The sequence below is a fragment of the Frieseomelitta varia genome, unplaced genomic scaffold, assembly GCF_011392965.1.
Source record: "Frieseomelitta varia isolate USP_RPSP 00005682 unplaced genomic scaffold, Fvar_1.2 scaffold_175, whole genome shotgun sequence".
In the NCBI taxonomy this organism is placed as follows: domain Eukaryota; kingdom Metazoa; phylum Arthropoda; class Insecta; order Hymenoptera; family Apidae; genus Frieseomelitta; species Frieseomelitta varia.
The window spans coordinates 151,107-295,285 of record NW_025109472.1 but is presented as its reverse complement, the minus strand read 5'-3'; the positions used below and the strand labels follow the sequence as shown (position 1 = coordinate 295,285).

Genomic DNA, 144,179 nt, shown 5'->3' with positions numbered 1-144,179 from the left:
GTCATGAGAGGATGTTTATACAGAATCGAAAGTATATCGAGCAGGGCTACGGCGAGCAATTCGTTTGGGCTGGAAACTGGGACGACACATATTACAGTTCGGTAATGAAGCTCTTTGATTACCTATCTTTCGTTGGAAATTACAAATAAATTCTTGCAGTGTTTGAGTGAAAATATAAATGCTAAGCGTGGAGTAAAAGAGCACAAAATTAAAATTAAAAATATAGAAAAATACAAAACTGCAAATTTTTATATTGAGCTTTCTCTAGTGTATATTTTTATAGTTACTGTTTAAAATGTAGAAAGGGTAAAGAAAACAGAGGGATCGACACAGACGAATAGATGTTAACAAATGATTCTTGCCTTTATTTTTCAAACAGTTACGGTGTACTGAATTTTGTTATTATTTATTTACTTATTTATTTATAAAATGGCCTGAGTCCAATAAAATAGAAAATATATGAAAAACATAAATGGATATGATAATATCAATTAAATTCAGAAAAAACAGATTGCAATTCAATATTTTCCGTCTGAGACCATTGAAAACATGATCTACCATTCACGTAAAAATTTTCATTTTCTTGAATCACATCACGATATTTATCCTGAATATAATAATGCAACACGCAGCTTGTCATTTCATTCGTTTTTCAATTCCATTTAAAGTATAATAAAAAATGAAAATAAGAGATTGAATCTTACCTAACCGCGAGAATTTATTTGTAATAAAATTTAGATATAGAAAAAGAATAGAATAGAAATATTATTTTGAACTTAATTGAACAATTTATAGGCCAGTTTCGCAGCAACCGCTTCGTGCAGATACTGCAGCAACAAATTGCCTCATGATTACTACAGGTAAATGACAAACGACTAATCAAATTGAACTCGAGACATTAAACCTGTAATCTTCCTCGATGCAGTTATAGCACCGAACTGGACCTGACGTTCAAAGGTTCGAGTACTGGTCACAAAGGTTTCAAGCTCGAGTACAGCAAGGCGAACTGTGATCAGAATTTCACTGCAGAGCAAGGTCGAATCGTGCACGAAGGTTTGAACGACTGTTGGATCACAATAACAGCCTCTGAGAATCACACGATTTCTCTTTACTTTAACCAATTCTCGCTCTACGATCCGAACGAGTGCACGGAGAACTCCTTACAAGCAAGTGTCCCTCTTTTTATTTACGTTTCTCGCAAAATCTATATACCTTTAATAAATATATTATTAAAGGTATGTTATGCTTTCTTATTTCGAAATTTCATTGGCAGTATTAGCACACTCAACTATCGCGATTATATTGGTGAGATTTTAAACGATTCTCAAAATATAGGCAAAAGTCAGAAAATATTTCGTTTCGTAGAGATCATAAAAATGTTTAAATAGTACATATTTAAAATGATGATATACGAAATTTGATAATGTATATATATGTGCGTGTGTATGTATAATGTTTTTTATATACAATGGCAGACAAAAGTATTCGTATAATTAGTAAAAAAAACCTCATTATAACTAGGAAATATATAATCTTATTTTTTATACTTTATTTAAATTTATATAAATTTAAATTTTATATAAATTTAATATATCACATTGTTCTAAGTTTTTATTTAAATTAATTAGTAAATCACGGAATGTAAACTATATTGATGTTGTCTGAGATTTTCTGATACAAAAATAGCGTTCTAGTGTTAACTAAATTTCAAAATTATTATTTAATTATTATTCTGTATAGTATGCACAATAAAAATATACATATATAAAAACTTTCTGCTGATAAATGCACGAATACTTCTGCAAGCCACTGTGTAACATTGTCTGACTAAAAATTCTGTTTCTACTTGATCGTTCGCCCGCATTTAGGTGTACGATGGTGATTTCAACGGTAAATTAATGGCGTCATTGTGCTCCATGGATTTGCCTAGTCCTATTTTCAGTACCGGAAACAAGCTGAGTTTACATTCCCGGTCCCAATATCACAGTAGGTACGAGTTCTACGATATCACGTACACCACCACGGCCTCAGGTAAGAACAGAGTATATTTGACATTAGTACACAGTAGCGGCCAATAGTTTGAGCATACTTTTTTGCTGTATTAAGTATTTCATGCTTGTAATTAAATTCAACCCATTAACCTTCAAGTGGATTTTTAAGTTTAATTTAATAATTGTTGTTTGTATTTAATTTATCCCGAATTTAAACTAAAATTGAATTAAAATTATTATTTTAAAATTAAACGCAGAGATCGCGAAAGTTCGCGTAAAAATTAAAGACGAAACATTTCATTTGCAATTTTTATGAAATTCCAATTGTTGTAGTATGAAAGGAAGTTCTGAGAATTGATTTAATATTTTTTCATCTGCCACGAGTTTATGAAATTTAAAGAAAATAAATTTATAATAATAGTGGCTACGCTGTGCCACAACAGAAAAGTTTACTTCACACGCAACTACAGTACTAAAATACTCTAGAAAAGTCAATATTGATACTGGAAACATATATTGATATTACGAGATCTATTTCACATAGAGAACATGTTCTTAAACATTTGACCAGTAACGTATCACTGACCAGTGCGTTGTGTTTGAGAATTGGTCCTTGAGTACATTAGAAAATAGACAAAGATTTTTACGACGTAAAAAACATCGTGTGTAGAAAGAGCGAGTAGGAATGATTGTTTCGCAAGTTTCTTCTTAAGAATTCTGCTCAAGATTCGAATTAAAAACTGACTGTCTATAATACTATAGCAAATGCTTCACTAAGTGAACCAAAATTTGTTTACATCTCTCGAAAGTTTAGAAATTTATTCAATTTTCCTGATCTTTGATAATTTCTAAACCTCCATAAATGTAACTAAAGAGATAAAATAAAAATTTGTTTTATTTGCTAAATATTATAATAAATTACGATCAATATTTTACGTTAGATATTTTATATACTTTTGCGTATTATACGTATTGTATGCAGTTTTGCAACATCTAGTTTTTCATAAATGACTAAAAATACGAATAATGTGACGTTAATTGTTAATTGATGATACACAGATCGTGGCTGCGGAGGTCGAATATTTAATTACGCTGGATCGTTTACATCACCCCTGTACCCTAACGAATATCGCAATATCTCGACATGTTTATGGGATATTACCGTGCCAACTAGCATGAAAGTCGCCGTGCAGTTTCCGGTATTCGATATCGGCACGAAAAGCACCTGTAACTATAATTACAACGTCGTGTTCATATATGACGTCACGACGGATGGAGAGGCCGTTCTTGCCAATACTTATTGCGGAGGGGTAAATTCAACGTTCAAATATACGATTAATTTTTTAACCTTGCTTCCTATTGAGTCTATATGATACGAAATAGATATTTAACAGTTATTATTAAAATAGTTATACGCTCCCACTTAAAAGTTTGAAGCATCTGTCACATACTTTTGAACTTCTTCGTACATTTTTCTGAGAAACTCTGTTAAAGATAATTAATGAAAATTTCAGTAGTATAAAAAGATAATACTTGTGAATATTTATTTACTATTTAGTTATTTCTATCTTTAATTAAAATTTCAACACTATATGGGAAGATACAACGTGATAAAGAAGTGAAGTAATTAACAAAAGCGAAATGATGATTTTTTTTCATTTAATTTCTATTTTCTTTCATAGGACCAACCAGCACCGTTCGTAGCCACTAGCAACCGGATAATAGTGAAGTATATTTCATCGATGAACAACGTTGGAACAGGTTGGAGGGCGACATTCGAGGGTCGAGTCCAGTAAGAAAGAGGATCAAGAAAAAAGACAAAAGAAAGTCAAGAGAATGATTTATAAAAATATTTCTTCCTTTATCGTAAAGTAGTATATTTATATTGATGCGCTTTAAAGGCAATTAATTGTTCGAAAATGATATGAGTAGTTATTTGTAAATAATGTAATATTTGTACGATGTGAAGACAAATAAAATGAGATTTCGTACAACGTGTTTTGTTATAACTCGTCGAGATCGAGATGTGAAAAGAAAATCATAATCTTATTGAATAAAACTGATCTGTTCAGTTTATCAGTCCGTTACAGAACTCTTAGTACTATAGCAATGCTGTTTCAATTCTAGCCGTATATGAATTATTCTGCCATGTTTGTGAAATACATTGAAAAAAGTGGTTAGATTTAATTACAAATAACTTCCTACAGAATTGAAAATGTTTAATCATTCTCATAAACTTAAATTCTCATTAAATTTAAGATTTTTCAGACTTTAATACTTTATCGCATACACTATGCAATAGTATTTATGCACATGATTATACACTTACAATTTTGATATTATTTATAATTAAATGGAATCATTTTTGCAACGTATTTCACAAATTTCTAATACATTGCAAAAGAACAAATATCTTATTTTTAAAACGAATGATTTACTCCTGTCTTTGATAAAAGTGTTTTCCGTTGAGATTACTTCTTGTTACGAAATGGGTCTCATGTTAACTGTCTCTATTCCAATAACAAACATCATCATTTTCAAATGTTAATTATTATAAATTCAACGACCTTCTCGATATTCCATTAATGAAGCACAGATGATAAAATACGAAATTTTCATAAAAATGCATGTATAATAAACCATCCGAATCATCACGCTTCGTTGCAGTCATCTTTCGCGCAATTCTCGTTCTCTATTTCTGCAGGTTTCGCCACTGAACAACTCTTCGCCTTTCCATTTGCTGCATTTTCCTCCTCTGCTGGCTGAATTTCCAAATTCTCCTCCTCGTTCTTTGAGATCTCTCGTCTCTTTCTGTTTTTCTGTTGCTTGTTTTTCTCAGCCTTCCTGTCCTTCTTTTTGTCCTTCTTCGACACCGATTTCGTTTTAGGTTCTTCTTCCTTCTCTTCTGTCGGTGCTTCCTCCACTTTTTCCTCCGCCGTTATCTCCTTTTCTTTCTTCTGAGCCTTCTTTCTTTTGCCTTCCTTCGTAGCTCTCTCAGACTTGGTCACCTTTCCACCTTCTACCTTCTCACTCGTCCTCTTTTCATTCTCCAAGTTGCTCTGCTCTTCTACGTTCTTCCCTTTCAATTTCTTGTTCTTCAATTTCTTCGCATCTCCCTGGTGAACCTCCTGAGAGCTGCCAGAGTGCTTGTTCCTCTTCTTCGATTCGTGTTTTGACTTGACGGCCTTCGGATCAACGTTCTCCTTCTCCTTCAGTTTCTTGTTCCTCGATCTGTTTCCTCCTTTGCCCGACTCTTCGTTCTCAGCGGCACTCTCCGAGTAGCTCTCTACGTCGTTCTCTTCCGACGCACTGTTCTTCCTCTTCCTCGATTGAAGCTTCTTGTCTTCGCCGGTCTTCCTTTCCCTGAAACAACATAAAAACCGGCATCGTAGCAAAATCTCGCCGCGGAAAAATTGCAGCAGAAGCTGCACGGGTCCGTCACCCGTGACAAGATAAGGACCAAGAGCGGGAGCAAAACAGTTGCGTAACCGTCGCCATCGACGACGAGCGAATGTAGAACTTCGATCGCATCTTAATTGCACTTTTTCAACACTCACTTCGAATACGCCACGTCCCTCTTCTTTTTCTCGTAGCCACGCTTCGATTCTACTTCCTTGCCAGGTTTCTTCGCCAACGTCTCGGACGCGAGCACCGCAACGATCAACAGAAGAGTAAATAATATCCAAATCCTAAAGAACGACCAACGAATTAAAACCTTCTTGTCGTTAGAGCGGAATCTTTCTTAAGATGTGAGTTTTGGTCATAGCGTAGATTATTCAGCTGAATGTCAAGTTAAATCGGAACAGAGCATGCGTAACGTGGCTCTATCGCCGACTGGGAATTTAATTTGTTTCGAACAAGCTATCGGATTAGATCAGCGTGGAATGTTACTCTGCTAACTATAATCTAGTTCGTTTCGAACAAGAAAAAAATGAGACAGTTTCAATTACTCCGTGTCTATTATAATTATTTTTTTTTTTCGTTACAATCATCCAACTATTCAGACTGACGAAACAAAACGAAATTGTTCGAAATTATTATCTAAACTCGTTATTTAGCTGATCAGTTTCTCCGTTCGATATATTTTCTCGGCAAACTGAATAATCAATAAGATCGTAAAAGCTACGTTAACACGCGCAATTAGAACCGCGAAGATGTTCTTCTCACCGCATGTCTGCTTCTTGATTCACTCTCGAGGACCACTCTTGAAATTCCGACGATAACACGTATCGGGTCTGAAGATCGCGTTCAATCGAAATCGAAATCCAGCACAACACTGACTTCTGTACGCTCCAGCTCTCTTATATCTTACGCTCTTCGTTGATATCTTGATAAACAGGCTCGCAGCATGACGCCCGAGCGCGGTCCGTGAATGGTCTCCGCGATATCAGTACATGCATCAGCAAGAAATCGATCGCCAATACGTGGACGAATAGTTGTGCACGAAATTCGCAACGCGTGAAGTTCGAAGTTCGAGTGGAGCCGAGCTCTTCCTCGTTCCATACCACGTTTCGTACTACGTTCTTGACCTAGAACTACTCGGTGCCTGAAATAGCAGACCCATTCGGGTTCCACGCTTGAAAACCCTCTCTCCTCAACTTCTCCCTGGACTTTTTTTGTTTTTCTTTCCGTAACAACCGGTTGAACGTTTTCACCAACGCGAGACGAGATACCTATTTAGGTCGGTTGGTATCTAATCTTCGTACTTGCGATGCGTCTGACGTCAACGACCACTCAATGAACAGAACATTGTATGTACGTGCATTGTGACAAACAAAGTGGTCGTGTCGTAGGTAATTTCGAAAATTACGATGACTCGTTTCATTGACGTACACGCGTAGATTGTCTTCCATGTAGACTGAACTACTGTCAGGCTTGATCTGCACTAACAGATTCGTAATTCATTCGCGCTCTCGGTCAAATATTCTTCTGAACACAATTTAATTTAAATCCTATTCGCGTGCGATTTGAGCCGGACGGTGTCTATGGTTATATTTATATTATATTACACTAATATAAATATATATTATAATATATTATTATTTATATTATATTATATTGCATCGTGAACTTAGTATGTTTCTCGCGCGCTTGAGATATCAAGCATCTACGCATTTATTTTACGAGATATTCTGTGTTTTTTGATAAAACTGTAGGTGATGCTTGTTACACAATTACGCAAACACTCATTTCACGGGGAATCGTAAATTTTGCCAGTTTTTGTCAATCGGTTTTTTTTCTTTTTTTAAACAAACGAGTTGCCTAACAATTTACTTTCTGCAACGCGATATCTCTCCTCCATGAATACCTGCGGCAAATATCGCCGCGATACCTTGAACAGATAAAAACACAATCTCGTTCTCTCTTTTCTCGGCTGTTTATCATGTTCCGTAGGTCGTTTGCATCACCCTTATCATTCGATTATTTTTTTCCATCTGGAAAAAAATTGCGCTTTCCACGTCAACGTGTATTTGACGATCTTTATTATTCGATTTATCTTAGGAACGACGAGCGATAATTCCAAACAATTCTTGATACTGATCGATTTAATGACAAAAATGATGCAAACAATTATTACTGATATTGTTTGAAAAATAAAGGCAATGGAAGAGCCAACTTTCGCTCACACGCTTTCACTTTTCGTTTTCTTCAATCAGCGGATGTCTCAAGTGGTGTTCTCGGAACCCCAGTCGCTTAGCCTTCGAAAAACCAAAAATTCTTTCTCAAAAAAAAAAACCAGATCCTGGGCATTTCTCGCTACTCGGCTAATCCCGATACCTAGAGTATCATGAAGCAATCCTTGAAAGGAGCGGATTTTAGATATTCCTCGACACTTGGAGTGTCGTAAATTAGAATTTCGTGCAAAACCACGAACCTTCCTGGTTTCTGGACTTTGTCGACCGAGACGAATCGCATGTACCGAGGTAAGGCACGTCTTCGGCAGGCCTGTGCGTAAACGCAACGTGGTACCAGATTGTGGCCTTGAGTTCCAAGTTTGAAGCGGCACAAGCTCGAGCATCGTCCAATTCGTTTCGAACAACCCTCGAAATCACTTCGGCAACATGGTGTTAACCGTTTGTGAAGTGCAACCATTTGTTTTCTCTCTTGTGTGACCACGGTCAGAAAACGAGCAAACTTCAACAAATAACGCTCTCTCTCTGAGTTTTAGGCAAGAACTTCGACGTTCACCATAGCCAGCAGTTTGGTTGCGCAGAACGTGGTCAGGAAATATAATCATTTGTTAACATCTATTCGTCTGTGTCAATCCTTCTGTTTTCTTTACCTTTTTACATTTTAAACAAATATTGATGGATCTGACAGCAAAAATTCCACAGGATTGACATAGACATTAGGTCATGTGATACAATTAACTAAATGACTGTCAGTAATTTTTATGCAGATTTATGAGATGTTGCAGAAATGTACACAATACACAAAAATATATAAAATATCTGCAGTAGAGTATTTATTATACAGATAAAACAAATTTAATTTTTTTTTTTTTTAGTTTTTATATCTATAAAAATTTTAAAATGCATCAAAATCATACATACAGTGGAAAGTTTATATTGTTCATGTACATACGTGTCTTTAATTACTTTAATATCTGATCATATAGATGAAATTAAAGATAAACGCCAGAGAGATAAAATTTGCGGTTGTATATCCTATAAGTCCAAACGTGGAAACACAAAATTTGTGCTATGTCTCTGAATTTTTTTTTTATAATTTTACTATAATTTTCTATTATATTATAATATTAATTTCACTATAATTTTAATTTCATAATATATTATAATTTTAAATTTATAGGCATATTGTTCATTGCATATATAACTTATATAAAAATATTTGTGTTTATTATTCTATTTATTTAAATTTATTTATTGAACTTGATACATGCGGACCTGGCTACTAACATTCTAATAATATCAATAGATCATTCTAATAAGATCATAAGATCAAGGATCAAGGAAGAGAATAAAAAAATTAAAAGTATAGATGTAGACAAACATGTAATAAAATTAAAAAAAAAAAAGATTTCACAAAATATTGAATAAATACCACATTTGTTTGATGTTCGAATTTAGTTCTAAAAGTCCGTACATCTAATTTGTACCTAATAAAATTAAAATGAAATAATGAATAAAGTCAGTAAGGTTTGACAATCAAATACTGCAATATTTACTGAAATTATATGTAATCATATATTTTTCTCATTTGTTTATATAGTATAACTGTATCAATAATTCGTGCCATGGATTTCGTGGCGATTGATCGATCTGATTAAACAAAATGGCATGTTGTTTCTTTAAAAAGGATAAAAAAAAAAAAAACACTCGCAGACCACCGATATTTTCAAAATCATCGATGATTATCGAGATTATGCATGCTGCATGTCATGTTGCGCACGGCGCGTCCATTCCATTTTAAATTACAAACAATTCCGAAATTATAATTTCAGATCATGCCAATGGCACACGAGAAACACGAGAACGTGCACGTAGATCATTCGATTGAAAAATAAGAGGCAAACCGACTGTTTTCCATGTGCATGTACGTGGCTCGTGTTTATTTTGTACGCGTACTAATGCGAGGGCTCGTTTTTATTGTAAGTTTCTGCGCAATATATTATCTTTTTAACTCTTTTTGCGCGACATACATACGTAATATATAATTTTTTACTCGCTCCTTACAGATTATTAAGTATCCGTGTGTAACTTAAAGTACTTACAAATAACAAAGAGAGAAAAATATGGCTAACTCGTATCTAAACAACGCCGATATAAAAATAATTAAAATTACAATACTAGAGATACCAGTATACACCTGATAACGATTGGAATTATTAAACGTCAGATTGAAACTACCTTTAACAGACCACAAAGAATTTCCCGCTTTTGCGTAACATTTCTTTCTCCTTCGTTTCTTTCGATTGTGTAAATGGCGAATTTCGTTTCGTGAAATGTGACTAGTTGTTAACAGAGTGAGACAAAACGTAATGAAGTTAACTTATCAAAAAACATAAGTACCACTTTAACAAGAAGAAACGAGAACCCGTGGACTAATAGCAAGGCATCGATTAGTGTGTGTATATATATATATATATGTGTATGTAGTTTCTTTTGTCCTTTTTTTTTCATCTTACACACTGCACTATTTCTATTCTACGGTGTATTCGACGTCGACGGCACACCCATCAACACTGTCTAACATAAGTACAAATAATACGAAATTCTTAGAAACATTTTTTTTCCCCTTACATCTAATGATGCGTTTATTCATCAAACGAATGTTCATTCGTCCACTATTTTGACCAAATTTTGTCCTTGAATTCACATCGTTGTGTTTGTTAAACGAATGTTAATATAATAAAAGAGCACGAATTTCTTACCATTTTGGGGGATGAACATCGTTTGGTTTAAACACACCATAACAGATTAATAAAATATCACCGGCAAAGTTGTAGAGAGAAATTACTTATCATGATAATCTCGTGATTATGGGTGAACGAGTTCACGAACGAATAACTTAGAATTCGTTAAAGCACTTTGTGACAACGATGGAAGAAAAACAGAACAACTAATCCCCACGGTTAAATCGTCGTCAAGTTGCAACTACAGAGAGAATTATTTTAAAAAAATACGAGTACAAGAGCAACGGTTTTCAAATGATTAGACAAGCTTGTATACTCTTCCACAAAAATTTGGAAGGCGCTTTTCATTTTTTAGGTGAAACAAGCTTCTTCGTTTCTTATTTTTTCAAGACACAAAAATATTATAATAAATTTATATTACATATAACTAATAGAAAAAAATAGTACTTAATTGAAGAAACAAATAAATATTTATTTATTATGTATTCAAGCTTTAAAAATAATTAAGTAGAATTTAAGCATTAGATAATGTTATAAATAGAATATTCATTTACTTGAAAAAGTGGCTATTTCTGTTAAAATCTTAATATACCCTAAATTTTTCAACAGAAGTGTATATTACTTCTGAATCTTCAAAAAATTAGCAATCTCAGTCTTTTGTTCGCAAGAACTTCGATTCGAGACGAACAAAAATTTCTAGGGTGAAAAATTTTAATTTTAAATTAATTAACTAATTAAGACGATTGCTCTGACTCTGAAAACTTTTGCTCCGATGCTTTTACGAGATCTATTACACTCAAGATGGAGAATACGAGGGAAAAGTTTGATCACAGAGATGATACGCGAACAAATGATCACTTATGACCATAAGAACCAAAGCTAGAACCTTTCACCCTGGCTCAGGACTTTTCACAAAGTGTGACGCAAGAAGAGGCGAAAAACGGAGTGTTTGCGCGTTTTTAGATACATTCTCATAAAAATATTCTTTGAATCGTTACAACGTACGTTACCCTGAGTGCTATATATCATTTCTGCCTCGATACTGACCAACTACCAACTCTATTTACATAGATACAGAGATATTACGAAAAAAATAGACATATTTCGCGCATGTATGTGTATATATATATATATATATATAATCTTAGATTGCCTTTGTTTCGAGATTTCAGGGAGAAGTATTCATAGTTGACTGAAATACGAGACACAGCTCATGTGCTTTCTTTTTTTGTTGAACGTCAATTGCGTTACGCTTCCTCGTAAGTATCTGATCGAGATTTGACAATTTTCCCGTTCTTTTCAGGAAATTCGTTCAAAAGCTGAGAATCTTCTTGAACAGATTGCGGATATTTCTGATCGGGATAGTTCCACGCTTGGATATCACCCGTACCGAAAATCTGGTAGACGATATAAGTGCCACATGCGACACACGCACTCTCCAAGAATACCTGTCTCCATGCGTCGAGAGTTTGCTGTGAAACGAATTCCTTCGTTATTTTCACGCACCAGAGTTCATTATTGCGGATATCGTGCGAGGAAAAGAGGTTTGATTTCTTCGTGAGTAGGTTTGCATGATGAATAAGGAGGATTGCAGTTTATGAATAAATATATCAAAGAGTTGCAAAAATGCCCCGGATTACACATAAAGTTGTATAAAATATTCAAAGTGGAGTAATCGCGATATTTCCATGCAAAATAATTAGAATATTGACGGATATTGTGTGAGGAAAATTGGTTTGATCTCTGCGAATAGAGTAATTGCTAGTAATAAAATACAGTAGTTGCTGTATTTCCATGCAGAAGGATTGATCACTGGGAAGAAAATATGTATACTTAATTTCTACGTGAGTAGAAATCTTTTTATAAATATACGATGAACATGTAGGATTTAGAAGCGTGAATAAATTAAGAGAATATTTATGATTATAATTAGGATTACATGCAAAAATACATAAAACATTTAAAGTACTAAGGATCGATTATTGATTATGAGTTTTTATAAGTATATGCTGAATATAAAGATTTAAAGCTTATAAATAAACTGCCGATGTTCGTGCATTAAGTATATTCAAAATAAAATATTCGCCGTAATATTTAATAAAAAAAACGTTTTCGATTTATAAAACTATGAATTTATATAAACATCCGACAGTTTATTTGCGGGTGAAAAATTGCGGTTTATAAATAAGGAAAAGTTCAAGAAATATAAAATATAAATAAGGAAAAGTTCAAGAATATAAAAATTAAACACTCAATTATTCATCACATGAAAAGGATTATATCATTTAAAAACATGTTCAAGATTGAAGTATGATTATTCATCTCATAAAAAGGAAATTTATTTAATTTCCAAGGAAGTTGCAATGAAAATGAAAGAAAATATTTACTCACGCTTTTTTCTATGAGGAGACCAGCCACGGCCGGAGATAAAAAACTGGCTGTCATGTGAATTGTCTGTGCGAACGCCAATATTGGACCTGTTCCGATAGATAACACGATGAAGAGACATTTTACAATTAATAATTCGTAGCACTGATATTTTGTCACTTACCAGCAAAATTTGGCGCGATATCGACAATGCTCGCCATCGCCCCTGCGTATGCAGCAGTAATCAGTGTAACAGCTATGAACCACACTATTAAAACGAGAACAATATCGCAGCCTAAGTACCCGATTAACACTAACATTATTCCAGGAACTACTTGTGCTGTAAAACAAAAAAATTCCAATGTTAGACAAATTATAATAAAGAAACTACGGATTTTTATGCAATTCCATATGTTTGTGAAAACAATTTGAAAAGTAAAAACTTCGTTTCATCTATATCAATTCTTCGAGGTATAAATTTTTATAGCAAAGAAAATTCTACAGTCCAGTGATAAAATAGTTTTGAAATTTCAACTGGATTTCATATGATACGTACAAGAGGCGGTGAACACCTTCCTAACGTTCGTCAGTGACAAAATTTGTCGCGTGACGAGGACATCAGCTATATAACAGAAGGCAACAGAGCTGAAGTAACTACAGATGAACGGTAAACCCGATAGCACTCCATTCTAAAATAGCAACGAAAGTTATCATCAGAAAACAAACGTAATATTTTAAATACATATATACCGCTTGGATGCTGAATCCTAGAACTGTCTTCATGTACATTGGTCCAGAGATGATGAAGATATAATGCACCCATATCCTTCCGAATGTAGTAATCCCGATAGACCACACTGGCCAGGATTTGAGAATGGAACCCCATGGGACCGGCATGCTCTTTGAATAACAAAAATTTCAGTCAATTAAACGCAAGTTTGAAACTGCCGTGAAAAGCTACAAGCTTGAAAGAATATTAGCTTGTAATTAGAGAAATAAGCTTCTTCGTTAAAAACTTGTCGAGATAAAGAATTATTGAGATTGCGGGTAACTGAGATAAAAAAAAATATGAGAAAATGCAAAGATGCATAGAGACACGAATAAAATAAAATACCAATCTTTTTATGAGTACTATACTTCTTTCAAAGAATACTTTTTAAAAATCAATCGAGATAAAAATGACTATTGTAATTAAATTAAAATGGAATAATTCCAAATCTTTTACCAGCGGTATAATTTTTCATAATAGTGCAACAATTTAAATATTAAGAAGACATACCTCGTTCGCGTGAACTTGATTGCTCACACTTCCTTGGATATATCGTAACTCCTGCTGGGATATTCTGGGATGCGCGGCAGGCGTATCAAAGGCGAAGAAGTACCAGAAAAGGCACCAAATGGTACCGATACTCCCGGTCGTATAGAAGACCGCTCTCCATCCGAAATGAGCGATGATGAATCCGCACAGTGGATAGGTTATCCCGATGCCGACACTGAACCCTGAATATAGATAATCTAGATGTTAGGAGTAGCTCACCGCACGACCCGGAAGGAAGCTGAAACATGATGCTTGTCGAATGGCTTCGCCTTGGCTCGTGTACGATTCATGCGTGGGCGATGATCGCTCTTCAGCGGTGGCGTATATTTCACCCTGTAAAGCGATTCAAGTAAAGACTTAGTACGACGAGATGAGGATGAACGCACGTGACAATGCTGGCTACAGTGGGACAATGAAACTTCTATACCTGAAAATATCAAGAGCAAGGTGCAAACGAAACATTCGCGATATTACACGTACACACGTTGTACCGACACTCTTCTCACTGAATTTTTTCGACTCGTTGGAACGATCAATAGAAATATGACGAACTGATGCATCAAAGAGATTCACACATGCTCCTGATCGAAAATTTCAAGTACTTTTTTTTATCTTTTGGTAGACTTGATATTTCTATTTCTATGATAAAACATATGAAATAAAATTAGAAATTTTTCAAAATGGCTTTCACTCGCTTTAACGTCAACACAAGACTGAATGACTTGCAAATAATATACTGCTTAATCAAAGAATTTGCAAATTCTCGGGTTTCTTTTCATCGTGCATAAATAGCTGGATCGTTCATCGTGAATCTCTTTGAAGATAGTTTTCTTTATCTGAAACTCAGCCTTGACTATTAACATGGTACAGTGTTTCATAACGAATAATATAAACTTCCCTCTGCTGATACGTTCTGTGTATACCGATTAAAACGTAAATCTCGGTGTATACCGAGTAAAACGTAATAGATCGTATTACGCGCGATCAGTGAAACAAGGCATTCCACGATCGACTCATGCGATCGATAATAGCAGAGTGGTACATATTGCACACACCAAGGCTAGGCCGTTGTGACACGAATGAAAAAGAATGAAAGGGGAAAAATATATATATATACATAAATGAAACGAAATGGAATGTCGTTGCGTTATATAAAACATTATCGATCGTTTCCGGGAAAGTTTGAGTGAGAAGGATGATTACTGTATTGGTCGGTCGTTGAACAAAGGCGTATACGAGATTCTCCGTGGCGGCAGGACTTGACATATAGAAAAGAATATACAGATAACGATGAAAAAATATTAGCGTGTTATATACGAAACGTGTCGCCGTCGAGCCTGGCTGATTCTACCAGCTGGAAGTATACTCGGCCTTTCTCATGCTGTTGAGCGGTTGCTGATGAGTATACCCCTCGGTCCGGCGAATGCAACCACGTGGAGCTTAAAAAGCAATCAGACAAACAAAATGAAAGAACCCGTCGTACGTTTCTCGAAAATCTGACTGACACGCATCTAAATACTTATATCTCGTTGATCCGTGAATTTCGACTGAAAAACAACAAAAAAAACCTTTCATATTTATCTTTTATTTTTGTTCTTTTCTTTTATTTTTATTTATTTATTTATTTTTTTTTTTTTTGTCATTTCAAACAGGATAAAATATGCTTCTCATTCGAACTTCCGCTTCTTGTGTTCTGAAAGAAGCGTCAGACCATATTAGTCATTATGCATTATATCGTTGAAAGCAAAACAGAAAGAAAGAAACGACAAACAGACACGAAATTGAAACAATTAGATTTGTTTAGTACCGCGAATCCGTCTCGTGCATCTTGAAATTTTCCTACAATACAACACAAGAAGAACGATTTGTTAGCACTGGTAACACTCACCTTGGAAGGAAGACATAAAACGCGACCGCTCCACAGGAGGGATCCAGTGTCCGACAATCGCGTACATTGCAGGCCACGTGAGTCCCTGGACATACGTAATACGCACGTTTTTAACGATCATAATAACGACTAATTATTCGATCGAATTTCTCTCTTCATGCAATATTCTTATTTTTTTTTTTTTTTTTTTTTCTCGTTTATTACGTAAAGGGAGACTTACACTGGCAATACCCTGTATACTACGCAACGCGATCATAACTCCGTAGTGAATTCCCGCTGCAGAGGGCATCAGTAAACTACAGATCGCCGTGATTAGTTGTGAACCACCAAACACCGTCTTTGTACCAAAGTACTGCGTCAGCACGCCACCGACTACTTGCGACAGGATGTAACACCAGTAGAACGAGCCGGTAATGGCAGACTGTATGGTTGGACTCCAATCAAACTCTCCTTGATCCTGCACGAAGACAAAAGAATCTTACGAATTTTATCCACAGTATGCGTAAAGAACGCTTAAGATTATATACATGTTAAATTGCGGATTATATATTTATACAATTTTATATTTTTATAAGTATTTCTATATTGTTTAGTACCGCTAAAATCTTCTATTAAAAAGAAGACCAAGTGTTACTTAAAGAACCGAAGGTTATCTACATTATTTCACTTGAGTGTTATACTATCCTACATATTTAAGTATTTTACTTAAGTGTTATACTATCTTTTTGTTATCCGCAGTACAATTATCGATAATGCCGTCACTTTTTTTTTCTACGAATTATTATTATCGGAGTTTTACTATCGTGCTTTAAAGTGCAAGGGGTTAGTGTCAAAGCTTTAAAATACGGCGGTAGAAAATTAAAAGTAAATTATAAGAAGAAAAAAAAAGGAAAAATGAAATATAAAATGAAAATTCATCACCGATTAATAGCTAACGGGTTATTCCTAATTTTTTAAACTATTGCAGCAAACAATCATGTTACTTATATGAGATTACTTAACAGTATCGTGGAATTCGTCGCAATTCCAACGATAGATGATTTTAATTCGATAAACTCGTGTCATGATTGCATAAGACGGTACGAGCTTTATGAACGTCATGGTAAATCGTAACGTAATCGTGGTTTTAATCATCCTATCGATTTCAACCTGGTGGAATTAACAAGCCACGGGAATTATTAATTTCTGCTTAATAGGACTTCGTAATGTCATCTTCCGTGAGAAAGATCGGCCACGTGATATTACGTTCTTTAACTCCTAGTAATCAATGCGATCTGCGTAATGTAACATTTCAAATCCGTATTTCGCTTCCTGAAACGACTATGTAACAATAGTGTACACGATTCTCTCGCGGTCAACTCGGCTAACCATGTACCGCGTCGTCGTTACTGCGGAACAGCGTCCATCAAAGTACACACATCTTAGAAAAAAATTAAATCGTGCCATATATGATCGCTTAGAAAACACAATGTGGCAAAAATACATAAAAGAACTTTTAGTCAAATAGTATCATTGAATTGCAGATATATTGATTGTTATAATTTATGTGTATTTATCCTATTACAATTACGTACATTACGTATTATGTACAATTTACGTAAGATTACCAACATCAAATTGTTGACCCAATAACACCACTTGAGAACTAATGCCATAAAATCTTTCTCACTCGAAACTTTTCGAAGTTCTTTTCTTCGAAGAAAAGGAATTCAAGGAACGCTGTTTGTTCGTACGTGATCACGATTTTGCAATTAAGAGAATATCGACGCAAGAATTCGCGCGATATGCTGTTTCTCGTATATCCACAACAATGATATTACCTCAAGTCTGATCGGTGTGTTGTTGGTGAACGATGCATTCGGCGTTACGTAACAATACTGGGATGTCACGGTAACGTTGGTGTCCGATGTCGTAGGTGGCGGTTTCACCATCGCTACCATGGTGATGTTGATATCGTTCCTCATCATGAACGAGACGGTAAATCCCGAGAACGACAGCATGTAGAGCACCACCCGTGCCGGGACCATGTCTGCAAACGCGAACTTGCTCTGTGATCGACGTATCATCACTATGACTCGAGCTTTTCAAATGCTCTCTTTCATTTTTTCTCTAACGACTCTAACAACATGTTTCTTCACGAAATATATTTTACAGAATTGTTTTCTTTTTTCTTTTTCTTTCTTTAACGATTTGATAGTTTGAAGAGTCCTTTACCTCTCAGTTTTCGCAGGCTGCAGGATGATCGTGTCTTATATATGGTATGATCTTCGTATCTGCGTAATAGATACAATTGACATTTTTATATGGAAACCAAGGAATCAGTTGAGTTATAGAGAACGAAAGGAGAGAAACCAAAAAAAAAAAAAAAAAAACAACAACAACAGAAAAATAAGTCTTGATCGGAACTAGTTACGCGAAATGAGATCGGAGACAAAGTAAATTTAGACCGTCACCAATTAGACGTCCTAGCAAAGACATTCTTCATCCGTTTCTTCATTCTCTTTGACAGAGTTTCTGTACAGTCGGAATCGCAGCGATTTTATCCACACAAGGTGTCCAAGAGAATTGATCAAAGCGAAAGGAAGAAGAGACTCTCTTTGATGGTGTGTCTGACAGATGACCGTTCGAAACCACTTACTCTCCGATCCGCCAATTTAGACGCAGTATTTGATCGGCGTTTGCGCTGAATTCGTTCTTTTTCTCAATGCTATTGTTGGCGTGATGTAACAATATACAAGTCACGACGAGCAATCCGGCTTAATAACAGCGGGATATTCAGTTAATGATCAACAATTACAGCGTTGTACTCATCTACGAACGATGTTCAAAAGCAACTTTATCGCTGCATCGGCGAGTAAAAAAAATCGGTTCTCTTACCTCTGTGAGTCTTTCATCTTTATGCCGGTTGATCGCTCTTTCATCGAATAGGACTTCGTCGTGGAACACCTACGATCGAGAAACAGAACGTAGAGAAATTAATTCTTTGATCGATTAAACTAGTGGATTACTGAAAAACATGTGTATTCCCTGAAAATAATTCCGAGTAGTGTAAAAGTTTGAAAAATTGTTTCTTTAGATCTGGTATATAATTATTTATTTATTTCTTAATACGTGTGCCTCACGTGATTTAATTTAATTTAATTTTAATTAAGTTTAAATTTAAACAAGCAAAGCATAGTCATTTTTAGAGTTCCTCTACGACGTTAACTTCTAACGATGTTATTATTTTTTAAAAAAAATTTATATACATACTATGTATAATTTGTAACCTACATGCTACGTAAAATATGAAAATTGAGCCACAAAAGTAGCTTTGTCGGTCCTCCGAAGATAAAAGGCTTAAGTCGTCAATATCCGCGAAATTGATTAAAGATCTGTACATTAATCTATACGACTAGTATATTAATCAGATTATACGATATAATAGTCTGGATGAACGTTGGAAAGAATTACACGATCATAAATCGCCGGAACATTAATAGAAATTAACAAGGATCGTTACACTGTGGCTAAATCGCTTAGACGATTTAGCTATTAGATTCGCCATTATCATACAGCGGGCGGCCCGCCCATTAGCAAGTTAACGTACATAATCAATTCACGTGAAACCGTGCAATCGTTTAGCCGCACATTTTTGCATCAATTGGCGACACAATGATGTAGCAATTTCGTGCAACGGATCGCTCAACAGAGGTTCGCTGCATTTTTATGTAACTTCCTCAAGGTTATACGTTCGTCAAGATCCTTTGTCCGGTCCCTACGATTACACATAATTCGACCGCGACTACGCGAACACTTCTCACAGTGCAGTTACTGGCCCTAATTAACCACACGATGATTGTTTCAATGTTACGTCGAATAGCAATATACGTATACTTTTCTTCTGTCTTTCCATCAAATAAAAAATTAACGCGACGCGAAATGAAATGACTAAGGAGAATGATATACGAGTTTGAAAAGTGCAAGATAAGTTTATTTTTTATCGTTTCTCCTTCGAGTGACGTTCATTGGCTCTCTTGATCAGCTGAAGCCACGTGTTCTTATTGGAGAAATGGGATCGATGAGGAATGAAATTCAGCTCAGAATTTAATAGCGTGCATACAACGGCGCGATGAAATTCCGACACGAAACTCATATACGCGGCATCTGACGAACGCCATTTGAGATCTCGCAAATGATCGAAGCTAGAGCGAAATTACGCGTCGAACAACCTTGCTTCGAGGAGAACCTTCTTTCGAAAAAAGGTTACTCGGAGTGTTTCGCGAAACGTTTCCTCGTACGTATTTCATCCTGCTTCCTATAACGATCGTTGAACGATCATGCGTGTGTAGTTTCCTTGCGGTAATTTTAATTGAAATTGTAATTAAAGAACAAATTGATACGATTGCAGAATAACACAGTGCTTAGTTATTAATTGCTACGTAACAAATAATAACTAACTGGTAGACTGCATATTTTTTCACATTTATGGAAAACCTAAAAAGTATAAAAATACGTGAGGTAGTCGTAATATAAAATAGTAAAGACAAACAAACAAACGCGAAGATATAAAATTGCATCAAGATCTGCAATCTACTTAGTCAGCATGACTTTTTCTTCTGAATAATTCACAAGTAATTTCTTATTCGTTTATGTTTCTAGTCTAGAACATTATATGTTCAACGACTTTTTGCACGATCAGATATTCACCTATGATTCATTCCACAAATATATGGTTGATTTACATTTCGTTGTGTTCACGACATTTCTGTCGTTCGAACTCATTAGTCACAGGAAACGATACGCACGGCGATGCGAATTGTTCGCAGGAAATACGCAATGTTTCGCAATGATTGAAATCGCGGCGTTTCCATAGTGTTTTTGTTCCGATATAGAGCTCCGCAGTGACATGTATTCGATCAGTGATATGTACTCTGTTATCTTTGTTGGTTTTGCCCTCCTACACACGATTCCTATCGATATTATATAATCGAGTTGTTGACTAATTCGTAGTTACATGTTATACTTCACGCTTCACGACAGAAAAGTCCATATAACCATATAACCAGCTACCTCAGCTGTCAAATCAAACTGTACATCGCGTGGCTAATATCTCTGCTTGCCGAGTATATGCCGACTAATCGATGCGATTCCTCGAAGTTCTTGTTACACTCTTTACCGTATTGAATTCAAATTTACTTCGATATTGCAAATTTTTATTCAAAAATTTTGATGTTCGAAATATTTGTTTCTTTAAATTATCTACAATGACAACGCAACGTTAAATACGTAGCGATTTCTTTTAACTTTTAACATCACTCGCCTGTCCGATTTGAAAAATTCATGAGAATTCGATTGTTGCAGGTAGAATAATGACAGAGCGAAAAAATGTATGAATTTAATTAAGTAGAAGTTGCTATGAATGCAAAGACACAAGTTAATTAGAAAAGTTGCTACTCTTTTAGAATCTCGTATTTTACTCGTAAATTAAAATTATTCGTGTATTTTCATGTTCCGTGTCTGCACAACATCGAATGGAAATTGGACAAAATAAATCGGCGACTATTTGGATCAGCGTCCATTGTTCGTACAGTCCGATCGCAAATAATAAAAGAGCCAAGAAACGAGTTACTTACAGCAACGAGGTAGAACCAATTCAAGTTTCAGCTTCCCGGATCAATTTCCACTCTCAACTTACACTACTCAGCAGCAACAAAACATGAAACAATATCCGCGGAAAATGATGAACTCGGTGCTTTCAAGCTACTGCAAATGATTCAGAAATAAAGCGAAATCACCAATTTGCTCACTCCCGTTACCCAGACGAAACAACCCAACAGACTGACTTGAATAACAGCGTGATTATGCAATTAAAATTCGATCAACTTGACTCTATTCTCTATAGGGATTTCCAACAATAATAAAAATGAAATTTCTCGAGTGATGACGGCTCGAGAGAGAGAGAGTCGCGTCGAAGCGAAACTGACTGACAATGAGTTAAAGTCAATCGGTGCTCGATGACTGGCAGCAAGCAAAGGAATCAAAGCAATTAATGTCGAGAAGTCGAAGAAATCGTCTCGGACGAGGAGAACGGCCGACACTGAAAGCCGACCGGACCACGAGGCATTGACTATCTTCTGAACCCCACCACTGCGTGCGTTTTAAACGGTCTTCTGCCGGGTAGGAAGTCCACAGGGATCGCGAGCACACCGCTAATCACGAAGAAACGTGACAATGATAATGCGTGATACTTTTCGCTGCGATAGTTGGACTATCATCACACAGCGACACAGTGTTGAGATAGTCCTCTCAACACCGGATATCGCGTCGACGTCAAATAATGCTCGATACGATAATGAATAATGGGTGTCAATTGGAGTTCGAAGACATGCCACGCGAAGCTACTTATTACTCTTCATTATGAAATGCCACTGCGAAGAGATCGTGATGAATCACGTGTTCCTTGAAATTTTTTTACCACTCGCGCATCACTTGCTCCCTTTCGTATTTAGAGAGTCAACGAGATGCACAATGACGTATGATGGAAACTTTCGACGACTTTCTTTCGCTTGGGATATTCTTGAGATGTAAAGAGGGTAGTTGATTTATGAAGTGTCCCTGATACAATCAATACAGCAAAATAAGTTGAATAAAGGGATAAAATTTCTTCGTTTAAAACTTGAAAATTTTTTCACGTCATTTTGGATTTGTCCAATTTCAAATTGAACAAAAAAAGAACAAATATAATTTCGTAGATATCTGTCGAATAAAATGTTTTCATAAGACATTTCGTTTCTGGGAAAATTCAACTTGAAAATTTACCAAATGAATACGTGACAAGATAATTCTTAAGACACTGACGTCAAGAAATAAGAAATATATACTTCCTAAAATGGTCTGACAGCTGAAAATATATATGTATGAACTGAAGCTTAATTCTTTTGAAAATACAGTAATGAAACTTTATTTTTTATTTCTGACTTTCTCATTTGTACAGTCTCTATTTGGAATAGCCTCCTGTTTAGCTCAGAATTAATTAAATTCGAGTATGACTAATTTATAATTTGATATTCTCAAAATCGTAGCCTTAAATAAGAAAACAATATATTTTCCTTTGAACTTACAGTGTATATAAAATTACCCTGCAATCGATTACCCTCCAAGCGATTTCAAGGATGCGAAAAGTGTGTGCAATTGAGAACTGTCAGTAAATTAGTTTGTTTAGCATAAAATTCACATAAGTTCATAAGTTTGTTCATAAATTCTCTTTTCCCGAGGTTTCTAACTCAATATGTTTCCCTGTGGAATTGGAGTAATTTTGAAATTGAAATTCACCCGGTGTTATGCAAACACACAAAAATTGATGGTTAACTAAGGAATGTTTAATCAAACATGTTTCACGCGTTTCATCTTTTGTGTGGAAATTTTTAATAATAACAGATGTGATACTAAAAGTACAGAGTTGCGAACGAAACATTAGGAAATACAAACATTTTAAATATTTAGTACATATGAGTTTCTGATAAATGTGTTTCTGATAAATTATCAGTAGATACGAACTTTTTGAAATATCGATTCGATATCGATGCATGGATTAAAATATTTCGTTATTTTTTTCGATCATATGTGAACGCCACAAGTAGCGTTCATAAAATGACAAGGTCATCATGAAGGAACCGATCAATTTTTTGCAGATCGATTGATCGATTATGTGAAAGGCGTTTGTATTCTGCCCTGAGTATACAGACTGTTGCGTAACAGGTGTGACAAAGTTTTTATTTCGTATAAGCCATGTTATCTCAACAAATCGATTATAATATACCGTACGATATAAGGTCTTATTAGTTTTTCATATATGCTAGTAGTATATTTATTATTCAATGCCATACATGACATACAAGAGTGTTTATCTAAAAATTCGCTGAGACAGTCATTAATTCTAAAATCGTACTTTATATGAAACTTGATATTAGTTTGGATCAAGAGGGAAATTGTAAAAACACAGTATTTTAAAGTTAACAAAACGAATACAAGTGTTTTAAAACCAAATCTTGTTGTGAAAAACGAAAGAAATATGCGTCTACTGAATTTCGTTCTCCGTATTAAGCTTAATTATTTCTTAGTTGACCCTATTAAGCGGTACGAATAAGTCGAATTGTACAATTCGCTCGATGAAAATTCTTAAACCGGCCGGCGTCAAATTAGGCACGTGACTGGTTCTCGTGACCTTACTGGCTATCCTCGATTGTTCGATTTCCAAAAAATTATACGTCTATTTATTTATCTGAACTTAAATGCATGTATTTACTTATCTAAACTTATCGTAAATGGTAATGTACACAATACATAGCGTATAATATGATATATTCTTTGTCTTATCTTCTCTTCTAGCTAATTTCACAGACAGTTATCCTATTGTGTAACTAACCTAAGGATTTTATGCTGTAATGAAGAGGGAGAATTAAGAAATGTATCTAGACGTATACAAACTAGGATTGAGACTATAGGAATGTATATTCTGACTAATTATAAATAACAGCTCCAATGATATACATAGAAGCGACGTATGTAGTGAACAATTTCGAATATACATCAAACACCGGTAATTGTGATAATCAAAGTAACGAAAATCGATAATTCACGAATTGACGCACGAATTTGTTACGAAATTGCCACGGATTGCGTCATTCAAAATATCTCCGATCATCATTTTTACTAATTTTATATTTCAACTGATATAATCATTCGATATAGATCGAAATTCACAGAATGAAGCGACGATGTCAGCTTCAACAGACCCTAACCTCGCGGCATTGACGCTTGTCTACAACTTTGAGGTTATGTCCGTCCGCGATGATCTCGGTACAAATAAAGCACGTAGCCGTGACCGTGGCCTACGTAATCAAAAAAAGGAATAGAAGAAAAGAAGCAAAATCGATCGTGACAGTAACTCACCCTGATCTGTTTCACTTCCGGTCAAGAGTTGTTGCAATTCCACGAACCTCGTTCCGACTCACATTTTCAGTCGGAGACACGCGACTCGCCAGTTTTCACGCGCTTAATGACATTATTTTTTGAAGATAGAGAAGACCGTGGCTGCGTTCAACCTCGCTGTCATTCAAACAGAACACACGAAACACACATCAGCACACACGGCACAGATTCGCAAGCGTGCGACTTGGAACGGCGTTTCTTGGAAGCGTAATGGTCACGTGACACGACCACGCTCGCGCACCGATCGATTTAAAGCCGTCGCGTCGTCACGCGGCGCCGCGTTGTGTTTCTCCTTTCGCTATTTCGTTTCAAATCGAATCGCAAAATGTCATCGATTTTTCCTCGACTGACGCAGATGGGTGGTTGAACTGGCAAGGTCAAAAATGGGAACTCATTCCCCCGATGACGTAATATAACCTTTTCTTTTTCATGGCCAAGTTGCGACTTCATAGACCAATTATTAAACGACTGTAGAAAATGGAGAATGTTTCGTAGTTACTTAAATTAATAATGAAGCTACTTTAACAACTTAAATTAATAATGAACTTAAACGTGTCGTTTTGAAGTAAACTATTGAAATTTTCATTTTTATTATCTTGGGATTTTTATACAATTACCAGTTGCTAATGTGTTGATTTGAAAGAATATAATATTAAAATAAAATAAAACTTGAGAGTGAAATGTGATATTGAGTTTTGAATTTAAAATTATATTTAAAGGTCCGTATTAGCGATGTGATATTGTTAGAATTTACATTTGAAGCGATTGTAAGAGAATGCATGTTTCTTTACATTGTGTAATCTCTTTTATATTAATGAATTCATCTAGAAATTACAATAGAATTATGACAATGTGCTTCTTTGTTCATACGCGAACGAATGTCCTGTTGTACATATGTTAAATAGATCAAAGTCTATTCGACATGAAGGTCTCTTGAACAATTTTTTCTCTATTTTTCCAGCTGGTATTTTCTAATGTCAGATTGCGCATTTCTTTTTTACATAAACAGCAATTATTGGCATCAATTACGATTCTCTGAACGAGGCCACCCAGTGTACTGAATTTTGCACTTATGAAAGATTCAAAGTATTCAAGCATAACGCGAAACATTTTGCTGGCCGACGTTAACTTCGTATCGATTGTTCGTTCGATCATAAACTGTCACAAACCGCAAAGTTCACGATCGATCCCTCTTTGCACCTCGTGTACTTTAAATACAACGTCCGGAATTGCTTTCGGAAAATTTGATATAAATTTCCAATGTTAAAATGATAACAAACTCGTTCTAAATGTCGCCATATACACAATGAATCAACCGAATAATTCTGCCCATCCACGAAAAAAACTTGCAAAGTGCTCTTCCACTTCGAATCACAAGTATTTTTAACATTGTACATTTGGAAGTATAATTATTCACTTCATAAAAATAAGCTGTACAATTTTCTCTACTGAAAAAGAAAAGAAACATTCGAATGCAATATAAACGTGATTTCGGCGTGCAAACGAAAACCTCTAGGTTAAACTTGTACATTTCTTGTGATTATTCGCAGATTAAAACGAATTTCTTCGACAGCAACTTATATAGTGGACGACGATGAATATATAGATAGAGTGAAGAGTGCTTCGTTGGAAAACGCGAGTATCCTGACGCCTAGGGATCGTCAGAGAGACATTAATCATTTCGATAGAAGAATTGATAAAACTGTAATTGTGTAATCACCAATATCCTTCTTTATTCAATAGCGTCATCGTATTTTAATTTTCCCGACCTGTTTCACACGTGATCTTAGACCTCCAGCACGACATTCAGCGGTAGAAAGTTTTGGAATTGTCACGCAAGGCCAACAAATGTCTACGTACCGGAAAATTCTGTGATTCAAGAAGGTATTTTGTTGCATACGGAGATAATTAATTACATGATAACACAATCACTTATCTCACAGTGTAGAGTTGGTTGCGTGTACTCGTATTTTCTGTTCTTGTTTTATTCACCTAATCACGTATTCTCTGTTGGATTAATTAAGAAGCTAGTTAAACCGATTATGGTAATCGACAATCACTATCCGCAGACATTCGTTATTTATGCGACATTGCTGACTTGCTCAAAGTTGGCAACGAGTTTCCAACTTCTAGGTCGAACGTTTCTAACTTTTGACTAATCATGGAAACTGATTGTCGCAGAGAGCGAGTTTATTGGTACATTGACAAAGCAGTTGTACAAAGTTGAGAGTCAGGTGCAAAAAGTGCAATCTGACTTGAAGAGAAGCGAAGAGCAAATAAAGTTGAAGGATCAGGAGATTTCCCAATTGAAACGGAAGGTTCTTCTTGCTGTTTCCTTCATTTGTCATAGCTCCTTTCATTTGCATGACGGCATTCGATTTGCTACAGGTGAAAGAATGGGAGACCAAGTGCAAGAACCAAGAGATTCTGCGAAAAAAGGAGCAGCAACAGCGACGAGTTGAAGTCGATCATTCCGAATATCTCTACAAGAGATGTCTGATGCTCGAACAGAGAATTTACGAGATGGAGGTTAATTATACGCGCGCATAAAACATTTTGTTATCCAAAATTGTGTTATCTCTATTAAAATCATCGTGTTGCCATTTTTTCTTTAGAAATTCTTGGCCGATTATGGTCTGGTCTGGGTCGGCAATACAAACTGCTCGAAGTATCCTGAAACGATAGCCAAGTAAATCGAGTATACGTTACTATTTCAAGCGATCGGCACCCGATCGAATTAATGATCAGTTAGCCGTGCCTTTTAGCAACACCATCGAGACTTGTTACGAGCAGATTATCACGAACATCGATCAGCTGAATCTGGCCGCTGGAAAGGGCGAAGTTCACGTGCAGCACAACGAAAGAGGAAACGGAGCTTCGTTCAAAGTAAATCTCTATCTATATTATTTTCTCTTAGAATTATTTACTTTGTATAAAATAATTTACAACGATTCACGAACGTGAAACTTCTTTGAATTCTTTTTTTTTTTTCTTTTTTCAATACATTGCTGAAATTTCCGTAATTTATAAAAATATAAAGCGGTAAGATGTTCTAGATATCTACATAATTTTTTAAGAATTGCGAAACAAATTCCTACACTGTTTGATGTTATGCGTTCTGACGAAATATGGTTACGTGATCGTTTTTTTTTCCCCATCATTTTATAAAACGCTAATAGATACGTTTCATTGATATTTCCAATCAATTTTCGTCAATATTTTGCTCTGAATGTATTCTAACGTAACACAGAAGGCTGTTAATCAATCGAATCGGTTGTCTACGCGAATAACAATGACGAATATGAGTTAACAAAATGAACAAATAATTACACCACAATTCTAACTTGCAGCTGACAATGAGTCAACCGTAGTTTCTCGTTTTTCCGATAATGAATAATAATTAATTGCGCGATAATGCATATACCTAACGTTAAATCATTTTGTCAAAGCGCGATTAGTGAACTTTAATAACATAATACGTTGTTTAATAATTGTTCAAAGACCGCCTCTTGCATGTCATTGAAATTCTACAAAAATGGAATGATAGTTCAAGACGGCCCATTACGATCTTACAACGATCCAACTACGTTATCGTTTCTACGTGATATCATGGATGGCTATTTCCCTTCTGAATTACAGGAAGCTTATCCAGAGGGTGTACCCTTCAAGGTGAAATTTCAATTTTAATTTTTGTCAAAAGAAGGAAAAGGAAAGGAATTTACTTTGAGAACTGTTCTATTAGGTTGAGGATCATAGAAATCAAGTGTTCTTGAATTCCGATTTTCCTGGCCAAGGTTATCGATTGGGAAGAGAAATGGCTGATAATATACCGATGTCATCTAGACTTACTCGTAGACGTAGTAACCAGAGATCGAATCGTCGCAGTGCCTTTCCGAGGGAAAAAGACAGTCTATATAATTTTGACTCCTCTAAAGAACTCTTTTCTACCACAGCTCGGTAACAATAAATCATATCCAGAATTTTTTAACAATTGAACATGAAACTTCTCGACAGATCGAAACTGAAAACTCCTTTGGAAGCTCCTCCTGTAGAAATGTTTGTCCTCCGTTCTCAAATCATGGCATCACACAACAACATCTGCTCCGATACTCATTTACAATCGCACATTAATGCAGAACTCGGTTTGAGCGAAAAGAGAACGACTCGAAGAGAGAAAGTAACTTTTTCATAAAGAGTCTGATATCATATAAAAAATGAATGAATTGTCTATACAAGTAATGCTTACTTAAAACTTTTTCTCGTAAGCGTGAAACGTCTAAGAACAGAGAATATGAAAACTCGGGAAGAGAGGCAGGTTCAAAATCTAGAGGTGTTATGAGGTTCCCAAGCTCTGGTAGATGTTATCATACTTCCACCGAGAGAGCATCTAAATTATCGCCCAAGTAAAAATTTATCAATTGGAATACATTAGGTTAATAACTTAACAGCGTTATCCTCAATTTAGCCGGCTAGATAACGCGGATGAACGTCTCAGGCAACGATCAAGATCCGCCAGCTTACCAAATTCTCGATTCTCCATTACTTCAAGGTCAGCACCAAAGATGAACGTCGATCCTTCACAATTTTCTTCGCCGCATCATCAGGCTACAGTAAAAAAAAGTCAACAAGCTGCAAGATCTGCTGCACCGAGCAGGAAGAATGCAGTAAGGATATGATTCTTTTCGTAACCGACTAATTTGAATGATAAATCTTTAATATTCTTCCGACTGTTCCAGCCTCCTATTTTACATCAGATCAACGAATCGTCTGGGAAACCGGGTGAACTTCGATTGAAAGTCAGATCATTAAACGGCGGTACGGTTTATCTGGTACACGTGTCTGCCGACGAACCGATAGCCCGACTTTATCAATTATTAGATAGAGCAATGGCAAGAACTGTTCCTCGAGGATACAAAATTGTTCTTAGCGGGTAAAAATTTATTCACTGTCTTCGTCTCAAAATTTTATATTATATTATGATATATATATATTTACATTTTTCTATCCTCAGTTATTCACCAAGAAGATTGGAGCACTTAGGAACAACTTTAAGAGAAATTGGCATTACTAGAGACAGCGTTCTGCATTTAGTGAACGATTGAACTTCAAAATTTTTCAACTTTTTGTATTAGCGTTATTTAAAAGAAAAAAAGATTGTAAAAATATTAAGTTTGTAGGAAATACATCATAACATAAAAAAAATCTACTTTCATTTCATTTCAATACATTTTTTCTAATACTTTTAAATAGATGTTAATAATTAAATTATTATAATTATATATTAAATATTTTTCATCTCAATTTTCATCAATCTCTGTTTTAAATCATTATATTCCTTTATTGATGAAGTATCAAAAAATCTAGCAACACTGTCCATATTTTTTAATTTTCGCGGTATAAAACTTGCTTGAATCGGTACGACAGGATATGACAAAAATGGTAACGGGATCAGCTGACTTGGAATCGTTGGCCAAAAAAAATACATCGTATGCTGGGTCCATTCATAAACCTCATCTGTGTTTGTGGTTTGGTCTTATCATTTATATCTTCTGTAAAACTTCAAGTCCCATGTTCTGAAATACCGACCTCAAAAAAAATCAGCGCGTTGCGCCCTCTGTGATGTACTGCGATAACATTACAATTCTACTCAATCGTCAAAGATGAAGTAGCATTCTTATTACGTAATAATTAATTAGAATGGTGATTTTTTCTTAGAACCTGTAATTAAATCTTAAACTCAAGACATACTTATGTACTGAATCAAAATTAAAAAGAGAAAATAAAATTACATTATAGTATACTTTATTGTAACTGTAATTATATTGTTAAAAAGCATTGTCTTTAATTACACCCTATATTTATCAATCGAATCATCATTTATTCCAGTGAGTGGAATTAATTTGCGTAGATATTCATGTTATAAGTGTATAATGCATAACATGTTCTCTGTTAAAAATATTTTCATAAGATACTTCGTTTCTTCACGACATATTAATCCTATTCGCGAATGTTCGAACCCCCACCCCACCAAATTAGATGACGTAACCTGTTGCGCGAGGGTTAGTATATTGTCGAAAACCATGGCGTCCGGATGTATCAGTGCGAGTGTCGTTTATTAACTGTGTAATTTTTTCACCACCATCTTCTCACGTTTCATAGCCATGCTGTTCAACATACTTTAATTAACGTAAGTAATGTATGGTAAGATTCCATTGATATTACTTTAATGAAGGCAAATTCTTTTTCGAAAAGGAACGCTTTCGCTGATGGGTTTGAATATGTTCTGCGCATCATTGCCGTTCGTTTACTGCGCAGCTTGACTTACTGACGCCATGTTTGATCCATACAAAGTATTTGAAACTCTCGTAACATCAGATTATAATTTTGAAGAAAGTGTTATCCAGAAGAGTGTATAATGTGTATAATACATAATGTGTTCTCTGTTAATAATATTTTCATAAGATACTTTGTTTCTTCACGTACATATTAATCGCATCCTATTTGCGAATACTCGAACCCCCACCCCACCAAATTAGTTTGATGACGTAACCTGTTGCGCGAGGGTTAGTATATTGTCGAAAATCATGGCGTCCGGATGTGTCAGTGCGAGTGTCGTTTATTAACTGCGTAATTCTTTCACCACCATCTTCTCACGTTTCATAGCCATGCTGTTCAACATACTTTAATTAACGTAGGTAATGTATGGTAAGATTTCATTGATGTTGCTTTAATGAAGGCAAATTCTTTTTCGAAAAGGAACGCTTTCGCTGATGGGTTTGAATATGTTCTGCGCATCATTGCCGTTCGTCTACTGCGCAGCTTGATTTGACGCCATATTTGATTCATACAAAGTATTTGAGACTCGTAACATATAATTTTGAAGAAAGAATTATCCAGAAGAATCATCCAGAAAGAATTATCATCCAAAAGTTCTCAGGTAAAAATATAAATCAATAGCTATTAGATTAGTGTTTGTGTTGTGAATTTTTAAGATAAAATTGCATTTTTCGTCTCAGCTCAAGGTAACATTTAACCGAATAATTATTATATGTAATTTTGAACAATTAAAGAAATAATAGCATATAAACATTTAAACAGAACATATCATGCTAAAAGTTATTTATAATTTTATATCATAATTTAATTTCAATGCTATCCAATAAAAATATTGTAACCTTGTAATTGACTAACCTCAGTGTTAGTACACACACACACACTCACATATTTTATTATATGTTTTTACACATACACTTCAATTATTTGTTGTTACTTTAACTTCGTACTGCGTAATTCTTAACAATTCTAATAATTATATTAACAATAATTTATTTGGAATGTACATATTTAATATTTAAAATAATAATTTTACTGCGTAATATAATGAAATTATTCATTTCTCAAATAGAGTAAAACGTAGAAGCTCGCAATTCGAAGTAAAAAACAACAATACGAACACAATGTTTATGTTCGTTTCAATCATCGTGCTTGTTCGGACAAAATCACCCTATACCTTACTACTTTCTCAATTGAATGACAAGACGTGTCGCGGGGACACGTGTCAATCGGCTGTGGAATTTCATGACAACAAGACGTATTACGTCGCATTAGGTTCGTAACTTCTAATCTATCGGCGTCGTTTCTTCGATACTCTTTTACTTTCATTTATTCAGCGCAAGCTTTCATATGTATAAAATTTCTAAAATACATTTAGCTGTAAAAGTTTGGTTTGTGCAAACATTTTCGAATATTTATGATACACAACGTGATTATATATATGTTATGTATTATTAATACGCATCACTTTAATAACGAACGTTCAGAATACAATAATTGTTTTTCATCTACAGTATTCAGTATTGAGAAATACTTTATAATTTAATACGTTATAATTTAAAACTGAATTTACAATTGTATATATATTCAAGTTTCTTTAGAATTATGTTCTAGAATAATAGCAGTATTTTTTAAATAAACGTATCCTTCGCCCTCTTTCCTTTTACTAATCAGCTTTATTTTCAGAAAATTTTTGTGACCGCGCGCAATGTGGTTGATAGAGTCAGTGTTTGCTGCGTAGTATTTTAATATTTTTCTGAGCAAAATGGCTCTCATTACATTAAATTAAATTCCTTTAAATTATAATTCGCGAAGTTAGAATCAGTGATTCCGCCGATTGTTGCTTAAACGCGCGCGTTGATAGTTTTTTATTTTTCTTTTTCTATATTTTTTCTTGTTCAATATTCGTTTTCAGTGTATTAGAGTCAGTGCTCAAGAGGATAAGGCCTCTCCAGGAGATCAAAATCGTAAGTAGTTTTATCTTCAATTTTTCAAATTTAATAATAAAGTATAATGTTTGATTTTTATTACAGACTCTTCGTAGCATCAATTTTTTTGCATTTTTGGGGGAAAATCCAACGGTGGCTCTAAGGCCCAGAATGTAAGAATCTCCCATTACCTCAAATTTAAGATTTTGCATTACTTTTTAATATATAAATTCTAATGTTTAATGTTTTGTTACAGATCTTCTACAGTCTCCATTTCCCCTCCAAGAATCTTATGGTGCTTCAAAAAATGTAAGTACTTTGTCATATTGTATATAAATTCTATTCTCTATAGCTCTCTTTCTATTGAAGTTGAATGTGAAGTCATAAAATAAATACATTTCAAATTATTAGTCCCAATTTTTATCATTATTAAAATTGAAATTTTCACAAATACCACCGTGTCTTTAGAAACAATATGTTTTATGTTTTTTAAAAAATTTTTCGCGGCGTTTACTTCCACTATGGTTTTACTCTTCGATTTTTCAAGTTTAGTATCGCGATTGCGGATAGGTCGCAAGTAAATCTTGAAACGAACGTTTATGTGGGTATTGCTCGAGCACGCACGTACGAACGAACAAGAATCACTATGATCAATGATCGTCCGTTTCATCTCAATTTTCATCAATCTCTGTTTTGAATTGTTATATTCCTTCATTGATGAAGTATCCCCGCGTTCAATGAATAAATATTAATTAATAATGAATAATTCTCGAGTTCTTTGGCAACACTGTCCATATTTTTTGATTTTCGCGGTGCAAAACTTGTCGTACTGAATCGGTACGACAGGATGTGACACGAAAATGGTAAATATCCTAATCGTGGGCCGAAAAAATACATTGTATGCTTGGTTCATATATCTCGTCCGTGGTCCTTAGTTAATAATTGCATGATAAAGCTGCAAAACCTTAATTTACATTGATTGATAAAAAACTTCCATCAATGTTTTACCATTGCTGGATACATGATTGTGCGTCGGTACACGAACCTTTATTTTGTTTGTTTTATTAATATTTATCATCGGAGAATGGTACCACATATGTACGACTGTAAATATAGCGTGATGCACTAGCGTATAGTAATTAATCTCAGGATACTAGCTGTCTTATGTCTTGGAGGTCTGTTGATTGATGCTTAATCTATTGATTATGCTGCACATATATCTCTTTGAGATGCTGGATAAATGCTTTTACAATAATGGAATCTCAAGTCCTTTGCCTTCATCACTACAGTGGCAAATTTAAGATCTTAAGAACAATAATTCAGTCTTCTGAATTTTACTTGCTACTTTCACTCTTTAGAAACTAGGGTATGAAAGATAACATTTTGACCCTCGGTTGGTATTCTTGAATCGCATTCTTATGGACTAAGTTATATATTTTAAAACACTGTCTGACTTATTTAATCTAAAATTTAAAAGAAATCTAGATTTTTCAAACCAAAACTAGAAAATCTTGAAATAAAACAATCTAATTCAAATATGTCCAAATTATTACAGTAGCCGTCCGTGACTCAATAGTACCAATTAAGAGTTAAGAGCATAAATTAGGAGATAAATTCTTGAATTTCCATATGACGTAAATGGTGCTAGACTCGCAGAAATATTAAAAGACGAGAGAGAATTCAACGTAGTTCCACGTCAAAGCTCAGTATTAAAGCGTCTTTCACAAAGCTGCTTCTAGAAATTTAATTGCGAATTTCCCTTGCGAGCTTTTGCCGATATGAAAGGCTAAAGTTGTAGTGCGATTCACAATGAAGATTTTTAAGGAAACGCGTCATGTATTCGTGACGTCTCATTACTCGCTCTCGGTGGATCGAATCTTCAGAAATATCGATGGTTCCCCGTTCTAGAAACGTTTCGAGTTTGCCGCGCCGATAATAGAATATTCAGTGGCTGCAAACTTTTCCGTTACTTCCTTTACGTCGTGTCACAGAATTTTCACTCGTTACTCGACGGTACAAATTGTGACGAAAGTCGAAGCATTGCAAGTAAAAGTTTGGAAGACGAAACGTCGTCGCTGAGACAACAACAAATTCTACACTACTTCAAAAGGTTGTTCTTTGGAAAGATAAGCTCTTATTCTAGAGACTAACCTCTTTATCTCTATCCAATACACGTTGAAGTGTATTATTTGTTTAGTTATTTAATAATTATGTCGACAATGATTCTTCATCGTTGGAATCTTTTTTTTTTTTTTATTAAAATTGTTATTGTAGATTTTTTTTTCTGTTGTGCTTTTCCTTTCGGACTTATTATTATTATGCGGAATAATTATTGGTCTATATATTTGCAGAATGATTAATCTACTCATTCTTAGAATAATTTTTTCTTCACTGAAATTCTTACTGTAGGGCGTTAGAATTCTTGCTATTTTGAAATTATTCGTTCATTTTTATGTAGAATAATCGGCCCATTTATTTCTAAAATCGTTTACTTACAATTATGTACCAAAATCGTAGCATAGATGTTATAAAACGTGTTACATCTCAAGCGGACAGTCGACAAATGCTTTAAATCGACAAGATAACAAGTAACTTCTGATCAATGGCCACAGTGGTCCCTCGTCGTATTTCACCAGCGATAATGCGGCAATTTCCCGGAAAGTCACGATTACCAGACCAGCGATGAAAAGTTCATCGGCCACTACTTGTCTTCAGCCGAAAATTAAATCCGTGGAAGCGTCCAGCTTCTTTCCGAGTACGCGTCGACCGTGTAGATTTTAGATCAGCACTTGAACGTCCCGCTCATTTTGTACGATTGAGGCTTCTTTATGATCCTCCTTTTCTTCTTAGCGACGCGAAAAAACGGGGATAGTCTCCGCGAGGTAAATGTCGGAGAGATAACGACCCACGTAAAAACACCGGATGATACGTTACGCTCGATTTACTTGACCAACGACGAGTACGCCGCTTTCAAAGAAACACGGATATTTTTTACATTTCGTAATGGGTTTGGTTAGAGATAAGCACGGTCAAGTGGAGCCTCAGGGATGAAGAATGAAGAAAGGTGAAACACGGTCATGACTCGAAAACTATTCTGTTTCGAATCTTCGTTATCGGTGCATTTCGACTTGGCTGCCGCGAAAAACGGATCTAGCATTTGCTTCTTCGATTCGATGAAGTTACATAATTTCTCTTTCGACGAACCGAGCGAGTTACGAAGGTGATAATGAAGTACAGGTAGAATCGAAATAAAGGCAAGGATATATCGCGAAACTCAGAAAATTTGAAAAATTATTGAACTCTAAGGATCTATTTCCTGCCGAAATTCACTCCAAGGTTCACTATATGCCAGTTTTTGGTTTTATTTTATAACCGATACGAAATAGAAAAAGTAACTTTTATAATTAAGGACTACTATGTGGTCCCATTATTTATAAAATTTGTGAATAATTGATGAATCTGCTAGTTCGTGATAGTCCTAATTAAAAGAAGTGATTGTTATTTCAAAACTTTCTTCTGTCTTCTATAATTTGTAAATTATAACAATTCTAACAACGATTGCAACGAACAATCACTTCGGCGTAACAACAACTTCATTCCGTTCAAGTGAATTTCGTCTCAGCAAAAAGAATTACCTAGTACCTAATCACATATGTCCTGTATATTATTATTCTTACATCATTTTCGGATTTTCTGGGTGGATAATCTTCTCTTGTAAGTTAGATAGAAAAAAGAGAAGAAACAAAGAAAGACATGAATCGATCGAACGAATTAAAGTTTTAATTACGCGGAAATAAATAGTCGAGGAAGGGAGAGTCGAATGAGGATTAATTCTTTTAATTAGAAGTTTCTTCCAAACTATGTGGCGTTGAAGTTTTTAATCATTTTATCGATCCATCCCCTTGGACGTTGTACTCCTCTTTTATTAAAAGACGTTCAATTAAATTGATGAATAACTGGAATGAATTCAATTTTCTCACATTTAACAGGCACGAAAGGCAGAAGACGAGAGGAAAAGCGACTCTTTCGTTCTCCCTCGCCGATTTTTATCGATAATTCCATCAATCGCTGGTACCACCGGAACTGTCACCGTGACTCCTGCAGATCCATCACGAGCTACGCGTTTGTCAATCAACATGCAAATCGGAAATGCCTGCGCGCCGTCCTCCGGAGGACCTTTAAATTTAATCAACCACCGTTTTCCTCGCGTATTATCCCCGTCTCGTTTCTGTTCATTACCACAACGTTGCCAAGGATGGCCCAGAGTCCCCAGAGTCGAAACTTTTACTCGTCTGGTCTGATTAGACGTCTCGAAAGAAGCTTTCCGCGAAAATCCTCGACGAGGATTCTGTCCGTTCTCGAAGCGCCTGGCAAACGAGAAAATAGCAATCGGATTTTACATCCTTAATTCATTAACGTTGTTTAAAATTGTTTAAAGTTGATCGAATTTAGGCTACAGTATCGGTAAACTGGTTGACTTTTATGCATTTTGTGAGAAATCTAAGGATGCAAAACTTCAGAGGGAAATATATTGCGAAATAACGTTTTTAAAAACATTTCTTCTACATCTCAAGTCTTCCTGCAATAAATAATGATTTGATCAAATATTCATTTTATTTTAATATGCCATTGTACAGTTTTGATGTGCATCACGGATGATTGAAAAGTATAAAGATTGGCTTCATATGAATTTTATTCAAAGTATAGATCAAAAATGACCAATAAATAAAGTAGAACTAATCTCTGTTTCTGATAAATTGAATAGCTAATTCATTCGTAGTAAAGCTGTCTGAATTTGTCTGGTAACCAGTAAACCAGTAAAAAAATTCGCGACATTTTTCTGTCTAATTTTTTTGCTTGTAGGATTTTTAATAAAGGATAGTCCAAGAAACAATAACAATCTGTCAAATCCATACGTCTTACGACATGCGTGAATGGATGTTATCATAATTGACAAAGTTAACGACCGATAACAAGTAAATAGTTGGCAATATTTTTGCAACAAATTCAATCATTGAATTTGCATAAATATTCCATTGTTTCACAGACTATGAATAAATTATCAGCGACGCACGACAATTCGACAATTTTGTTTCTTGGAAGGCGTATCGATGAACATTCGCGCTTAGCGTTCTCTGGTAATAAATCATTGGTCGGAGATTAAACGTAAAAAAATGACGGAACTGGAAAATTGGCCTGGCGCGGCGAATCGTTCGATTTCCACGATCTTTCCTGTCACGTTGTTTCTCATTTTTCTTCCCGCCTCCATCGTGTCACCTCTCGTTCGTTCGTTGAACGTCAAAGAGCTACGTATTAAATCGCCGTCATTCGACGCTGAATTATTAAGAAACAATCGTTCAACGAGAGCGAGAATGACTGCCGCCGTTATCTTAACGAGCATCTGTCTTACGTCCAATTTTTCAGTTTTATTCCCCCCGAGTCCATTATCCGCGTATTAGGCGCAAAGGATCGATTTGTCGGGCTAAATAGCGCGTTCCTCCTTGTAATTTACTAACGAACCGCCCAAACGATGGGGCACGAGGGGCCGCAGACGAAGATCGTGACATCTGCTTTGAGGCATCAGGGGTATTAGCGAAGCTTTCAATTTGCCCCGGCGTTTCGAAACAAGGTTCGAGAAGAGGGTTTGTGAAGAGGGTGGAAAGTGGGGGAGGGAAATCTTGTTAAAAAGAAAGTTCCTGAAAATTGAGGCGATTCGTCTTCTGATCCTCGCCGATCAAAAGGAAACGCGATAGCTTTTGTCTTTCTATCGAGTGAAATACCGTGAAAATGTCTAATCATTTAATTAGGATTATTCCAAGTTTCCAATGGGTTATTTATTTTCTGTAAAATCGAGAAACGCGAGAGAATTCCAGCAGCGAAGTCGATGGATTGCTGAGGTACATACGCGTACGGGTATATTAATAATTTGTATTTTTGCCGACCGTGATTAGAATCTGTACTTTTTCAGCAAGCAGTTGAAAAATATGTTTCATTCCGTTTTTTTTTTTTTTTTTTTTATTTTTATAGGAGAGTTTTAATATTCACTATATTTTGTAGCCGATTCCATATCAAAGCTTCCTCCGCAATACATACGTATGTTATTGTTATTCTCTTAAATATCAATATTAATTAATTTTTAATATTTTTAAATATTGATACTAACATTGACTGTTGATTAAATGTAATTTATGTGATTTTTTAAAATTCTTTGAGTTTATTCAGCTCTTTTTTTTTTGATTATTTTATAATAAAATTCTTCTTGAGACACCAAATGACATAAAAGTCAGAAAGTCGACTAATCTCTGTGATGTCGCACAAAACAAATATGGATTTGTCTAATTATTGCTATTTATTAAATCATTCTTTATTGAGTATCTTGTTAACAGATGAAAGGTTAAAGCAGAGATTTTAAATTTTGAATAAATTAAAAGTTATAAATTAAATATATTCATTTTTATTATTTTAGCAAAAAATTTAGTTTATAATTTACCGTTGCGTTCACGGGAAAATGAAACATTTGCATATAATCCTAATAATGACGAAAGATTGTAAACAACTGTAAACAAAATCATCTATCCATCTATCTACTGTTTAATATTACTACAAACCTATTGCTCCAAAATTCAGTCGTAAGATTCGGCGTTTCTTCTTTCATTGTGGAGAACAATTGAGGCGAGGCTTGGTGCTCCCGATTCTCGAACGTTCGACAATTCGTTCGTATTCCTATTAACGATCGAAGGGACAAGGGACGGAATGGAGAGAAGATTCATTTTATGGCGTAACGATATCGCAAAAATTAACGAGTACGCGATTCGATTGGAAACCGGCGGGGGCTCGATAACTGACGGCGATTCTTATTTCTCTTCCGGCAGCCCGGCCTCTTTCCACGATTTCTCTCCTCTTTCATCTTTTCTCCATCCGCGAGGAACGACCAATGGCCCAGATTTTAACGGGCTGCCTTTGACGCGGCGCGGTTAAATGAATGCAATTTTCAATATGGAAGCGATGGAAGCCACTTCGCCGTGACAATTTCGAGAAAGTTGCACGCCTCAGATTCCGAACGAACGAAGCCGGAGACGCCATAAATAGGAAAGGACAATATTCAGGCCAATTCCAATACTGTAAATGTTATTTCGTCGTAACTGTCAAAATAGAACGTTCGACATTTATCTTACTAAACCGTTTTAATTTCTGCAATATCGGAATGATGATAATGACTAATTTTTCATAGAGAACATTAAAATCTACAAAATCGGCCCAATTTTAGAGATTTGAATGATTTTGTTTAAGATATATGATCAGCAGCTTGTGTTATTCATTTGTTTTATTTGTTATAAAGTTTTTCGTATTCGATGCAATATTTTATTGATTAATTATAAAATTCGTTTTCTCTACAAGTTTTATACTTTAGTTATCGATTGTTTTAGTTATTTTACAAAAATCTGACAAAAAGATCACGTATTGCGTAAATTTTAAAAATTATAGTCTTCAAACAAATTGAGGTTCAATTATAGTCGGGAAAATAGAGAGGAACGTTTTGGTCACCTAAATTCAATCTAAACTCGAGTTAATTTATTAAAGATCAACAAATGTAGTAATGCAGTATTTCATTTGAAAGTATTTTTCAATTCTCAAGAATTTGTTTAATATCATTTTTTGTCATTATCCCTTCCAACCAAAATATTATACAATCGTGAAAAATTGAGAGAAATTTAATTATTTTTTATACAATTGTCTGACGAACTACGTTCATTAATTACATAAAATCATAAACGAATTAAATCAAGATAATATCTTTAATCTTTTACTTGAAGAAAACAGAAACAAAGAATTTAATTCCTGGTTAATAATAACGATGACGAGTCATAATAACAAATGGGATTGCAAATTACGGCATTAACGATTAATACACCTAAATAAGGTTCGTGCGTAGTGGTCGCGAGTGAAATTAATATTAATGGAACATTTAGTAAATTGAAGTCAATTATACAACACGCGATTGCCAAATTCAAGTTTTATTTAACCAACGAAATAATAATTTCGTTTCACTTAACTGCGATGGACATTGATATAAAATTGATTCGAATGGACCATCTCGTTCGAACAACAAACGTTTGGACACAACAGCAAAACAAAACGAAACTTTCGACAGAAACAATGAAACGTTTTTATTCGTCGTTATTCACTCGTCGTATGAAAATGGAAATTCGTACTGGGTCAGTGGCGATCGGGGTCGACGAACACGCTATTAAATCGGAAGATGGTGGCGTTCGAGGGACATCGATAGGCTGACTTGATAGTTTCATGCAGGAAACGAGGTTTGCATAATTGACGTAACGGTAGCGGCAAACGAAATTACGTTAACTGAAGGCACATCGGGTCGATTTGAATATGTATCGAGGAATAAACGTGACTGATGAACTATCGTTGTTCACTTGTCATCCTGTCTATGATGACGTCGCCGTGTCCCTCCGTGTTCCGTTCAGATCGAATCGATCGGGCTGAACTCCCTGGATGAATTTCCCTGGCGAAGAAACGAAAATCGCAGTTCATTTGCCATGCTCGTTTATTATCCTCCTCGCCAAGTGCTCGGCTGTGAAAGAAAGGGAGGTGTCAAAGGAAAAGGTACATAAATCGCGCGTAAAACTTGCTGAATGATCGGTCGAATTTTTCACAGGGGTTTGGGACAAGCATGGGATGGTTTCAACTTTGAACACATTCGCAGCTGACGATTCTGACATGAAGTTTCGTATTGACCATTTATTAGGGGAGTTTTGCTACTTAAATGGAAGTAAATATACAAAATTTGCTTGTATAGTATACAATCACTTTGTTTAGAAGAAGAAGAAGAAAAAAAAAGAAGAATTAAACGTTGCAAGTGCAAGTTGAAATAAATCGAAGAAAAATGTGAAACTGAAGCAGCTGTTTGAATTCATGTATAATGCTTTCTTACAGAATGACTTGAAAATACGAAAATACTGTAGAATTGGAAATTGGTCGTAAATTATAAAATGACGTAAGACTACGTCGGCCACGAACGTGTTATGTTGGGCCATCGGGAACTATAGTGATTTAGAGTTCAATTATTTACTCAGTTGTAGAATTTTTAATTCAGTTGAACTTTATCACTTAATCACTGTCAAAATCGAATCAAAATCAAATACTAAATTTTACTAACTTGACACAAATTTCTATAGTCATCTATGACCCAACAGTACTATCTGAGGGTTAATCATGGTATGACTGTCAATGGATGAACTTTGCACGGAGATAGAAAAAGTGTCTCAATGATATTCAGTAAAACATGTATATAACAACATTTAATTGTCTGTCTTATTTCGGAGAGATATGTTTAAAGTTGACGATTCATTTGCGTATCACATTCATTCGACCGAAGAGCTGAGAATCAAGACGGGGAGAGAGAGAGAGAGACTGTTGCAATCGATAGAAATTTCACACCCCGCGGGGTCTCAGACCCTCGATCGCAAAGAAAGAAAACAAAAAGGAAGTCAACGTGTTTCCAAATTGCTACGCCAAGTGTAGAAACGTCTAGATCGATTAAGTAAATAAAATTTATTTATTGAATAGTGGCACACCAGTGATGACGCGACAAGTAGAGTTATGAACTGTTCGAACTGTCCGCTCTTCCGACCAGCATCTCACACGCCTCGATTCATTCCCTCCCCCATTTCGTTCGTCGCAGTAATGCGTGCCATTATCTGCGCGAACGTTTCCGCTCTTCAATTTGATCGAAATATCGCAGTCACGAGAATTTCTCAGTCGGGGTCCTGGCCGCGAGAACGAATCGTGCCCGGCCCGATTTACACGCTTTCGGCATGAGCAAATGGAAATTCCGATATCGCGGACCTTGCGGAATAAATCGACGCGTAGAGAGACACGAAGACAGGAGAAAGAAAGGGACGAACCGACGTGTCTCGATTTCGAGAGAGCGAACCTCTTAATTAATCGACGCGGATGAAGAATTCATTTATCAACAGGCTGGGATTAGCGTTCTCCCGCGATGGCAATTACGCGAGCTCCCATCAGCTCCGAGACTCGATCATCTCGATCGTTAAAAATTTCTTATCGCGTCTTGTCCTGTTCGTCATTCCACCGAAATGGACTCCTCATCTCAGCGACGTGATCAATTTTCGACGAAGCTGTCTGTCTCGATTCGCTTTCCACAGCCTCCAATTACGTTAAAATTATCTATAGAGGCCGTACTTATTCCTCGACGACACGTCGTGATGCTCGCCGTCGCCTGGAAACGTGTCTCGTTCGCGGTGGCATCAATCGAATCTTATTATCGAATTATACGACATCACGCGGTGGATAATCGGACGTGACTTGAAAAGCATCGTCATCCGCCTGTCGTCCGCGACATCAGCGCAGATTATCCCCTTTTCTGGCACGATTCGCTCCTGTTTTTCATCACGCACCCTCAATCATGCACCCATCAGTCACATCCTTATTCACCCTTCCTCTCGATATCGTTAATAACGCTTTAATAAAACCATCGAAGGACGTTCACTCCTCTTATTCATTCAACAATCATCTCGTTTCTCTTGTATGTACACGGTGTATGTCTGTGTTTGTATCTGCGTGATGTATTTTTGTATGTTTGTGTACGACGCGGTGCGCAACACTAAAAACTCGCTTTCCTCGACAACGTCGGCGTCGGTCGTTCGACTCTCGGTGAAAAAACGGTTACTGTACAACGTATCGTATCGTCTCGATATAATAAACTCGATCGTGTCAAAATATGACTAGGTCTCTTACGCGGCTACGCACTTATCTATGGCGTTACATGTATACTAACGATAAGATGCGTGTATGCGCGCGTACACCGTACCAACCTGTCCCCTGTGTACTCGCTCATACGTGTGATTTTTTTCCCATTTTTTTCTTTTCTTTTTTTTTTTTTTTGTTTCATTTTATACAATCGTCCGGCAAAATCGTGAATCACCGGTCAACTTGAAGAAAATTCGATCATGTACGTACAACCGTGTCTATTATAATACAGAACGCGTATCAACGTCGAATCAACGAACTATTCCTCGAAGTATGCTTCTTTCCTCGGTCGAGAAGATCTTCCGACTCGTTCGTACGTTTCCGTACGATCCCGTGGCAAAAGCAGTGAATCGATCCCCGTGCACGGCCGATCTTTCGAGGCTGCCTTTGTTCGTACGAATTTTGCTTCTCGTCCTTTCTTCCGTGGTATAAAACGCGGTGAAAAATTCTGGTTCGCGGCGCAGTCGAACTCAAAACGGCCAGAATCAAATCGTCGAGTCTCTATTCGTTGGCGACTGCACTCGCATGAAACGGCGTGGGAAAAAAGGTCAGGGCGCAAAATCGTAAACAAAAGTCAGGTAACGCTTTGGAAATTTTGTACTACTACGTCCCTCTCCGATTCGTTTCGCTTCTCGTGAGCGACGCTCGAGGTTGCTTCGGTGATTTCATTGGTATAATTTTGTCTATAAAGTGATAAATTTTATAGCTTGTCTCTTGATTCCTCCTAGATTACTATCTCTGGTCGTGTTGGTCGTTTAGTCGAAGAGATAACGACAGTATACCCGTCCCGAGTACTTTTTAATCCTCTCTCGTATACAGAGAGGACTCTATCTCTATCTAAATCTTGTTCTCTAAACTTTGTAACCTGTATTCCACGTGTGTTCTCTTTTCCCGTCCCTCTTAAATAGTACTTTATTGTGCATGTTCCGTGTAATATCGCTCGAATCGAAAAATCTTCGTGGGTGTCTCCGACAAATTTCGAACATCGATCTTTGCCGAACGCGAAGATCAGGTTTTAGGCCGTGAATTCGAATAGCCATTCGCGTCCCTTTTATTTGTTGGAACTTCCTCGTGGTTCGTGAGGATGCTATAACAGGTCGTTCGACTATGTTTAGGCTAGCTGTTGGCAGTGGTCACTATAAGTTTTGGTCCGAGTCTAATCACACGTGATCGTGGTCGTTGATCGATAGTAACGTCGTTCTACCTCATCCTACTGCGCACACACGAGGCTACTTTTTCAGCGTGCCAAACGATGAGTTCTCGACCTCGTTTCTCGCTGCATTGTCGATATGTTTAGCTTGAAAATTGCCCGGAGAGTCCGGACAATCGAATCGGCTGTTTAGCCACCCATTCGATCCCTCCCAGCCTCGAAAGTCCTCGCCTAGGACTAGGATAACCCGCTTGATTGACGTTGCACACGGTGTTTCATTTGCTATTCAGCTTCGTCGGGTCGTTGGAACGCGGTCGTTTGCACGGTGACGCCTTTCGATCGACGTACAATCGATCCTGTTTTATTAACATTGCACCGCGAACATTCACCACCGGCATCGAACCGGTATAGTACCGACCATTCGCAACAAACACCTCGTTCCACAATCGATTTCTCATTTGTAATCAGCGGGACGATTTCATTCGCAAGTAAACTATGTACGATGTACATCCTGTCTCGTTTTCTGCCCCATTGAAATTACCGATCATTACGAATCATTTTTCTGTCGCGTTCCATCTCGATCAACGTCTCTTCGTCTGTTCGTTTATTGGTCGCACGGTCCTCGTCACGATCATTCCTAGATGATCCATACTGCTCGATGGACCGCTTTTTTTTTTTTTCTTTTCTTTTGGCACACGTCGCAGCTTGTCCACTGTTTTGTTTCGTATTTTGCTAAGCGAATCTACATTTTGTTGTGTCGTCACGTGGATAGCTGATCGATCGATGATCCAACGTCGCCGATGGCACAAGCCGGACCGCGTTGCGGTCGACTCAGCCGCCCCGGCGACTACATATGCTATAAGCAGGTCTCCTTCTGGTCGACCACGTTCACTACCACCGAGGCCTGGGTGGGCAGCTCCTTCTGGACGGGCACACCTGTCGGCACCTCCTCGAGTATTGGTCAAAGGGTCGTGGTTCTCGACACAGCCGCCGAGGGTGGTGGTGGTGGCGGTGGCGGCGATATCACCACGTCTGGCTCACCCGCCAGGTCGCAGTCGAATCTCCAGAGAATACTCTCAGGATGGTCACCTCCTGCGTGTCAAAGACATTTTTTCCTTGTAGTTTTTTCTTTTTCTAAATAGCTTCGCGTTCTTACTGTTCTTAAATGTGCTGTGCGTTATAAAAAAATTTTTTCCAGCGTTTTCTTTCTTTTCTTAAATAGTCCGATCGTTAAAACAAATTTATTTCGAGCGTTTTCTTTCCTTCAAAGCGATATGACTCATGTTTCTTTGGTTTTCGTTCGGAGGGAAATTTTATGACTTAACATTTTGTCAAATTATTTTTATATCAAATTCAGTTATGAAGTGGACAATAATTGGACAATAATTATACCAAAAATATCGATTTCAAAAGTGACGAATGTCAATAGAATTTACAGTTTTTAATTATACAAATTGCATCGAAATAAATAATTAAAAAATACTTATGATATTTTCAAGACAGAAGATCAGAATAGACAAGAATTGTTTTTGAAAATTCATATTTCTGTCGAAATGACTAAAAAACTGGGAGCTCGCTTTGGACACATTTCATTGTACACATTTCTACGCGTACGTACGTATATTATGTAGGCGGCAAAAATTTTTCCACAAAATGTAGAAAAATTGGCAGTTACGTAAATGACCCGGGGGAAACTAACCTTGTCCCAAGACGATGCTTGAGGAGCCCCGTCTCCGCCTCGGTGGGGGTGGTTGGTGCTTGTGCGTATGACTGTGACTGTGGCTGTGTGAATGTGAGTGGCAGTGTGTGTGACGTGTGTGCGTGGGCGTGGCTTTGCACGGTGGCGGTTGCTGTTGTTGCTGTTGCTGCTGCTGAGGATGAAGATGAGGATGAGGCCTGTGCTAGGTGTTCCCGCCACGGGCCGCTGCCACTTGATCGAAGCTCAATGATTTCTTCATCTCCGTCATCGACAACGCACCACCCTCCTGCTGAGAAAATAGGAAACAACGGGTGTTAGCTATATCGGGGTGGTGATCGATTGCCATCAACCCTCCTCCTCGGGTCATCCCCCGAGTTCTCTACGTCTCATAGCCGCGAGCGGGCGAATTATTAAAAGTTGCCAGGCCTCGTTAAAACTTGTTTTAACTTTTTTCGTAACTCGCGAAGGAGCTGTCTCCGCTTCGCACGAGCCTGCGTGTCGGTATCGCTCGATGCGTCACAGGTCCTCGCCTTGTTTTCCAACGAGTTTTTCTATCTGGAATCGTCTCTGAGAGAGAGAGAGAGAGAATGAGAGAGATTCGCCGCGTGCGTACGTGCTTTCTCTCCGTTTCTCCGTTCGTCTCTGGCGCTTGAATTTCTCCACGAGATTTACGAAATCTGTCCCTGTATATCGATTTGAGCGACCAACGTCCAGCTGCGACCCCCTCGAATAGAGAATTTACTTGCGAAAATACGTATACACGGGTAAGAATCGAAATTCGATGAAATATCGGCGGACAAAGGTGACAGGGTCTCTCGCGAAGTTGCGGCCGCATATATGATAGATCCCCTTTTTTTTCTTTTTCCTTCCTTCTTTCTTTTTTCCCTCGCTTTTTGCAGACAGATACGTTCCGGAACGAGGGGACGAGTCGCGCGAAACGCGGACCATCGATTTCACGAAACCGAGGTTCGCGCTTCCGGAACGGAAGCAACAATGTTTCGAAACATTTCGGTTTTGCTGAACAGAGAAGCAAGCCTGCGAAATCGCGAGGCTTGACACGCCATTTTTCAGTTCGAATTTTCGGATACGATTCCGGTGCTTTTGTACTCGGAAATACCGCTTTTCAATCCTTTTTTTTCGAAATTCTAGAACATTCAGTTTAATCGGATACGTGCGGAGAATCGAAATGGTTCGGAATCGAATATTTTTCCGCTCGAATGTTTTAAAACTATTTTGACTTGCTTCTGAATTGCTAACGGCACTCCTGAATCGCTTTCAAGCGCTGGAACAATTTTTACGAGAGACACTAAAGTGCAAAAGTGAACTTTCTGTCACTTTATTCTGCACTGTAGGTACTTGCAAAAGTTCGAAACGAAATTTCCCGCACTTTTAATCGGTTTATGTATAAATGTGCAGCTCTTGGCCATAGAAATAGGACTACTCACAGTTTTTGACAATTTAATAGTTAATAAAATTTGATAGACAATTTGAAAGATAGTGGTGACGAGTGGTGAATTAAACGATGATGATGTTCGAGATGAAATTGTAATTTTAATTTCACTTTCGCTTTCTGCATTTATGAAACAAACAAGTATATAGTGTGGTATATTTGTGGGATAAATTTGATAAAAAAACAAAGAAAAATATCTCTGTAGTATAATACAATTATAGAATTAATAAAAAACACAACTTTTTATTTATATAGTTCTTCACGATCTTCGACAAGTTTTTAACGCCGTAATTATTAATAAACATCATCGTCAATGTATTGATTATACCCATACATAAATATTGTGCAAACAATAAATAATAAAATATACACAGCGTTAATAGTTTGCGTTTCTAGCTAACTGATCCTAATTCAATAGCCAGAGTTTACAGAATGATAATTACAGTTAATTCTCCTCATTGTTGATTTACTTTTTTTACTGCACATTTTACGTTTAATGTTGTATCAATTTCATTTTTACTTGCATTGATATAACTGATAGTTGTATCGTTAAACGAGATTCAGAGCATCAGTAGTCTCTCGGATTAAACTATCAGAATAGAACAGAGTCTGATAAAAAACGATTGAAAAAAAAAACCCCGTACTCTAAGTCTCTAATCACTCTTTGCCCAGAAAAATCGCACTATATTTATTGAGAAGCACTGATCTATATTCAAACTCGTTTGCCTGTGTATCGAATTGCTGGATGAGACGGGCGGATCGCGATAAATATTCTTCGTGGATTATACCGCATCGATAGGCATCGATGCCGCGTCGCGGATTAAAGTATCGAAAGTAGAATTCGAAATTCGAGACCGAAGAGCTCTCCTTCCATTCGCTGGGAAAACTGGAAAATCCGATTCGGTCATACTCCTCGAACGGTGGAACTCGCCGACGAGACTCCATCGATTCGCCGATCCTCTTTCTCGTTGAAATTGCGATTAAACTCCGGCTCTGAGTAACGAGTCTCGCGGGGTATCTGTCTCGAGTTCGATCGAACGTCGAGCGAGGGAAAATTTTCCAGCTTAATTTTCAAATCAAGGCAACAGAAACTTGCGCTCCCTGTGTAATTTCCGGTCGGACATTGGCGCGCCCGTAATTTCGTCCTGATTTAATTGAACTCGATATAACCACTGTTACGCAACTTTTCCGATACTCGAGCCAATTAACAGTGAAAAATTTCCGTTTGTGGAAGTGGTCTGATGGCAAGGAAACGGGAGAAACTGATTTGAAAAATTTCCGTTCGATCTGTCCCTCGTTTTTTTTCTTTTTCTTTTTCTTTTTTTTGGGGGGGTGAAAGAATATGGACGATCGACGTTCCTTCCTGGTGGTCCTGATCGTGCGCACGTTTCGGAATATCCTGAGGACTTGCCAGCCGGTTACACGGAAACGAGCTCGGAAAGTGCGACGTAGCTTCGAAAAATCACTTCCGACACGATCAGAAGAACCATTCACACGAGTTTTCGAGGACGGCTAGTCGTTCCGCCTCGGCTACGTGTCCTCTTTCGATCGTTGTTTAACGAACACTCTATTCTCTCTCTCCGCCCGATGTAACCGTACCGAACAGCGGATATTCACCCTCCCCCCATGGTTCTCTTGCAACGGCAAGCAACCTCGCGGAATCAAATTTTACGAGTTATTTAATGTTATCGCTTCGTATCGATATTCAAATAGCGCGGCGAATTTTCCATTATTAAAGCTGTACCCCGCGTGGAGAGGGTGTAATTTCGAATGAGGGAATAACGAAGCAAACGTATAGCTGGAAATTGAGAAGATGGCAATCTGGACGTTGGAGACGAATTTTAAAATTGCTCAATTTGTTGACCACGTTTATACGTTTCTCGATACAGAGCGGATACGATTCATTTTGGTTTGGTCAGTACCAGTGTTTGCCTTCTAGTTTTATTTATCGAGCCAACGAGCTAGAGAAAATTTTTCCAACTCTCGGCAACAATTAAATCAATTAACTCGACAAAATAGCACGCGTTCTTTTGTAAAAGCTTCTTTTCAAACTCAAGTCCAGATGAACGTCACGAAATGTGTGCTTTTGTCTAACGGCATAAAAAACGAATAATAAGACGCCATTGTTGAGACTTTTCTCACATCCTCTTTTGTCCGACTTCAGTCCGACTCGATGGACTTTCGAGAGTGCACGTGAGAACGATCGATTCCGAGCGAGGCATCGCACGAGCATTGGTTTAGCCGGCGCGACGACGAATTTGAAGTGACGTCGCCGTCGCGTTCGATCGTATTACAATCGTTCAACAGCGGTATGAGGCATGCAATCAAGTTTTATAGAACGCGCACGTAGTACAAGAAATGGGCGCGTTCCGTGTCGAAGCGAGTTATAAGCGAGTTGGCGAGTGTAAGCGAGTGCGTGACTGAGAGCTCCGCGCCCAGTTGCGATTAAACGCGCGCGGCGCTCGTTTCGCTAGTAGTAGTAGTAAGCAAGATACATCGGACCGTACCAAAATGCAGAACACACCAAGTATTTACGTAATCCACGTACATAGAGGCACGGGACAAATAAATAGATTTAGTCCGTGTGAAACAAACGTGTACTCGAGTCTAACAGAGAGCATCACAGAGAGAGAAAAATAGAGAGAGAGAGAGAGAGAGAGAGAGAAAGAGAGACAGAGAGACAGACAGACAGACAGACAGACAGAGAGAGAGAGAGAGAGACATATAAAAGAGACAGAAAATGAGAACGAGACACAAAAGGACAGTCAAGGGACAGATTTTCGCGCAAGCAACTTCCCACTTTTTTCTTTTTTTCTTCTGCGAATACTCCCTTCACGCGTCATCACGTGGCCTCGCGTTTTTTTCTCCCCCATCTCGCGCTTCATTCGAAGCTTGTGATGAAAGAAACGCATAGATCTGTTGGTGGGCTCCATGGAGACCGTGCCTCGATCACGACAATCGAATCTCTCGAACGGTTCGCGGCTCGAAATTGCGTTCGTATATAACAATCCGGCTGTGTGCGTGCCAAATCACTCGTTGATAACGACTCGTTGAGAGAAACGTTGTCACACGTTTATTCTCGTCGAGATTGAATTACCGTGAAATCAGGCATAGCTCCGGATTCGACCGATGGCTTCTCTTCTCGATTGCGAGGGAATCTCTTGTAAATCGACTTTACGGTAGGACACGTGAAAGTACGGTGTAAAAGAATCGTTCGAGCCAGCTATCATTTCAAATCGCTAAACTGCGGGTTTTCGTGCATTTGTGAAGAATTTATATATTTTATAATTATTTAAATATATTTCAGCTGTAACAAACCTCGTAAATGAGGTTTCCAAAGCTAAATAAAAAGAATACTGTTCTGTTTGTTCAAAATATATGGAAAAGTAAAATTGACAATATTTATTAAATGCAAAAGAGACCTCAGTGCTTTTGAATACCTTCGAATGCTCAAAATGCACGTTTGATCGAAATTTTCTCTGTCAGAGAGTTTGTAATAACAAAGAGAGTTAAAGGAGGAAAAGAGAGAGAGAGAGAGAGAGAGAGAGAGAGAGAGAGAGAGAGAGAGAGAGAGAGAAAGTGAAAGAGAGGCCATCGTCGCGNCGGCTTTTCGCTTCGATCGCCGAGAGAAAGAGAGAGAGAGAGAGAGAGAGAGAGAGAGAGAGAGAGAGAGAGAGAGAGAGAGAAATTGAAAGAGAGGCCATCGTCGCGAGCCCGTCGTGAGGGACAGGACTTACACCATTTAACCGTGGTATCTCGATGCTCGGAATGTAGGTGGTCTCCTCGTGGCCAGTCGAGCAATATCGCGTTCTCCTCCTGGTGGCACGCGGGCTGCAACGGTCGCAGGGCACCGCGGCGTCGGAATTGCGCGCCTTCGCGGTTGGTCTCTGCCGCGAGCCGCACCGCATGGCGAACCGCAATTCCGAGGCCATCTCGGCGCACAAGGACTGCCGTGCCGCGGCGTTTCCGTTTCGACGTGTTTTTTTGTTTTCGTTTTTGCCGCCGACGCATGGACAGGGGCCGGCAGAGAACAGGCACAACAATACCAACAAATGATACAGAAAGACGATCGTACCACGAGCTCGATACCATGCAATCCCTCTCAAGCGTGCCAGGCCGCTTTCCCTCGCGTGAATTTTCAATCGTGAATCGCTTACATCGTTTTCCCTGTCATGATTTCTTTACTTACTCATTGACTCGAAGAATAGTGATCGAATCGAGGGGTGGTGGATGAGGTGCGCCGTGAATCTAACATTTTATAGAATTTTGCGTCGTGCGGAGCGAAACGTGAGTTTGACGCTTTACAGTTAATCTTTTTTTATCATCGATAGAACTTCTCCGCGGTCTTGTACCTTCTATTAAGAATTAGCGTGTCTTACTTGCTCGTGTTTAGAGAAATTTTCTAAATATTGGTTTCAAATGATATGGGATTCAGATCCGAGTATCCAATTTTGGTTTTGAATAATCTGTATTTAAATGGATATTCACGAACTCAGATATTTGGATCTCGAAGTCAAGTATTGTATACGAATTACAACGAACATTTACAATATTCGTACATCCATATATTAATATATGTGCCTAAATTCGGATTTAAACCCAGTAAGCATTCCAATACTCGGATCTAAATTGAATCAGTGTTCGAATACTTGGATACACGTGTAAGAGCTCCGATATTAATTTTATTGTGCGTTGATGTTCAAAGTGACTATAAGAATTCTTAAATATCTTGTATCTCGCGACACAAGTAATTCTTTGCGCGTTAAATCTGCGGCGCGTCTCTTAATCGTTTGCTCTTCGATTGGCTATACTATGGAGGACACACGATATGGCTCTCGGGTGTGATGTTTAGCATGCTTCGTCTGTTTGCGAGTGCATCGAACGGATTGATACGAAAACTGTTTGGACGATGTTTAACCCGCTACGTAGAGCGGTATCGTGTTAAATCAAACAAGTAGAACAAGGACGCGTGTGATCAGACCTGCCGGCTATGCCGCGGCGTGTAATCAAGCAAAAGCTACGTGACTTTTTTCCGTTCTGCTGACAAACAGTGTTCGATCAAAATACTGAAAAACCGATACATTGTATAACCGTTGTTGATCGAAACATATTCGACGAAAAAGAAAAAAAAAAAAAAAAAAGGAAAAAAAAAAAAAAAAAAAAAAAAAGAGGGAAGAAATGGCTTAGTGACGATGAGACGAGCGGCCTTGCACGCGACGAAGAGGAAAATACACTCATGCAGCACATACACGCGAAGCACGAAATCGCACGCAATTATCTCGGTGCTTCGCTCGCTTACCCTGTCCGATTGGGCGTTCTTCTTGGAGTTCCAGCAGAACTCGAGGACCGCGACGAGGATAGCCAACGCCAGTCCGCAAACCAGCACGACAAAGACGCCACCTGGAAACGGGAAAAACCGGAAGCTCATTATTTTATCGCCGCCGGCTGTCTCTGCTTCTTTTCTGATGTCGCCCGGGCGCACGGTTCACGGTTAATGTAGCTGCCAGCCCGCCCGGACTCGCCCGTTCCCCTGGCATCTGTCCGCCCATCTATCACCCTCTAACCTCGTTGTTTCCACCCCTCATCGCCCTCTCCGCGCCTGTCTATTTATCTATTTATCTATCCATCTGTCTAGCTTCCCGTCTATACGATCCTGTCGTTATTTACGCCTACGTCTTTTCCGCGTCTCCGCTCCCGTGGCCCCGAACGTCTTTGTCAGTCCGTTCTACTCTCTTTTCGACGCTAGCTTGGAACTTTCGTGAGAAGAGAAAGATTCACGCTAAGAGAGAGAGAGAGAGAGAGAGAGGAGGGTTTTCTATCGCCAACTCGCGAGAGTAACACGAAACGTATCTAATTTGAGGGTTCAAGTTCTTCTTGAAATTTAACGAAAAGTTTTGGGTTAGGTCGACTTTCCATCGTTATTTTCATCTAAAGAGCTTCATTCGTACGATTTGCTTTTCAGTGTTGTACTCTAGCATCGGAGCACTATGTAAAATAATATCTAATTCAAATTTTTTTTGTTCCATTCTATATTCTTCGAAGATAATCGGGAAATTTAATCGAGGAATAAATTATTGTAATGAAATTACACTACATTTACTGAATGAGACAAAACTTTTAGGTGATTCTCAATTTTTTTCTTGAGCAATAAGACAATGAATTTATTGTATTATTTTCTTCAGCAATGCTCCATAACTCGTCATTAGTCATCGGCCCGAAAACGCGACGATTTTTAACAGACTTGCTCTATTTGCACAACAGTATGATTTAAACGACATTCCGCCGGAAGTAACGAAATTTCTCGCGTGGTTTTCTATTTTCACGCCAGTGAAACTCCTCTCGTCGCGATTAATTTCGCGGCAAGTCGGAAAACAACGCCTCAACATCTCAGCACCTGGCTATTACACATTCGCCGTTCGCGTTTCACGTTGGTAATTTCTGCATTCGTGGTCGACCAGGTCGAAAACCGTTTGAGTTTTGACATAGACGCTTTCCGCCGGACGAAGAAACTGAAACGCAATTTCATGCCGTGCAATTAGTAGAAATAGGGCATTTATATTTAGCTAGTCACTGCGTTTACACAGTAGTTCTGATTACTTTGAATAATCTTGCCCACAGTTTAATTATTATTCCTTGTCCGTTTTATTACTACCATTGGTTTGAATATTGCATTTATAAATACTTTTGAAATCGCGTATCAAGAATTTAGAACTCGAGAGAAAAGTCTATAGTTAACGATTTGTTTCAACAAAGAAATCTTTAGTCACATTATAAATCTTTGATAACGAAAGTTACGCAAGTGATGAGATCTATAGTTCTCCTTTTTATGCATCTAACCATTGAGATTTATTATCATATGAGATTTATTCATGATGGCTTGTAAATTCATTCGTGATTTGTAAATCGTTAAGTAAGTAATTCAGTAATTTATGAAAATATAGATATTATTTGTTATATTTATCTTGTTTTCAAAGGGCAATGCACTTGCGTCATTTTTCCATCAATCTTTAAACTCCGGATGTTCATGTGATTTATGGGAAATATAAGATTGCAAAAATGTGTACGATATACAGATGACATTTGCAAAATTTACGAAATTTATATAATTTATAAAATAAATTTTCAGAATTGTATGAGAGGACAGTATTAGCGTTAGTAATTTATTATTTTGCCATATTGGTAACAGTGATCTATTCTCAAATATATTTCATATTTATTCGCTGCTCTTATTGAACACGTAATTCTATATTTTAAAAATGTGGTTCTACCTATCCTCTTAATTTTCTTTCGTTCGTCACTGTGTATAAATTGCGAGAACATATATTATATTTAGAAAATCTATTATATTTAGAAAATAAATGTTTCTCTCCGGAATTTCACAAAAATCTGTATTTGTGTGAACGTCCGTAAAGGTATAAATATAAAACTCATCAAACGTTTCAAAAGAGAAAAGAAAGATTTAAAGTTAAAGTACAATTCCTCCAAACGAAGCTCGTAATTCGACACCCCTCCGTCTCTCCCTTTCTTCCCTCGTTCCAACAAATAATCGACCTGTTTAGTGGAAAAGCGATTCGCAGAGGTTCGACTGAAATTTCACACTGTCCGCAGGAGTTGTTCATCCTTCTTTCCGTCTCGGCGAGTACGTTCACGCTGCTGGCAAAGTGGCTACTTACCTAAGTTAGAGACTAGTCAGCGACAGAGGGCGAGACGAGAAAAAGGAGAGAAAGAATGGAAGAGATTCTCGACCAGACGAGAGAGAGAGAGAGAGAGAGAGAGAGAGAGAGAGAAAGAAAAAGGAAAAAATATAGAAGGGATACAGCGAGGTAAGATAGAAAGGGAGAACTTGTTGTTACTTCCATAAAATCCGGAAAGGGTTCTACGGGACGTCCAAGAAAAATTCCCGGCGAACTTCTTGCGAGATTTCTCCGAGCTTGAAAGCATTCCATGACCTCAACTGCACCACCTTTGCTCTTTTACTTTCTTTGTCGGCGTTTATTGTGTGAAGTGTCCGCGATTAATGAACCGAAATTTCGCATCAAAACAAGTGTGTTTCTTCACTCTCCTCTATGCAAATAAAAACAAATAGGATTCTCTTGCTTTTAAATTAATACAGTGGACAGTGTAACTTAAACATAATAAATGATTTCTCATATCTGTTAAATTCTTCACGATTTTGCTGGATAAGGATTAGTTAGTGTAATTTGTTTCTTTGCAAGATGTAAAGTACTGGAATTGTGTATGATCGTCGAGGAACTCAAGTTTAAAATTTCGTAGGATTTTACTTTATTTTTCAAATCTAAATCACAATTCATACTACGAGGGTGACTCGATGTTATAAAAAAAAAAGTGGTTAATTGTCCAAAATATTTGTTATTGTGTTCATTCTTGTGTTAATGACTGCAATAAGAATTTACGAAACCTACAGCCACCGATGTAGTTACGTTCTTCGAGCTTTGCACACGCGTTTCGGTAAACTGAAAATGATGTGTTACGTAATCGTGCCATAGTCTACTATTGAAATCCATCCGTAGTTGATTATGTAACCTGACATGCTCGCCGAAAGCCCACAAATGAAGTTAGTTATACAGTGCACTGGATGCAGAAACGATCGGAACGAATCTAATGATTTCGACGCTACTGTTCACGTGTGCGTTTCATCGACCTCATTTACGGCCGTAAATTACACGGTGTAATTATGGGCGCGATTTGGATCGTACGATACTCAATCATTCAAATTTCCAGGAAAATTCTGCACCACATCTTCTCTCCTGATCTGTATATTATATCGTACGCTTCGATTTCTCGATACGATCGTTCTTGCGATTTATTCAAAACAGTCATAATTATCGTACTTTGATAGAGAGAAAGAAAGAGAGAAGGAGAGAGATCAAGCAGATTCAATTTTCTCGTATTGTTTTATAATTACGTTTCTGTTGGCTAATGTGGATGTTTCACGGAGGGTATGCAATTTATTTCGACGAAACAAATTCGTCTGGACCAGCTCGTTCTGAAATTAGACAGCTGTTTCACGCCGATAACATTGACGGCACTGTTTCGCCATTTCGCGTTTAATTAACACAATTCGCTTTGAAAATTCTACGCAAATTTTTTAGACTGCATTCCGCGTGAAATTATTCTCCCCGGTAACTTCTTGCCTGTTCTTCCCGAATAAATAACGTGAAAATCGGTAACGAAACCTTTTAACAATATAACGTCATTACTGACAACTTTGAACAAGTACGATTAGACTTGTAGTAAAAATAATGAAACATTTTGTTATCAAGTTTGGAGTAAACGTTCCGCGCGATGCCTCAACTGTATTTTTCCTAATTCCTCATCCTTAATGAGACTCGCAGTAAAGGTAAATAATAAAACTTTTTATCATCAGGGCGCAGCACTGACAACTTTCGAGTAAAAATTACAGCCCTTCACGCGATATTTCCTACCTTAAAGTCAGATAAAGTTCCCTCCGTCTCTTCTCTGCCTCTAGCGATAAATTACGCGCCTAACCTCTCTCGCGATCTCACTCTTCTCTCTAAGGGTAAAAACACAGTGAAAACAAGTTTGGGTCGCAAAATTCTCAAGGATTTAATCGAATCGGCAACTCTCAAAGTATCAGTTGAATTCAAGTGTTCATTTTAACTCTGGTAAGTCTAGCGTTAATTCGTTAGCTAAACTTGTTCTCCCTGGCCAAGGAGGATAATAAAAGGCTATCAAGACTGATTTTCGCGCGAAGCTCACCGATATTCTCCACTCCGAGCGCGTTCGCCTTGTTCTCCTTGCTCTTTTCGTCCCTGTTGCACACGTCGCCGGTGTTCTTCCACCACTTGTCGTACAGAATTTGTATCACGCCCTTCTCCTGCAGCTCGAGAATCGCCAGCGATATTTTGTCCCTCCAGGGCGAGCCTGCGATGTAAAGCGTTCTTCGTTAGGTTGGTCAAGAAGACCGGCGATCTCTGAGATCTTTGAAACGACTCGACTCTCCCGACTCGAGAGAGAAACGTGCAATTGCACCGGCGCGCGGGTCTCGTCCTTCCTCGTAGTCCCTCCAGGCACGGAGAGCTACTAGATCTTCCCTGGTAGGTCTCTTTGTGCTTGCGAATCGCTCTCCTTGAACCCGGAAGACGTTCCTCGCTCCCTGGCTCGCAGCTTCGCGAAAGAAAAATCCCGGGGATTTTTGTCGCGCGACCGGCGATTCGTTATTAAGAGGAGGAGCGCGAGACGAGAGCACGAGAGAGCGAGCTCAAATACAGACACGTTAGTCCAATTAGGGAAATTGCTCAGCTTCCACGACAGTCTTGGTCGAGTCTCCGCGCGAGCTTTCAGCTCGGGTTCGCGGGGCCGAGAAACTCAGTTACACGGGTTTGAAGCTCGGACCGGGCGTTTCGACTCGTTAATTAAGCCGTTGTTCCGCGGCGAGAATCCGCGAACAGCGAACATTGTCGCGAATTTCGAAACAGATCGGGTTGGATCCTCGAAAGTATTTCGCAAGCACGCGTAAAGAATTACGTGATACGTAAGGATTTGAAATTTTAAATTATCATTTCGCGAGAATTACGTGATACGCAAGGGCGTGAAATTTTAATTTATAATTTCGCAACATGCAAAATTCAATGTTTACGATGTTTGAAACTCACTGAATACAGCCACGTGAATTCGTTGAATTTCAAACTTTGTAAACACCGAACTTTGCAAAATCATTAATTATGTGTGCACCCGAAGAAAAGGAAATAAAATGTGCATCTATGTAGGATAATAAGCTCGGAATTGTATGTTAATCCTACTTTTACAAATAAATACGTGTGGTAACCAAACCGCAAAAGTATAACGCATTAAAGAATTAAAATCAGTAATAAATTTAAAACAAATTGGACTTGTATCTTCTGATTTGTATCATGTACCACGTATTGCGTACGTATTGTGTCACTTGTAAAATTTCAATACACGAACGACTCACGATCAGTCTCTTGAAATATCTATGAATAATTACTCGTCGCGAGATACTTTCGAAAAATAGTTACATTTTTAGCTTCTTACGCGCGTCTAGTTTCTTTTTGTTTCGAGGTTGTTTGAGTACGAGACTTCCTCCCCGAAAGGAACTACAAATCCGCGAGGTTTACGATGTTTGCCACGTAACGTCCTTCGCCTCGTGTGCCATTAAATTCTCTGGCAATCATTCACGTAGCGAAGTAACGCCGGCAGATATTTACGCGCGTTGTTTCGCCGCTCAGCAAGTTTTCTCGCGCCAAGCTCTCTGATATACACGCTGCAAGAAAGCTATCAAACAGGTTATTGTATCGTGAAAGTGAAACGCTCGACACCCGTGGAAAACTCGCGCCCGAGCATCGACCGCTTCCTGAAACTTGTTCTCTCTATTCACACGGCGCGTGTATGCACGTTAATTAAGACTGTGGCATATTAAACGCGGGTACAAAACGTCCGGCAAAAGGAGGAAGTGTAATTTTCGCGGAGATAAACGCTTTGAGAGAGGTTTTATCACGTGCGGAGCAGCTCGCTCGCTTTGTGCAACCGAGCGGATGCAAAGTGTTTTCTAAATAAGCAATCGTGAATTAATTAATCCCCCGGGGGAGGAAGGACGTTATTCTTTAGCGAGCTTCCTCAAGAATCTTTTCTCTTCCGCGGAAAGTGGACGTAGCGGTAAATTCTCTTGTAAATGTGGGAGAAAAATAAAAATTAGGGGGAAAAAATGGGGGAATCGCGAACGAGCATGAAATCTTTTTTAACGATAAGTAAATAATCGTGGATTGATTATTCCCTTGGGAAGAAGGCGTGTTATTATTATTTAGCAAGCATTGTCGAGAATATTCTGTCTTTCTTTTTCGTTCTCGATGGAGAGCAAGTTATTCCGCAAGCGTGAGAAAGATAGAAAAATTGAGATTCGTGAGAAAGTCGAATAGTGGGATAAGCTTCGATTATTCCTCGATATTACCTTTCGGGGTGGCAATTCCGTAGCCTTTACTGTCTAACAGGCCGCCAATTTGCGTGAGATTGCAATCGCGTTGTACAGCGTAATCGAGCATGGTGGATTCCATTAGAAAGGCGTAATCGCCCTCAAGTACCCTTTTCACACCATCTTCGTAGCTCTTCACGAACACCGATGGCGATTTCGTCTCCATGAACTCCCACATCTTCTTGTATATCCCGATCTTTGAATCCTGTGATTGGAAAAATTCGAATTTGATGTTATTCGTCTGTTCCTGCTTTGCAAATTCGAGACGTACATCAACGTTGATTTTTCGTGAAAGAAGATCCGATATCGTGATGTATATCGTCTTTTTTCTTTTTTTTCGTTTTTAAATTATTGTACAACTATCTTTTGAATGTTGGAAAAGAAATTTAATTTGAATTAGTCAATCACACTGTTAAAACACGGTTTGTTCATTTTCTTTCATTTTCGTACAGGCCAAAAATTTATAATAAATATTAAATACTAAAATATTCTAAAAGTAAGAAAATTAAATCTAATATCACAATTGATATTAGAAATATGTAATGATATAAGAATAATACACACTGTATATTTGACACACCGAACGTGTTTCCAAACTTTTGGTCGATATTGTATATATTTCTTTCCAAGAGTGTGAATTGCAGAGGAGCGATGTTTCTTTCAAATTATTCCGTTTTCCTGGTACCAAAATCTGCAGTAATAGTAACGAACAATAGGATTCAATGTGTAAATTCGGTACGAATACTATGCATCGTGATAATCTCGAATTACGAACTGATGCTTTACGATTACATATCGAACAAATCACGAATATAAAATGCGGGATCCATGTCCATTAAAATGTCCATCGAGAAGGTTACAAAATAACCATTGTGTAAATGAAAATCCTAGATCCTAATGTTGAGATTAATCACAACCTACATAGAATTACACGAAAATAAAATTACTATTAGAATTACGCTATTTTAATTATAAAAAAATATTTGATACATATATATAACAGATATTGAATTGTATTTAGGAATGATAAATTATTTGCAGAAAAATCTGATAATTACCCGCGACTGCAGGGACAAGTTTTTAAACGATATAGCAATCGTTGATACTTACTCTGAAAAATGTCATCGTGCTTCCGCCTTCGAGAGTTCCGTAGGAGATTTGTGTTTGTTCCGCGAGATCGGCCGCGTTCTCGATCGGCGTGATCATTCTCTCGACGGTGAGGAACGCGGCCAAGTTGGCCGTGTAAGAGGAGATGATGATCAACGTGAAGAACCACCAGATTCCACCGACGATTCTCGTGCTGGTTGCCTGATAATGACGATCGATACCTTACATAAAGGAAGATCGTTCCTCCCCCCCCCCCCTCCCCCTCTTACGCGGGCAATTCCTTCCCGGAAATCGTTCGAGCCGCTGAAAATTGCAACCCTTTAACTACCGCGGCCGAGTTGGAAACAGCGAAACAACAAGCCGTTATTAGCCAATTTCTCTCACTATTCTTTGGAAACGAGTCTACAAATGGATATTTCGGAACGCTTGTTACGAGACTGCTATTATTCGACGATCTTTTCACGATGTTTGTGGATCTTTAAATGGAGAATTCCGCAAATATTACCACAATGTAGCTCCTCAGTAATTTTATTTATTAAATCACTGTCTTTTCGCCCGAATTGATTATCAAGATCTATTCTCACTTCAAATTCTTCAAATTCCATATCACATCATTTCATAAGCTCTATTGTATTGTACTGAGGTAATATTTGGTATATTGTTTGCTTGATAAGAAGAAAGAGAAAAAATTTATTTTGCAAAATGAAAAACTACAAACCAGAGTTCCCTAAAAATTGTGAATTCTCTAAAAAATCTATTAAGATTATATCAAGTGTTCGATTATTAAAAGATCAAGTAAATGTATTAACGTATAAGGTTCTCTGAGAAATAGATTGAAAAGGCTGAAAGACTCGAAAGTTCGTCAATTATATACGCGAGGAAATGTTTCGAACGAAATATTGTACGGAAAGGGCTGGCGTTTGCGTTTGGCAATCAGTTTTCTTCACGAATGTCGCCTCGATATCGCATCTCCGTGACTGGAAGCCTGTGAAGAGCCGTGACGATCAATTGAAACCACGTGAGTGGAGCATCGAGGTCGGGAGGGGACGATTTAAGAGCTTTATGCGCGCGTCTCCGCTTGAAGAATGCAATATGCGGTCTCATTTGCGCCCTCCTGAACCCGCTAATGGCATATTTCGATCCATTAGCCGCGGGATCAAGTCGATTACGAAAGCGATTATCGGGTCTCGAGACATCTCTGAATAATTCCTCTTGCTCTACATTCGCGATGTGAAAGACGTTACTCGAGCTATCATGAGGTAGCTAAGTGTAAGAGCTAGTTGCATACATTATCAGCAGGTTTTACGTTTCATTTTCATAGCATTAAATTTCTCTATTCTTCTAGTAGAAGAGTACTAAATCCTAAAATCTTATAATATACGAAATTTAATACCCAATTAATTGGACAACCATTATACAATCAATCAGTTCGCGATCGAATATGCAGTCTCGCAAAAGTATTTGAAGAATGTATTTTATGAATACGTATTATGCGGATCGTGTCGAAGTTTAATTAGCAGTGTTGTGAAATTCGGCTATCGTGATTATATTGGTTAAATTCGAAATAAATTTGTTGGTATGTGTAGAAAGATAATTAGCAGAGATGTCGGGAATATTTGAACAATCGATCACATTCGTTATATTAACATGTTGACACGTTGACCGTAGCGATCACCAGCGGTTTTATTGCTACAAAGAGTGATTAAAACGTGTACAAATTCATGTATCTGTTTAATTCTCGAGTATGAAGTTTATTCTTCAAACTCGAGGCCGTACATTCCAAATTGATTTCAGATTCTATCAACCTGGCCGTAATAACCAGATTTCATAACGAATACCGTTCAAGAATTTCCGCGAGAATAGTTTATAATTTCGTGCAATATTCTCTAGCCACAATTCTTAAAAATACACAAACCCAAAAATAGCAGTCTCGTGCTTAAAAGAATGCCTCTAGAAATATTTGCGAAAGCCTTCCTTGGTATTAACGCGATAGATAGATAGATAGATAGAGAGAGAGAGAGAGAGAGAGAGAGAGAGAGAGAGAGAGAGAGAAAAGTGGAATAGAAATGGCTGGTTTCACTGTACCCACCGCAGCAGGAAAGGAATTGCCCGTCTCTCTTGATATTTATTCATATCGCCCGGCATTGTCGAGGCGAGTATCAACGCGTTGTTCGAGGAATCACTGTCTCTGCTCTGTGTTTTCCCTCTCGTCGTATAAAATCTCCCGAACGATATAAGTTCCTCCAGCGGGAGGAATTCTCGCGATGACCGCGCGACGTCCTCTCGTTGTATTTTCGGTGAAAGGAAAGAGGATCGCGGTCGCTCGAGTACGCTCGAATCTTTCTTTCACGCGGATATCTCCGATCCTTCGAGCTCGCAGCCACGCAGGATCGTAGAAACCGCGCGAGCATCGCACAACGACAACCCCGCATGTACACACATGCCACCGTGAGCCGGCTAGCACCATATGTCGTACAGGTGTTCCTCGTTAGAAACAATTTTCACCTCTCGTGGAGGTATTACGCGTGTCTGTGGCCACGAGGAAGATTCAATTCGGTGGATAGGAGCGTGCAGCGTGTACGTACGTGTGTATGTACGTACGTACATACACCTTTGGTAATGCGAACAATCTCTAAGTGCGTGTAATTCGAAGCAAATTGGATTTCTTTCTTACTAGCTCGAGCGTGGAGATAGGAGGGGGGGGGGGGAGTAGGGGTGAAAAATGGTTTTCTAAAATGAATCTCGTGTGCAATTACTCGAGTTGCTGTTATCGCTTTACCGTAATTACTTAGCAGTTCGAAATTACTGCCGGGTGATAAATTGAACGCATCGTGAATCGTGTACGCAGTTATTACTAGATTCTGGACTTTTATGCGTTTCTTATACTTCTCGGAATGTGAGTAAAGAAATGCTAAGTGGAAGTTTATTTAATATTGTTTGAATATTTCATATATTTGAGTTAAGATTGGAAGATGAAACATCATCGAAACTATTAATTATTATTTGTATTATATATTAATTAATTTATTATTTAGTTGGTGTATGTTATTGATAGAGAGTAGTAGTAGTATTTGAGATTTGTTATAAGATATATGACTACCATTTGTGCGAGTGTATGTACGTGTAGAAGTCATACGAAGATGACGTGCATTTTTCTCAAGAAGACTCATGTAATATTTGATGCTATAATAGCTGTTTTAATTTCAAGTTTCAAGACCGTATGCAGGATTACAAAATTAAAATCAAAATGTCCGCTAAACTATAAAATATAAAATATATATGATTCCATTTGGAAACGTTAAATGACCATCACTTACAAGCTAATTAATTAGATCAAATAACTTCTGCGTTGAAACAGAACAAGTTTCTTTCGAAACATTTGTCAACATAATTAACAGTTCATCCGTTATATTTGTATATTGTTACTTATAGACTGTATACATCATTCGCATATACAGTGTATTTTGTAACTTTGCATAAAAATCCGCAGTCTAGTTGAACTCGAAGGAAATTTCCAATCTACGTTCTATGAAGCATTTCAATCTACCGCGAATACTTTTTATAATTTAATAATTATCACATGCAGTCCCATTCCTGGTGTCCTGGCCCATTTTTATGAAATTCACGCGCGTCGAATCAATCGAAACGCGATCGCCATAAAAAAACACATGACTAAAGAGCATTGTTCGCGATTTTATCGTCTGTCCACCGCCATCGAACATTTTTTCGTTATGCAATCTTCCAGAATCCTACAGAAATTTCGTGCACGGGTTAGAAACGAGGATCTTCCAGCACAGAAATCTCGAGCAGGAGGAGTTCGCCGGTCGAATTCGATGCGAAACTACTTGCACGACGCGTTGAAACTTTTTGCACGAGAGGAAGCTCTCTCCTAGAGAGAGAGAGAGAATGAGAAAGAGAAAGGATTCTTTCATTCGCGACCGAGGATCACGGATAGAAATTTTCCTAAGTCCGCGCGCGCGAATGGACCAGAACAAGAGAAACTTCCCGACTCGTGAGAAACCGAGTTCTAGCCCGGGGAATGTCGTTGGATTTAGTCGGACTAACACGGGAGGAGTGGAGAGAAGCTGTCAGCGGGGATGATACGACGAAAATGAGGCGGACGAAATGTCAAGGTGCTTGGCTTGCTATGTGCATGCAGGGGTGACATGCGATCTCTCGATACTCGATCGTTCTGCCTCTATCGAGATTCCCCGCCGTGTTCATCTATCTCGGGAACAAATTTGCCAGACAATTTTGCCTTAGATTGTTCTAATTCTTGTGCCAATGAGAAGAGATCTTTCGTCTGATTAAGATCTTGCGCTTTCCGATAATTCGGTGTGATATCGCTAGGGTGAACCAGGCACTTTCTCTTCTATTTGGTTGTTGCAAGTGAAATGACGAGCGCAATTTGAAGCGTAAGTTCCAATATCTACGAGTACGGTTTCCTTCGGGATAATATTTAACTAAATTTCTATCATGCATTTCGACTTCAATCTTTCGATTAAAATCTTTAGTTCGATCATTGTTGTCAATTTTGTTCATTTCGTTACAATTATTCACATTTGAAATCTATGAAGTCTATAATTGATAATTTCGTAATCCATTTCGTTGTTTATTCAGTTTTCACAAATTTTCCAAATTTCATCGTTTATGTTTGTATTTTTTGATAGACGTGATAGATTGTCTGTTCCCTGATGTAACTTTGTTAGAATTCTTGTTAGTACAGTAACTCTTATTTGACTTATATAAAAATAAGTACTAGGTTTTATATAAAAGTAAGTCAATCTAACTTTTTACAATGAAACAATCACAATAATAAATTTCATAATAAAACAATAAATCACAATATTTTCAATCACGAAACTTTGAACGAATACACACGCTTGCAAAATCCCCCATTTCACGTGCAACAACCTAATAATGTTTTCAACGTGCAGCTAATGTTGAAAAGCGTAGCAGAAAAATAGAGTCGGTGTGCGTTCCTCACGTGGTTTTATCCACCAATTATCTAAATGAAACGTATCTGCTTCTTGATCCCGTTGTCTAGCTTTTAGCGTCACACATGTACTCATATGGTGCTTGAAACATTTCAACGCTTTGTACGTGGTTTCTCGTTCGTTAAATAGGCAAGCTCGTTGGACCTGGTCTCGTTTCGTAGCGCACGTTTGATGGATCATCCTCGCGTTCCTTTGAAACTTTTCGAAAAATGAGACTCACTCGCTTTCACGATTCTTGGAAACACGTTGGCGAAAAGTTAGATAGATACGGGATTTTAAACTCTTTGTCCTCGTGTTGTCGCGTTTCACGGGCCTGGCTTTTATTAGCTCGAGGGAATACAAAGAAATTTAATTTGTACACCAAGTATCCCAGGGAAGTGATTCTGCAAAAGTCTGCCAGATTTGCCAAACATACGGGATAATTTTATATTTGCAAAATTATAAATGTAAAAAGATTGTTTGTTTGAGAAATTACATGAGTGCTATAGTGTGATAAAATTTATTTTTGGATATTATTACGTAACAATCGACGCATGTGTTAAATTTTCGTTCATTTTCGTGGTTTTTCCGAAATATTTTCTTAACGATACCTTCAGGATTCATCTAAATAATTTATTACGTACATCGAATCAAAGTGACGTGGCAAATTCTCAGACTAAAAAAAGGGGCTACGAAATTTCTCACATTCGCGTCAAAGTGCGTCGCTGTTTCGATTAAAAAAACAACAATGAAAAACAGTGCTTCCGGGGACAAACGCGAGAAGAAAATAAAGGACCGAGAGTAAGACGAAACAGGAAAAACCAGCAAACAAAGGTGCAAAGACAAACGTAACGTCCTCCCTGTAATTGTTTGACAAATAAAACCAAGCTTTGCCAACAGTGGCGCGGTTCTAAGCATGCAGTTAAAAGTGCGGATACATTTGCACCCTTCCGACTTTTATGACAGTACCGCGTATTCCATGTGGTCGTTTTAAATAGCCACGTTTAATGTTGTTGCGTGATACAAGTTTACTGCTGCGTAATATTCTCTTTCGACGTTCTTTTTTTAGTTTAAAATACGCTAAATTTGCGTCATCGCGTTGATCGTGAATTCTGTGTCAGTCGTCTCGTACGAGATAATAATTTGGTCCGTAATTTTTGTTAGTTGCATTTCGTAGAATCAAACGTTCATTCGCCACTTTTGATGACTGTGCAACTAATTATTTTCGTTAAAAATGCTGCTGTAAGAATTTCGTTGTTACCCCAGTAAGAACGAAAATTTTATAATCAAACCGCGACTGATTGTTGAATAATGACCACTTTCGTGACGATTCGCGCGCGAGTGTGTTTCACATTCATAGAATGGAAAATGACGGACGAATACGTGGAGGATCCAACGAGCTTCCCGCCGCGACGGTGTGTTTCGAAGGTTTTGTTTGTTCGAGTAACTGTTGCCGACTCTGCGGTGACACGTTTACCTTGGGGTTGAGGTCGCTGCCCTGTTGCATAAGCGTGCCGACCGTAAACCAGAAGCTGTTGGCCAGGGTAAACTCGTTGACCGTTCTCGGTAGAGGAATGTCGTCGCTGTCAGGATCCAACGCGCTCACGTGACCACCCTGATGACATCGGGACCCCCGCCAAGTGGTGCGAAATTTCAAGGACAATTACACACAGGCTATCCCTAACCAGCTAATGTTCAACCGAGCAATCGAAAACCGGTCGTGGATATCGATACACGCGACGTTTGTCAATAGTGTTGCTCGTGGAAAATGTCCGAACGCTTCTCAGTGATACGTAATGTATCACATACGCATTACGATTTATTATTTAAAATGAATATCGTTTATTACGCTTAAAGACATGTTAATTAAAGATTGGAGTTGTATGGTATTATGGGGATCGAGTGACGTATATTTCATTTAATGAAATGTACATGTTTTCCAGTAGATATTATAGATAGACATTTCCAAACTGGTTTCGTATTTTCGTCAATAAAATCATAATGTGTCTCTCGTTATAATGAAATAAAATTCATGCTCATGTTATGTCCTATCGTATTTATTACATGAAACAAAAAGGGACAAATTTGGCGGGAAGTGAACACAATGAAATTTCAAAATGTTATTATAGATAGAAATTCTATAATTCTATAAGCGTTCGAATACTTTCGTGAGATGCAAAACACACACTTGGGACTTCTTTGAGAATTTCAACAAGAAATTTAAACTTTTGAAACTCGTACGTGTTTCTACAAATGTCACAACGATGTCGCGCAATTAGTTACCGATGTCACGCAACAACACTGACAACTTGAACGGTTTTTCGTATATCTGCAACGACGCGCCGCACATCGAGATACGAATGTATGACAATCTAATTCTTCGCGAAGATTTGGTGGATTCGTTCCAAGGATTCGGTTGCACGGTCGATTAGCACCACCCGACGAGAGCCTACCTGTAGCGGGCATTTGCAGCTCGGGCAGGGTGTCGGTTCGACCCATTCGTAAGGCGAGAATCTCGCCACTATCCAAATCGTTATGGAGACCATCACGTAAGCGCCCAGCATGGATAACCAAATCTCCACGGCGAGGGGATTCATGAACGAGAACAGCCTCGATGGCATTCGCCCGGAAACCTGCAGGCAATTACACGTATCTCCGGATTACTAATCCTCCTGAACCTTATACCCTGGAACCTCTCATCATTCTCTTTCTCTCTGCCCAGTTCTCGTTCGGCAAATCCCGATGTATTTCCTCGTCCCGGTGCCGATTTTTCCTTTGGTTTCTCCTCTTGGTCATCGAGCGATACGTCTTTACCTCTTTTCCGCGCCGTTTGTTCGCTGTTCTCCCTCTCTTTTTTCCTTTTTCTTCTTCTTCTTTTTTTTTTTTTTTTTTTTTGTCACGCGAACTGACTCTTTCGAGGATAACAGCTTCAGCTATGCTCCTCTGTCAGTCCGGTGAATGGCGGCGCAAGACGATCCTTTATCTCGCCGGGAAATCACGAATTCCGTTTTCTATTCTCTGGCCCGTCAGGAGCCAACGGGATACAATGGCGGTGGTCTCAACACGGCGGCAGAAATTTAACCGGTAGACGAGTTCCTTTATCCTTCTTGTTCCCTTTCTTTCTCCCCCTCCCCCTCCCCCTCCCCCTTCCGCGCGCCCAGCCGTTTCGTCGGACGCGAAACTGGAACGCGAATCGTCGTGATTTGGGTTACGATTCGAGCGAATCTACCGGCGTCGAGTCCTCCCCGATGCATTCGAATGCGAGGAGGGCCACCGAAACCCGAGCCACCGACGACAATCGGCGCTTTCAGCCGTGACTTACAGCTTCTGATTTTTCTTGCTCGCTCGATCACGATGAAGGATTTCAGACGGAAATCTGGTGGCTTCAGGGTGAAAGTAATTCCGTAACTGCTTTCGGAGATTTGTTTGTGGATTCTGCGAGACGTTTATGAATAAATTCGTCGACTTTCCGCGGAAGAAAGATTTCGTACAAAAAGGTTCCAATTTTCTTTTTTTCCCCGGATAAAATTTGCTGAGGATATTCTATAGTGTATAAGTAAGAAAGAAACATTGTGTAAAACGTTGGTCTTTGAGTCTTCATAATGATAATTACTCGGCATAATTTAATTCATTAAAAAGGTATTATTTTGTATTTGTATTTGTACACATATTTTGTATTCCATTTTATATTACATGAAAATTATACAAAGAAGTTACGTCTATTGTGTTGCAAAATAACAATGAATTCATTAACTTTACGTAGAACATTGTATTGATTGTTCGCTGAAGTTTCAACGAATCAACCGGATTTCAATGTAATAATTTTATTTCTGCCTAAAGATAAAAGCTTTCAGAACGAAGTTATATGTTATTGAAAACACAAGCGTCGTTTTCTTTTTTACTTCTCACATAATTAGATTGCAGATTTTTTTACATTTATATGAAATTTAAACGTAGAAGAATCTATGGTACAGTATATCTAGCTTCTACTTTTTAATTTATATAACTAATTTATTTTTTTAAATTTATATAATTAATTTATATGTAACGAAATTTAAACGTAGAAGAATCTATGGTACAGTAATATCTAGCTTCTATTTCTTAATTCTGTTTGCACGAATATTTCGTGTTCAGTTACGTCTGTCACTGTAAATGTGTGCAAATAATGAATCGCGTCTTTTTCTCGATCTATATTTTTACGCAACGGCTCGCAAAAGTACTCGAACAATTATCACGGAAGAACTCTTACATATTTTATATCATATATTTTACGTAAAATTTCATTAAAAAAATTTTGAAGCTGGAACGACACACGGTCAAACAGATCATATTGGTAGAATATCAAACCAGTCTATACGAAAATTAAAAAGTACAACGCGAAAAGCGTTACGATACGGTCTCCACTGAATGTCAAAACAGACAATTTCTTTCAAACTTAGCTCAAGCCTCGATCTTACAAAAATCTGAATAAAGAGTCCCTCGATATACTTTTCTAAGCAATCTCATTATACGTCATTTTCAAAGTTTCCAGCTGGCAAAAATCACGACCATTCGTATGCCAGTCGGTCGTCCGTTTCTTTCGCCATAAAGTCCCCCTTTAAGAATCCACAAACTTCCTCGGCAGTTATAAACGAAGAAGGGGACAAGGGTCTGCTCTTAGTCGTAGGAGTAATTGAACGGCAGAGAAATAGTCCAGTGGCGGAGCACCTCGTTAAGTGTACCTTGGGGTTGAGCCCGCTGCCCTGCCTGAGGAACGTGCCGGTGATAAACCAGAAGCTGTTGCTGACGCTAAACTGGTTCTCGACGATGTCGCTTTCCCCCAGACACGGGTGCGGATTGTTCCACTCGTACGGGCTGAATCGAGCCATAACGAAGAGGGTGAAGCTCACCAGCATGTACGCGGCCAGCACGTACAGCCAGATCTCCACGGCCAGCGGGTTCATGAAGGAGAACAACCGCGTTGGCTGGCTGGAGGGCACCTAAATTACGTTACGCTACGATTTTAATTAAAACGGATCCCGTACGCCGTTCTCCCGCCGTACCGGCGCGGGCCTTTTTCTCACGATTGGTAACGCCGGACGAATCGATATTTCATCGAGAATCCCGCTCTCTGTTCAACGCCGCTCGACTCAGTGTCGTGTAGTTGGAAGTGCAAAATGAACTCGAGGACACGATCGTATGGAATCGTATCATCTTTGAATAAAGTATATCTTTTCCTTTTGCTAAATCTTTGACGAATATAGTATGAGCCAGATTGATCAATCTTATTAATTTAGATTTTATTAGAGAAATTAAACTGGCCAATTTGTAAAAATTTTGTAAGATTCATAGTGGTTTGTTTTTCGACGTTTGAACGACTCCTCGTGAAACATATAAATAAATGCTCATGTTTTTTATTACATTACGAATTGTTTTGTTTTTTACATTTCAATTTTCTTTGACACAAGTTTCATATTTTGGTCGTCGATAGCTCTATTAATTCAAAAAGGTTTCTACATCTGCGAAAATGTATGAAATATTCAAGGGTAGTAAACGAAAGAAATTTTTATTTAGATTCTACGCCTTTAATTGTATTCATGAAAATATAATAATTCGTAAAATTACATAAACACCTGCAGCTTAACAATGACAATTACAAACACTATTTAAATGAACGTGGTGGCGAATATTTGCAACGAATAATTCGAGTTAAGTACTCAGGTATTTGTATTTCGAGTTTTAAAGATTTCTGCAACGAAAAGAATTGAAGAAAATTTTTATTTTACAAAAGTTCTCAAGTTATAGAAAAGTTCAATTACAATTGCATTAAATTACAATTAATTTGTAAAAATTGTACGTGAACAGTGAAAAATTGTTCCTCAGAAAATAAAAATTGATCAATCTGGGTTCCTCATACGAGAACGAGATTCTCGAAAGTTGATACATGTTGCACACACCGTGAATGTAAATTACAAGTTAGTTTACCATTATCGAGACACACTGTGAACGACAACAGCGACTTACCTTAAACAGAATTCCGATACCGAGGTTCATGAACGGCTTGGTGAAATCTATTACGCTCTCCCGAGCGTAATTAATCGTCATAGACGCAACAGCCAGGTCTGCTCTCTGTGGGCAAAAGGGAGATTTCTCGCGTGAAAACAGAACGATAGTTCTACATGCATGCCTCGTCGGACACAAGCTGTCCAAATATTCAAAAAAGGGAGCACACGAAATTGAGATTCATCGGACAACGATACGTCAGAATTCTCTGTAACTACGATTTGAAACGAAAACCTTTCTATGAAGATAAAATATTTTATAGGGTGTAAGTTGAAAGCCTGCCCCGAGCTATTGTTCAAAGTTCAACAAATCGTACAAAAGTTTGGGGAAGTTATAAAGAGAAAGTTATATTTTTCAAGGCCGTGATGGACCCAAATCATGGAAAAAATTTCTCAACTTTCTCTTCAGAATTGAATTTTTACAATTTTCGAGATTAGAAATATCTCGCCTGTTGTGTGATGTAAAAAACGAATTCCACAGAGTTGTAGTAGAGACCAAGTAGATTGTTACACGATTTTATACGCTCAGTATAAAATCAGGAAGCTCACTATTAGAATCTCTCGCGAATTTAAATTTCGTCACCATTTGATCCGTCGCGTCGTATGCGAACCAAGTAAATAAGATTTGTGATTCTGTTTTAAGACGTTAAGGAAACTCTTCTTTCCGAATATTCATAAATATACGTTGCTGCGCGTATCACCTTCAACGTAATATCATTCTCGACGAAAGAAAGGAAGAGAGGAAGGGTTGTTTGTCGTTAGAGGGAGACCGATCGACAAACGCTCGCCTGGCAAGTGTTCGCCTAGGCAAACGTTTGCCCTGCAAAATAGCGAGTGCATCTTTTATGAGCGAACCGAAACCTGGTACAGCCAGGTCACCGCCGATGACGTCTTTCCATCGAGACGATCCACTTATAGCCCCCCAGTTTCTGGGTTAAGGCTCTTTCTGAATGTCCTCTTTGCGAACAGATTGCCCTGCATCTTTTATAAATCGGCGAACTTTGGAATTCACCGTCCGTCGCACTCGCGTAAAACACGACTCAGCCGCGAGCCATCCGCGACCTTGATGCTCGGAGGCGTGACATTCATCTTTTTACTTGTGGAAAATTCTCATCCTTTCATTCTCGCCTTTACACTTTCGACCTTGTACGTTCGGTATTTTCGCCATTTTGAGCCGCGTCTTTTGCCTACTTGCGTCGTTCGATCGACGTCTGACCGAATACGGAGTTGTACTACTTAGAAGAGCCTTACTACCGATGCAATAAGTGAGATGTTTTGAAGCCGCATTGATTATCTCCGTAAATTGAATCCTTCGTTTATTGTAAATTGAATATTAATCTTGTATGTAATTGAATTGGAAAGTTAATAAAAAGTGGAGAAGTTCAACTATAGATCAGTGTAGGAACATATCGTCAAAGTACTTTCGCAACAGTCTCGTTTGATCGATCTTCTATAGGACGAAATATCAACGTACACTGCCTTGATCCAGCCATTCTGCATTAGATATTATCATTAAGAGGATGGAATTAGATCGTTAGATATTATCGTTAAGAGGATGGAAATTATAGGGAATTCGCCGGTTTAGTTCAGCAGATATATTACGTTGCATTGGTTGGTTGGGCAACTAACGACGACGTAATTAATTCCCTTTAATAATCTTTTAATAATCCAGTGTAGTGTCATGTGCGCGTGCAGCTTCGCCGCAGTTAAGGAGATTAAATCCAGCCGATTTTTGCAACTGGCCAGTAATATTTCTCGGTGAAATCCTCGGTCGAAGCGAAGTCGATGGAAGCGATTGCCTAGATTCGCTACATCTCATAAATTATCCGACGGCTGTTGAAGCAATTGGCCACTGTTGGTGAGATTCCAACTTAATAACACCGTTCTTTTACAATTCAGATGTCACCTGATGGCAACATCTGCCATCGGCGGTCGCCATGAATCGGAATATCCGATACGTGGCCACCATCGGTTAGAGAAAACGCCAAATTAGATGCTCCTCTCGGGCACCGAGCATGCATAATGAAAGTCTAGCAGTCGGGAGGGATTTATTACGACAGCATCGGGCCACTACTTTGCATATAAAATTATTCGCGGACTCTTCCCTCTGCGTTCGTTACTTTTTTTTTTCTTCTTTTCCCCCCCTTCTTTTACTCGCGAGAGTATACAGTTTCATCGAGAGACTCGGCTCGCGTAACGGAACGCCAGCTCCCAAGGAAGTTGCTGATATTTCCCCCGTCTGCGCGATAAACTCCGCGCTAACGTTGAAACTACATACCAGTTGTATCGTGTATCTGAATGTTTTGTACCCAGGTGGTTGTAATTAAAATGACACGGCGCAAATAAATAGACGTGTGATATTATGTTTCTGTCCGAGCGGAATGTTGGTATTAATTTTGGTGGAAATATCTGGTGCGCTCTCGGTAGTCGCGGAAAGTTTTATGGAGAGGGTATTTAATTGGAGCTTGGTTGGAACGATCTTTAGTTCGTAATCAGAATATGTTTATATTTTGTATCAGAATGTTTGGCGCCTTCCATTACGTGACGTGATATTTTACGAAATACAATTTGAAATATTTGTAATATTACGATAAATTATTCCTCGATCCTTAACGAATTTCACACTATATTTTGTTCGTTGTTTCTCATGATAAACCAATTACGACGGAATTCAAGACAGAAACAAAGTCTACGTCACCGAGATTCCATAATTTTATAAAATGTCAAGAAATTGAATTCTTATTGTAATACTACGATAAGTTAACAGATTGATCTATCTTTTCTCTCTAGCACTTTCTCAAACGTCGTATTTTATTCCGAGCTTCCTACGTTCAGTCGTATCAGCGCCAACACGAAATTGCCAGAAACAAGTAAATAAGAAAAAAACAAGTCCCCCTATGTTCTACTTGTTATCTACAGGCACGTGCCAGGGAGTTTCCCATTTTACCTTTTCCATGAGTTCTCTAACGATGCCGTTCCATTCCTTGGTTTTCGGGTCGTAAACACCGTACATGTGATCAGGCACCAGTCGTATGGCGTATTGAAAGCCGACTTGTCCCGCGATCCACTTGAGCAAATCGATGCAGAACCCCTCGAACCTCGCGTTCCCCGTCAGATTTTTGTCTTCCTTCACCATGACGTACGGTTTCTCCTGCAAGAAGATAGGATTCCTTTGACGGATCGCCAGCGTGCGGGACCGAGTGTCGGAAGATAAACAGACGGATGAGGAGAGGATGGAGTAGAAAGTGAAGTAGAAAGGGGCGAAACTCGGAGAGTGGGTGGGAGGAGAGGGAACTGCTTTTCTTTTATCCGAGGAGAGAGATTCTTATTCAAAGATAAGAACCGGCATCGATGGTATGAAACGTGTAGCGTCATTGGACAGTCTCTAACGCGAACGGTTCCGATGGAAGCTTCTAAGTCTGCTTTCCTTCCTTCTTTTCCTCCCCCGTTCCTTTCATCTTGGAAAATGGAGACGGAGGCGGAACGCGTCGTATCTTTCGCGACGATTTCGCCCCGAGTGAATGCCCGAGTGAAATTAGTTTCTTTCGGGGGGAGCAGACTTTTCTGGCTGCGATCCGGCGGCAGAGCACGTCCGAAAGCTAAACAACCGACGTCGTGACGTCGGCGTGTTAGTGAACAGTATGTCTGTTTAAGCGGAAAAGTGAAGGAAAATGCGTCTAGGAAACGTTTGGAAGTACGAAAATATTCAAATGCATTTATGAGAAATTTAAACGACACGAAAATCCGCAGACGCGTGCGAAAGGAACTTGGAAATCCCGAGGAATTTAGAAATACGAGAATCTTCGGAGTGCGCGCGAATTGTAAAATTCTACGAAATATTTAAAGTAAAGTAGTTGTTATATCTAGCGGCGGGAGCAAATTTCTGCTTTAAACATTTGAAAATATTCAGACGTGAAACAGCTTCGAAGAACATTCTGAATCTCGCTGTTCTTTAAAAGGGAACGAAATTGAAGATTGAGAAATTATTCATCATCCTTTGCATCCTTCGCCAGGCTTGGTATCTCTCGAAAATTCAAAATGATACAAAAAGATCTCGACGACGATTTCTGTATCTCGTTTAAAATAATTATTCCGATTTCAAAAAAAAAAATAAAAGCAGACGAAACAAACTTATAGAAGTAATAGAAATCATACGGCGCAGCGTACTGAATTATATATTACACGAACGCAGAAATTTATTTATAGGATGCACTGTATTTATATAACTATATTTATGTATAGGAAATGTTCTTTCGATGTCGATGACGTTGTACGGCACGGTGAATGTTTTAGAGCGAACGTAATTTTTGGAGCAAGCGTTTACGCGAGCATGATTACCGGTGAGCTCGGTGATTACCTCTCTCGTCATAACGACCAAGGTGATATTAGTGGCACTGGTCTCGTAAAAAGCACCAACGTCTGTCACGTTAACGCCGGTTCCAGGCTTCCACTCGCCCACCTTCACCAGCTCCTCTTTCTTCAACTTCAGTAGATCGAGCTTGAAGTTGTTGCGCTTCCCTTCGTTGAACTCGATATGTCCGGTTAGGCCGTGTAAACCTGCCTGCGAACAGAAATGTTCGTAACCCTAAATTCCACGCTGCAATAATCGTTCCATTACTGTTTCCCTTTATTTCACTGGATATTCAAATATCTTACGAAAAAGAAAAAAAGGGTGTAATTAATCTATCTCTAAAAAAAAGATGTAATCACGTAGAAATTATGGAAGAAATTGTATTGTTAAGAGATAGCATGTAATCGAGGGTTATTTAAGATTGGGAGATTAATATTATAAAAATTATTAACTATAAATCAAGAAACAACTCAAACAAGGATTAAATTTTAACTAGCATTTCTGTAAATGTACGCGTAGAACACAAAATTGCAAAATTAAATCATCTGCGCACGCATAACATACATTAAAAGATATATCGTTCCATCTGAAAAGATGAAATTAACATGTTCACCTGAAAAATTATACTACATCACTTTCTCTTCGGTACATCTTTTGATACAATTAACAAGTCTCGAAAGTATTTCAACCTCCAGTCTTCGAGAAAAATTTTATACCAGAAATATTCGTTAAGAGATTTCCCACCCGCCGGTGAAATTCCGCAACATCGTTTTCGCGAAAGTTTCAACGAAGCAAATAAACATTTCCGCAACAGTGGATAACTGCGCGACTTGTAACGCGCGGCATAATTAATCGTCGGATCGCGACTCGCCCGCTCTAATTCTCCAGCGTAATAATTACTTGATAACGAGGCATCGTGTCGTTGTTCGCTGTTGCACCAAATTACCAATAATCTCTGTTCGACGTATCTTTTGTTCTCCTGGCGTTATCATGTACGCCAACGTTCGTTGTCTACGACACGCATACGTCGACGAGAGAACTCTGAAAATCCTTTCCGTTAATTACCGCCTGGTAATCGCGGTCTGCTTAATTTACGAGACTCTTTTTTTTCCCTTCTCTCCTCGCAGAGCCGCCAGAACCAAATTTCGGCCCATTATATCTTTCAACCAGTGTTTTTATTGGGCGGGCAGCCCGAGTTCCCTGCCAGGAAACTGTGTAACCCAATTTCCTCGTCGTTTCGACGAGCCATCGTTTTTCACGATCCCACGATCTCCGCGGAAGACAATGGGAGTTACATCGTTTTATTTTTCTCCGGCTTCCTGTCGCTACTCGAATCTGCTGCAGTTTCGCGAATTTTTGTTTCTCTCCTTTCGTTGGTTATTATCTTTCACTCTAGACAGCGTGAAATCTTCATTACGAGAAATTTCGTGCTACGATGCGGTTTGTTTGTTGAATCACATTGAAACACCGATCAAAAGAGACTCGCTCTAGTTTCGTGAATTTCAGTTTCTCTCCTTTTTTTTTTTTTTTTTTTATAGACTGTTCCAAGTACCTCAATTTCTTTGTCGTTGTCACAATCTGCATAATTATTCAGACTTGTTGCAATTTCGTGAATTTTTACAAGTTATTATTTCCTGCTTTTGTTTTTGGTTAGCGTAGAAGTTTAGTTAAAAGAATCGACTATCTTAAATTTTCCGGAATATTACACGATTCTTGTCCAATTTTTTGAGAACTGAGCGAAAGTGGCTCACTATAATTTTAATTTCTTGCCTTTTTTTTAGACAACGTAGAATTATAATTACAAAGATGGACTGTTCTAAGTACACACAACACGCTTTTTTGTCTTTTTAAAACCTTGACCCGTACAGTATAATTTTAATTCGTCCTTTTATAAATTACTATTATTACTTTTCTGATTAGTGTGAAACCCTAATTGCTAGGCTGTCCTAAATTCAACCAACACTGCACCTCACCTATACCTAACATAATCTCCAAATTTTTGATTTTATATAGATTTCTATTAACGTTGAGATCTAATTACACGAATCGGGAATGTGCTAAATCTTTCGCATAATGTGACGGCGCCTATTCGTCGTTTTGGAAGGTACACCGACCGGAAGTGACCGGTACAACAAACAGCGTGTGTGTGTCGCGGATCTACGCGCCGCTACTCATCCGACAGATTCGTCTGTTAATTGCCTTTGCACCTACGTCCGCGCATGTGTAAAATCGCGAACCCGTTTTCACGTGCCAGCTGTCCCAAAAACAGGAACATGCCGATCTTCCGGCTGTTTTATTCGTTTTGCATCCCTCGTCGAATGCATCCAGCTTGTAATAGCGACTTGAATAAATAAATCTCGTGTCATGTTTTTCGACGCAAACGTTTTGCGATGAAAATATAGATGGGCTTTACTGTACGCGTGAAACGCGAGGGACTCGACGTTGTTTGCAAGAGGAAGGTTTAGAAAATTTATACTTCTCATCACAATTTTTTTGTTTTCGCGAATATTATTTGTACGTGATCAATGAACTGCGGATTTTTATGCAAATTATTGCTCTAGATTTCTATGAGACTTACGATTCTTTTTTGAAATGTTTTCTATTCGTACAAAGAATAATTTTATGTTACCTAATTATAATGTTGTATTTCATAGTACGTTATCTGTGGAAACAATGTTTGATGCGCGGATCCAGTTTCTGCGGACAAATATTATCATAGATAATAAACCGTTGCCGAGCTTTCAATGTTTTTATAGTCTTTAGAGATATGTGTATAAAATTCGTGTTCACTATTGTCTACGTTTACTTACAGATTTTTGTTTTCTTTTTGCTTAACATGAAATTTCGAAAAATTATATAATGGAAGGAAAATACACGGAATGTAATAATATGCAAATTTCTGTTACTAAAAAATATTATCGTTAATTATTTTGCAACAGAAAGGAAAGCAAATCGAGCTTTACAACATCATCACTTATCTCACAAACAAAACAATAGATTTGACTGCAAAGAATTAAAAATTTAATTTAAAAATTTAAAATGGTTTCAGTTATTAAATTCTGTTAGAAAATTTAGATGTTTTACATATTTTTGCGCAATTTTGCACTCTTAAATTTTCTACAAATGGACAAACATCCGCATGCAAATGAATTGTGATCAATTATGTCCATGCCGCAAGTATTTATGCAAATTCATATCTCAATTTTATTTCACCCCTGTAAATACTCTAACGAGCACTTTGCTTCGGACGTTTTGTCCACGCACTCTTGATACTCATTTGGTGAATTTTTCACCGTTTATATGCATAAACATCCGGCCATTTAATCACGGCCGTTTGTATCTTTAATTCTCTAGCCAGAGATAAATTTCACCAGGGCAAGGGTGAATTATATTTTCATCGCGGCACTCGTAAATTCAGTTGCGAACCTTCTGGATCACTATGCTTTATTCCAGAGGTATAGGTCCGTTCTTTTATCTTCGTTTAGGCAACGCTTCACAGGGTAGACAGCAGCGAGAACGCGTAAACGAAATAACAACCCTGTGAATTTCTCTCGAGCTTCTCGCGATCTAGCCGAGGCTACGGGTAAACACTTCTTCGCTTGCTTGAGGAAAACTCGACTGCGTGGAAGGAATATTGGTGAGATAACACTATGTTTTTTTTGTTTTTTTCCTTTTTTTTTTTCTTTCTTTGGTCGATGCATAAGTACAGACGAGCGAATTTACAAATTTCAATTACACGCGTTCAATCTTTTTCTTACGAATCATACGAGAAACTTCCAACCGAGTTTTGCATTCAGCTTCGCATCTAAATTACTGCAAACTGAAGACTAAAGTGGAAAAACAAGAAATATCACAAATACGAAAAAGAGAATATATCAAGTTTTAAGATTGTATCTTAATCAGGCATTCAGAAAATGAATAATTAATAAACTGTTCGGTTTCTTTGTATAATTTTTTGTATATTCTTTATGTATATGTCAGTAATACGTCTTGCAAAGAATAAATATTATCTTGCAAAACAATTCTAAATGATTACAGTAATTTGATAATTCCGATAGTTCCATTTGTTGCAAACGAAACGTGTGATAAGTTGAAAAATCACGAAGAATGAACATTCTTCTTCACTCTTCGACTCGCGTCCGTTCTGATGCTCACAAATTCACCGGTGGAAGTCACGTCGCGCGCGAATTGCTCCTCTTAAAAAATCAATGTGCCAGTCTGCTCGGGAAACCGCTCGTTCGCACCGTGTCTGAAAGCATCAATTTGAAAAATTTTTCGGCCACTAGACCACGGCGTCTGACCACCGACGTCCGTGTCTATCCATTTACACTCGGCGCGCAAATATTTGCGCTGTTCTCAAAATCTCCGCGCGGGTTCTCTTTTCGAAGCTCGACCACCGTAACCGACAGCCAAAATCCGATGTTTGAAGTAAGTTGCTTCAATTCTTTTTGTTGTTCGACTCTCGGTTTAAAAAGCGTCGAATACGAAGTAAGGGGAAGATTAACCGTGTGTCTGGTGCTAGGATGCTCAGAGTGATACGAGACCAGATGAATTTGATCTCGATAGAAACAATAACTTGCACAAACTTCTATTTATATATTTTCTGAAAAATCATTTAAATCTCTAAAAGTGCACTGTAAATCTATAAAATTTCTGACGAGAAATATATAAATAAGTTTGGTCACTTTGGTAGTTCTAGTCTCAATTGGCATCTGGTAACAGGAATATATTATTTGTATTGTGATTGCAATGTATTTCTTAAATAAAACCAAGCAGTTTATTCCTCGACACAGTGCTGCCGCACTTCTTAAATACCTTAGAGGCTAACAAATTGATACACCAGGCGTAGAAATTTACGCTTTCGAAAGTCCTTTGAGGCTGATACTGGCAGCGAAAGCTGCGCTTGACTTAACCTGATCGCTGTTTTTCTTTTTTTTCTGGCGTACACGTCGACGATGAAATGTGTAGTTTTTCACTGTAACGTGGTGGAATGCCAGTTTGTTTATTCAGCAGAGAAAAATGTTTTGCACTTGTTTTCGAGGTATTCCGAATATCTCATATCCCAGGACGATCATTCGTTTCGTGTAATATCGTCCGATTGGAATTTGTTTAACCAATGAAAAAGAATCGTAACGCCGGTTGAATATTGTTTGATCGCTCGTTCACAAAAATAGAACGTAACTGGCTAGATGGAAGCCAGTGGAACGTACTGGATTGTATTAAAAAAAATCGATAACATTCGAAGCTCTGAAAGGCGTAGAAATGGCGAACGATGAAATGTTTAAACGGGTGACATGTTTCGAAAAACGTTACCGCATTTCTTGAAATCGCTACCGTATCACTGGGAATGATATACAAATTTTATTCCTTCTCTTTTGAAAGATCTGCCGAAGAAAGGAACAAGGGAATTGTAGAACTTCATTATATATGGATACTTCGTTTATTTCAACAAAAGTCGATATATCAACAAACGTCAACATATTAAATGAATTCGAGCTCAAAATGAAATCGTGAATTTATTAGCGAGAAATGATTGAGAAGGAAGTCAGCAGATTTCTATCGCGTGATTTTCAACTATGACACAAGCAGTGGCCATTGAATTCAAACTACTGGTCATTTTAAACGTTTTATGTATGTTTTTAATAAAATTGAAACTGTTGAACGAAATTTAATTGCGAGTTCTGTGTCAAGTATTAAAATATTACACGTTACACATTTATAAATTATTTAGTTTATTATTTTATTAATTAAACGAACAATGGCTTAATAATACATAAAAACGAAATTTATTCAATTCGACTCGATTGCTTCGTTATAGAATACTGTTATATCGTGCAGTTTTGCAAATTTTGTGGACGCACGTTCTCTCGATCCAACCCCCGTTGGAACCGATTTCTCACGTGACGTTTCCGGTTTTCTTCCAGTGACATCTGTCAGTGCGATTTCTATGCCGCTGGGAAGATATAGATCGATAGAAGGGGTTGTTCACTCTGTCGTTCATTTCCAAAAAAAAAAAAGATAGCCATCGTTTTGCATTTCAATTTCAGAGACGTAGATGACGGGAAGCTCCCGGCCAGACCGATTTGCCCGTCAAATTCGATTTTCTGTCACGTTTCGATTTTCTGTTTTTCACGCGTTCCGCTTGGGAAACTCCTGCATTTCAGATCGAACGATAATCACTCTGCCCGATTTCGAAATACGAAATATTTCCGATCTCCTTCCTGGTCCGGTTGATTTCAAAAGTTGTTTCCAGCTTTGATTACGGCACTTACTATTGCTCGTACGAATGTCCGAGTGAGTGTAACTACCACAATATCCGAATGCATGTTTAATTTAGATTCGAGTGTCAGAGTAGTGTATGGGCGTACGTGTTTGATTTAGATTTGGTTATTCAAATATTCTCGTGATTTAAGGTTAAACACCCATTATCCGAATGCTCTTCAATTATTCAAATTCTGTATCGAAATGCAGCACATTTCATACTATTTGCGTACGTTCATACAAAATTCACTTCCTTCCACTGAAATAACATCATTTTTAATTCAATATATTCAGTTTTTCAGTGTAATCGGTATAAATTTTGTACCCAAAGCGAAAGCTGTTTCATTAACCAGAACATGATTGTGTCTCTATTGTTTTGCTATCGAGATAGTAAATGTATGATAGTACATGAGGGTAATACAAAAGACAAATATACTTCGTACATCAAATATAAATCTATCGTTAAAGATAAAATACATGATAAGTCTATTCTGACATAATTCTATTTTACTTGTTATTTTACTTCAACTTGTTCTTCTCAATTGAAATTCACGCTAGTCTTCATGATGGAACATCCGAAATCAGATACTCGGATTTAAGTACAGATATCCAAATACACAGATCCGGATTCTGATACAGATATCGTGGATTAACGAGTAATTCGAGTAGTCAGATATCCAAGGATATTGGATCAAAAGTCGGAAACGTCAGTTTAAACGACATAATTAACATTATTCTACGGTATGGAAAACGTAGCACGTTACGTGCTTTCATTCCTAATCCTTCTTATTGAATTTCGGTTAAATTATTCTTTTGAGTTTATAAACTTCTTTCGTCGCAAATATAAAACTTTTATTCTCTACAAGTCGTTTAACGCGTAAGCGCAAATTTTTTCGTGACACGCGGTCTTCTTGTTTTTTAAGGTCATAAATTTATCGAACAGTATTTATGGGAACAATCAACCTATCTACCTTATAGGGAATTCGGAAGCGAGGCTCGTTGCGCGAAACGCCAGTTATTTCCCGTTCATTTATCAAGGAAACTGTTTCATTTACGCCGAATATGCGTGGCGCAGTTCATTAATCGATACTCGCTCGGCGACTCCATCGATGAATCACGTGTCACGTGTGCCACGCGAATCCCCCTTTTCCAGTGAATCGTTTATAACTCACGTTGCTCCAGAGCCTCGCATTCGAGAGCTTCGTTTTTGCAAATTTGCAAAGTTAAACGAATCGGTTTCGTTGAAAAGAAGGTCGAACGAAGTGTGACACGGCCACAGTTCTTCGCGTTCTTTTCAATCAATTCTCCATTGATCACGCGCGATCCGCTTTCGCAGTTTGATTAGCATATTCTTCGCGATTGAATTGCCTAAGCAAACGCGGTTAATTCTCCGTTATTACCGAGGTCCATTGAAACAACCGCATTGTTCTGCTCGTTGCAGTTCTCTGATTGAATAATCGATCGACGACAATGGTAAACCATCTTGGAGATGTTTGACGGAGACAAGAGCGAAAAATGTGATTTGACGGTCGCTTGAATGCTACGAACTCCCGTAGATTTAAAGGGAAAAGTATTTTTTTAGATTTAAAGGGAAAATAAATGGCAAAGATATATTTCAATATTTGTCTGTTATTGGTTTATTATGAAAGTGCCAACCGTGATGTAGAAAGAGAATTAAAATAAGTGGAGAAAAAGAAAATATCTATGGAAATTAATGAAATAAGTGGAACGTGATGGATGGATCGGTATATAAAATAAATACCTTCGTCTTTTAATCATTGTTTTCAACTATATTAGTGACAGCAATGTATTTTAAAGTAGGCTTTACATTTATTCATGGTTCTTGTCATTCTGTATTATTTTCTTAAATCGTATATTAAATTATAGATGTCTACGGTAACTTATGTCGTTAATAATATTAGATAATATTAGATAGTAATATTTAATCGAATCGAATTAATATTAGATAATATTAGATAATAATAATTATTAGATTAATAAAATTCGTGCAATTTTATTTTCTATTTTACATTCTTCGTGATGAAGATCTGTAATGAAATTAGATTAAATTGAAAATTTCAGAGTAATTTAATTCTAAATTGTTATGGTTGTCAATGATAGTGAAAAGTTAATATTAACACGATATCTGTTATTTAGTATATTATTTATATTATGAAATTTAGTTTTCCTACCAAGAGAATATGACAGATCAATGAAAATCTGTTCAAAAGATACAACAACATTTGTCACTGAACAAGTTCACGATTTCATTTAATATAACAATAAATGTTCCAACAGAATTGAAACGAACTGCGACAGTAAACATCTAGGAATCATTTCCCCGCCGAAACGTTGATCAGGTTGTTCTCAATCAGCGAAAGCAGAATGGTCTAATTCGAAACTAAGCCACGAGTTTCCAGCAGAAGTTCGCGAGTCTCTCGTACCGGTTGTACCGGTCGAACTTGTCGGAAACTTGGAGGCAATATTCACTTAATAAACCTGGCCACGAGCGTTGTCCACGCGGACGTGAGCTGAGATCCTTACGAGGTCTAACACGTGTTAGTCGTGTCATGGCGAGAAGACAGCTCGTGCAGAACTTGAACGCCGAAAGGATGCAACCGGAAAATAGAATTGTTCGAATGAATCGCGCGAAATGGACCGTGAATAGATGTGTCAGAGGGTAGGGCTGTAAAAAGAAATGATCGAAGAAGAGGGTCATGTTTGATCGGGGATGTAAGCTCGCTCGTACGTTTGTTGAAAGGAAGTTGATCAAAGGAACGGAGGAAATGAGAGAAGAAAGATCAATCAAGGGAAATTAATGAGCGTTCCATCCACAGAACTTTTATCACAGTGTCTAAAGAAAATGCAGGAAAATACGGAGAAGTATATAAAATATTCAAAATATAATATTTTTTGACTGAAAAGTGTGTACGTAGCTTAAGAGAGGAACCCTCGGGGGTGGCTACGAGAGAAAGATGGACAGAAGACACGGGAGGACAGGGACGGTCCATTCTCCGTAGCTATTTGCTAAATACGCTGTTCAATTATTCATGTGTCAACGCTGCTTCGCTTCCCCGTGCACGTTTGCGGCTTATCATTGGACGCCTACCAATCTGACTGCCTCCAGCTGCAGGAATACTCGCAGCCATTTGTCGAGATATCCACAATTTCCTTTCCTTGTATATCTCGGATTTGCTGCATCGTTTCTTCTTTTCCTTTCTTTTTTTTCTTCTTCCCTTTCCGCTTTCGTCCCTGTGTAAAATGTGACCGAGCATCTTGTGGCTTTTCCACAGTGACACGGTATTTGCATTAAACGTCCATTCCCTGTTGCGTCTAAGCAACTTTGCTATTTCCTACGTGACGCGAGAGATAGCTGTGTGCCTCTTCACTTTTATTGCACATTTGCGTGTATGTTACATATACAAAACATTTTGATATTTTGTTAATGATGTAGCGAGAGACGACTTATTACGATTATATCGGTAGATACACAACACGTAGATATATATTCATAAAAAGCTTCTATGTGTTCGAATTCTTTTCAATTCCTTTAAATTCTTCCAAACTTTTATTTCAATCTCTTGTCACTGTACCTTCATGTTACTACAGCAATCGCCATCCGAAAATTCATAATTAACCGAAATTCTAGTTGCACAGCGTCAACTGTCCCCTCTATTATTAATTTAACTGTCGCGGAACGATTTGAACGATCAGCCTCACTGTAAATTTGATGAACCCGTTTTCATTCGAAGTTACACGTACATACGCGTGCATATCACTCTCGATAACATCACGATAGCATTCTATCCGATGTATTAGAAACACGGCCATCGGTATTATCCGTATTTCAAATACTTTATCGTTCCCGATCCGGATCGAGCGAGGCACTATTCATATACACGCGTTTACATATCAAATATTTCACCGCGAATATTCTCACACCGCGTTCGACGCGTGGATTTCATCGGAACGGATTAGATTTTCTCGTGTACAAATTTCTATAATCTTTCGCTTTTCACTATCGTGTCGTTGTTAAACAGGGAATAAATTTTTATAGGACGATTTCTCTCCCTCACGAACTGTTATGAATTTTTAAATTACTGTAGCTTGTTCGTAGAATATATTAGCAATGAAAGTTTTATAAAATTTTTGAAACTGTTCGCCTCGATATTTGATGTTACTTTGTATTTTGTTGATTTTTCTTTTCTATCTCTACGTTGTTCGAAACAGATTAAAAAGAAAATACGAAACTGTACGTAGTAATTTGTAGCGGAGAAAGTTTCAAATTCCTAAGATGTAAGAACTGTGTGAAATCCAGAACACTACGTCAAATTTTCTACAGATTAATTGAAATTTGACCTCGATTAAACTTTATACATATTGGAACGTTGATGTAGAAACTGAATTTATTACAGAAAACAATTAAAATAAAAATTGCCACACAGTCAAAAATAAATAAAGAGAACACGCAAGAACGTAAGAAAGATCAAGCTGAAAATGACAGTCCTCCCTTCGTCGTACGAAAAACAGAAACAATAGCGTACGACAGTGTAACCTCTCGTAAACTTCTCGAAACATTTTGTCACTATCTCCGTGTACATTGCAACGTATCCGAAAACGGTTGGTACGCGGTAGAAAGAATCCTCTGGGCTGTAATAATTTTCTTCCGGCCAGATTCCACGTTATTGCCGTTCCGGCGTATATCACGGCGAAAGTCGGAGCATCGGTTGTCAAACGTTGGTGAGACACCGAAGTTATCGAGTACATACCCGCATAAATTTCAACGATAGGCTGACGCCGTATATCACGCTGTACTTTACGAGTGAAGCTCCTTTAACGAGCACTCGACTCGATGGACAAAGCGCGTTACGTAACTTCGCTTCGTGCTCTCGGTTATTCGTAATTTACGGAGCAATCGCTCGAAGCCGTTAAATTTACCACCTGATTCTTTCATTTCTTTTTTTTCTTTTTTTTTTTTTTTTTTTTTTTTTTTTTTTTTTTTTTTTTTTTCACCGGCACCTACCTCGGTTTCACGATGGAAGTTGGTAGTTCATAAACGTTCGCACCGCGAATTGCCTCGTTTCATCTCGTGGAAACGAACGCGCGAATTCGTCATTAGCAAGCTTCGAATTCGAAATTTAGGTTAATTAATGAGGGGTTTATATCGTCGGTAGGTCGTTTAACTTCGCTTATGGATACCTCGCGAGATAGGCAGGCTCGTAATTTTGCTGGTAATCTCAAAGAAACTGGGATACCCATGCTTTGAACGAACGTAAATTGCTAATTTGACACGTCACGGTATCAGATATGATTTAGGAGAGGTACAGTGGCTCACGAAAATCTTTCGCGTATTATATTTTGAACATTTTGGAATATTATTACCACGTAGTATTACGACCGCTTTCATTAATCTAAGAATGCGAATAAAAAAAAAAGTGACGAAAAATAAAAACGAATAGAAGAAAATGACGTAAGAAAATTAATATAGAGTATCGAGAACGAATATCTTGAGCATATAACAAGTATTAAATAGTGTAATGTGTATTTATATTGCAATTTCTACATACATTTCACATTTTACCGATATAATTATTATAATAGACACTTTTCACTTCGGTTCTGACAAAATTTGAAAATTTCTCATACAATATACATACGCATATACATAAAAACTTTTCATGCAAAGTGTTAGAATATTTTAATAAGCCGTAGTACATCCTTGACACTGCTAAATTTCGTGTGAAATCATACAGTTTGATCTACTAGCGCATTCCCCGAATTGTTCTTCTCAGTTTGTTCATACTCTAGCATAAATATCCGCACAATTTTGACATTCTCGACAGTTCTCGTCCTCACGAATTTCTTGTATCCACGCTGTCATTTGGTCCATGCATTATCTTCAAAATTTGGCCTTTCGAATGCGTTATTCGTTATCCACTGCAAACGCAGACTGCAAACTTCTTCAACGTCGACATATTCGACCGCGATATTTTTCAGAACCGACGGAACACTGCGGAATGATTTACGATGCGCTTAGAATACAGGGACAAAAGCCGAGGCTCGGTCTGGTCCCCCGGTTAACAGTTCCATTCTCCTTAATTGCATCGTGGATGTATAAACAAGAAACGAGTTCTGGGTTACGCCTGCCACGTCTGAGAAAGCAAAGAAATTTGGAAACTCTCTTTAGCGCCTTCTGTGGGGAGAAAAATGATCCTTCCACTGCGTGGCAAAAAGCACGCAGCGTGATCGAGGAATAAATATCGTCCCCTCATTCGCGCACTCGAGTGTCAAGCGTTACAAAGAAACCGTGGATTATGCTCGTCTCGTTTGTTTGCCAATTTTCGTCTGGACGCCATGTTTACCATGTTTACTTTCCACTCCGCGAACACGCGATTCGGTTGATATGCGCGCCTCCGCGAAAATTTTTACCCCGACCAGGGGCAGAGAGGATCGCAGTTTTTCAACTGAGCAGTGAGAGATCCTCTGGGAAAGATCTAAAAGCTTTTAGAAGCTTCTGCACCGAATTGGAAAGGGATACAGTTTCGTTGCTCAAAACGAAGTCGTATCGGCAGGATGCACAGCGTTGCAAAAATGAAAGAGCTCAGATATTTGGATTTGTATCGATTGACGACTGAAAAGTGTCGCAAAATACGATTTTCTGAGTTTTACATTTGTTTTCTCGAATCCAAATGCCTATGGGGTTAGAAGCCAAAGTGACCCGAATTAATTAGTTCCCACTCGAATTAATGGATCAACAAGTTGAGATTTAATATTCTATCGGTCAATTTTGTACTGTCAAAATATTTGATTAGGGTAACAATGATGGAATAATATAATCATGAATAATGATAATGCTAAAGTGATAGACGATATTATATGTATATATAGTTACAAATTGTATTGGGACTCTCGGTGTATTTGCTACTCGCGTTGCCAAAATTGCATTTATATTTAATACACAAAATGTAGAATATCTTTAGCTCTTGTAAGCGAAGTTGTATTGATATTTGGTTTGATGTATGCAGGATAATAGAATAATGTAATGATAATGATGATGTAAATGACAATAATGATTTAAACAATGACAATAATGAAGTAATACTATTACGAAAGAGAATAATTTTCAATGTATCTTCATCTAGTTTCTGTTTAGGAAACCAATAGAAATTAAATTGCAATAAAAATTTCTAGTAAATTCCAATTCCAAAATTCTAAATTGCAATAAAAATTTCTAGTAAATTCCAATTCAAATTCTAAAAATTAATAATTTATAATTTCCGATATCTTAATAGAAATAAAGCTGTGGAAATTGAAACCTGAGATATTTTTTCAAATTTATAAAATGAATTTAATGAGAGTAACGTATAATTGTGTCAAAATTCATAATGAAGAATTAACAGATTAATACATAGTATGTACATACAATACGAGCTAACAGTTTAAGTACACTCCATACGATGTTTGTATTTTATACTTAATTGTATTTTATACTTAACATTAATTGTCACTGTATGCTACTTTCTGTATACTTTTTGGCTACTCTCTGCACACAGTATGACACTTTAAGCCAATGAACTATTGAAAGATCTATGTATTTTACCTACCGAATCTGTACTCAAACTTTTGGCTGGTAGTGTTCGTGTAGATTTCATTAGTCAAATCTGCGTTTAAAATCAATTAACAATCCGATACCACGAGCTCGAGTAAGAGTAATATTGAACGAGCATGAAACACCGTGAATTGATAGAAACTTTCAGCCTCTCCATTCGTTTCTGCTTTTAATTTCAACTTCGCTTCAGCCTCGCCTCGATGAAAAACCAAGAAACATCTCCATCGACGAAATTCGTCGACGAGGGGGGAATCGTTGAAACGCGCTTTTCAATCTGTTAATTGAATTTGTTAATTGAAACGAGATTAAGCACGGTACAACTCGTGGTATCGAGATGAGAGTTTGGTGAATAATAATCTGAGAATGTAACCGGTGACCGGTGTTTTCTTTTAATTAGCCGCGTGAGAACGCTTCGAGCTATCGGGACAAGTAACCTTCCAAATGACTCTTACGTTCTTTGCACAAATCGAAGAGATTATTACGTCGTCGGAGAATTGATTGGAACTTCGTTTTTCCAGTCGGGAAGATTCTTTCAATCGGTATTGTCGTAGAATTATTTCCCTCACTGATGTTACCGTTTGGTTTTTCGTTGGATTGTTAACCGAATTCTTAACGTCATATTTCTAGAAATTTATACTATTAAAATTCTCGAAAATTCGTAATTAATTTTCAACAATATCACCATTTTCAACACAAGCTACTTTAACAAGCATTGACAAGTTCTGTTACGAATGTAAAATTCGGGTCTTAGCGATACATTTTCGCGTAATGTAGCAAGCGGCAGCGAGCGAGCAGGCTCGATAATTTAAAATCATAGAACGTACGTACGGCGTTAATGTAGTTGTAAAGGGAGAGACCGTCGTCCCAGGGCTCTTCTTTCTCGCACGATAAATTGGCAGGCCTGAGGTCGTGGCTGCGATCCAACGCCGCCAAACCGTGCGCGAAAACCTGCACGCTGTCGTACACCAAAGCTGGTTCTGCCTGAAACATACGTTTCCCCTCGTCTGAGAAAGTTGCCTGCGTGCGTCTCGTTTCTATCGCTGATTTTCCTGGCCTAGTTTACCTTGGCTTTGTCCATTTTGTCCATTGGCGAGAAAGTTCGCTGGACAAGTGTAAAAAATCGAGTTTCTCGGCGGGTTTCACCCAACAGAGTAAATCCATTGTCAATTCGCGGTCGAAGAAGATTAAGCGATAGAAGATAAACGTCAAAAGCAACCGCAGAATTTCAGAGAGAGAGAGAGAGTTTGTCCGATGTTTCTGAATTGTTCTACGGTCTGTTGTTCGAAATTTATCGAATCTACGAGATGGAATCGTGACGTGTTGTATTACGATGTATTTGTGTCACAAAACTTTCTGTTTGACCGTGTCCTCTCAGGCGTATCTTGAAGTTCGAGTGTTTCGAACAAATACAATAAAATTAAACAACAAGAGAATTGAATTAACGTTGTTACGACGATTATTTCCTTTTGAATGTGCAAATATGCGATGGCTTGCGAGTGAAACTGTACACTGTTGCGCCAAACGCGAAATAACAGATATTAAAAAGTCCCGTTCTAGCTAAATAATTTCTGAATTTCTGTACTTTGGATCTGGAATTGTTTTTCGCAAAATTGGGTAACGATCACACCTAGAGACTTTTCGTGTCTGAGAAACGTTAGTAAAGAAAGAAAGAGAGAGAAAGAGTGAGAGAGAGAAAAGGTACGTCGGTGATTGTTAAAACTCTTAAAAAGAAACTGGAACGCGTTTCAAGCACGCTCAGTCGAGCGGTCTCAATTTCCGTTGCAACTTCCGCCACGAGTCTCGCTTAATTACTGAAATGCTGACAAAGTAGCCGGTAATCGACTGTCGCTCTTCTCCTTCGTCGTTCTTGCCAGTTTAATGCTCTTTATTGTTTTATTATACAATTGCAGTGCAATCTCGGAAACGGTAGCGATTTCTCAAATCGCTGTACAATAAATCGAAAAGAAACAATAACGGTGTATTATACTCCGATAGTATCGTTCCAGTAATTTAATTTATATCAAATTACTAAAATTTTTAATTTTAATACATTCAAAATATTAAGTAAGGTTAGTTTAAAGTTTAAAAATTTAATTAAGGTAAAATAGTAGGTAATAAATTTTATAATTTATTCCTTAATTTTGCTTTATAGCTTATAGTTTCTCTGACGGAGACTAACGAAACGGGACCAAATTAAAAATTTAGAAATTAAGTAATTTAATAGTGTTCAATGCTGGTTAGAGAGTTAAGTAGTACTTGACAAATCTTCGAACTCGATTCTCTCAGAAACGAAATCTTGAACGAAGAAAACTCTTTTTTTTTCACATAAAGATTCTTTTTCATGTAATTTCATCTCACAGAAAAAAATCTCATTTCATCGTCCAACTTCGGACGCCAAAATGTCGAGTATACACGGGTTTACATTCCGTTTCGATTTCCACTGAATGAGAAGAGAACGTGCTCGAAATACCGTACACAGAATACGTAGGTGAACATTATATATGAACAACCAAAACTAATAAAGACGTAAATTATAGCGAAACGCCGCGCCGGCGCGGCGAGCCAGCAAAGCGCGCACCTGCAAACCTGGATCGATTTCCATAAATATCAAACTAATTAAACAGATTTGCCCGTATTAATTTCAAGATCGTACGAGCGTTATCACGCCGAACTTTTAATGCAAACGTACCTTTTCGGTTTTCTGCCGAGCGTGATTTCAATAATTCCGCTGAATTTCACCGGGCGTGAAATCGCCTCGATTTTACCCGCGCGTCTGTATTTCCTCCCCTAAGCGTTTCATTAACCTGCAACACGGCGTTTCATCCGCGGTTGACAATAATCGAAAACCATTAAGAACCGCGTCAGTCGTGTACTCTTTCTTCTCCGTCGTATAATTTATTTAAAAATGCTCGGCGGCCGTTAAAATCGATGCCAATAGAAGACAGAAATCTTCCTTTTTAAAACAGTTTTCGTTTTGTTCAAATCGGGCATTTCGTTTTGGAGATATCGTCGTTCGAATCGGACCATAGTTTTTGATGCCTCCTTTTTGCTCAGGCGCCAGCGCTGACCTAACCCAAGTGCGACACGTGCGCGCCGGTCAGTGCTGGACACTGAATCGGTGTGATTTTTACTACCACCACCGTTGCTACTACGCGCTGCGTACGCAGATCCAGGAATCGAAAGTGGGTCACGTCACTTTCCTACAATTTCCTGCAGGACTCCCATTCAGAATCTCGTCCAGTCGCACCGCGGTTCCTTTAAACGCGTTTATATCTTGAGAACTAATGGTCGTATCGAGTTCGAACGAAGCGCGTTTCGAAAGGGAAACTTCTCTTTGAGAAATTCTCACGGCAAACGAGTATTTCGGATGTATTTCGTTCATTGACAGTTAATTTTTCTTGGCGTTTAGATGTTTACTTTTTTTGAAGTTTCATACTTAGAGTTACATTTTGTGAAAATGAAAATTTTCATTGCGATAAAAATGGAATATTGTATTTTATTTATTGTTGATTGCTTTACAGAGAATGCTTTAGAAAGAATACAGCGATTTTTAGGCATTTCATTGTTGGAATTTTTGGGAAAGTTTATTTTTTGAAATTTCGAACTTTAACGTTACAGTTTAACAATTTCTACAATTTATTCGCATTGTTGTATTAAAATATGTTATATAGCTTTCGAAATCTGACGGAGTTTTATAATTGTTATATCAAACAAAGTGTTTTCTTCATTATCTTTATTAACGTTATATCTTTTTTATGAGAAAAATTTGTATTGCGAAAGGACGGGATATTATATATTCTGTTCCAAGATTTGTATTTTTGCAAATTACTTGTCGTATCAATTTTGAACAAAATTTTCTCTCATATTCTAAGTATTAAATTCCCATTATACAACGATGGAATATTATATTTTGTATAATAATTGATGATTACACTGAACTGTTAAAATCATTTTATTTTTTGTATTTTCGGACGAACGATCTCGTGTAAATTATCCACTCAATATTCCTTACGAATCATTCATAACGACGCTTCCGAGTTTTCCCGAAAAATTAATTACCATCGAAACATGTGTTTCAAACTCGAGATCAAAACAGAATATCAACAAGTTTTTTCACGCGTTTCGGTTTTAATATTTTAATTTAAACGCCTTCGTTCTTTATACACCGGAAGTGGGTCGCGATTCCTTTTTTAATATCTCTTAATTGCCAAGTTAAATGAAACCCTTAGCTGAAAATTCTTAGCCACGCTACTCTATTCTTACGATGTATTTACTCGGTCCACTTCTATTCGAATTATTTTCAGCTCGAAACCGCCCTCGCCCTGTGGGCATCGACTTTTGCCCAGCCATGCGCGATATTTCCCGACGCAAACCCGCAGGTTAGGCCAACGCCATCGTGAAAGAATGCACCGACCTCGAACGTTGTGTGTTCTTTCTTCAAACTTCGCGTGTTCGCATGTTCGCGTGCTTGCGACGAGGGAACGCGGAGGAATCGTTTTCCGTTTCGACGGGCAAGCCTGAGCAACTAGAGAGAGTGGAAAAGACGAGTTTCAGAGTGTTAGCTAGCGACTTCCGGTGGCCGAGCATACCACGGGGTCACTTGAACTTTCCACCAACCTGGATAACTCCGGTTTTGTTGAGAATCGCGTGGCCAATCGGCTGGAAACGTTCCATCTGCCGTAGAACTTCGGCCACCTTCGGTTCCTCCAGGTCCACCAGACGGAACGCAGTCATGTTCACGCTGTTGTACTTGAAATCCTCCAGATCGAACGTCTCTATGTCCTGCGAAATCATATTTCGTTCACCTTACTCTGGGGACTTGAGAAACTAACATTGTATGGATTGTAAATTTTTTTTTTTTTGCATTGTAATGAGCAGAGCGTGGATATTTATGCAAGTTTGTATTCTCGGGAGAATAATTTGAAAAATAAGATTTGGTGGTGAATATTTTGAAATTTTATTATAACAAGTAGAGGCCATAGGTATCTACGCAAATTATTTTTGGGAGAACATCTTAAAAGACGGAATAATAATATTCCATCGTTTATAGTCAAAATTTCATTTACCTTACAAGAAAGAAAAATTATTAATTTACTTCAGTTTGGTGTTTGTTGTTTGTTTTTACTCCGACTAAGAATTCAGAATAATTATTATAAATAAGTTATCTGGTATTTTTGTATTAATGAGGTTTAAACATCTTGTGTAACATGTGTTCAAGATATAATCCACCAAATATCGAGGATTATTAATTATTAATTAATATATTACGAATAATAAAAACTGTTGAATTGCTAAATCAAATGAGCCAAGTATCTGTATCAAATTTTAATATGATTTTGAAACATATCGAATGACTTACACGATACAGTCATAAAGAAATATCTACAAACATCGCGCGTTGAATTATCGATATATTAATTCTTCATTATATTTTCAATTTATTATATTCGTGGATGAAAAACAAAAAGAAAAAAAAAAGGAACTCAAAGAAAAATCATCAATAAAGCGTTATCCGATAGGAGATTGGCGCGCTTTATTGCGTCAGAATGGAATGTTCGCTGCAACGTTCCATTCACGCCAGGTCCAAATAAATTCGCGTGAAATGCTCTGTTAATAAAAACACTCTTCTGATCGCTACTGTATTTTCCGATATTTGAGTCGCGTTAAAATTCCGACTTATTAAAATTCCGTTGAAAATCGTTGAAAACCGGTTTCATCAACGATCCGGAGAACCGAGTTCCTTTTAAAAATAGGGATCAACGTCGAGCGAGTTTCTTTTGTCAAGGAAAATTTATCGGAGGTTCTATATATATATATATATATATATATCCAATCGAAGATCTTTTATCCAGCTGAATAGAAGAAGTTCTCAATTGAAGAAAAACATTATTGTTGCGAACTGCACAATTATATACTAATAATTGGAATTTATATAGTAAGAGTTCACTGATTCTCCTAAACAAATGTAAGGAGAAAGTGATCTAATTTTAATTAACAAATTAAATTAATTCTCTTCGACACAACAGGCTAGTAATATCAATACAGGTTTTTGAAAAACTACATTAATAGAACTGTGAAAGATTTAAATTAAACAATACATACCTTAAAAAGTGGCCTACGAATTTATCACTAACTCATTAACTAAAAATTTTAATCGTTGTAATTATAAAATTATTTCATAATAGCCAGCGTGTGTTCAGTGCATACACATATAATGATAATAACATACAGATAAGAATAAAAATTTTTAATAATAGTAATATTTTATACACTCAGTCCCTGTCTTTAAAGATCTATCTAGTTTAAACAAGTTCAGTTTAATAAATTTAGTTCGAAATCTAAAATTCACGTTTCCCCCAAGTCTATTTGAAATTCGCGAACGTACGCAGAATTTCATGTTTGACTGCCATCGCTCATTTTCAATCTCCGTCAATTGAGCCAATCCACCTCCGAGATTCGACAGATAATATTATTTGCGTATAATTTAATAATTATTATAGAGCGATGCGTCACTCGCATATAACGCAAATAAAGCGAACACGAAAGTTCAACGACCGACAGATAAAGCTGCTTTTCGCCTCGAAGGAATTTTCTTCGACTGCCCTATCATCCCTCCCTCCATCCCTGCATCGTTCTTATGGATTTTTGCCTCTCTTTCTCCTCTTTCAAGCGTGTTATTTTTGCCTCGGATCGCGATATCGCGAACAAGCCTGTCATCGTAAGCACCGGCAGCGCTCTCGTTGAGTGATTTATTCGAGGACCCGCAGTTATGTTTATGTAACGCGTTCAGAAATCGGCCAAGATAAAACATTTCTGTGCGATTTCGCGTCCTGCGGAGCGATAAGGGCGTGAACGAGGCTGCTCCACTTGGAGATGCAGACTCCAGGCTGTGTACATGGAGGTACATTGTTTGGATATCGACAATTTTGAGGAATATATGGACGTGTGCATGTATACTGACGCGTGCTCCACGTTGAATTGGTTAATTTAACTTTTGGACGATGGTGATTTAAGTGGAAGAGTTGTAAAACAGATTTTCGTTGATGGAATTAACATGTGCTCCCTGAAATTTTGAATAATTTGAAATTGACACTAGAGAAAAATTCAGTATAAAAATTTGCTTCTTATTATTCGCGATTATGAAATGAATATGATAAGTACGTGAAATAATGTTCTTCCTTTAATTGTCATATACCGGAATACCTTGGAAAGTTCAGATATTCAATAAAAGAAAAATTTGAGCATGAAATATGAAAGCTAATAAATTCCATGTAAGAAAAATTTAATATGGGAGATGAAATATTCAATAAAGGGGAAATCCGGTATAAAAAGTTGCTTCCTCGTACGTAAAATAGGAAATATGCTACTGGCAATGAATTGAATCTGATCGGATTGTGCGTGCGAATGCAAAACTATTCACTGAGGATTAATAGTGTTATACTATATATATACATAAAATGCAGGTATGACATACGCAGCAAGCGTATAATAGTTCCAGGATAGTTTAGTAGCAATTAGACTGGCAATTAGGCTACGATAAACTTGAACGTCAGTATTTCGAACAGCCTCGGAGTTGTGATTAGTAATTTTAGTTTCGTTGCCAAATTATGCCTGTTATGTATGATTGAGCTCTAAATACACTTCACATAGGAAGAAACAGTCTTTTCTCTGAATTATCAATAAGATATTCTTTTACAAAATATACCAATTTAAAAAATTGCCAATTGAGAGAAAAGTGGGAAAAATGTATCAATTAAAAAGTAGACTTTTACGAAAGGATAGACGAATCAATGAACACTGATGAAAATAGTACGCACAGGTGGACTTTTAAAATTTCAATTGACTTTTTAAAAAATTTTAAAAATTTTTTAATTCAATCACTATTACTATCAGAATTTAATTAGAACGATATTCAATTTTTTTAATTCAATCACTATTACTATCAAAATTTAATTAGAACGATTTTGTTCGAGTTTAAGTTTCGAGTGTCAACTAATTTGTTGAAAGATTCATGATATATTTAAAAGATTATTTTCAGACTATCACGTGTATGCTGTACTAATTATTACATATAATTTTCAACAATTAAAGAAATAATAGTATATAATCATTTAAACAGAACATAATATGCTAAAAGCTATTTACAATTTTATACCAAAATTTAATTTCAATTCTAACCAGTAGAAATATTGTAATCTTGTAATTGACTCATTACAGATTGTATATATAGATTGTATTATTATATATTGTATGTTTTATTATATGCTTTTAGACACACACTTCTATTATAACATTTTCCACTTATATGTCAATTCTTTAGCTTCATACTGCGTAATTTTTAACAATTTTTAACAATTTTATTATTAAATTCAACAATAATTTATTAAAAATGTACGTATTTAGTAGCTAAAATAATAATTTTACTACGTGATGTAGTAAAATGTTTCATTTCTCAAATAAGGTAAGATGTAGAAAATCTTGAAACTCGATGTTGAAAATATAAACACAACGCTTACGTGTGCATGTTAGACTCTTGTTGTTAATCCTCGATCCTGCTCGAACTAGTTTGTTCAGTAACATCCCATCCCCTTACTTTATTTTTTCAAAATAAAATAAGGCGTAGAAAGCCTTGGAGCTCGGAACTCGAGGTTGAAAACAAACATAACGCTTATGTGTGTGTGCGTGTGTGTGTAAAGCTCTTATTATTAATTCTCGAGCCTGTTCGAACCTTTTCGCTCAGAGTCGCCCCATCCTCTCCTCTTTTCTTAATTGCGAACCGAGACGTGTCGCGGAGAGTCATTTGGCGGTCGAAATTCGTGATGACAACACGTATTATGTACGTCGCATTTCGTAATCTTTCCTAACCTATCGGTTAGCGTCTCTCCGATGGCGTCGCTTCTTCGACACTCTTTTACTTCCATTTATACCTCATTAATAGCAATATTTAATTAATACGCGTGTATTTAACGATTCATTGAGCATTACGACAATGAAATCGTGTAGTGATTTGAAATTTTTTGTGGCAATTTTTCCTAAATCGCCGATTTTACTCGATTACCTGCAGATCATCTTATACGTCTTTTTAATAGAAATTGATTAACGTTTCATTTTTACACGTTTGCCTTCATTTGACCTATTTGTTCTGACTTTTGGTTTCTCTTTGTGCAGGTTATTCCTTGATTGCGGAGATAGCATAGAACGCCACTATTATTAATGGACAATTTGATGAACTTTCACGGAAATATCGCACCATTTTATTCATTTTGGGTAACATTACAATTCATATATATTTGAAATGCAATTCATAATACGTAATTTTGTAATTATTTCGAGTACAAAAATGAAAATTTTATGATTTACAACTAATATTCAAGTTTCTTAAGAATTATGTTCTAGAATAATAGCAGTATTTTTTAAATAAACGTATCCTTCGCCCTCTTCTTACTAACCAACTTTATTTCCAGAAAATTTTTGTGACCGCGCGCAATGCGGTCGGTGGAGTCAGTGTTTGTTGCGCAGTATTTTAGTATTTTTCTGAGCAAACTGGCTCTCATTAAATTAGATTAAATTCTATTAAATTATAATTCGCGAAGTTAGAATCAGTGAGTCCGCCGAATGTTACTTAAATGCGCGCGTTGATAGTTCTTTATTTTTCTCTTTCTGTATTTTTTCTTGTTCAATATTCGTTTACGGTGTATTAGAGTCAGTGCTCAAGAAGATAAGGCCTCTCCAGGAGATCAAGATCGTAAGTAGCTTTATCTTCAATTTTTCAAATTTAACAACAAAGTATAATGTTTGATGTTTGTTACAGATTCTTCGCAGTATCAATTTTTTTGCACCTTTTGGGAAAAGTCCAACGGTGGCTCTAAGACCCAGAATGTAAGAATCTCCCACTACCTCCAACTTAAGATTTTGCATTGCTTTTTAATATAAATTCTAATGTTTAATGTTTTGTTACAGATCTTCTACAGTCTCCAATTCCCAATCTTATGATGCTTCAAAAAATGTAAGTACTTTGGCATGTTGTATATAAATTCTATTCTCCATAGCTCTCTTTCTATTGAAGTCGAATGTAAAGTTATAAATTAAATACACTTTAAATTGTTAGTCCTAATTTTTATCGCTATTAAAATTGAAATTTTCATAAATAACACCGTCTCTTTAAAAACGAAATGTTTTATGTTTCTTAAGAAGTTTTTCACGGCGCTCATGGGATTCTCAGTGATAACTACTTGATGAGCGTCTCCACGATAACTTTCTTTGCTCCAGTGCTCCATCGATGTTTACGTTCTTCACATCTGTCGCGTGAGTCGCATGCATTTATGTTCCTCCGGGCACTCAATCATGTCGTAGGACGAAAGGTCCGAATCGGCACGGGTGACTGGTTGTATACGTAGAATTTTTGATGAGCATAGTGACCGCGGGTATTTTTTTGTACTCGTGAGTAGTAACATTTTTTTCATGTTTCTCATGTATTAGATCAGGATAGGGCTTTTTGCACATCGCGATTTCAACAATTAGTTTGAATATATACAGTTATAGTAATTATTCATAAAATCAAAATATATTCAGTATCAATGTTTGCAAAAGTAAAATATCCATATGAATAGATAAATTATAAGTAATTATTATTAAAACGATTTCATTTGAGCATTTCATAGTAGAGAAGACGGATACCCTCCGACTTCGTTGCTATGAAAGATGCAGTTATTACTTATTGATACTGGTGATATATTTTTGTTTTTAATTAATAATTATTACAACAATTAATAATTTGCAATTTCATCTTCCCTTTTATAACAGTATTAAATGATTTAATTAATTGAGTTGTATAATTATGAACATCAGTAGAACTTGAAATATAATAGATTAGAATTTTTTCCGCAGAAAAATGTATGAAATTTTATGTGCAAGAAGATACTTCGCGACAGGCAGATTTTTGAATCAAAGCAACAAGTTTGAACGCTGCTTTCGCATTTTCGAAAATGTGCTTTGATAAAGAAGTCGCCTGAGGTTATTTCTATTAATATCTAATTTAGAGTCAATTATTTGATTTTGATTATACGATTTCATAATCTAATTTAGTATCTTTTCTAATAAATTTCGTTCTTGTTGATTGTCTTTATTCTCTTGCAATTTCAATAATTTTTGAAAAAGTAGAGTCATTACAATTTGAAACAAAATGATAAAATAGTCCGTTAGATACAAACGATATAAACTAATCATTGTTTTAGTTTAGGATTTTCAGGTTTAATCCCTCCCGTGTTCATTGTCAGGATCTCACTCACGTGCCCAGGTGCTACTTGGATGGGTGAAAGACATTGGGCACGATGATCATAGTTTGTAATTTTATAAAAAATTTCTCAGCGACCGGCAATGTGTTAGTGTATCGTGCGCGACGTACTTTCCGCATGTGTGTGTGGTTAGGATGTGGAATTGCGTCGTTTCTATCGTTCCATTCATTATAAGTTGAAATATGAATTTATTATAATATCTATTAAATACACTGTGATTATATAATTATATATTATTAATTATACTATCAATGATAATAATGATTCCAAATAAACTTGCACTTGCAATTTCTATGGACGTTATATATATTTTTTCTCAGTCATTAATATCTCACATACAGTTGTAAATATAAACATAAACAAATATAAACAAACCTCGTTTTACGCGATGGTCGCTAGCCATTGTCAGTCGATTTCAGGAAAATGGTACGTAAATTAGAGTGTGAAAGTTGTGTGTTAAGCTCGGGTGTCGGAGGTGTCCCGGGACGTCCTCTCTAGCTTAGGTTCTCTGCGCCCGAGTGGTATGTGTGAGAATCGTGGAGTGAATGTGTTGGTGTGCCTGTTTTGCCATTTTTCAAATATAGGGCATCCGTTAGGATAGGATAGGTAGCATACTTTCTGGTGTGAATGTGTTTAATCGTAAGTAGGTAGGGCCGGGCAGGTTGGCACAGTCTCTGGTCGCGTATTCTCCTTTTCGCGTGTCCAACCTGTTTCAGGAAATCTAATTTGAAAAATCGACAGTAAAACTGGTACAAATGGAGCATGCCACTTGTTTCTGGGTTTACTCTTCGATTTTTCGAATTTAGTATCGCGGTCGTGGTCGCGGTTAGGTCGCGAATAGGTCCCGAAACGAACGTTCATGTAGGTATTGCTCGAGCACGCACGTGCGAACGAACAACGATTACTGTGATCGATGGTCGTCCATGTGTAATCAGCTTTCGCGATTTATATTATTATTTCACCTTTGTAAGTTACTTTTGGGTTTGCGATTAGAAAGACTCGAGCTAAATGTAAGTTTCAGCGGGCATTGCGCTCGAAGAAAGAAGAGGCCCGGCAAACTGCCACGAAGAGGGTCACAACAAATGACGTCTCATCCTCTGGATCATTTAAATGATTTCATAGCATGGGAGGTCATTCTAGTTACTACTTTGTCACTATGCTCTTTTAGTATTTGTAGTTGTATTCTTTTTTTTCTTCTCCATCATCGTTTCGGGCTAATCGCGATTTTTCTAGTGTTGCGAAAGACTGACCACGGTTGAATTAGAGTTGCAGAGAAATGATAATCGTGTTTGCTTTAGAGTTGCGAATTATGATACCGCGATTGTTTTTCCCAATTTTCATAATTGCCTTAGTGTCATATAAATTTATCTTGCTCTCTGTTGTTTTAAATTATGTTATAGAATCATTGCTTTTAATTTATTTTAAAATGTTAGAATATTCAAAGTAGCCTTTTCTTCGTATAATAGCTTTTGTATTGTTCATAATAATTTTCATTGAATTTAGTTTTAGAGTTAGTGTTGCGACATTATTTCATCGCGATTTCCAATTATTTTTATTCCTAGTGTTGCGATATTGTTCCTTCGCGATTTCTAATTAGTTTTTCTGTAATTGTTAGTGTTGCGATAATGAATGATCGCGTTTCTTGAAGTAACGTTGCGTTTATAAAATGCCCAACTTCTTCCACTACATTTGTGGAAGGTTGTTCCTGCACCTGGATCACCTAATGCAGCTACAAGAGCTGTACAAAGGTGGTCATTCATCAGCAATCTCCAACATGGTTGCATTGGACGTGTCGTAATTAGTGTTGCGCATTTTTAAGCACGAGTGCACAGATTGATAGCGTTGCGTATTATTTTCGGAAGTTTTAAATATGACGAAGCACTCTTCGCGTTTGATTTTGAAAATTTGCTATTTCATAATTAGTACTACTAAAGAGTAAGTGTTGCGAAACAAGATACGGTTTGTTGTTCGCGTTCATTTCGTATATAGATTTGACAATAGCCGTTCTGGTTATTGTACTGACTATTGAGTGAAAAATGTTCTCTCATTTTCATTGGAAAATACGTGGTCTATTCATACCTTGTCTTTTCCAAGCAACAGCAAGATTCCTCGATCCTAGTTTCAAGCAGTTTCATTCAACTTTAATCGCATGGCCGGTTTCCGAATTCGAACGACTGCCACGCATCGTTCCCAATGATCGACAATTATGTATCCGGCTGTACCGAACGGTTATACGAGACACGTGCAACATTAACGACGGTCGACGCAATCGATCATTCCCGTGAAATTCATAGACAACCCTTTGTCACGCGGCCCAGTTGTTCATTGTTCGATCGCGAATAATTATTTCGGTCAACATTCGCCTATTAATAAATGTCATAATTATCAGTTTCACTCTGTCGGATCAACTTGTCAATCAGTGACGGAATTCTATCGATCCTGAAGCCGTGCAATTCTGTTTCCGCATCGACACCTGTTTGCCTGGGAAAGTTTGCCACGGCCTGGCGTCGAAGTTTGATTAACGTTCTTCGTCGAATAAACAGAAACAGGAACAAAGAAAAAAAGAAAATAATCAAACGAACGGATATCAACTGAACAAACTGAGAATATAAATAAATATACATCGTTCGTGAGAAAACAAAGAGTATCAGCAAATAAATAAAAGAGAAAACAAAAAAATTGGAAATGTATGCAGCGCAGATAAATTTCGAAAGTTTGAACAAGAAGTATGAGAAAGGGATTTATCGCGTAATATTTTACAAATAGTTGTTTGTCCTACGATATTTGGCATTTCGTTTTATCAGTCGTGAAGTATTTGTTTAGGTCGTTTGTCTTTTTATTGAGTGTATTCTGGATTTTCTAGCGTTGCTTTTTAATTAGTTCACCAAACTTACCCTGAAGAACTAGTGTTAATAGAATTTGGAATGTAGTATCATATAAAATAGAATAAAACAGAATGTAAATTTAAAAAATTCGTATTTATCATAGATTTACATACTAATGAATTTAACCTTTTAGTTTTAATTGGCTTTATTTCTCATTTTACAATAGATATTAAATTATTACAATCATGCAATATAATAATATGTAACCAGGTATATGAGACCTGATAGAAAAAATTATCCTCTCTTCTTACTGAAACTCATTCCAGAATGCTACCTTCGAAATTCAATTCAAAGTTGACAAAACTGAAACGAAAAATCTCGAGGAAAGTGATTTATTGACATTTTATTTTCAATATTAACCAAGTCCTGTACATAATTACAAATTAATTAATTTTCATTCCCCTTTTCTTTGGTCCGTTTAATTTCCTCTAGTTTAAACTAGATTCCTTCTTTCATATCTGGTTACATATTATTATATTGCATGATTGTAATAATTTAATATCTACTGTAAAATGAAAGATGAAACCAATTAAAACTAAAAAGATGTCTAATATCTACTGTAAAATGAAACATGAAACCAATTAAAGCTAAAAGGATTAAAAAAAAAAAAAAAGAATAGAGTGCGTGCAAATAGCAATATATAATTTCTACAGTCACTGTACTAAAAGACAATAATCCATGACATAACAAAGCACAAGGGAATTAAACTTAGGAAGCACGCACATTTTTCATTCAATCAGTGAATGTATGATGTGATCCTTAAAGCGGATCACGTACTGATCCTTTTGTATTCCGCGAATAAATTCATTTTCGACGACCGTTGATAGACAAACGGTTAATTCATGTAGATTGGTGTTAATTCTTGTGGATTACACGCGATTTGCTAGTCTATCATGTTTCGAATCGCTTTAACGATCGTCTGAATAAACAGATATATCGATGCCTGTACAAATGTTTGTGAAAAATGTTTTTTGAAGTCCGTTTCACTTTATAGATTCGACATCTTTTAATAACAAGTTGTTCTTCGCGATTTTGCTCTCTATCTTGCCTGTTCCGTAGAAAACATTTTCTGCGTATGATTTTGAATATTTCTGTCCTTCTTCCTTTTTCTCTCGCTTCACGTTGAAGCGTTTCGTCGATTTTCCACTCAAAACTGCCGAATGTGTCGTTGAAAAACATTTCAAAACCAGATGTGCCGATTGGACCGCTGTCGGAGATCATGTAATTTCATTCGGGATCATTCGTCAAAATGCTCGAAACAACTATCGCGCTGGCGGTATTTCGACCGGCAGTCGAACGCAGTCTGTGCTCGAATTCCAAGTGAAACGCGGCTGAGTACATAGGGGCAAAAAGGGCATGTTCTGGTGAAAAAAATAAAAAATAAATAAATAAAAAATTAAAAAAAAAAGAGGAAATCAAACGAACTGTCGGCGCGTTTTGACACCGAATTGAAACTCGATTTTGGAACAGTTGCCTGGTGTTTGTCTTTGTTGGAATTTAAAACCATTCGTATCGATAAATTGTACAACCGTACGATTTTCGATAACCAAATCAAAGTTGAATCGGGGAGAAATGAAAGGGAAGAGTGGAGTTATTTAACGATAAGCCCAATTGAATTGGCAAATTGAAGACCGGTGTATATCCAAAAGTTTCGAGATAAAGGGTAGTTTAGCTCTTGTGTACCGTTAATATCGTTTGTACGATGTATCGTTTTTTACACCGGTGTTGCAGTTTAAATGCAATCGTGTGTTGATTCGGATATTCATGCTGCAGTTGAACTTTATTCATGAGTTTTTTCTTATGATTTAAATGAAATCATTAGACTTGCACTGTTTTTGACATTCAAATCACTTTTTAGTCAGAAAATCAAATCGAGAAGATTATTTATTGATGTATTTAGAAGATAAAAATTAATTACGAACGATTATTGTTCAAATATCAGCGTGCTTGAAATAAAAATAAAGAACAATGCTCCGTGATTAAAGCAAAAATTAATTATGAAAAAAAAATAACATATCAACGTGCTTAAAATAAAAATGAAAAATTAAGTTTAACTGTACTTTAATCATTTTTCTGAGTAGTAATAGTTCTCTATCAAAAGACAGATAAATTGCAAGTGATTAATGAATGATAAAAAAAAGGAGAACAGTAGAAATTCAAAGACATTACGGATACTGCTTTTGCATTTTTAACTTTTACTGTTTTATTTCCTTGTACTGAACGTGTAGTTTGATATTTCCATATTTTTATTCAAACGTTAAATATACGTAATATTAATGTTATAATGCGAGTATTACATCTGATATTCCTAATATTATAATGTAACGTGTAATAATTAACATTAATACTATAATACCAAGTATACGCTAATTTTGATCTTTCACTGTTCTCCAATTCACCGATTCAGTTAATCCAATTTGCTCTTCGATAACGTTTGCCAATTTCTCGGTAAAAATTCTATTCACCGTGCGACGTGTAAAGAAACGCGAGGTCAGAGTTCGCGCCAAGTTTCACTGAAATCGTAATATTCAAACCTCGATGATGAATTTAACGGCGGTGGACGTTTCATTAGGAGAAATCAGGGAGCATCAAGGGCAACGAATTTGCATGTACTTTAGGGTGAAACGCGCCAAAGGAGCGAAAGCATCTTCCACGAGTCGGTATTAAACCGAGCTTGGTTAAAAGGGCGTTCGTCTCTCTCTAATTTTCATCGGCGTGTGTGATACATGTGGGACAGAATGTCGGTCGAACGATGAATACTTACGAACGTGGTGAACATGTAGTGGTATCTGTAATCGTTCATTTGCAGCTGGAGGATCTGCAACAGGAAAGGGAAAAGCGAAAATTAGACGTGTAATTATCGTGTGGACGCAGACCTTCGCGCTTTTCGAGGATTCCGTGTGTTTAGCTCACTTTGTCTCATGACGTTAGATTAGTTGCTCCAATATTTGCGAAAGTGATAGCTTCAATGATTTTTTTTTCTCCAAAATTGCGAGTTTGACATTTGTGAAAATGTGGAGAGCTTCGGTAGTTGTAAATATCAGTGGTTGGTTCAATATTTGGAAAGATATTAGGAATTAGGTCGCAGAAGAATAATGGTAACTTCGACGTTTGTGGAAATATTTCTGTAGATCGTAACTTTGATATTTGTGATGTAGTATAGTTTCAATATTTGACAGGTTTCGTATTTGTGAAAATGACGTCCTCAATAGTTGCAAAAATGATAGGTTTGATATTTATAAAGACAGTACTTTCAACAAATGCGAAAATGGTATTTTCAATATTTGCGAAAACCTTCAAATTTTATTAAAACCTCGTATGATATTGAAAACCGCGCGTTGTTCGAATTCAATATTTATAAAAATATACTCAATAATTTTAACTGCATCTCTTTTTCTGAATCCATTTTATTCATATAATGGAATATTAAAATTTCTGAGTGATTCCAACTCAATTTCCAGGAGCTGTAAAATATTTATAGAGATACACTCAATTTTAATTTTAACTTCTTCTCACACTGATTTTAATCGTACAGTAAAATCTTAAAAATTGCAGGCGGTCCCAATTAAAATATTTGTTGGCGTGTACCTCGTAACTTTAATTGTATTCCTCTTTTTTTCTTCGTTAATCATTGCAAGAAACCGACGGATAGAAACGATCGTGGGGGATGAATCCCACGCTCGATCCTCGAGTCTCCTTGCCTCCGATCGAGAGGCAATCTTAGTTCAAACGTGGTTCGAAGGAAACCGAGTATTTGCATGTCCCGTCCCGTGGGAGATTCCTGCGGATATCCCTTCGTGGCTTGAGTAATCAAAAAACCTCCCAGCTTTCGTACGATCCTCTCCGCCACCCATTTTCCTAGCCTCGCCGTCTCCACCCTTTGTGCGTTCAACTCTCCATCTTGCTTGTTTTCCTTTCGTTCTTCGTTTTTTTACCCCTCCTCCCACCACCACCGCCTTAATCTCCTATCCCTTTTTCTCGAGGAAATCCGTGCACGTTCCCATTTATGCGAATGCTTTCCGACTTCAAATCACAACTTCCGTTGACTCGTGAGATTAAGAGTATGAAAAAGAGACGGAGAACGATTCGAGGATAATTATGACAACCAAATGTTCCATCTTTGGTACGCTGCCGCCCGAAAATTCTAGGACGTTTTTTATTTTTAATATCGAGCATTTATCGTGGATAGTAAAATTTTTTCTTATCAGTTTCTCTTTTCTTTTATGGTGTTTAGCGTAGCGTCGACTACGAGGTAAGACGACGGTCCTTAGTAATTATACTAATTGTAAGTAATTTACTTTATTTAGTAATTACAGATGTACGAGTAGAGGTATTTCAAAACCTTCAAATTTATTTTTGTCAGTTGTTGTATTTTATAATATAATATTAATCATTACAAAGTAATACAATATTGATACGATATAACATAACATTCATTGTGTTTGCAGATCGTTTGTTACAAGAAAAATAGCTTCATTTTTTGTTAGTTTTGGAATAAATATAACGATTGTTCTGAAACTTTTAAACGGAAATGTATATATCGAGCAGCAGAGATTCTTTCCCGAGTATAAAAGAATAACACGCTTTTTTACTTCTAATACTAGAACTACCCACTGAAGCAGGAAAATTGCAGTATAAGGGACAGAGAAAGTTTTATAACATAATAAAAAACACGAGCTTTCATTTATATATTTTACTAAGTTTTTGAAAACACTGTTTCTGAAAAATTTCCGTGGAAAGTTACGAATCGATCATTTGGTAGTTCTAGCGTTAATAAAAGAAATATATGAAGTACAGCTTTCGTTTTAGAATTTCTATAACTTTAAATAGAAAATGAAATAGTACCGATAAAATATTGGAAAACTTTGTTTCCCTTTGACTCTAACATTAAATGTCGTAGGCCGTAAAGTTTAGAATTTAAAATTATACGTAATCATCGCAAGTTTTAATTCAATTCAATTTCAATTCAATTACCAACTTCAGTCACGCAGAATACAGAGTAGAATTAACTTTCGCGATCGAACGTAAATTATTACAGTCGTCTATTACAGTCGACAGCAGATAATACTCAAGGGTGAAATATTTACATTTCAAATATTTCCACGCATAAACGTATCATCGCGATTTTATGAACTTACTTTACGAACGACGAAGGTGGAAAACGTCTCGACGGAGAGATATGAAAACACTCGTGGGCTTTTTATTACCAATGGATCTCATACCGAATCTTGTTGCTCTCCTTTTTCCACGTGCACGCGGACACGGGCACTCCGTTGATACAGAAAGTTCCGTTTAAACAAATAATCCGTCAGTTTCGTATTCCGCCGGCGAAAACTCATTTCCCCGAGGAAAATGAGTTTTTTTTTGTACCACCATCGACCACGGGCGATCGTTGATACGACCCACGTTTCAATCATTAGGATACTCGCTCGCGCGATGCGTTGCAACCAGGAACACCGTAGAAATTCAATTAACCAACGACTGTTGCTTTTGGCAACATCGATCGCGTTAAACGCGAGACGAATTAACCCATTCATTTCTGTTTCTATCATGCATTCTCCTTCCTCCAAAAAAGCTGGCGCTTTTTCGATAGTTTCAAACGATTCAGAAAATCGAAGCCTCTGTTAAACACACTCGTCACGACAGAAAATAAAATGTTTTATACGCTGAATTCCTTTCTTTTTTTTTTTTTTTTTTTTTTTTTTTTTTTTTAAAAACTCAAAATTCCCTCGAAATTGGAGAAAAATTTTTTTTTTTTTTTTGTTTATTATGTTAAACACGGCAGTTCATTTTTTTTCCGAACGGGACGAACTGTGGCTGAGGGGCAACAACTTTTATTATTTTTTTCGGGGCGAGTAAGCTTTCGCCACGTAAACTTTTAAGCTGAAAGGGGATTTTTACCGAGAGAAAAAAGGAATTAGCGTTTGGAGAAATGAAAATTTTTCACGTTTGATTTAATTGGAGGGAAGAGAAGAAAACTAGGGATATAGAAGAAAATATAATAGTTATAATTAGTGTGTAAAGAAATCAAATATCTTAGATTCTTGAAATTTTAGGACAAACATTTTAGTAATTTTTATATGAATTAATTACATATCAAACGGCCAAATTCTTAATAAAAATTTCGTATAAAAACGTACATATTTCATTCAACATTTTCGTTCATAGTTGAGAAAAAGTAATACATGTAGATCTTCTCTGGCATAATCTGTTACGTACAAGGTGATCAATTGTCTTCCGAATTAATCATTCATTTTGTAAAAAGTGTTCTGACATCTCATGCAAATATACGTACACGTATATCTCGAAGCTCGCGACAGATTTTCTTAAGTAGAACTAGATTCTCTTTAATTTAGTAATCAATTTAATTGGTTGATTGCACGATCAATATGCAATCGCAATTTGATTATAATTTTATTGACTGACCGATGCAATTATTGATCAGTTGATGATATGAATTGAAGTAACGAAGATAATTTCACGCGAGATCGAAATTGGTAATACAATCCTACACCTCATCATCATCATCATCACCATCACCATCACCATCACCATCATCATCACCATCGTCTCAATACGAAAACAGGTTCCAATTTGCGATAAAAAGCCTGTTAATTATTACGCGACATGGAAGCAATTACCTGTCGATTATAAACGAGAGTAATTTCTTCATTATTGCCTAACCGTTCCCGTTAATTCGTTTATTCGCGACTCGCGCGAAAGCCAATCACGCGTCAACTATTGTCTCGCGAAATTTGTTTTGTCGCGCGTATGAACTCTCCGGCTTGGAGGAAAAGAAAAAAAAACATGGAATCCGGAGGGGCTGTTTGGACACAGAACCTGGTGCAGGATGCCGTGCAATTTCCGCCGCGCCAATGCTTCCGTGGATTATGCAAATTTTCCCCGACACGGCGCTCAGTACAAGCGGATAAAAAGGTTGAAAATCGTGGAAAACACCGTCTACTCGTCCCGGGACGGCGCGGTGGTTTCCGTCGCGTCGATGACGACCAGCGGAATCTGTTCCAGGAAATATCGCGGCAAAATTTCGTCGATCTCGTCGGGAACGATATTCGTCGTTCGTCCGCAACGAACGTTTCGTTCGACACGCGTCCAAGCCGAAATCTTGCCTGTCGTTTCGCTATTGGCTCGTCATTTCATTGTACAGAGATTTTGTCTATAGGATTTTGATGGAAAGAGAAAGAGAGAGAGAGAGAGAGAGAGAGAGAGAGAGAGAGAGAGAGAGATAGCGGAGGTTACTCGTTTCGTTTTCATCGAAACCGGTATCGGGTGATATCGAGTTTGTTTTTTCTTTATCGAGCATTTGGATCCTCGCGCGAGATTTGTTTCGATTGTACGAGTATCTACGATATTTGAAGACCGTCCATGGAAAACACGTTCGTTTTGTTGGTTTCAGCGTTTGTCTTTTTTTTCTTTTATATTTGTTTCGTCCGAAAGTAACATTTTAACGTGCAGTTCAAAATTGAAAAAGAGAGTAACGCGTTAGGTTCAAAGATGTGAGTCTTTTGAAACTGGATACTTCATGATATTTTCGTATCGAGTAGTATTAGCGTATTAACTTCGTTGATTGATATTAATTTGTGTACGTAACGCGATTCAGCGTTCGAGATTTCTTTTTAAGACTTTTTAAGAAAAAATACATCGACAAGTAACTTTTTTTTTTTATATATAGATGAGAAGAGTTTCTTCTGGCGTGTTCATGGAATCCAGGGGCGAAATTCGTAAATTCGTTGGGGATATTGGTGGCGAGATGATGAGTCGTTCGCAGGAGCAATGACTTCTTAAAGCAGCTAAACAGAATTTTATAGAAAGACGGTACACCCAAGTCGTGCCAAGTCGCCTTAATATATTCGTTGAAAAATTGAGGATCTTCGCGATGGCTTTCCGGCGGTCTGGTCGCCGGAGCTGTCGCTGATAAAAAATTCCATCAACTCGTCGCAACTAAACGTCCTTCCTTTCCTTTCCTTTCTTTATTCGAAGAAAAAAGAGAAATAAAAGATAAAAAGCCGCGGAAAAAGCCTCGAATAAAAATTGAAAGGTTACCGCGAAACGCAATATGGAACAGAAGGTAGTCGCGCAATCGAATTCTCGCGTCGCTTTAGCGTTCCCCGATGGAACTCGAGGGCAAGCTTGATCGTGGCCACGCGTTCCGCACTTCTATTCTAATTCGTTCAGTTTGAACTACGTCAAATCACTTTTTTGACAGCCGCGAACAGGAATTTAAACGCGCGAAACGCATGTCGTTGTTCGTTAGACAAGCGAATTTCTCCTCGAAGACACTTTTCTATACGTTTCGCTGACTATTGTTTTCGTTTGATAGAGATTTCAGTTATCAGAGAGTGGCTGTGAAGAGTTTTCAGTAAAGTGGGAGTTTTGTCGGAAATCAAATATGAAGAACATCGTTATTTCAACTAATAAATAAATTAGTAGTCATAGAATTTTTTTTTGGAAGTCAATCAGTGTAAATTCTCATTTCTTAATAACTTGTGCCCATTCAAATATCCTTGACAATTTAATAATTTAATCATTATAGCATCAGTTGTTACAATTAAACTATTCCAATAATACAAAATTTTGGTGTGTTTGTCACTTTTAATGTAAAATTAGCTTCTAATTTCTCCAAATATTGATACAAAAGGTGTGTCTACAAACATCAACAAATATCTTCTATTTTGATTTTTCTTTTATTCCACGAATAACAAAAATCTCGAGAATAAATATGAAAACGTTCGTAGCATTTTTACTGCCGACCGATACCAAATTCACTGCTTTGATTTTACATGTGCGTAGACGCAGAATTTTATTGATAAAAAATGATTTAAACAAATAGTCCGCCTAGCTTATTTCAGGCGAGACTTTCATCCTTACTCGCCAGGCGAATAAACGAATTTTCTTTCAGTCGATGGAGATATTTCTCGACGCGTTTTCGCTGAGTGTTGTATATCTCGCTTCGATCGCTATAGAGAATGGTTACGGAGAATTTTCAATAAACTGTTCGACCGGTATTATTCATACAACGGTTTTCATCGAGGATCTCATTTCATCGACCTCGATAAAATCAAGCGATTCGACGAGCTCCGCGGATATTTTACGGCGCGTGATTCTCCGGGTCGTGAATACCAAATTCGCGAATGAAAGTCGATCAGTCGTGTTATTGTTCGATTCGAAGTCGATTGAAACAGTCGAATCAATGTTCCTGTAGTTTTATTTTATTAAGCGAGCAGAATTAACAATTAATCAAACGTAGTAATATAGCGAAGGGCATGATCGAACGATGAAAAATTGTCGATATTTTCAACTGCTATAACTTTGTGAAAAGCACAGAAAGTAAAAACGGGATGTATTCCTCGTCGAGGTTAATACTTCGGGAAATTATGGCGTTGTTTCGCAAACAGAGGAAATTCGTATTGTTGGTTATCGGGCGAAAATTCGACCAAGTGCGCGAGAATCGTGCCGGGTGGCTATCGTTAAATCTAATTGCGATACTGAAATGAGCAAATTGCATCTCTCTCTCTCTCTCTCTCTCTCTTTCCTTCGCGATCATCCTTTTCTGACTCTGTGTTATCTTATTATTCCTCATGGAAATTGCGGCCGTGGAATGAATAACGCAAAGAAGATCCCTCGGCAATTGGATAACGATGTAAGGAACAGAAAGGAATTCGCGTTGCTAATTCCGACACTCGTCCCTCTAAATAAATGTCCGGTTTCCTCCGGTTGTAATCAGTTTCCGGGAAACTGGCGATGTTCTAATTGCCAGCGAAGCCAAATCTGCCTGACTCGCCCGGTAATTTTCAAAATTTTCTTCGCGTCGCGTTTCTCTCTCTGTTATTTGGGTTGAACGATGTTAATCGCGTTAAATCTCTGATTGTAGGAACGAAGTTGATCGCGAAGAACAGGAAGCGTGATTTATCTTGTTCTTTCGCTTGTAATTCTCAATGGGAGAAATCGTGGAGATTCGGGAGCAAATTTTCGTTACAGTTGAATCGAAAGTCCATTCGTCATTTCTTAATGAACTTTGTGCAAATGGAAGGTGAAGATTTTATATTTGGTGGGAAACTCAACACTTGGTGGCTTGTAAAAAGTGTAAGATACCCTGACGATGATCTTATTTCGTGTAAACGCGGATCAGGGGTTGAGGTTAATCGACTCGCATCAGTCGTTCGGAAACGAGGTTCTCGTGAGTATCACAAATATCGTGATCGGACGAAGCTTTCATAAGTAAAAATTATCGAGCTATTTAACTTTTTAAATATGCTTTACACTCTTGTTCAAGATTTCAATTGACAAATTATGCTACGAATTTACATTTTTTCCTAAGATTTTCGCTAGACTGAAAAATTATCCACAATTAATTGAAAGTAACTCAAATTACAATAATTTCATAAAGTAAACTCCCCCCTCCCCCCCAAAAAAAAGAAAAAAGAAAAAGAGAGTGGAGAATATTATAGGATCGAGTTATAAATCCTTTTTCACTGATGTATCGTTCTCGACAGCATTACGGAGACTTCGGAGATTAAATACCCCGCGAGCAAGTATTATGGGTCTTCGTTCTGTGTCTATCCGGAAGCTATACACATCGTACTTGCGGTATCGATCGACGAACGTCACACCCCTTCTACCAGTCGTTCTCTTTTTCCGCTCCTACGAGTAAGGATGTAAGCTTCTATGGGTTCCTAGGCTGCGAACCAGGAGATTTCCTAGCGAGCTCCTTGATGCAGCACGTAACAGTATAATATTTCGCCTCGTATAGACGATAAAGGGACCACCCAGCCGAGCAACGCGACCTTCTAGATCCTCCTTCTAAATCACTTGTTTCGTTGAATTTTTCATGCTGATTGATCATTTCTGATGTCATATATATTTATTAAATATATTATTATATTTTAAATATTATATATGTATATGTATATTTCTTGTAAAAGATAAAAATCTTTGATGGAAGTATGCAAATCAGTCGAAATAGAATGTTCCAAAATACAAAGTATTTAAACTTTGCATGTAAAACTAAGATTGAAACGTCACGTAGTAAAAAAACCCATCTTCGATTTAAAAAGTCGTAACGAAAGTGTGCGTTTAATCAAGTAAAAAGTAAAGAAACCAGCTCGATTGAAACAATTAAAACGATGCTGTTTAATATTCATGGATTTATCCTAATTTGAAATTTAAATGTATTCACACAACGCGTGTAAATTTTTACAAAATATATAAAATAAAGGACTCGTTGCAATACGCAAAGAGAAAGCGCATATTTCGTTTTGTAACATATCAAAGAATAAAACGAATTACTATCCAAGCTCTTCAGGGTCGTGCTCTCGAAAATCTCGAATAACTGCATAAAAAGATGGACGATTACAAATCGCAGACGGATCGAAACTCACCGCTCGAAAAAATTGTTGCATGTGCGCGGGATCCGTGTCGACGATCAATTTGTAGATCTCCTTGTGTCTGACTTCCCGAAGAACCTGCCTATAAGAACCAGGTCCTGCCTGGCGAATGTACATCTCCGTTCTCGAGGAGGGCGGCGACTTCACCAGATCCTGCAGCTTAAACAGACCTGTCAACGAACAAATAGAACTCTGTTATTACACCATTCGGCTACACTGTTCCTATCGTTCTGTCTTTTAAACGAAAAATGACGAGAAGAGAAGTTTCGCGGGAGATAGAGAGAAAAAATAAAAACGGTAGTTCGAGAAACAGATTCGATTCGGCGAGTGTGTCGCCAGGGAACAGAGTTCGAAATGAAATTCGCGAAAAATTACAAGAGGTCTCGCAGGGCTTGGCAGGGAACTTTATTTAATCGGATCTCGGTTTTATTGCCAGTCGGTTTTCATTTCGGCTCTTCTCTACCTTTGTCCTTTCGCATTTATCCGCTGTGGTTTATGGGAACGCGAGACAGAACTTTGACAGAAGCGTACCAGTCTACGAACGTAGATATCGATTAAATTACTTCGGATTTACAGATGAAATATCTTGCGTGTCTTTTCGTTAAAAGTCGCTTGAAATTCTGTAATTAGCGGAATAGAAAATACGAACAGTGAACAGATGTAGGAAAACAGTATGTTAAATTAAATGTGAGAAATAATTAATAGTATATCATTAATGTATTTAATCATTTTTGTCTTTAGACACTCTTTTTCTCTTTAAAAATAGCTCAATAGGTTATTCAATTGGTTTAATTAAATATATTTATTTAATTAAATAAATATGTTAAATACTCAACTAGTATAAATACAAATTAAATATATATATATATAGTTTAATTTAAATATTCAAGTTATTTAAGTTATTAAGCTATTCTTAAAAGGAAAAGAAATGTCCAAAAAAAAAATAAGGTTTAATAACGAGAGTTTAATAATGTTAATGATTTTATAACGACCGTGTTATTTAATATTCTTCCATTGCGTTAAAACTGAGAACATGACTGCATAATAAATGCGTACAACTTCCACTATAATCATAGTATAGAAGTTCACACGTTGCATAATTTATTTTAGTTACCGAAGCAATCTTCCGCAAACACCGAATAGAGTTATCACGACAACAGTTAACTCTGTCAAATATTTCATGCTCTAATTTTAAGTCACTCGCAATCTTTATTTCCTGTGATGTTCTTCCTATGGTTCCTTCGAAGATATACATATATAAATTGATTAAAAATTGAGCAGAAAGACAATGTTAAATATTCTAACCACTCTGTGCACAATTCGTGCAAAAATCCACGCAAACTTTTGAACAATGTTATTTTTGAACTTGTTTTTCACTCGGAATTCAACATTGCAGTCATGGTTACAACTACGAGATGAGGAATTACTAGACTTGTAAACAAAATTTTATTCCTCTGGCATGTGAAACATTTCGAAGCATAGTATTTAAAATAATTGGGAAATTAAATATTGCATCGTGACATATCTGGTCCAAAGTGTCACGCAAATACATGGCGAGATACATTGTCCTCAGATTCAAAGAGCTTAATTTTCGGCAAATACAAATTACTTATTTTCGCGCACAGACAACGCTGCACCATCGACTTAAAAGTGAATAATTTATCGATCGAATTTATGACCGAAAACTAATTTTTTACGCTCTGGGTAATCTACCAAGGGTCTGCGATAAACAATTTCACGCTGGTGGACTGCCGTTATTAAACATCGCGCGTTCTGAATACCGCGTGGCACGGAGTCGAATTTTTTCTGAAATATCGCGTTTAATTAAACTCGCGTAATCGGTACAGGCATTTCAATAATTTTCACACGATGGCACCAGCTCGAATTCTGTTTCGCGGAAGGAAATGAAACGAAACCTCGCTCGAAGGGTGATGCGAAGCAGCGAGTCGAGACGAGAGAATGCCATTTAAGTAATGGGCTAGCCTCTTTCCCCTTAAGAGGGGCGGGAGGGGGGGGGGAGAAAGGGAGAAGGGTTTCCGCTCGAAACGTAAAATTGAAAAATAACAAACCGCTTCTTAGACGCGCTTTTCAATTATCACGCCGCCCTCACGTGCAGCAACGCGTACACGTCGGCTGACCCTTTGTGCGCTCGTGTATAGGTTTCCAGCAACAACGGGGCTGGCTGGAAAACGAGGGTGGAGAAAACGTGAACATATGAGGGGAGGAGGAGGAGGGAAGAGAGTTCCTGGTTTACGAAACGACTCTGTAGTACCGCGACTTGGATGGTTCTCGTGGCTCGTAATTTATGACGGTCTCCGCGATACAAAAAGGTACGTGCAATGGCAAAGAATTTAGCTAGCTTGCCGTCCCCTTTGTCGCGTTTCTCTTTTTTCATTTTTTCTTTTTTTTCTTTTTTTTTTTTTTTTTTTTTTTTTTTTTTTTTTGATACGTAGTTCTCAAATATCAGTTTGGTTGTTTTACTCGAATGATTGATCGATCGCTTGCATGTGTGAGCATTGCACGCTTATAGAAATCAAATCGTACTATTTGAGAAGTTGGACTACAATGGGATATCTTATAATGCAGTAATTCGTTCTGAAATGAATTTTATTTAAGTTAATAACGCTTATAATAATACGTATTTAAGATAATAACATATGCATGTGTGTATTTTTAATAATAAACGTGTACTCTAAAAACATACGAATTATATATTTTATCATATTTTAAATTATAATTAACTGTAATTGTAGTAAGTGAATTGTATTTAAATTTTTATGGTCGTTGTATGCACGTGTAAATTTATGATAAACTGTAATTGCAAAATATATCCTTTCGTTGCCAACGTTCTGATTTAATGAGAAAAACTGATACAGTATTCATTCGTTGTAAGATACCCCACTGTATTTTGATGATATGGTTACCATAGTTCAAAGGGACATTGATTTTTTTAAATTTAAAGTGTAACTTGTCATTTTTGTGTCAAGAATTTTTTTCCTAGTAGAAAACTATCAAAATGGTGATATTTCGTTCTAATTAGATTCATTAAATTCTAAATCAATTAATCTGTCACCTCCAAAATGTCTGACCAAACATTCTCTATGTTACAAACAAATTTTTGCCATTATCCGAACATGGTTATCCATCCTATGGCTTAAAAACTTTTCTCCTGATAGAAAAATATGAAAACGGTGACACTTTTAAATCGTCAGCATTTCTATCCGATTTCAAATCAATTAATCTACAACCTGCAAACAACCAAGATAAAAACCCCGTAATCTAAAAGTCCTTCTGTTCCAAACAGAAGTTGATCGTCCCAAACTTCCCGTCAACGTCCAACTCATCCATATAGAAGTGTATTTCATACATTCTCCTTCGTACATACATATATTTGAACACGGATCTCAAAAGAATTTCTCGAGTGTTCAACCCCCGACGAATGTTAAAAAGGGCCATTCATCCCCTGTGTGTTCGCCCATCGCGATTTAATATTTTCATCATAGGATCTCGCTGTTACGCGAAAAACGCGGCGCACAATGGCGAGCTTTCGACGCGCGGGGATTCGAGCGTCTATTCACGCGAGCTCAACTCCGCGTCTCGTGACTCGATTCGCGGCGGCCAAAGGGGCGAGTCATTCGAGGTTCGAGGATAGAACGTGAGTCGGGTAATTAATCCGATGGAAGAATAATTGGCGAGGTTGGTACAAAGCGAGGTTGGCGAACGCGGCAGAGATACTCGTGCTAGCCTGACTCGATTTGCATAGACGCGCGCGTCTGTAGGCCTCGTGCCTCCGAAACGTAACGCCCAGACGTTAATAAAAGCCTGTTGCTCGGCAACTGTGTCGCCCCATTTGCTTTTCACCTTGCTCCTCGTTGACTTGAAAATTATTGTAGGCATTTCCGAAGGAAGAAGCAGAAACTTTTGAGGTTCTGCAATGGAGCGATTTTTTTTTTTTCCTTTTAGGAGGATTGAAGATTTTTTTCGAAGACCGGCATGCCGGTGACGTGAGTTTTTGAGGAGTGACGACCCTAAACGTACCTGAGTTAACTTTACCGTGGCTGAGGTTTGCAAGGACCTCCTGGGAAGCAAAGTTGTCTGCGACAGGTATGACCAATACGACTTATCACTGGTACCGAGGGGGGTTGAAGGCCACGGTGGGTATTCGATTAGGTTGGACTCTCGGGGGTAGTGGTAAGCCCATGTCACGGAGCGAGAGTCTTCGGACGAGCTGCGTTTCAGTTCGAGCGCAGACCTGCAGAAGGATTTAGGGGTGTCCTGAGGTTGTTCAGAGCTTACACTCCGAACTTACTGATATAGTTCTCGTGAAGCATTCTCTAGGGCCTCGATCTCTTGCCTATGGGGGCCATATCCGGTGAGTCTTAACGATAGGTACGGACACGTTAAATCTACGGACTTTCAATGCATTTGTTATTGTTAGCGATGCATCGGATTGCTCCGAGTTTGTTTGCTGCAAACACTTTTTGGATGCTTACTCCTTTTAATTAATAATATTGCAAGAACACAAAATTGTTTATTTAATTTTATGTATAACAATATGTTTGTCTTTCTCGACTGATTTTAAATTGAAATTCAAACATATTTGTCACTATTATTTATTTATTTTTTTTTTTCGTTATCGACGTCATTTTTGTGATCACCTATGCTTTGTACGTAAATTCGAAGTTCTGATCTGAGATTCGATCCCTATTTGTACTCGTAGCGTCTGCCTAGCAGCTTCGATTAGAAATTTATATTTTCAACGTGACTCGCGTGTATCAAAGAATCGAAATCCTCGGGATAATGCGAAAGTTTAGGAACGAGTTTTTCTTTTGCTCGGCGATGCTTGGCTCGGCTCGGAGCGGCGAAAGTTGATTCACATTTAAACGATCGACCGGCGAGAAAGCTTTGTCGTGCCACGGAAGGCAAAATTCGCCCGCATTTTCGATGAATAGACGCGCTGAAAAATATATTCCATCAGACAGAATGTCGGGGAAATACTCGGCGACACGCTTCAGAGAGAAGGAATTTCCAGACGTCTCAACTCCGGGATCGTTGCACGGGGAATTTATAGCTGTCGCGGAATGCAAGAGGGGGGGGGGGGCAGAAAAAAGGGGACATCTTGTCTTTCTACGGGTCTCTTTTCTTCATCTTACCGAGGGACGTTCCAATTCCCGCTGGTCTTTTGCTTAAACGATTACGTCGTCTAATCAGAAGAAGTAATTTCGGGGAATGATCACTCTCTCTTTCTCTTCGTTTTCGCAATTGAGTAATTTTTAGGGTTCTACGTAGCCTGAATCGGTTCACTTAGAATAATGAAACTTTTTGTTTCTCTCGTACGACTGCCAACGACGGTTGATTTTTTTCTTTTTTTCAGCGTCTGTATTTTTTCTTTTTTTCTTTCTTCGAATATGGAAATGCAAACGCAAGCTGTGCAAACTATTCGTTAAAAACCGCTTTCACTTTCGGTTTGGAAAAAAGAGCTGCAGTTTACTTTTCCCTGCATGTTTAATGTAAAAGCTTTTCACCAAATTCGTTCGCCGCGCGAGATTACTTTAACCATCGTGTGTTTCTTTTCCGCCCCTCCTTTTTCTTCTTTTACACACGCTCTTGCTCGTAAATATTTGAATATCTCTTGATTTCCTGTGAAATGCGAAATTGCATAACGACACACGAGGATATGTATTGTGGAAAATATTTTTGTGCAAAAATGACAACGAGAGAACAATGTAAAAACATTTATTCCGTATAATATATAGTTTGTTTTCAGAGAAACAAAACAGCGCGAACGTCACATAAATTTCAAACTAAATGAAAATCCTTTGATTGTTGCTTGTTTTTCTGATAACGAATGGTACCATAAATAATACAATAAAAGAATCTCGATATTACAAGATAAATAAAAATTCGTGCTCATAGTTCTCGAATCGGTTCCGAGTACGATATCACTTTCTAAATAAAAATAAATCTCTTGATTATTTTACGAACACGTACAAATAATTTCTTTTCAGAAAAAAATCTATGATAATTGAAACTCGAGGCATGCTGAAGAAGCAAAGTTCCGCTATAATGCAGTAAAACGAAAATTGATAGTACAATAGAAATAAGAATTGATACTCATAATTCTCTAATCATTCCTTCACTTTCTTGCAAGTGTCTTAATTCTTCGCGAACAGAGATGAACAGGTACTTCCTTAAAAAGAAAATCCACGATAGTGGAATTAGAGGCTCGAGGCACGTGGAAGCAGCCACAATTTAATTTCGACAAGCGTGATCGACTGGATTGATTCGTTCGCCAAGTTACTTGGTATTGTGCTCTGTCGTCTCTGGGCAAAAAGCTCGAGGGATGGAAACTTGCGAACTCGTTAGCCAGAAGTACGTTGACTTTAGAAGGTGTTAATTAAATGAGAGCAACTTTAGAGCAGCAAGGTGAAGAACTCGGCTGGTCTGGCCCTGAAACTCGAAGTTAATAAACCTTGGCCTTGGCGAGCTTTGTGAGGTCAAGAAGAATGGTCTGCCCTCGGTGGATTGAGGTAACGCTCTCTGTCTCGGTAATATTTGACTCCCAAATATTAAACAATCCTTCGCCGATCTCGTGATTAAATCTTGCGCGTTTAAGTCGAGAAACGAAACCGAGAGAAAAATATCAAAAATCTGGGGGAAGTTCATCTGAGAAGAAGGATAATATTGAAACTTCAAATACTACGACCTTGCGAGCTGAAATGTCGGCCGTGAAATTGAAATCTATATTCAACGCTGCACGAGAGTTTCGTGATCGTAAAAGTATCGTAATTATTTCTAAATTAGAAAAATTAAACATCGTACTTTATGCTGATATTAACATCCCATCGTGGAAATTCATTGATTATCCGGGGACGAAGGATATAAAGAATTTGACGAATCGTGTGATTTTATGCATGGAATAGAGAATAGAAAGTTATTACCTTACAAATTTCATTCATGAGGAAACCTTTGAAATATAAAATCACGGTTTGTGTAGAAAACTTCTCATGCATTTTTCTGAGGAGTACCAGTGTTAAATTAGAATTGCGTTATAATTAAAATTGTATTAAACCAGAGTCGTATCATATGGGACCATTACCATATGGCGTATAATTAATTATACGAAAGAATAGTGATGGATGAAACATCCATTTACTCAAAGAACATTACTGTTTCTTTTGAAATTCCAACGGGCTTGAAATATGGAAACGAGCATGAGGAATTTGACGACGAAAAGGAATGACAAATTGCAAGATTTGTTCCTGTGCGTGTGAATAAATTGCGCCACGATTTACGAAGTGTAGAGTTAATGCTTTGCAAACTTAATCGTGACAAAGTTTGTGATATATAAAGTGGAAGATGAAATTGTAAAAACCAGACTAATCATGAAGCGAAGAATCGATATCACACGAACCTCATAAAATCGAAGATTATCCAGCGACATCTGCACATCCAAAGACACGGGTAGGTGGAAAAGGGGAAAAAAAAAAATTTTTTTTTAGCGATAATGACAAACGGCGAGATTTTACGCACGGCGAATAGGTTGGTTGCGTGTGCGTGCAGTTGACAGGTCGACATTTCAGCGTCGCGTCGGCATCCACTTCCGCCGGCTGACTCCGACGTCCTATTTGCATAGGGATGCATCGCGCCGACGTGACGCTCACGCTGCTCGTTGTTGGAAAAAAAGAGAAAAAGAAAGCAGAGAAGGGGGAAAAGGGAAAAAGTGCACGAGGAAAGCAAGAGCGAAACAAAACGAGTGAGGGAGGAGGAAAGGAACAGCGTAATAACTAGTCTATACGACAAGGGATCCACGAGAGAGCGGTGTTGCGTGACTCCTTAGAGACCGGCACTCGTATGCTTGCAAATCCGCCGGTACCTGGGACGTTTGCTTCATTGTTCGGATGGCATCGTTCCACTCTTCGTCGCGCGAGTTTCACTTTCCATCGTCCCGCGAAACATAATGCTCGCACGCAATAAAATTTGCGTTTTAAACAACTCGTTTAAGTAACTTGAGCAACTCGAAATAAAAGTACGAGCGTAAAACGTGCAAGTGTCTTTATTTACGTCTTTTGGATTTTATTACAATTTAATACAATTGGGTTGAAGTAGAAAGTAATTTCGTATTTCGCGGGTAAATGTCGTTGACAGGAAGTATCTATACTCGCGTGTTTTTCTAAGAGATTATGCTTTCCTGTGTATTTTCGACTGCCGTTTGTTACATTATATTCAGTAATTTTATTTGGACATTGTCAATATGTGAGCATTATTTTCAACGTTTAATGCTTTTTCATCTCTAAAAAGAGTATTCGTATGGGAAATTGGTTTGCGAAATTTCGGGTTGGTGAAGCTCCAGAAAAAAACCGGGAGGTTCTGGGGAACATGAAATTTTGAAATTATCAGAAAGATGATGAAAAGTTGTCAAACAAAACGGTGCATGTATTGTTTAATAAAATTCTTTTTTAATACGAGAATTCTATCGTCTAATTTCACCTAAAGATACGAAATTATTTTTTACTCAATCCAATATATTTAGTCATCTTCAGTGCTAACTAACGAATTATATTTAATCCTCAGAGTCGACAGATTATAGGTGACAGTAGAGTGGAGTTGTTCATTATATTTTCTATTTCCACTGTGACATAAATAAGACTAAACGAAAGATTCCAAAACTAGGAGTTTAAGCCTAAATTATTATGATTTTCATGTAGAAGAGTCGTCAGAGGTCGTTAAAAGAAATAATTGGACACTCACCGTAATCTTCCTCGTAAATGATGGCCACCCGGGTCCAATTTAAAAACGACATGAGATCTTTGAAGGCTTTGTTCAAATGGTCCTGCGAGGGATAGAGGTTTATGCTGAACTCTTTGAACGTTGGCTCGAAGTCGACTCTAGCCTCCAGATGCGGGACGTCGAGAGCTTCGCAGATACTCTGGATGTGGGCGCCCAGAAGAGGATCAGACGGGCCGAAAATCCCTTGAACCGATCTGGACAGCTGCTTGCACGCTGCAATAGCAAACAATGACTTCAACAAATACGTTTAATCGTCATATTGAGTTTTATGAAATTTCGAAATTTCTATTTTTTGACGTTGAGAGGAAATTTCTTGTTTCCTTTTTTTTTTCTTTTTAGTACCTTTTCATCGTCGTGTTCTCCTACTCTATAATTTTATGAAATTTTGAAACATTTTGGCTATGAAAGAAAATTTCAAGGATCTGTTCAGAGTTTCCTAGAAGTTTCAAAATTTTATTTCTATTTTATTTAATTTTTGTTTCTAAAGAAAATTTAGAGGATTTACTAAGTGTTTCCCATCAAGATTCTGTGATTTCGTGAAGTTCCAAGGAATTAAAGTGTTTGTAACGCTATGATAAATCATTGCCTGGGTGAATTAAAACGAGGTATTCTCTTGTCTGACTGTAACGTTGCATCATAAATTGCAATTTATCTGCACAAAACAAACATATAGACGATCGTTTATACGTAGAAATTAATTTATTTTTGGTTCATTTCAAAAGAACTATTCACTTCCTCATTCATCTAACATAATCGTATTTCTGCGAGCGGGGAATTCATTCGACTTAAATGCCGCTGAAAATTCCAATTACACGCATGTAGTCATCTCAGATTAACATATTATTCAGTTTAGAGGCACACGTTCGAAATATTTGACAAAAAAAAAAGAAGAAAAAGAGAAAAATAAAAATATATGGAACATGTTGGGAAAATGAAATAAAAATTAGTAATTAATAAAGCCTCTTTGCTTTACAAGAGCATTGAAAATTATCGAAAACATTCAATGATCAAATTCGATGGCCTGTAGGACTATATAGGAGATTTTTACAAACAAGATTTTTACAACAATAACAATTTCATTAGCAATCTCATATTCAATAAATTCATTAAATCTTTTTCGATCAATAATTTATCACGGTGAGATGGTGACAAATTTAAGAAAATAATATAATTGTGATTTCCCTGTACATTTCGATTTAGTTCATACAATCCAATTTACACCAATTATTATATTAATAATTATTCAAAATCAAGTTATACCTGGAACGATTCCTAATAAAAATTTCCCTTTGAATGTCAGAAATCTCTTCGAGATAAACGTTCATTCTCCATTTTAACTGTTCATTTTCAAGACCAAAATACTGCTTTCTTGCGAAATAGGAAATTTCATTTATCCAGTCTGTTTTTTTTTTCACTATCGCAAACTTCAGATGCTTCAAACACCATCACGAGCCGCTATATCTCAATCGACAAATCAAACAAAGTTTCGCGAGAGCCAAAGATATAATTATGCACGATATTCCCAGAGTTAAGCTTCTTGTATATCGCTGCTCTCTTCCAAAGCCATTTATCGAAAGTCAAGCGTAACACGGCAAGAAATAAGGATTCCGTGGCGTGCACCAAAGTGTTACGGGTAATCCGGTGAATCGGAGTTTGCTGCCGGACGTAGCAGCTGGTAACGACGGGGAAGAACGTTCGTCGGAGAGTCGTAACACGCGCGTTTGCGCCGGTTTAAGTCACACTAAACGAAGGAAACACGACTTTAGGCAGTAAGTTAGGAAGCAAGTTGTTTCGAGCGTGGCGAGGAAGGCGGCGAAGTTTCGCGTCAATCTTTTTCTCGGCTGGCCGCGATGAAAGTTTACGAGAAGATTACCAGGGAATGCGGTGTAGCGAAGTCGCCAGGCAAGAGACACGGATTCTCCGTGGGTCTCGAGCGTGTCCCCGCTGGAAATATGAAATCGGCGTGTTATCGGCAGTTCTCATCGTATTTCCATTTCCACCGGTTCTCTGCGAGTTTTAAATTCCGCTTCGACACCATTTACGCGACGTCGGGGTGTTAACCGTTCGAAGGTCTGACGGATCGAGCCCATTTTTTTGACACACGTTTTTCCTCAGTTCATCGCAGCGGATTATGCGATCCCTCGTGATTTACGATTCAGAAATTGCAGTTTTCCTCGGATGTTTATCGTTTGATTTCATTCACGTCAGATTCATGCGAAAGAAATATCAGTAGTATCATCCATGCAGACTAGAACTGTCATAATCAACTCGTCGAAATTTACAACCGTGTTCACTTTGAATGATTTTCGTAAACTGTAGAAACGAAAGCTCGGGTTCTTTTTTTTTTTTTTTTTTATTGTGTTGTAAATTTTTCCTATTCCTCGCACATTCGTTTCTCCGATGCAAGTTTCATTATATTACACTATCAGTAGTTGTAGAGAGATATTTTTGTTTCCGTCATAGGTATAGAGAAGTTTAATAGAAAAAAATTCTGCTGCTATTTTCTCTGTGCAATTTTATCGCTATCCCAATTTCTTTTTTACTTTCTCAATTACTGTCAGCGAGTCGTGACAGGAAACCAGTTGAATCATTCTTCACATCATGAAAAATCCCAGACTTTGTCAAATCGATCAAATCGTCATCCCCATACACGAGACGCGCGGATCGGGAAACATTTTCATAGCGCGCTAGTTTTCCGCGACGGTGCGTGATATTTTTCCATCGACTGCGCCCATATTCGACGCACGGTTCGCTTATTAATCGGAGCATACACGGGCACCGATAGTTGCCCGGCGTGACCGTGTCGATGATTTACGAGCCCGGTGTATGTGCGCGCGGGCATCGCGGAAAATGGACAGGAAATTGATACGTTATCAAGACCGACGTCTTCCTGATCCATTATCCGCGAGATACCTTCGGAAACCAGGCTTGTTCCCTTCTCCTCCCTTTCGCGGAACGATCGTTGGCTGGCACGCGTGCAAAGATCGCGCAGCGATGGATGAGCTCGATCTCGAAAGTGGGATTTCGCGCCGCGTGTTCTAAGTGTTACTCCCTGCCCCTCTCCTTCGCCATTGCTACGTGCTCGTTGAATTATTCACGCTACTCCGTCTCTCTTTTCTTTTTCCTCTCGCCCTCCCCACCTCACCGTTTGACTCACGATCGGCAGCCGTGCCTGACTCATCGTTTCTGCGTTTAACGTTGCCGGTTTTACTTAACGCGCGATCGAAAGCTCGTTAAGCAACGAAATCCTTGGCCAGGCGAGGCAATACCTCGCCGGAAGGAAATTAAATTCGATCGATTCGATTGCCTGTGGATTCCTGATCGATGCGCGGAACGTTGCGCGTACAGCGTGACACGGAGATTGATTCAACAAAAATTGATTCTCTATTTTCGTGATCCATCCTGTCGCGAGGCAATCGTCAGTTTTATTCGCAGTCGTTGGCACTTGCACGCTGGAGGATGCAGCGAAAATTCGAGACAGCCAGTCAGCCTTTTCACTTTACTGTCTTGTCGCGCCACGAACGACCCCGAGATTCAGTGAGTTCGTCGTCGTTGCTTCCTTCCCCCTTGAATACACCGTATTCTCGACATTGGTAAATAAGTCTCGTTACTTCGTTACGATGTTGCTCTTTCGGTTAACGAACCGACGCTGTCTCGACACCGTCGCGACACACCAAACACGGAAACGCTCCGAATGATCAGTCATCAAGCTTCCACTATCCGAGCACTTCCATCGGAGCGCGATCTCCGAGAATGTCTCGAGGAGACTCGAACACCAATAATTTATCAAATTTCGCCAAGATCAATATTCTCGAGTACGAATTTTTTTTGGAGGAATGTATGAATCACACACGATTTCTTTTGTTTGAGAAAGTCTTGAAGAGTTTGAAAATTCGTGAGGTACGCTTGATTCTTGAAGTAGTATCGTTGAAGATTAGTTAATTAAAGATTAAATAATACGAATATAAAATGTGAAGTTTTAGTAGTTTAATGTAAATTATTACCGTCGTCTATAATTCAGTTCAACGGGAATTAAATTTAATTACGAGTTGGATAAGATTGAAAAATTCCCGAATTATTCCATGCAAATTTCCACTCGAAGCCTCGTTACCAAGAAAATAGACGTTACACATATTTAGTTAAAATTTGACTTGCACATCCTCGATCTATTTGCGATTTTATTATCTCGTGAATACGAAAGGTGTTATGAGAAACAAATATATATTTATTCTACCTTTTTAGGTGGTTTTCGTACGTAGATCATCCAGACCAGAGTTAGTCAAATTTGACAAATTTTTCGTTTCTCTCGAAAACAAAGTTGAAAAGAAAATCCCCGCCTGACAAATCGCGCGACGATTATTTCGCAGCAATTACGTTAAATAATCGAAAAAAATTTATCTCCGTAAATTAATGTGGCATTTGATATACATTTCACCGGTAATCGTGAACGAAGCTTCATTTATTATCGATACAATCGATCACCCGAGTGAATAATCATAGTAGAAAGCATCGCAGCGCCATCAATAAGACAGACAAAATTGAACGTAAATCTTCATTACGACCAGGCCATTAAAATCGCTCTCTCTTCATTCATCGAAAATAACCGGCGATAATTTTACACAAAAATACTCCTCTCTCTCTCTCTCTCTCTCTCTCTCTCTCTCTCTCTCTGCGAAAGTTTCTCGCGCTCTAGTTTTCGTTTAACGACGAAGCAAACTGGTGATTCGCGACGATCGACGACAGTCGCCGGAGAGTGCATTGACATCCAGAAATGGCTTCGTCACTAATTTCCGCAGCTCGTTCGTTCGTCCCAGCCGCCATTTGCGTATGTACACGATGATAGGAACGGAGGGCCAAAGATCGCGTAACAATGTGGAGTTAACGGTCACGTTGCGCGTGAATTCACCGTAGAAAAATCCCGTGCCGGTTTCATTATGTAGGCAAAAGGCTTTCGAAATAATGGGAACGAGTGGGGCCAACGCAAGCGATTGAAGCGACCTTAAACGTTGCCTTTTCAATTTCCTTGCGTTTCCGAGCAAGTGGAAATTCGAAACAGCAAGAAACTCGAGAAGCATCGATAATTAGAAATATATTTCCAAATTGGAGAAAAAAAAAAAACTAGAAAGTCGAGAGACCGGAAGAGAAGAAATTTGTAAATAATTGAGATTGGAAAGGTTTGCAAGTTGCAAAATTAGGGAGTTCAGATGCCTTCGATGTAAATTGAAGAATCAAAGGGAGAGAAACTGAAAATCGGGGAAAACCGAGAAATTGAGAAAATTTGTAGATGAAATAATAAAAGAAATAATAAAACTAGAATAATGAAAGTAGAAAGTTGCAGAGTCGAAAGAGTAGAATGATTTTGTAAATTAAAAATTTAGAAGCTTACTGAGTGGTCGAGAAATTCGGGAAATTAGAAAATAAAAGAACCGGGTTCGGAGTTCGTGAATAAATAGTTTCATAGCTACTGATTCTCTCTTCTGCTAGCAACCTTTCGTTTATACACTAAGAGTCCAAGTTCAAGTAAGTTCAGTCAGCCAATTTGACCCAAAATTTGGATCAAATAAATGAAGTTTGTACGAACAGAATTCTATTGTGATCGTTTCTCTTCCGTGCCACTGGTTACGTGACACTCTGTACATCTTCGTGTCTTTTCTCCCTTCGCCTTTTTCTTTTTCACTCTCGTTTCGAACGCAGATTTAATTGCGACGCGGCAGCCTCGTTGAAGGTTCCCGAACGGGAGCGGGAAACGAAACGCTGGCAATCTTGCGTTCCGGTTGACCTGAATTCTGGCCGTGGTATATAGCCTTCTACAGAGCCAGAAACAAAGATATCAAGAGTTTTGTTCGGCACATGGTTATACCCGAGACGAAATGGGAGGAGAAGAGTGTCCATGGGGGCGAGTGGAAGCAGTAAATTAAAAATACAACGGGCTCTCGCGTCTCGCCCGGATTTTAAACGGTCCCATTTAGCTGTCTGCCGAAAAAAAGTTCTCCATCAGCGCTTTCAAGCGCACTTCCCCGTTTTAAACGAATTACATCGGTCGCATCCGTGTCTCCTTTCTCTTGGCTCTTTTCCGCGAGAGGGGCTGAACGCAAAGAAAAAAAAAAAAAAAAAAGAAAAAGAAGAAGAGAGAAGAATTATTGCCGACGTACGTTAGGTTTCGTAGTTCGAGCGTTCTATCGAATTGAGTCGATCAGTCGGGGAACAGTGTAAGGGACTATCTTTCGTTTGGTCATTTTCAGAGAGCTGTGAACAACGCGATATTTCTGTAATGAATTTAGCCACTCTCGAGAGATATAAGGATGAAAAATGAACGATAAGTTTAATGAGAGAAAATTCTGTATTAGAATATCGAGCTTCCTCGGGAGTACGAGAATACTAGCAGGAGAAATGTTATATTCTTTACTTTAAAAAACGATATAACGTCTGAAGGTGGCTTGCTCTTCAAGAGAAAATATTTGAATTAATAAATTAGGAAATAACTTAAATTAATTAAGAGAAAGATAGAGAGAGAGGGAATTTCGTTTTGAACTACAAAGCTGAAGATGTGACTAAATTTGATCAGGGTTAACGAATGTTTCGTTTACGAGTGAAATTTAACCATATTTGGACAGATCAGAACGTTCATATCGAAAAAGTTATCACATTCAAGTTGAAACAGTTTCATAAAAAAAAAGAGAAAACAGCAGTCTCATACAAAAACCGAAACTATTCCTCCAAACGTCTCGAAAGTTTTGCAACGTCTTCAAACGCAAACGACCCAATTGTATTATCTCGAAAGCAGTATACTCCTCTTGGGCAATATCGTGCAAAAAGAAATCTTTATCGCCAGGAAGGCGATCGTTGTAAACGATTCTTTTTCTTTTTTTCTTCTCCCAGACAGGGCGCGTGTAAGACGTTGAACACCCGAGAGGGAAGATTTCCCGGCAAATCAGTGAATGCTAGAGGCGAACAAGGATCCGACGGCCACAAAGAAGCAGGCCATAACGTAGAGGGAAAGTTTGCCGGTAATAAACGAAAGCTTCCATTAAAATGTTCCGCCTGGCGAGATCAAAGGGATATCCACCGTGCAAGTTATTCAATGAATTTTGAGAATTCGTTACCTCCCGTCAGCTCTGTGTGTCTTCCGCTTTCTTGCTTGTCGGTTCAAGCATAATCCAGTACGTTTCAGACGGAGTCGCGAGGATTTTCTAAATATTGATAAAAGCGTCGAAGGGGCTGTCTATTGTGATGAAACGAGCGTTATAAAAGCTTCGCGCGAACAGCCGTGTTATTAACGGCAGTGGCCGTTATTACGACGAAGCTGGACACGCTTCTCTTGGTTCGTTCGAAACGAAATGAACGGTTAATGAGAGTAAAATGCGTAAAATACGTTTGTCAAAACCATTATTTTCGACGTTAATTTCGACAAACGGTGGTTAAATATATAATAAATAATATAAATTATAATTGCTGGAATGCTCGAATCGTTCATCGATTCCACAAATAGTCGTTAAATGTATAACGATCATAATATATCAGAATGCTCGAGTCATTGACCAATATGGCCAATGAAAATTTTAATGCGATCAATGACCTATTAAAGAAAGCTACGCGTCGGGTAAAAGTCGAATGGAAATATTTTTATAACTTTAATGATAATTATAGTAAAGGTTCGTGTTTCTGATTGTAACATCGTGTAAAAATAGTTGAAAAATCAGCTAGCAAGTTAGAAAATATCTACACAATACTACATAAAAATGTCTCGATTTTCTGAAATCGATTTTTGAAATCGGCATGGTACAGTGTATCCGTATCTTGGCGGTCTGTCGAAATCAGAGCAGAAACCAATCGCTTAATTTTCCTGTGAATCTATATTTCACGATACAAGGAACTTTCCTCGCGAGGCGACAGAATCTCGGCTGGAAAATCTAATTTTCCTCGTCGGTCGATCCATTTCCTTTCCCGCTCGAACGCCAATATACGCGTCGCTTGTAATCCTAACGGGCAGTTCTCAGGAATTCATCGAGCGCTGTTCCCCAGTCGATTTCCCTTTCCCGCGAATTCAATTTTCACCGCATTGGAGGGCTTTGTCTTCTCTTTCACATCGACTCGTACGACCGCTGCTAGTTGCCGGTACGAACGACAATTTTTCTGTCTGTACGCGAGATCCTGGATGAATTTCGGAGGGGAAAATAGGATCCTATGGAATGCGAGTTCTTCCCCCCTTTTTTTTTTCTGTTGGAATTTTTAATTCAGTAACGGTGATGAAACGCGGCGCGAATTTACCGCGCGAACGACATCGGTCCGGTATAAATGGAACACCAACTCGCGAAAATTATGTTTTCCGAGTTTTTCGTCGCCATTTGAACTCTTTTACCAGGACGCGATCAATAGGAGTTAATTATGAGAGAGATGAAAATAACTGCGAGGCTTCTCTCGTGGAATGATTTTTCTAATAGACTTCTCTCTATCGGGGAATGAGTTTTAATAGTTGCGCTTGGGAAACAAAAAGTTAGCAAATCGAAAAATCAGGAAATTGAAGCGAGACGGCAAAATGAGAAAAATTTACAAGTTGGAGAACTGAAAGGCCGAGTTGAAAAGCTGAGTGGCCGGGAAACTATTTAAGAATTGGAAAATTAGAAAGTTGAATTCGTAGAAAGTTGGAAAAATTTGTGAATTAAAAAGAAATTGAAAATGGAAAATTGTAATATTGAAGCGTATTTTAATCCGGAAGCTCGGATTTTATAATTTAGAAGTTACAATTGAAAAATTCAGAAGTTCGAGAGCTTCGTGCAGAAAAATTTATCACATCTTACGCGTGAATTGCATCGAAATCATTTCACTACTTATCCCCGTTGTAACAATATCTCACTGTAATCTCTCAGTAAGACGTCAAATTTTCGAGATGAAGAAAATTTTACGAAAGAGTTTTCTCTTTATTCGTCCATTGTCAACAAGATCAGCCTTTAAGATTTCCACCCGAGCGAAACGTCACATTGTCAACACCGAGATATCATGACCCTGGTGAGTCTACGCCAGGACATTAGCTTTCATGGGGGTTTAAGCCAGTTGGTACGCGACATTAAGCCTGCGTCGCGCAGGGCTTCACGAGAATAAAAGGGGAAAAAATGCGTAGCGACTTTTGGTCCTTCGACGTCGCGGATTATCAAAAGAAGAGACACGAATACCGAGGATGGGATCAAATTCAATAAATATTTATAAATCCGAATCAACCTCAATATATAATGAATCGAAAATCTATTACCCTTCCCGAAACATATTATTTTAGTAACACGTGCAAGTGGTTGACGCGACTGAATAATTAATAAATAATAATAATATAATATGTATAATAAACAATTGAAATCAAAAGAAAAAGGATATTTCATTTTTGGAATGTTTGGAGATGTTTCTCTCGAAATTGATTCTTTTCACTGAGATGACCTCTTTCGATCAAAAAACTCTAATTCACACCAAAAATAATTTCTCACAGTTTCCTTTAGCTAAAAGACACACCGTCAGTGTTGTCTTTCTCGTTAAAGTTGCAACACATATTCGAAGTGATTTTACTAGAAAACAGCAGACAACAAAATATTAAATTAAAATTAAAGAAAAATTCCAAAGAGAAATTTCGAGAAATTTCTAAATAAAATTCAGAATACGGTTCACGTAGAAAAAACACATTGCGATTAGCACAGGCTCGAGTCTACCTGGTAGTACCATTGGAGATACTTGCAAAGAGTTCTCTAAAGATTCAAAAACCACTACTCGTTCGTGACCTCCTCAAACAGAGTCGTCACGTGAAACGGTGGAAATTCCCGAGTAATTCGACCAGGCCACTGAAAATAGAAAATCTTTTCGGACGAGGTCGGAATACCTTTAAACACGGGAACTGACGCGGATTCAAGGTGTCAGGGCAGCGAGAACTGGTCCCAAGCATATTTACGACGCGAACGGGAAACGCCCTGTTAAAACGGAGATGGTGAATGAGGTGTCGGCGACCACACGCGGTCTACCAGAGTCGTTTCAACGAGTGTATCTCAAGCCGACCCTTGTCCAAAACGGATAGACGAGGCTAGATCTCCGCGCGCGCAGCTAATTTACTCGCGATTAATTTTGGCACCGAGGACTACCGGTGGTGCCGGTGTTACGAAATTATGACGCGATCGTTTTCGGAGCGTTGTTTGTTTTACTGGTCAACGTTAATTGGTATGAGTTCGCTGCCTCGGGCTGGATTCAATTTGATAGATTCGTGGAGAAATAATTAACCCCGTTCGGGATTGGATATATGGAAAATTTTGTAGCTTTAATGAGATTACGCGTTGGCGCGTGTTATCTGGAGGAGATCATTCTCGAACGTTTCAAACAGGAAAAGAATGCTTTTGGATGTTCCGTGGGGTTCGATCAAATCATTAATCAAAATTCAGTCAATTTTAAGATTTGTTTAGTGGTAAACGTAATTACTACGTACAGTGGTTACATTGAAGTATATAAAATATATTCAAATATCTCCTCTTTCACTAAATGTATCAAAGTAGATGTAGAATAGAACATGGCAGCAACAGTTTAACAAATAGAAGTTACCATAGTTTCAACTGTTCGTTATTATAAGAATTATTTTACAAGTCATTTCTCGATCTGTTTCAAAGTAAGAATGCAATATTAACAATATTGCAATGCAAATATTAACAATCCATCGAAATAACAAATTGATTTGTATCGTAATTATTAAACGTATACAGATACTTTCAATTAGTTAAAGTTATTATCACGCTAATTAAAATCATCTAAAAGTGCACTCGAAATAGATTAATAATTCGAACATTAAGTGGCTGTCGAAAAGAGAAAAAGAGAAAGGATTCCTTGGGCGAGAAATTAAATCCACGCTTTGTACTCTAATAAAAGTAGTCCGGCTATTATGTAGCCTTAATGACCGTGGCCATTCGAGACAATAACGCCATTTCACGCGTATCGTGCAATTCCCGGCGATGGGATTTCTTAAACAGGGAAGACCCTTTCGAGAATGCAGCCCTTTCCATTGTTCCACCGGATGGAAATACGCTCGCGTGAAAAGCACGCGACGCGATAGGAAATGAAGTGTCTTCGCGTCTCAATAATCCGCGCTGTGTTCTCCGCGAAATAGATACTCGCGGCGGATGGAACTTTGCTCAGCAAATTTATCGACGCCCGTGTGGATTTACGGTTTGCGATTCATGCTCGCCGGCCACCCACGATCGGCCAGCAAGAAACATTGTTATGGTTTCTGGGCGACGACTCAGACCCGACTTGTCTGCGGAATTATTTTGCATAAATTTCATCTTGCGAGTTACGCGCCCTCTGGTAGTACCTCGTGTTCCGCTCGCTTGAAATCAAATCCCTGAAATATCGGCTTACAGGTGTCGTCGACTATCGGCGTGGACATTTGTTTCGTTGGTTGAAATTGGTACTAATTAGGCTACGGATTTTTATGCATTAAAATGAGAAATTCAACGTTCAATGTTCAGTAGATATTAACGTGGATAGTACGCTGTAATAATGTAATAATTGTAATAATACGAAAAGAATATTACAGTAGAAATATAAGTTCGAAAAATAAATCTGAAAATGTATGTATATAATCAATTATACGTTCAGTAGAAACGTCTTTGACATTTGTTATTAGATGGAAGATTTTTATTAGAATTAGATAATCTGTGAAATATTCATTCTATTATAGAATAATTTTCCAATAAAATATTCCAAGTACAAATGATCGCTATACGAAGGAATTTTTCCATTTTAGTTCTCTCTTTTTAATTGCGTTTTAAAGAATGCGTGTTTGCTTTAAAAATTCGCAGCCAAATAACAAGATTACAAGAACATTTTCAGAAACTTTTCAAAATGAATTTTTAAGAAATTTTAAAACGCGAACATAACGCACGTAACACGAGAAAAAAAAATCTATAAAATATTCAAAGAACAGTGCTTTCTATAATATTTGGTATGCAAAATAATTTTCTGCCGAGTTTTCTTTTTAGTTATACTCTCGAGAACATGAATTTGCATAAAAATTCGCAGTCCAGTGAATAATATTTTATGTGAAATTTCGTTCTATCGAAAATTTGGAACTTTATGACTAAATCTCTGTATATGTGTATATCTGAAAATTTCTCGAAAATCAAACTGATGGATATTGTTCTTCATAAAATTCTCAATTTCACGAATTCGACGCATACAGTTCGATTAACTGAATTTTCGTCGATCGAATTTCCTCTTAACCACGTGAATGAAATATAACAGGTAATGAAAAAAAAAGTACGAATAAATTTCTATCAGTTTGTGTTGTTCATTTCATTAAACGAAAACGAATTTGGAAAATGGAAACGATTTTGCTTCGTTTGGTTTAAACGAGGCATTATACAATAGCGAAATCCAGTTATGCAAATTGTTCGCCGACGCAAATTCAGGTAAACGGAGTTTCGTTGTAATTAAAAAATAATTTAACGTTTTAGAAAAATAAACGGCTTTCGGCCCGACCGTTTTCATAAATTTCGTTTGTCACAAAGGGATATGCCCGTAACGAGTCTCAAATTTCAAAGTGAATTTTCGAAAATAATGCTCATTGTTGTTTGCTGCACTCCATGCAATTTATGGAGTTGATCAACGCGGCTTTAAGTTGAGAAACTCGCGCGTAGTAATTAGAAATTGAAGAACGAGTTTCGGAATACTTCCGACTGTTTGAAATTCTTCAGATCTATAAATTGACGTTGAACTCGAAGCAACAATGTTCTACGACAGCAAGTTGGTTAGTTATGCGGAGTTTCCACGGAGTGAAATCTATTCAAAGATTCGAGGAGCGGTTGGTACGTTCGTGCTGGATGGGATTAGACAAAGACCTTCGGCAGCCGTGGTTATGTTTGATGCTCTACTTTCGGACTTTCCTGTTAATACGACGATTTAATTCCCACTGGCGAATCCCTGGGTATGTACTTTCTACCATTTCGATGATCCACGATCTTCCTTCGTAATCCTTCCAAGAACTGGGCATCTCATTTCGGAGAGGATAATCTGTCATTTCTGAACTAAAATTCCCTGTGATGTTTGCGCGTGCGGAATCTCGTGCGAATTAACGCAAGTAGAATGCAACCGCGATGGTCAGGCATCTATCCTCTTTAAAAATCGTCTTATATTCGGACTACAATTGCGACAATTGTTAGGATTCTCTTCACAATTACTCTTCTAAATAATAATGAGCACGATAATGTAATCGGCATGATTCGATATTTAAAATTCTTGGAAATCTCGGCTTGAATCTTGAAAGTGAAACAAGGCCACGATGATCAGACAATTACTCTCTTTGATGTAGTTTGAGCAAGACAGAAGTTGATTCTTATATATTTAAAAATCGTATTCATATTCCAATTTCAATTATTGTTAAAGTTAAAAACAATTAGGATTAAAATTATTTTTGTAAGTGTTGCAGATGGACACTTTCATGCATTCTTGGATTTTTAAATTCTTTAATTCTTTAAATTCATTTAAAAATTCTCGTGAAAATACCTAATCTAATAATACACGAATAATCTAACAATGCGAATTATTAATATGTATGTTTGTAACTTTACAACACTTTAATAATGTAAAAAACTTCCAACTAAATTTCGTGATTTTCAATTCAATGGCCAAGAGTTGCGCATGGAGAAACAAGTTTCCTCTGATTCAGAATAAAAAATTAATAGAATTTATCGATATACAACGCGAAATACACAATACGTGTAAACAGAAAAATGTTTGTGAAGTTTCTATCCGCAGGATTCTTATCCAGTTGACATGAATATAGATTCGCGATTTTCTTTTACAATGTCACCGAATGAAAACTCGGCATCCCGCTCCAAAAGCATCATATATATTATGTTCGACCAAAAAAAGTCGCTGTAAAAAGCCGCGAGATCGTGCGCGAATAAATAGGTGCAGCGTCTAGGTTGCCGCGATCGATGTTGTTGTCTCGGAGCTGGGGAAACGACGATTCGATTTCACACGGCACACCAATTCCTCGACGTGTGTAAAAAAGTTACGAGGACGTGTCGATGATGGAAATCAGTTTCGAGTGCATTCGAATTGTAGATGCAGTTGTAGCTCGCGAAAATATTCGAACACTTGTAAGAAATTTTGACGAACGTGTTATTCGTGTTGCATGAAACATTCATTAATTCACTGTGACGAGACGCAGAGATTTTCAAATTTCAAAAAGATCTGAAAATATATATATTACGAGATATTTAATGCGAATATATATTTCGCAAAGATTGTGAATCTTGCTTATTATTTTACCACCATATATCAATTGTCTGCTTATTATTTCACTGTCATATATCAATAAAATGTTAAAAAAGTACCAAATGATTTAGGTATTTGTAATAAATTTATATCAAAGTTAAACAACAATCTCTATTAAATTGGTAGGACAATCTATAAAATTTTTAATTTCATGACAGTCGCGTTCTATTCATATAACACTCTAATATAATATAACATTGTAACATACATATACACGTGCACGAAAATTCTTCCAAGTGTTCGAACATTTTCGTTGAGTTCACTGTAGAAGAAAAATCCGACAAACGTCCGTCGGACTGAACCGCGCCTTGAACCTCCTCGCAGTTTAATAAGCCGCGAAATATTTAGCAAGAGCTCGAGGGCTTCTTCCATTTATCAGATACGAGGTCCGTGCCTTATCAGCATCGTAACGTTTCCGTGTCGAGACGTTCGCCCTAGACGTTTCAATGCATTAAATACGGTTCCGGTGAAACTGAAACGAGAACTAAGAGTTGTATCAGTTGTGTCGGAACGTTGGAGAACGCGGAGGCGAGGTAATTTAAACGTGTAAAGTGATTCTGGTATAATATTGCGCGAGAAGATGGAAATAGCAAGAACAATTTACCCTTTTTCGACGTTCGGAAAGAATCGTCCTTAGGAACGTATTGTATGTCGTAGACCAACGTCGTGTTCGCCAACAGAGTTTTGTCCTTGTTGATCTTGTAGATGGCGTACTTGAACGCCAGCTCCGAAGGACTGTCCTTTTGATCCTCCGTGAAGATTGCACCTGCAACATTATTGAAAAATCAAGCCGTTAATTTCGTAACGCATTAAAAGCTTGAAAAGTAATTTTCACTGATGCTTGGTTTTAATTTTTTAATTTTTGAGGGTAATATATATTGTGTATATTGAATAATCAATATTTGAATATTTTGTTACCCATAATATATATTTAATATATACAATAGTAAATTGTACAATATATATATAATATTTGCGACAAATATCATTTATTTTACTAATAATAATATTCGCTAATATTGTACATGTATTTGATAATAATATTATCGGGACTATTGTTAGTAATATTAATAATAAGTAGGAATATATCTTGATAATAATAGTCTCTTCTTGTATAAGATTATATTTTACTTACTAAAATATGAGATACGAGATTCTATTAGAAAAAAAAAAAAAAAAAAAAAAAACAGTGCTAATAGAACATATAAGAGATTATGTTTAATACCGTAATATGATAAATCATTTTATAAGTATCGAAGATGTAAATATATTTGTTTTCTCACAGACTGAGGCAACAAAGGAAAATGATGAGAATATATCTTCTTACATCGAAATGTTTTAAGCATTTAAAAACGGCTTTAAACGCAACAGTTTGAAACACAAAAGAATTGTAACTCTCTTTATTCTTCACTTTATTATTAATTCTCGTAGAAAATTTTTATAAATCTTCTTTGTGTCTCATCGAGGCTCATGTCATTTGACGTTATATTCCAAGTAGGAACTAAAAGACACAAGTGGAAATAATAATATTAAATAATAAAAAGAGGAAAAATTCTTCAAGCGAAACAACTCGTTTCAGTTATTAACCTAATTTTTGCTCCATTGTTATTTTTACATTTCCAAACGTTCTCGTCTCTCTATCAACTCAAACACGATAAGAGCCTGCAAAACCGTCGTGCACACGTGTTACGTAATTCCTAACTGACTCCTCGTTTTACAGTACATGGCCTAATGAGATATCCATAACGCCAGCACGGGGAATTAATCTTTAATTAAATTCGAATGATCGAACGTGATACAAGGAGGACGAGGAGTAAGAAACTATATCGCACGGCAAGAAAACGTTTCGAACGTTGGCAGTACGTTCACTTCGAAACGTAACGTGGCGTACGGCGCCCGTTTCTCTGTTCCGCTCCGTATATTTCTCTGCCGACCTTTTAATTACGTTACATCAATTAGAGCCCTGACAAGTTGAGCGGACGCAATTACAGGCGGTCGATTGCAGCTTCGTAACAGCGAGAAACGTTTATAATCGCGTTTCTCTCCCCTCTGGCCAACTGTCTAGCCAACGATCGAGAGAACAAACGTGCGCTTCATTATTTTAAAATAGCTTGATTGAATCGTGTAATCCGCGGAATGTGGAATCCCGCCAGGAATAATAAAAATTCCTTTCGGTCGGAAAGTGAAACATTTCCAATACCAGCCAGAGGTGTACCAGTTTGCAGGGGGTGGGGAAGAGGAAGGAGGAAAGATCCATTGAATTAAAACCATCACGTAGTAGTTGAGTCAATCCTGGAAGAAGAATTAATTAATGGATTATGTTCTGAAAGCTACCTGCGTGGCTCTTGAACCCGAGAGTTGATATTTAAATATTGCGGTGATACTTTTAAATATTGCATGCATTTAGAGTCGTTGATGACGTGACGTGCATTTAAGTATGATCAAATGATTTCGATCTCCCGTAAGTTTCAAATATCGTATCAAATATCATTGGCAGTACGATAATTGATATGATAATATCAAATTTTATTGTACGACAATTAATAATTGATACGATAATATCAAATTTTGTTGTACGATATAGATGAAAGAAATATTCGTAAAATATTATGATACGAATTTAAAAATATATAATTGCATATTAATAAGCCCTTGGAACAATATATCAATTATAACGTATGTACATATGTTGTGATATATTTAATGTAATAATATATTACATATACAAGTTGTATAATATTTATGGTATAATACACTGTAATATATTTATAGTTCAACATAAAGACCCATTATAATAAATTTATATTACACCAATATACATATCAAATTCATTATTTGTAGATAAATAACTAAAATAAAATACTAAATAAAAAAATAATCACAGTGTATATGTATCGTTTGATATGTTGCAACCTCTTATGTTTTTTTAACCCCCGGCAAGTAACATAATTTAATTATTTCAAGTGTCTTAAATTATCCGTGTAGAATATTCTGATACAGACATTCGAAGGCTGAAAACTGAAATTATCAACTTAATATTTATATTATATGTCGCGAATTAGACGTTACGTAAAAGAATAATGACTGCGAGCGATGATCGATCACGAGTCTGACGTAGTAATCCAGAATATAACTTGATTGGACTGAGCTGGGGAATGAGAGGGGAAGAGATTTTAAATGAGCCGGAGATATAAACGAGATTCCGCAGCCAAGCGTCATTTTCCTGATCATAATTTTATACGTGCCCGAACCTCTCAACTTTCACAACTTTGATAATCAATTTTATTTGCCGAGGTTCGTTATACCGATCCTTTGCATGCTTCCGCGTTGATAAAAGATGAAGCGTTCTCCTCTCTGTGAAATTCATTTTCCTTGGCCTTCCTCTATTTTCATAGAATTCTTCTTTCATTTTTGTTCCTCTTTTCTTTTTTTTTTTTTTTTATTTCTCTTTTAGAGTTCGCACGTGTTAGCGTGCGTTAAGGAGTTTATTAAGAATGATCCATCTTAGAGCGAGTCAGACTACTTTAATCCCCCCCTCCATTTTACTTCGTTACTTCATTTTCTTCCTTTTTCCTTCGTCAACTTCGTACCTCGCAGCTGCACGTCTCGTATTTTCCCTTTCGTTTGAAATTAAAAGAAATTACGGTGTCCCTTTGTTAGTGCAAGCAGCGTTGTTGGGTCGTGGATAATTTGAAATATCAATGAATCATAGTAATTACATTACAATTGTATTGCTTGCTATATATTTTACATTTTTTCCGATAAAAATTACCGACAAGATTACATTAAAAATTCCAAAATTAAGTAACACAGATCAAGAATTATTAACAAGAACTGTCACAAATAATATTTGATATTTTTCTAATGACTTATCGAATAAGTGTGCGAAAACGAAATTCGCAGATATATATAAATTCTGATTGTACATAATTAAACGCGTTTTACCCACTTAAGACTTAAAGAGTATTAATTCGGGTATTAATTCGAACGATAAAATTATCTACCGAAACGTAATCGCTCGGTAGACGAATTTATCTACGTCACCTGCGGAAGTTCTCTCTCGGCGTGCAAGTTCTTTCAAGAGAACCGATCGATCTCCATCGCTCTTGCGAAACGACATCGACGATAATTGACCGAGTTGAATTAATTGTTTCTAAACGAGCCTTAGAAGAGAGTACATCCTCTCGCCTGTCTAATTATCGCTTCCTTTCACCATCATCCCCCCTCCCTTCTCCCGAAAAGATTAATTCGCCTCTCTTCGTGTCCGGTTCTCCGATTGACGTCCCTTTCGTCGCGTCATTGCTGTTTTCAGCAACGTGACTCTAACCAAAATTTATGACATGCATAGGGAGCGAAATATATTCTAGATAACTCGTACATCCACCGAAAGGTCCATTCGTTTAATTAAGTTTTCAGAAACATTACGTCTGTGGATTATTCATAATCTATAAAACGTGATCTATAAAAGTTCCTGGACTGCGGATCTTCCTATATTTGTCGTGCAACAAACTATGAATTTTTAAATTTTGAAATGCAACGCAAAGGAATATATGAAACACCCAAAAATATAGTGCTTTCAGTAGCATTTCAGCTGTACGTGGAATAATTTTTCACCGCGGTTCTACATTTTTTAAATTCTTTTTTTAAACAGTCGCTCTTGAGTAACAGGGATTTCGTATAAAAAAATCCCTATTATACTCGGTAATTAGTTTTTAAATCATTCTTTTAAATTACGTTCGGAAAAAATACGAGTTTCCATGAAAATTCTTTTCAATCAGTTGTTTTATTTATTTTTATTGTCTAAATCTCTCTATAATTTTATTACTCTGAATCACGAGAAATCGATGATAATCTACTGAAATTCGATCGTGATTATTTTCCCATTTGCAATTTTTATGTACAACTATTGAGGGATAGATTTTTATTGAG

The 144,179-nt window shown here is 37.4% G+C and overlaps 5 protein-coding genes across 17 annotated transcripts in view; 2 read left to right on the top strand and 3 right to left on the bottom strand.

Annotated features, from left to right (window-relative positions):
• Positions 1-3,985, top strand: part of LOC122538712 (cubilin) — a 29,000-nt gene extending 25,015 nt beyond the window's left edge. For all 3 annotated transcript variants that reach the window (XM_043673019.1, XM_043673018.1, XM_043673017.1), the window contains exons 46-51: positions 24-101; positions 796-860; positions 926-1,166; positions 1,869-2,031; positions 3,051-3,301; positions 3,674-3,985. In XM_043673019.1, coding sequence (XP_043528954.1) covers positions 24-101; positions 796-860; positions 926-1,166; positions 1,869-2,031; positions 3,051-3,301; positions 3,674-3,787 — 912 coding nt within the window. In that variant the 3' untranslated portion in view covers positions 3,788-3,985. The remainder of the gene's footprint in view (positions 1-23; positions 102-795; positions 861-925; positions 1,167-1,868; positions 2,032-3,050; positions 3,302-3,673) is intronic.
• On the bottom strand, positions 3,820-6,471 carry LOC122538713 (uncharacterized protein DDB_G0284459-like). The gene is made up of 3 exons (XM_043673021.1): positions 6,159-6,471; positions 5,549-5,680; positions 3,820-5,354 (listed from the first exon to the last, which is right to left on the bottom strand). The coding sequence occupies exons 1-3, from the start codon at positions 6,161-6,163 to the stop codon at positions 4,643-4,645; spliced, it is 849 nt and encodes a 282-aa protein (XP_043528956.1). The 5' UTR covers positions 6,164-6,471; the 3' UTR covers positions 3,820-4,642.
• A 4,790-nt stretch (positions 6,472-11,261) lies between these two features.
• LOC122538710 (vesicular glutamate transporter 2-like) lies at positions 11,262-25,075 on the bottom strand. Of its 4 annotated transcripts, none has more exons than XM_043673013.1 (12): positions 24,876-25,075; positions 18,819-18,887; positions 18,156-18,214; positions 17,762-17,970; positions 16,162-16,398; positions 15,942-16,026; positions 14,015-14,235; positions 13,486-13,635; positions 13,292-13,424; positions 12,920-13,075; positions 12,760-12,845; positions 11,262-11,840 (listed from the first exon to the last, which is right to left on the bottom strand). In XM_043673013.1, the coding sequence occupies exons 2-12, from the start codon at positions 18,860-18,862 to the stop codon at positions 11,616-11,618; spliced, it is 1,605 nt and encodes a 534-aa protein (XP_043528948.1). In that variant the 5' UTR covers positions 18,863-18,887; positions 24,876-25,075; the 3' UTR covers positions 11,262-11,615. The 4 variants fall into 4 exon arrangements, with proteins under 4 accessions (XP_043528948.1, XP_043528947.1, XP_043528945.1 ...); XM_043673012.1 differs by lacking the exon at positions 24,876-25,075 and adding an exon at positions 21,557-22,051; XM_043673010.1 differs by lacking the exon at positions 24,876-25,075 and adding an exon at positions 19,531-19,842.
• Positions 25,076-25,267: 192 nt separating this feature from the next.
• On the top strand, positions 25,268-30,083 carry LOC122538711 (UBX domain-containing protein 11-like). 2 transcript variants are annotated; one of them, XM_043673015.1, is made up of 12 exons: positions 25,268-25,321; positions 26,465-26,618; positions 26,705-26,798; positions 27,096-27,232; positions 27,303-27,443; positions 27,530-27,603; positions 27,680-27,800; positions 28,416-28,583; positions 28,657-28,871; positions 29,380-29,578; positions 29,651-29,844; positions 29,926-30,083. In XM_043673015.1, the coding sequence occupies exons 1-12, from the start codon at positions 25,317-25,319 to the stop codon at positions 30,014-30,016; spliced, it is 1,593 nt and encodes a 530-aa protein (XP_043528950.1). In that variant the 5' UTR covers positions 25,268-25,316; the 3' UTR covers positions 30,017-30,083. The 2 variants fall into 2 exon arrangements, with proteins under 2 accessions (XP_043528950.1, XP_043528951.1); XM_043673016.1 differs by lacking the exons at positions 29,651-29,844; positions 29,926-30,083 and having other exon boundaries at positions 25,275-26,000; positions 28,929-29,481.
• Positions 30,084-46,074: 15,991 nt separating this feature from the next.
• LOC122538707 (glutamate receptor ionotropic, kainate 2-like) lies at positions 46,075-140,011 on the bottom strand. Of its 7 annotated transcripts, XM_043673001.1 has the most exons (18): positions 139,855-140,008; positions 124,914-125,165; positions 116,157-116,332; positions 107,525-107,578; positions 95,199-95,363; positions 91,410-91,562; positions 76,718-76,921; positions 75,308-75,511; positions 72,323-72,427; positions 68,773-68,952; positions 67,797-67,934; positions 61,347-61,544; positions 60,216-60,441; positions 58,007-58,171; positions 53,565-53,665; positions 52,005-52,212; positions 46,816-47,104; positions 46,075-46,208 (listed from the first exon to the last, which is right to left on the bottom strand). In XM_043673001.1, the coding sequence occupies exons 2-18, from the start codon at positions 124,963-124,965 to the stop codon at positions 46,202-46,204; spliced, it is 2,625 nt and encodes an 874-aa protein (XP_043528936.1). In that variant the 5' UTR covers positions 124,966-125,165; positions 139,855-140,008; the 3' UTR covers positions 46,075-46,201. The 7 variants fall into 7 exon arrangements, with proteins under 7 accessions (XP_043528936.1, XP_043528937.1, XP_043528933.1 ...); XM_043673002.1 differs by lacking the exons at positions 67,797-67,934; positions 68,773-68,952 and adding an exon at positions 71,041-71,298 and having other exon boundaries at positions 139,855-140,011; XM_043672998.1 differs by lacking the exon at positions 139,855-140,008 and having other exon boundaries at positions 46,816-47,101; positions 124,914-125,096.
• Between the last annotated feature and the right edge of the window lie 4,168 nt (positions 140,012-144,179).

Coding starts and splice junctions, on each gene's coding strand:
- LOC122538713 (XM_043673021.1), bottom strand. Junction 5,355..5,548: donor AGGGACGTGGCGTATTCGAA/GTGAGTGTTGAA, acceptor ATGTTGTTTCAG/GGAAAGGAAGACCGGCGAAG.
- LOC122538710 (XM_043673010.1), bottom strand. Junction 13,636..14,014: donor ATCAAGTTCACGCGAACGAG/GTATGTCTTCTT, acceptor TGTTATTCAAAG/AGCATGCCGGTCCCATGGGG. Junction 12,846..12,919: donor TATCGCGCCAAATTTTGCTG/GTAAGTGACAAA, acceptor CTATCGGAACAG/GTCCAATATTGGCGTTCGCA.
- LOC122538711 (XM_043673015.1), top strand. Junction 27,233..27,302: donor TTTCCCAATTGAAACGGAAG/GTTCTTCTTGCT, acceptor GATTTGCTACAG/GTGAAAGAATGGGAGACCAA. Junction 29,845..29,925: donor TACAAAATTGTTCTTAGCGG/GTAAAAATTTAT, acceptor TTCTATCCTCAG/TTATTCACCAAGAAGATTGG.
- LOC122538707 (XM_043673001.1), bottom strand. CDS start 124,965: ATGTCGTTTTTAAATTGGACCCGGGTGGCCATCATTTACGAGGAAGAT. Junction 68,953..72,322: donor GTATCGGAATTCTGTTTAAG/GTAAGTCGCTGT, acceptor AATTGCCTGCAG/GTTTCCGGGCGAATGCCATC. Junction 47,105..52,004: donor CGAGATACCACGGTTAAATG/GTGTAAGTCCTG, acceptor CTATTTTCTCAG/CAGGAGGGTGGTGCGTTGTC.